The following is a 101,653-nucleotide window of genomic DNA, read 5'->3' as shown; positions in this document are numbered from 1 at the left end:
AGAATAATTTTTAATGCTCACAAATAAGTATTTCCATTTACATGTCCTTTTTCTAATCAAAAAATAAGTTGAAAATAGAAAGTAAGTGACAGAAAAGTAAAGGTTTTTTAAAAACCTTGTGCTTCAACTAATAAGCTACATAACATAGACATAAATTTTTTAAAAAATCAACTAATTTTAGATGCATTAAAAACAAAAACACAGAATAAGAGGTGTACACTGAAAAGATGTTTTTAAAATCCACCCTGACATCATGTGAGATATGGATCCTATTCTTTTGTTCATCTGAACAGAGTATTTGTTAATCAGCTAAAGCTGATGAGTACCAGTAATCTCATACAGAATTTCTTCAGCTCATTTTGCCGCTTTGAATTTAAAACAAGCAAAAAATTAGTATTCTCTTTTTTATAACTATAAAAAAAGAAAAATGCTGAAATGGTTAATGCATTTAGGATCACTGATAAGCTGCCTACAGAAATACTAGAGAATATTACTGACCTTATCAACAATTTCAGACAAAGATGGAAAAATAGGAGGCCATCTAAACAAGGTTAAGTATAAATAAATCTCTCAAATAAAAATTTTAAATGTAAAAAAATACCTAAATTATGATGAAAAGAACTCTAAGAAGTTGAGCTAAACATGAAATATGGCAACAAAAAATAGATGGGCCAAAATTTCATTTTAATAAAAGAGTAGTGTTTAAAAAAATGAAAGTGTAGAAAAGTAGGAGATTGACAAAAGAGAAATACTTTGGCCTAAAAACTTGCCATAAGCTCCAACTTTTCTTTTTTGCAGTATTTTACTTCCTGTTAAGATAGATTTTGTTTTGTTTAAGTATTTATTACACTTCTTCTATAAAGTGGGCTGGGGTGGAAGGAAGAAGCTAACATAAAGGAAGAAAAGAGTGCAATAAACCAGGAACTTGTAAAAAAGCTAAAATCTACAGCATATACAAAACGGTGAGCAGAGAGTAAAGCAGAACTGTAAAACATGAGGGGAGCTCAGCAAATTATTCTTCAATGAATCAACCAAGAGAGCTTATAATTTTTATTAGGTAAGAATGATACCTAATGATATAATTATACAGAACATATTACTTTTATATAATTATTATTTCTACAGATAATTGGACCTCTCAGCTTTTAAGAGCATTTCTCAGCCATGAAACTGTTCATGTGGTTATGTGTGAAGTGAGTAAAATCAAGATTTTATTTTGCTTAAACAATTTTGATTTTGTAGCCATTTAGTACTGTGAACTGTTACATTTTAAAATGTTCAGTAGAATGTAACAGTGATAATAATGCACTGAAAGGACACTCATCAGTACTATGATGAGTAGATAAACTGCTTCTCAAAGTTGTAAGGCACTTCAAGAAAATGACAAACATCCAGGATACAACATGCCAGTAACTAGATCAGGTTTTCAAGATTCTTAAAACCACATTCAATTACATATTCATCAAGCATAAAGAAGACTCATAATAACACAAAATATTCTAGTATATGAGCATGTTCCCTATTCAAGAAACCTCAAGCAAACAGTGCACACAAGTTCCCTTATTTGGAATAATGTGTAAAGATTAGATATCTAGCCAAATGTGATTCCTATTAGCTCCAGAAATATGGCCCTTTCTGGAGATTTCAAATTTTATCAGATGCAGCATGAATGACTCCATGAAGAAAGGAAGAGAACAACATGAAAGAGGTAAAAGCAATATTCTAAGAGTTTCATTTTAGATAGAGGATAAAAGCCATGGCACTTTTTTTCTAAAACAAATGGAGAGAAAGAAGAGTGATGACGTAGATAGTCAGGGAACAGGAAAAATGAGATAGAATGTAGGGACCAGTTATATTGTGATGGAATCAACATTTTTGCATAGATCAACCAGAGGGATATTGGGTAGTAGAAGTAATTAAGTGTTAAGCTCACCAAGAGGCTGACAGTGCAAAACTATAGAGAAGTACCTTGGAAGAAAGGGCTGGTGACCCACTTTTATGAAGTCATAGTCATTTAACAGCCCTAGAGAATGTACTATTGCTGTTGCTGGGTGCCATATAGTTCGAACTGGCTCTAGTTGACACTCTAGGGGACTTTTGGAGGATATAAATTACATGGCCAAGACTTTCCATCCTTTTTCCCATTAAGCAGCAGATGCACTTGAACCACCTGCCTTTGGGTTGGCAGTGAAATCCTGACTCACTAGGCTACTGGAGCCTTTATAGAATGCACTATTGCTCAGAAACACAAGGTCGTCATGGGCCAACTTGTAAACAAATAGTTTTTAGAAGCAAAATATCATTTGCATTTCATAGAATTTTGCTCTGGATTTATAAGATAAACCTACACAACTAGTAACATTCTAAATATAAGGTTTCATAAAAGTTACTTTTAAATTTTTTAGTACGTAAATTGCTTTTTAATTTTTGAGGCATTATAAATAGCAACCAATATGGGAATTAACTATTCATAATGAAATAACATGTTTCTTCTAAAATCAAACTTGGGAAAGGATATACCTGAGTTATAGAAACATGCCAATATTTTAATGAAGTAAGTCACATTAAAACAATTAGTTATCACACAATCATTACCATTAAGAGATAATTTGCAGTGCATAGGAGAGTAGGAAATTTAAAACTATATATTCAAGCTATAGCACATTCAGTCTCCAATGAACAATAAATATAGTAAGATCTGCAAACAAACCTACTGGCTGATCATACAGGGGTTTTGTACTTATATTTTATGTACTTTTGTCTGTCAAGAGCTTCTATTAGGAGGAAGCATGAATGTTAACACCTCAGGGTCTCATTTTGATTTTAGATAACCCTGAATTTAAGTCTGATACATACTGGCTTTAATTGTGAATAACTTGTTGAGCTTCTTTGTTGCATTGTTGCTTTTTTCCACTTATCTGGGATATCAAACTAGTGAACTCTACCATGCCTTGAGCTTAAATATTTAAAGGCATTATTATATAGACAAAAGGTATAAACCATAAATACCCGCTTTCTTCTCACTTCATATCCTTTTCCCCTATTAAACTGAGCGAGGTGACTGGTAGTTACTTTTAATAAAAGTTGATAATACTACACGAGGCTTTTGAAAAGGTATTTTTTTGATGGGACACATGTTTTAACGAACTGACTCATATTTATATCAATATAAAATATGAGGTAGCTCATATTTATATCATTACATAAAAACCTACTAAATTTCTATCATATACCTTTGTGGAGATATATTTAAACTGTTTTGCTGCCAGAGAAGGAAGAATATAATATACTTTAGGTTTTTCTAAAATGCACATTCCAACATAGCAAACCTATTTGTTTATGCTTATTTTCTAGTAACCATGGATTCATGACCTAAGGTAGTTGAAACCCACTGGTAAAAATATTTATGAGTTATTTTGAGAAAGCACCTTGCTTGTCCTACAACTTGAAGTACAGTGAAGCCTGACTCACAGCGGTAAAGTGAGCAATAGACTCACAGAATGAGAAAGGAAGGTGGAAGATGATCAGGAAGTCTACAGTTAATGATCTATCCATAAATTAGGGAAATATTATTTAAGGTCAAATGTTAAAAATGTGCAATGTTGGCTTCTTACAGATTTTAATGCATAGTTATTAATCAGTTGGTTACAAATTAAAAAATAAAGTCACCAGTGATCAAGTATTTTATTACCTTGGTATATAATAATCCTTCTGTAATACCAGAATGGTATTTTAGTAATAGATCCTAACTTTGCTTCATAATATCTTGAATATCTTAACCCTGTCATTCTCAAGAGGAAGAAATATGTTCATCAGTAACTTTATGCAGTCAAAGAATTATCTTTAATTAATGTGACTATATTAAAATAAATGTTCTAGGGTGACATTCTTATCTCAGTCTTCTAATGTTACTGTAAAAGCAACAAAATTCTATCAGAGAACACTCTCAACACACACACACACACACACACACACACAGACACACACACAGACACACACCCACACACACACACACACACACACACACAGAAAGCTCACAAAGGGAATACTTTCTTCTACAGTGGAGCATTTCTGGAAGGGCCCAAATTAAGTGCTTGGAAGCTAACCAAGAGCTGGTGGTTGGAATTCATCAAGCACTCCTGGGGAGAGAGACAAGACAAGTTACCTCCAGAATTACAGCCTTTGAAACACTGAGTCCTACAGAGTCACCATGAGTTTGAATCAACTTGAGGAAAATGGGCTTGAGTTTTGAAACCTATTTATATCATTGGATATAAAGCTATTCTGGGATCTATTCATCTCACGGGTTCAAAGATGTGTTAAAAAAAAAATCCCAAACAAACCGCCCCCCCAAAACAAACAAACAAACAAAAAACCCAACTAAAAACCAAAACAAAACAAAAAAGATATGTTCTGATTTAATTTTCAACATTTATGCAAGGGAATTACTATGCATGAAACACTGACATATGTAATGTGCCAGGTGACACTGTATTCATATTATCAAGTGCTCTAAAGAAACACTGGCAGCCTAGTGGCAAGAAGCTGCTCTGCAATCTCAAAGGCATGCAGTTTGAGGCCACCAGCTGCTCCATGGGAGAAGGATGAGCAATTTTCTTCCATGGGATTAACTGCCTCTGAAAAACCACCAGGTCAGTTATGGGTTGGTTCTGATTTAATGGTACACAACAACAACAACAACTAAAGAAACAATTTCTATTTATTTTGTTAAAATATAACTGGTGTTTAAAATAAACTATTAATGAAGACAATAAAGAGCAAAATAACTGTGAAATGATTTTTACTTGACAAGAAACTCAGCATGAAGTAAATACATCTCCTTCCAAGGAAGGGAAAAAAGGTGTAAAAGTTAAGGTCACTGAAAGGCATCAACCAATATGGCTTCATCAGCAGTTGATAAAAAGGTCATAGTGCAGTACTACAATGTCATTTATTTACCCCTGGAATCTGATATATGTATGAAGTGAAATGTGTTATGGTCAGAGAATTCAATAAAATTTTTGAAATTTTTGAAGTTTGAGAGGTACTATAAATATTATGATCTTGCATTCCTTATGACAAGTTAGAGCTAAATACAAAAGTACTAATTGCTGTTAGGTGCCATCAAGTTGCTTGCAACTCATAGCAATCCTATGTACAACGGCTCAGAACCCTGCTCTATACTGACCCAACATTATTATTTGACACAACTATCCCCATTGCCCCACTCACTGAGTCAATCCATCTCATACAGGGTCTACCTCTCCTGTGCTGCACCCCTTCACTTTCCCAAGCATGATGCCCCCCTCTCTAAAAACTGGTCCTTCTGCACATGCACAAAGCATGTCAGACGGAGCTTCAGAATCCTTGCCTCCAAAGAGCAGCCTGGTTTCACTCTCTCTAGGACAAACTTGTTTGTTCTCCTAGTACTAGTAATATGAAAATATAATCTTAAGAAAAGGCCACGGCCATTAGGTTGACTGGGATTTATAGCAACCCTGCATCTAATTTCCAAGTATATAAGTCTTTATGGGTGAAAAAGACTGTCTATCTTCTTCCAATGAGTAGCTAGTGGATTTGAAATGCTGACCTTCTAGTTAGCAGCCCGAAGAATTACTCACTGTACTACCAGGTTTCCTTAATAGATAATTTAACAAGAGAAACAAATAAAAACAGCCATACACCCACCACATATTCCCTGGTTTTTCTATTTCTGATTTTGGCACATCTTCTTCTTTCTTTTAATCTGAAAACTACAAGTAATTCTTCATTTTCTTAAAAAATGTTAAACAAAACATAGAATTTTAAATAGCCTCCTAAATGAGTCATTCGCTTAGACTGTACATAAATCTTATGCATTTACAAATAAAATCTATTACAAAACTATTACAAAAGCTTCATACACAGAATGCATTCACACCAAATAAAAATGGCACCTATTTCTACTGCAATATAAAAGTGAAAGGCAAATACCCTTTGACATCTTAAGAGTAACAACATTTCAATAATCAATCACTAAATGTTTATTAGTTACAATCTTAAAGTTCATATTTGTAACTGTAAGTAGTCATCATTTGAGCCATAATGCACAACTTACTACTTGTTTGAAACTACTTACTCTTCAAATGATTCAGTACTGAAATCACAGGCCTAACATATATCTCTACATTCAAGAGTACTTTCAATTGCCATGTATGTTCACTGTAGTGGTAAAAAGAAAAAAAAAAAAACAACCCTGTTAACCTGGGCTTAAGTTTCTCGCTAACATGATACCAACTGTAGCTATGTTCCTAAGCCATACAGCCTCCATGGCTAACGGCCTTGAAAAGTCCCCTGGCTCAGTTACACTCACAGGCAACAGAAAGTTGGATCACTAGAGGGCAGACTCTTCAGGTGCTGCCATTCTTATCGATAATAGGAAGAATTACTAGTGGATGAGTAAAGGGCCCGTTTGTTGTTGTTATTTTTTTTGCTTTTGCAATCTATGGCAGGGAGGAAGTTGACGGAGCTGACATAGGGGTCACTGAAACTGCCTCCAGTGTTAACCATTTTTTGCTCATCTTCTAATCACCTATACGTGCAGAGGGAAAGTAGCATTCGGCTTTTTTATATTAATGTAACCTGGATTCTGGTATAGTCCATAATAAATCTATCACTGAGATGGGTAAGTCTGGATGGAGGTGTAATGAAAAGAAATTCTCAGTCTTTATTTCTGGAATACAAGCCAAATTTGTTTTACAATTCATGAACACAGTGAGTCAATGGACTTTTTTAGCTCGATTTAGATATTAGGTAAGATTCCTGAATTTATGAATATGAGACATCAGGTTCTAATGATTTCCTCATAGAAAATCATCTTCGTGGATCAGTCAAGTTCCACATCATCCAGAAACAATGGTTCAAGAGGGAGTATGGTTTCTTATAACTTATTTGAAAAATACAAACATTTTATCTATAGTAGTCAGTAGCATTTTCTAAGATCACAAATATTTCGACGCATGTTCTTCTCATTAAAACGCACACTTTAAGATAGTGTGCAGGTACATTTTTGTTGATGCTGTTCCCATCATGTATTTAATTTTTTAAAAAAGCAAAACTATAATGAAAACAAATTTTTGAACATTTTTGTCTTTTGTACTGCAGATAATCTGTGTGTGCACCTGTGTATGAGAATACGGGTGAGTATGGGGAAGATTAATTTACCATAAATTTGATTCTGTATTTTAATATAAAATAAAGTGAAACATCGAGAAATTGAATATTCATTAACAAGGTATTTAATATTTGACTTCTTTATGACCAAAATTACCAGTTATTGGAAGACTTTAACATGAATATATTAATCATAATACTCAAAGTAAGCTCACAGCATGGATTCTTTATATGAATCATCTCAAAATTTATCTGCCTAAATAAAAAATAAGACTTATGTAATACATTTAAAATTAACTACTGAAGAACATCTCATCTCCTTCTACAATTTTAAGTCCTCATTTCAATTAAAAAGCAACCTTTCCAACACTTGGAGAAAAAAATAAAAACTCCTAAGAAACAAACACTGAAATCAGAGATGTAACTCTTCTTAAAAATTCGTTTCTCTTTCTGAGAGCATACTCAATGTGTTTGAAATTTTGGCACTATCATCCTGCAATGACTTGCTCAAGGGCTCAGAGTCACCAGACTCAAGTTGACATATTTTCTTCTGCCTGTCCTCTTCCTCCCTCTTTTCCTTGTCGAGCAATTTATAGTTTATAGCATTGCCAATGAGCAACCACACGCTGGCGATGACCACAACACTCCCGCAGGCCATATACATGTATTTGTATTCTCCAGTTTCATCCACCAATTTACCTAAGAGACAAAGAAAGTAAAAGGTTAACAATTTCCAAATTAATTCCTTGCCACACAAAATGTATAACTATTTCTTATTGAAATGAAAATTAGTCTTTTAACAAAGGGAAATCTATTGTAGATTTACATTATATTACAATATATTCTAGATTTACAAGTAAAAAAAATACACTTAATAACTATAAGGAAGTTAGTATACATGCACATATATAATATTTATATAAATAATATTAAAAATAGCCTTGAGTACAATTAACAACAACACATAAACATGGGTATACTCCTATCAGTAATATCAGAATATATTCTTTGGCAATGTGACATGTTCCATAATAATATGATGTCATCAATACATTCATTGAAAATATTTCAGAAGGATTGTTTTAGAATTTTTATTTAATATAAGCAGAAAATAAATAAAATGGCATTTTATTCTTATGGGACTTTTAAAAAGCCCAAAATAACTAGTTACTGTTGTTGTTGTTATGTGCCATCAAGTCGTTTGCGACTCATAGTGACCCTATGTACAACAGTCCTAAACCCTGCTCTATCCTGTGCCAGTCTCATTGCCTCTGACAAACCCATCCCGAGTACCCCAGTCACTGAATCAATCCACCTCATAGAGGGTCTTCCCCTCCCGCGCTGTCCCTCCACTCTACCCAGCATGATGTCCCTCTCTAAAGACCTGTAATAAGTAGTTAAATATCCTGAAAAAGAAATGCTTATTTAACTTAAATTTAAACAACAGCTAGTTTTGAAAGGTTAAAAAAGATAATGAAATACAAAATAGCAGGCCTGCAGTCACTAAAGCTATTACTATTTTTCAACATTATTCACGGCAAAGAACATGCTTAGTGAATAAATATTGACTGCAATTGTTTCTGCTTTTCTTAAATGAGAACTATTCTTACCAGCAAGTGGAGGGCCAAGTAGAACTGGGCAGCATTCTATAATTGTGACGAGTCCCACGGCACTGGAAAACCTCGAGGCACCAACAAGGTCCATGAGAGTTTCAAAGAGGACAGCACTAACACTCCCGAATCCCAGGCCAAAGAATACAGCATACACCACCAGGCTTGTGTAGTCCTCTGCCAGCGGGCAGAGGAGATGGCAGATTCCATTGAACATGATTGCAAAACTGAAGAAGTATTGGATTCGGGGACGGATAAACCTGGAGTTTACAATGAATCCTACAGAAGGCCTAGCAAACATATCAACAAAAGCCATAACAGACAGCAAAAAAGCTGCAGAATACTCATCAATTCCTTTGTCCTTAGCATATGGAGCCAAGAATATGACAGGGGCAAAAAATCCAAAAAACATAATAACATTTCCAGATAGGTATATAAGAAAGCCTCTATGCTTAAAAAGAGAGAAATCTAAGTATTTACTCAATCTTTCAAAAATGGATTTCTTCTTATGGCTCTTCTGCACAGATGACTCATCCTCTTTTATTCCAGTCTTATTTTCAGACTTGATTTTAGCTGGTGTGGGCCCAACAGGTCGCATGAGAGATCCAGCCACACAGGCATTCAAAAGTATAGCCCCCAAAATCAAGAAGCTTCCTTTCCAGCCAAAATTATTAAAAAGAAACTGATTAAAAGGAGCCAATGTACTTAAGAAAACAGGGCTTCCTGCCATGGCCAATCCATTCGCCATGGGTCTCTTCTTAAAGAAGTATTTGCCAATGATCGTCAAGGCAGGTTGCAGGTTGAAGGCTAAACCTAAACCTAAAGAAAACAAACAAAAAAGACCCCCACAAACACATTATGTCACTTACAAAAGACAATCAATTGTTAAGACTAAACTAAAAATAAAACTGCAGGTAATAATTTGTGAGGACTATAGTTATGAGTTGGGAGCTCTGCTGGCCTACTGAAAGGAGACTGAAGGAGTTGCACTGCCAACCAACAGGTTTAAATCCACCAGCTGCTCCAGGGGAGAAGATGGACAATCTCCTCTCTTGCAATTTACAGGTTCTCAATACCCTTTGGGATTCAATGACACAGAACAACATCGCTATGGTTTTGACTCGATGGCAGTGATTTTGAGTTCCAAACAGAAATGAATTACACAAAAATTTCTTCCTAACTGGCCACATGAAAAGGATATCTCATGGTAATTTAATTTTAAACCACAGAAATAGACCAACATCCTCTATTGATAATCAGAGTAACAAAAAAAATAATAAAAACTAAGTCAAACTACAGCAAAATTATTCGTCCATAATTGAAATATTTTGATGCCACAAATCAACTAATTTATCTCAATATGTACTAACACACACATAAATACAGACTTATTCCTTATAGGTAACAATGCATTTGAAAGCTTTGTTTCACTTTCAGAGTAGAAAAATATAGCTAAACTAAAAAGATCGTCATTTCTTTCAACACCATCCAAGCAAATAATATATAAAAGACAAAGACATTTGTATCATTAATTTTATGTTTGACACTCTTGTACATATAGTCCATGTATTTAGATGTTAACTAAAAAGCAGAGAACAGTTCTGCTTGAAATAGACACTTATTAACACATTGCCGCAAATGACGGCAAAATGTGTTTCTAAGCACCGTCGTCAATTTAAAAGTGTGCAGAATGTGTTATAATTTTTAATATGAAGCAAAAGTTTGCATTGTTAGGGAAGTCGTAAGAAAGAGTACTTCTATCACAGTAGCTAACCTCATTGGTTAAATAAATAGTTGGTGGTTTGAACTTTACAGTTGCTCCCCTGAAGAAAAGATGTGGCTATCTGCTTCCAAACATATTTTATAAAAATGAGCTTTGAGAATCTTGTGGGCCAATTTTATTCTATTTTACAGGCTCACTCTAAGTCAGAGGCAATAGGAGGGAACTCTGAGGTTGTTAAACGTCTGCTCTGATAATAAAATTATCTCTTCAAGCTCACCAAAGACATATATTACCTTTCTTTATAACTTAAGCTAGGTACAATCTATAGAATTTTTCACTTAATAATTTATATAAAGAGATCTCTTCACCTAGAGGGTAAGGAGTTGCACTGTCACCCCAAAGGCAGGTAGTATAAATCCTACCAGCTGCTTCCTGGGAGAAAGATGAGCAATCCCTTTCTATGCTATTTGCTGTTGTAATGGTGTGTCTTTGAGTCAGGATCGACTCATAGCTGACCCTCTAGTGGGTTTTCAGAGGCAATGAATTGCATGCGAAGTTACTGCCATGAAGCAGCTAAAACTAAGTGCCTTTGGGATTGCAGCACATATTCCTACCACTAGGCTACCTCCCACTGGAGGGCCAGCTATGAATTAGTTTCAATTTGATGGCAATGACTGAATGAGCAAATTTATATAAGTTGAAAGAGTATAGCAAAATGGTTTATTACTAATTTCCGGAGACACAGAGTTTTGGGTACAAACATATATTCCAACTCTTTAATATATTTTCAAGAAATAGGATTAAACAATATACAAGCAGATAATGTTATGTCTATATAAAATTCACAACTATTTTTAAAAAGGGCAATGTTTACGTATGTATCTGGGGATGATATGGGAGAAATTAAATTCTTTATATAGTTATGTGTAATTGTTTTAAACGTATATAGATTTTTAATGGAACTCATTATTTAGGTTAATAAAAATAGATCTGACAAATCAATTTGACTCAATATTGGCACAAGACTTTATATGTGACATATATATGCATAGTCAGAAACAGCAAAATGATAATGTGATTTCAAAATATTTGTTATTAACTGCAATTATGTCTCACAGAACTTGTAAATTAGAATCATTTGCATAAGAAACATTAATCAGAACACAGAAAAATGTGCATCCAGAAAGCATTAACTTTTAGCAGTATTTATAACATATCACTAGTGAAAAATAAGATATTCTAAATGAGAAAAAGCAACCTTTTTAAAATCAACATCTTGAGATACTAGAAAATATCCACAATACTAACAACAAAACTCAAAGTTTTTTCTTCTTGACATTTATAGGATAAGACATAAATGGATTTTTTTTCTTGAAATTTGTTTGTCTGTTTTATAGCTAACATACTAGATTAAAATACTTTAAAAGTAGCACTTAATATAAAAACTAAATCGAAAAACAATCAAGTATTTTATGATTCTACTTCTGACATGGAAAACAACAGAAGAATTTTTTTTTAAAAGAAAACTTACCTACAATGATTCCCATAGTGATATAAAGCTCTATAACACTGGTGCAAAAAGAGGCAGACACCATTCCCAAACAGCACAGTAAACCTCCTGTTATCACCACTGGACGACTGCCATATTTATTCACCAAAACACTACTGATGGGACCTGAAGTGGAGAGAAGAGTAAGAAAGATTTCAGTTGCTAGGCTATTCAGTTTTACCTACTTCACACTTAAATCTACTTCACCAGAGTTACCTACAGAGCGCTGATGAGATAGTCCATAGGGAGTTGTCCTGCTAACTCAAGGGCTACACCTCTCAAGGGGTTCAAACCCATCAGTGGCTCAATAGGAGAATGATGGGTGATCTCTTCTCATGAAATTTATAGTCTTAAAAACCCAGTGGAGAGTCAGCCCTGAGTTGGTTCTGACTTAACAGTAATGGGTAAGTAAGTGACTCTTCACTTCTATTTTCTGGCTATGCAATATTTTATATACATGGCAAGTAAAAATTTTACTATCCACATAAGAATAAACTTTTTGTAGATAAATATCTAGTGCTTAATACTGGCAACTCAATGACACTTAACAACAATCACAACAACATTGGATAGAGAAACCATAAAGCTATATGGAAAATATGGTATCATCACTTTGTCCATGACATGACCTAACCTTAAAATTACACTTGGTGAGCTTTTAAATATATGTTTTTTTCTCCTTTATCCTCCTGTAAGTCTCTGTAAACGTTCATTAAAATTAATGAATAAATTTAAAAAATTACACTTGTTGAAACTCAAGAAGGACAGATTTCTGTTGCTAAGTTCATTCACTCATTTATTAAAGAAAAACTTAGGGAAGTCCACTTCACATGTGGTTTCCAAATAATCATGATGTTTAATAATTACTTATGTAAAAAAAATATAGACCTGCTGATGGCTATCTGAGCCCGTACCTAATTAGAATGTTATTGGCCATCAAAATGCTTTGTTCTATTTGTTTGTTCTAAAGAGGTTCTAAAGAGGGGTGGACAAGTGGTATGGTAAGGAAGAAGACAAATATCACACAACAGCTAAAATAAATTGATATGCTCACTAATTTCTTATGTCTATTTTACTATCTCAGTCAGTAATTTTAGTGTCAAGAATAGGAGCCACTTTCACAGCAGGTATGAAACTGTAGAGGATGTACAGAACTTCACTAGACAACAGTGTAATGATATCAACATTGCTTATTCAACTTATTCTTCTAACAGATAACAATCTGTAATGGCTATGGTTCCACAAGATGTATCAAAAAAGAATGCTTATTCTGGCAGAGAAACTTTTAAAAAGATTCTTATTTGTTGGTTGTATCCTTTGCTCTTTGAAGGTGGGGGTGGTGTTGTTATGTGCTGTTGAGTCGCTTGCGACTCATAGCATCCCTATGTACAACAGCCCTAAACTCTGCTCTGTCCTGTGCCAATCGCACTGTCTCTGACACTCCCATCCTGATTACCCCAGTCACTAAATCAATCCACCTCATAGAGGGCCTTCCTCTCCTGTGCTGTCCCTCCACCCTACCAAGCATGATGTCCTTCTCCAAGGACCGGTCTCTCCTTACAACATGTCCAAATTATGTTAGACGGAGCCTCAGAATCCTTGCCTCCAAGGAGCCACCCGGTTTAACCCTTTCCAGGATGAATCTGTTTGTTTTTCTAGCAGTCCATGGTACTCTCAATACTCTTCTCCAGCACCACAGCTCAAAGGCATCAATTCTCCTTCTATCCTCCTTTGTCATTGTCCAACTCTCTGATGCATAACAAGTGATTGCAAAGACTGTGGCCTGTATCAGACACATCTTAGATGTGTCCAGAGAGACACCATTGCTCTTTAGTACCTTGGAGAGGTCCCTAACAACAGACTTTCCCATTGCAATTTTTTTATTTCCTGGCTACTGTTGCCAAGAGTGTTGACCGTGGAGCCAAGCTGACTAAAGTTGTTAACAATCTCTTCACCATCCATCCTTATGCTGATCCTTTGAAGGTAGTAACCATTTATTGAATAATGTCTGCAATGTGAAATGTGCTAAGTCATGTACATGCATTACTGTATATGAGTTTCTATGATGTAATGTCATTTAACAGTTGATGAAAAGGAGGTTCCAAGTATTTTGTTCAATGTCACATCAAAATTAAGTGGTAGGATGAAGATGTGAACTTGTGTTCATCTGATTATGAAACCTGTACTTTTACTTGCTATGTAGAAAGAGCATGCTTGCAAACTTGCAAGTCAGCCCTGGGTTAGCATCTGGTAAGTCAGATTTTAGAAATGTTTATGCTATTCTCTAACTGATATGAGTGGCTCACTGCACCTAACCTACAAATAATGGGTTTTATCCTGTACACTGTTGTATCGAACACAAAATAATCAACACATTTGAGCTGTGGTGTTGAAGCAGAATACTAAATATCGGAGTGTCTGCCAAAAGAACAAACACATGTGTATTGGAGAAATTGCAACCAGTGTGTTCCTTGGAGGCAAAGACAGCAAAGCTTTGCCTCACATATTCTGGACATGTTGTTAGGAGAGGCTATTCCTTAGAAACCCTCTATGGATAGTTCTGCTCTGTTCTACAGTACTGTTGAGCTGAGATCCACTCCACTACCAAGTAGTGAGCTGAGTATGGGTTTTGGTCTGTGTGATTAATCCAGGAGAAATCTCTAAGAAGTTTGTACCTGGTTTCCTCTAGATTTCACTCTAAACACTGTTCTCTTTGATGATTTTGCTTTGTATCCTTCAGTGGAATATATCATAGACTTGACTATGTCTAGATGTTGTATCCCCAGTCCTGCCACTGGTCCTGGAGATTCCTGACCTAACTTACTATGCCATAGTTTCCTTTTGTTTATTCTAGAATTTTGTATGTAGATATAAACAGATGATTTTCTCTTAAATACACTTAATATGAGTTAGTAGATATAAACTAAGGTGCTCTGATAGGATAGTCATTGTGTACTACACTGCTAATCTAAAGATCAGTGGTTCAAATCTACCAGCTGCTTTGTGAGACAAAAATGGACAGTCTCCTCCTGTAAAGATTTACAGCTTTGAAAACTCAATAGAGGGTCCCTATAAGTTAAAAGTGGTTTATTCTTTCACATATTGTCATTTTGTTCTAGAGACACAAATTCACTGTGGTTCTTTTTCTTCTGTATATTGCATGAGCATCTGATAAATGCTGTAAGAAAATACAGTGTATGTTAGGTAATGAACACTTCATAAAATATGTTTGATCACTCTAAAACTATGAATTTGAATTGACTATCAATTTGGGCTATATAAAATTTTTATGCATAGCATAAACACTAACAGAAGAAATGATAAACTGCTATAATTTATTTTTCATTTGCTTTATTTCAAATTTGTATATGTGGCATGATGTCAAATCAAATGACAAAAAGCACTAGCAAAGGACTGGGAGAAAGTTGCTTGCAATTACTGAAATTTATCGATGTTTACTACCAGGATATTTTTCTTTTTGAGGGTGGCTTTCCAAATTAAAGTTTTTTAAGAGACTTTATGGATTAGAAAACTGTTGCTATTTAAATTTGGCAAGAGAATAAGGTCTTCTTTAACTACCCCATTGCTTGTGGTTTATCCGGAACTGAAGGTGGGTCTGAAAACCTAGCTGGTCTCACCTGCCATATTTTTCTGTAATTTTAAATCTGTTGGGTTAGATGAGAGGGAACCCTGAAAATCAGAAAGCAGGGTTTGTTTGTTTGTTTTTACAGAGAATGGAGAGTAGCACACTACACAGGTGACTTGTGTTTAGATTGTAGGTTGCTCAATAACTGCCTTAGTTTGATTTACTCGGGTTTACCCAGTTCCATAAAAGATGAATCTTTATGCCAACCGAAGACATCCATTACATATTCACTCAATATTCTAATAATATTTTTAATCTACCATTCACAGGATTGCTATGAGTCCCATTCTACTCAATGGCACACCTAATAACAGTAACAATTCAAAATTACTTACTAAAAATTATGTCTGAATACATAGCAGGGCAAAGAAGCCCCTGTTAACATTCTCTGTTATGTATTTCACAGATACCACAAGAATTATTTCATTAAAACCCTTGAAATAACATTTGCTTCTACTACATATTTCTAACTTCATTTAGAGATACCAGTATCCATATCAATCAAGCCACAAAAGTACACATTATCCTTTTCTAGATTTCCTACTGTGCCTCAGATTTGACATCCACTTAATTAGAATGCACTGCCAGTCCCATCCCTAAATATACTTTGAAGCTATTTCATCCCTGTTCCTGCTTCCTAATTTGAAGTTCACACAACCAGTTATTAAACACAAAAGGATGACCAGAGTAAGCTTTCAAAGGCACATTATTGACGATACCTTTCCTCCTTAAAACTCTTAAATGTTCAAAATCCCTAGACCTAGGGATGCAAATCAAGACAACTATGAGATATCATCTCACCCCAATAAGAACAGCAAAATTTAACAGAACAGCTAGCAACAAATGCTGACGGGGTTGTGGAGAGACTGGAACCCTTATTCATTGTTGGTGGGAGTGTAAAATGGTGCAACCACTGTGGAAAGCGGTGTGGCGCTTTCTCAAAAAGTTGTAAATAGAGATACCATTTGACCCAGCAATTCCACTACTGGGAATATACCCTGAAGAGACCATAACTGACATCCAAGTAGATATATGCATACCCATGTTTATCGCGGCTTTGTTTACAATAGCAAGGAGTTGGAAACAACCTAAGTGCCCATCAACAAAAGAATGGGTAGAGAAGCTGTGGTATATTCGCACAATGGAATACTATGCTGCATTGAAAAACAAGGAACTCATGCAATATTATCCAAAATGGGTGACCCTGGAGGACATTATGCTGAGTGAGGTATCTCAGTCACAAAGGGACAAATGCTACATGGTGCCAGTGTTGTAGAATGAGGCTGGCATCGGGGTGGGGGTAAGGCTGAGAAAAACTGGATGAAATATGTTTACGACATTGAAGTCTATGGGGGAGAGAATAGTTTAAAAGTATTATATTTTAGGGCATTATGTTTATCGTAGGAGTACGCAATGAGGGTTGCAGAGTGGATTATATTTGGGATTGGGGGTGAGATTGGGGGAGGTACGGGGGGGAGTTTTTATTTTGCTTTTCAAGGAGAGGAGCAAAAGGGGGGGGGGGTTGGGGGGGGGTGGGCGGGGAGAAGGGTGCAACAATGAAGGAATGGAATTCTAAAATCTCTGTAGATGTTCACTGAAATGAAAAATAAATAAAATATTTTTTTTAAAAAACCCACCTCTTAAATGACTGCCTATCAGCGTCAGGACTAACATTAAATACTCAAAAAATGAGACATGGGACATTAACCTTGACATCTGGCTTCAACTTCCCACTTTTTTTTACAATCTTCTTTATTTAACACATTCTTTATTTAACAAATGGACTCATATTGAATATCTGCATGTTTCACACATAGTTTTATGCATAAGACTAACAGAGAAAAAAAGTTTTCCCTTAAAGCACTTAAAGGAGTGCTTTCATTCCAATTTTTTCCTTCTAGAGTATCTTTTTCCTTGCCACCATAGCAAATGTCTATATATCTTCTAAATTAATCTTAAATGTAACCTCTATGTATATGCTTTTGCTGCACCAGGAAGAAATATTTAGCTTAATTTGTGGAAGTAGTTCTTGTGGTACAATGATTAAAGATGCTTGGCTGCTAATTGTAAGGCTAGCAGTTAAATCTTTTTTTGTCTTGTACCTTGTTGTATTGTCAGTTGTTGTTCTGGCTCATGGTGGGCCCGTGTATTACAGAATTGAACTGCCCTATCACTTTTTCTTAGCTGTAACCCTAATGAAAGTATATTGCTAGACTTTTCTTCCATGGTAATTGAAATGTGGATTTTAACCACCAATCTTATGGCTAATCGACGAGGATAAACCATATGTGCCATTTAGAGGCTTTGTGCTTGGCATCTAAATCTCTGACTCTGACTCTATCTCGAGAATTTCTTTGACTATTATATGTGCTAGTGTGACTCCGAACTTGAGTTGCTGTATCTACGTATAAGGCAATTCCCCACTATCAGTGGTTGTTAGGGGACTCTGCAACTGACTCATTCTATGCTAACTGCAACATTCATGCTATCCCAGATAAATAGTTCAGGACTCTAAACAGCAACAGCTATGCCATCCTTCTTTCTCAAATTGTCTAAGACTGTTGTTATGTGCCGTCGAGTTGACTCCGACTCATAGCAACTTTATGCACAACACCTATGAACTCTATTTTGTCCTGAGCCAATTTGATCGTCTCTGACATGCCTTCCCCAGTAATCCCAGTCAAAGTCAATCCATCTTATCCAAGGTCTTCCTTTCTTGCACTGTCCCTCCACCATTCTAACATGATGTACCGCTCCAAGGATTGGTCCCTCCTTGCAACATGCTCAAAGTTTGTTTGACGGAGCTTAAAAATCCTTGTGTCCAAGGAACAATCCAGTTTCACCTGCTCCAGGACAGACCTGTTTGTTCTCTTAGCAAGTTATAGTATATTCAGAACTCTTCTCCAGCACCACAACTCAAAGGCAATGATTCATTTTCTATAATCCTTAGTCATTGTCCAGCTCTCCGAGGTACAGCAAGTAACTGCGAAGACCATGGCCTGGATCAGGGGCACCTATTGTTAGGTGCTGTCAAACTGAGTACAGCTTGTAGCAATGCGATATACAACACACCTGAGCTCCTGACTTCGGCCCATTGCTGCAGTTACCATGTCAATCCATCTCATATGGGGTTTTCCACTCCTTTGCTGGCCTTATTTCAAAGCATGATGTTCCTTTTCAAAGAATAGCTTCACCTAGCTACTTGACCAAAGTAAGTATGGAATTTATCTTTCAGTATGACTTATCTAGCCCTTATGTTAAGTTGCTATGTCTTAAAGCGCAATAGTTTTGCCTTGAGCATTCTGACCTTATAAGAGCTATTTATATGAGATCAAACTGACAACAGCTACTTGAAGATTAGACAGATTTCTTTGACAGTTGTGATATTATGTTAATGAGGGATGAACAACCCAGAATGTAAGGAAGAAATGCTAACATAGCTTGAAGAATGTAATTAAGGTCCCTAAATTGTACACAAAGAAATTTTTGAATTGGAGTTTGTTTTACTGGGTATATTTTCAACAATAAAATAAATAAAATTTAGTGGGGGGGGAAACCCAGTTAATTGCATGGAAGGAAACTGCCCATCCTTCTTTTGCCAAGCAGCTAGTGGATTCAAACTGTGTGCCTTCAAGATTGCACTGCATCTTGCCACTAGACCACCAGTGCTATGTATCAATTTAGTATTTGGATAGCATGTTGCTGTTGTTCTTATGTGCTGTCAAGTTGACTATGAATCATAGCAAACCAATGACTGTTTCTCTTTCTTGAGCCAACATCACAGTCTCTGACACATCTGTCCCTAATGGAACAGTTACTGTGTCAATCCATCTTATCCAGAGTCTTCTCCTGCATGGGTCCTCTACCCTTCCAAGCACGATGTCTTTCTCCAACATGTCCAAAGTATGTGAGATGGAGTTTCAAAATTCTTTCAAATTTCTTGCCTCCAAAGAGCAGTCTGGTTTCATCCTCTCTGGGACTGACCTGTTTGTTCTCTTGGCAGTTCAATACTCTTCTGCAGCACCACAATGCAAATACATCGATTCTTCTTCTGTCATCCTTAGTTACTGTCCAGCTCTCAGATGCATAGCAAGCTGCTGAGAAGACCATGACATGGATCTAGTCTTCTAGACTGATATTATTGTTCTTTATCACTCTTCTATCTCTTATAGAGATATCTCTATATATAGGAGATATTTCCTAAAGCAACTCAACTTTTGATTTCCTGACTTTTGGTGTCAAAAGTGTTAATTATGGATCTGAGCAAAATGAAACTGTTAACAACCTCTATTTTTTTTTATACTGCTCAATATCAACAAAACAAAGATTCTCATCACTGGGCTGATTGGCAGAATCATCATAGATGGTAGAGAGATTGAGACTGTTCACAGCTTCAGTTTGCTTGGCTCCACAGTCAACCCTCTTGGCACCAGCAGAGAGGAAATTAAAAGACATATTGCGATGAGAAAGTCTGCTGTTAGGGACCTTTCCAAAGTACTGAAGAGCAACAATGTCAGTCTGGAGACTAAAGTGAGCCCGATACAGGCCCTAGTCTTTGCAATCACTTGCTATGCATCAGAGAGCTGGACAATGACTAAGGATGATAGAAAGATAATTGATGTCTTTAAGTTGTGGTATTGGAGAAGAGTATTGAATATACCATGGACTGCTAAGAGAATGAACAGGTTCATCCTGGAGAGGGTAAAACCGGGCTGGTAGTTCCTCTGACTACCACATCTGCAAGCTCACTGGAAGTTTTCTCATTGTGTCCCATACTATAGCGATACCTATTCTTACTACATGAGAGTCACAGGCAACAGAAGACAGAAACTAATTTTCATAATATCAGTATCTTTAAGAATTTTTTTTTTCAAAATAGTTAAATCCTAGGCTTTTGCCTGTGATCACTCATTAGCATTTTTTCCTTTGAGGCAAAGCTACAGTGTAGTCACTAATATTGCCAAAAATAGGCCCTCAGAAAGCTAGAAACAATGTTAGTGACAAGTAGAGAGCTGAAATGCCAGAGGGACTGAAGCCAAAACACAGTCTAAAGTTAGAGCAATCTCCACACTTCTCAGCAGTTTTACACTTGACAGTAGTTTTTATTTGTTTTCATTTTACCAGCACTAAACTCAAACATAAGAACTTAGTGTATCTCAGAAGTTGGGGCTGGAAAAAATGAAAATGTAAAACCAAGCAACAACCTTGAGGGTGATAAAGGAAAGGGAGCATGTAAGAAGACAAGCAAGGAGATAGAACATAGCTTAGAGTAATTCTTTCAAAGATTTGTTTGAGTCACCACATTATTCTCAGGAGAAGACACTCATTTGCGCTGATAACACCTTGATACTACCTCTCTGTTTTTAAAAAGTAAAGCTAAACAAGTCCAGTATCTGACTTCAGATCTAATAACTAAATTGTGATAAGGTTTACAAGATAATTCAGTTCTCCAAATTGATGAAATTGGGAATGTCATAAGAGACTTTCAAAGCAGAAAAGTCACCCTTTTCTCAACTCACTTTGCTTTGCAAATGTGGTAATAATCCAGTTTGAATGCATTCTTTGTCCTGTTGCCAATAGCAAGCTGTCCTACTTAGATGTCTGACAATGTCACCACTTATTCATTAGAACTTCTTTAGTCATCTGATGGTGACTAGTATTCATTTCCTTAAGGTCTAATAAGAAATTATAACTGAATCATTGAGATTCATGGCCACCTATCTTATTGAGAAATGCCTACTACACAAAAGTTCAGCAATCCTAATGTAGTTCTTTAAGTCATGCTACTCAAACTTTAATTTCTAATTCCCTCAAATTTCTAAGTCTCTCCCATCCTTCTGTGCTGTCATTCAGCAAATGGGCTTTTCAAGCTACTTATTCAGAATACAAAGTGGTATCAGGCAAAAGCTACTTTAACTTCCACTGATCAAACCCATGAATGTGCTGGCATCTTATTAATCTAGGAAATATTCAGAAAATGGAAAATCATGTTTTGTAATATTCAACACCTAATTTTGCTCTTCATCTATCTGCTTAATATTTATAGTTAAATTTAAAATCATTCACACAAATGCTTATTTTTATTAAAAGGCTGATTATCTTTGAATTTCTTATTATTCCATAATGAGTGAGTTTATTTATTCCTTGGCAGAAATATTTCATTTTTGTGTTGATGTGATCTAGGCTACAAAATTGGTTCTCCAAATCCGAGCCTGAAACCATCTATATCAAATGCAGTAGATGCATTCACTGAGCAGAAGAGCTTAGGACAGGCACCTGCCTAGAATTGATGGGAACCAATTTTCTTTTAGTACAGTAGCTGTGTGATAAAGCATCATGAAAATCCACAGCTGAGCGCTCTATGAGGACCTAACTTGATATAAATCTCATAAACAAACAAATAATAAATTGAAATAGGAGAATGATTATGATTACCTCACACTGTAGAGGAAAACCATTACCACTTTTTGCAAACCATGAGCTCGTGTGTGTACTCTATTATAGAAAATGACCTATGGGACACAACTTAGGATATTAAACTATTCCAGACGCAAGAAAACCTCCCTTCCTAGGGTGTTTTATGAGTTAGCATGACAGAAATAGAACTATAGTCAGAGTATGGCCAGTGCTGCTTGTCTACCAATGTCAGGAATACTGGTTCAGTGTTAAGTGTAAGCTTCTGAGAGAAACACATCTGCTGCAAAGATGAAGAGCCCAAGTAACCCCAAAGAATTTTTGCCTTTTCATATCGGAGTAATGGCATTTAAAATATTAAGATAATGTTTTTTAATACAACGGTTTACTCAAGAAGGCAGCCCACTGTAATTTTAGTCTCAACAGTGAAATAACAGTGTTAGCAGTCAAGTAACTATACAGAAATAGAACTACTTGGTTGGAGTTTTTATAAAAATTACACTATTTATTTTTAAAGCCCATCACTAGGCAATATTCTCTTTATAGAACTCCAATGACCTGATCTGAAAATCCACTTTTCCAAGTGAAATCAACTGACAGCACTGTCATTTTAACTTTTTATGAAATTTCAATTTTAAAATTCTAATTCTTTTGTAGGATAATGAGGAACACCTTTATTAGCATACCTTAAGCTTTTAAATAGGTCCCCAACCTCTCTTAATGAAGACAGCCTAGAGGAGAGCATTCGTTAGAGACAGTGGTTTAAAACTAGGAAAGGTATGGAACAGTGTCGCATTGTTTTAGCATACTAAATTGTTCAATGCTGTGCAAACAGTTTAGGAAGTTGGACTATATGAAGAACAACACAGCAAAAGACTGGAGGAAGACTCATTAACAACATGTTAAGAGCAAAAAATCTTGCCTGTTGAAAGTGAAGAAGACGTGAAGCATTTACTGATGAAGATCGAAGAGTACAACCTTCAGTATGGATTACACTTAAACATGTAGTTGCTGTTGACTGACGTCTAGTCAAGCACGACTCATAGTGACCTTATGAACAAAAGGCCTGAAGCCCCTCTACAACTATCAACATTTATCAAAGTCCATAGAGTTTCCAGAAACATGTTTTTTTAGGAAGTGGATGTCACTCCTGCTTCCAAGTAAAACAAAAAAATTGTAACTTAAAAAAAAAAAAATTGTAACTGAACCAATAAGTAAAATCATGATAAATGGAGAAAATATTTGAGGTTTTCAAGGATTTGATTTTTTTTTTTAGTGCCACAACTAATGCTCCTGGAAGCAGTAGACAAGAGTTTAAGCAACATACTGCACTGGGGATAATGCAAAAAACCTCTTTAAGGTACTCAAAAATAAAGATGTCAGCACTAAGGTGCATCTGAATCAAGCCAGTGTATTTTCAACAACTTTATATGAAAGAAAAAAAGTTGGGCAATGAATAAAAAGGCAAAAAAAATATGATGAATTTGAATTGTACTGTAAAAAAGGAATAGTGAATATACCATGGACTGCCAGAGGACAAACACATTTATCTTGGAAGAAGTGTAGCCAGAATGCGCCTCAGAAATGAAGATGCAAGATTTTTATAACTTTTGGATATGTTATTAGCAGAGGGCAGTTTCTGGAGAAGTATATCATGCTTGATACAGTGAAAAACCCAAAGACAGAGTTTCTACAATTTGGGCCGACACAACAGCTACAATTGGCTCAAACATAGCAACAGTCATTACGGTGGCAGAGAACCAGGCAGCGTGCACTAGTAGTCAGCACTGACTTTATGATAGCCAACTACATAACAGAAAAGGTAACAGGAGCTGTACCTTCCATTTGATGTTGATCTATATTATCTTTTGTGCTTCACCTCCACCACCTCCTTCTGAAAGTGTGCCCTGGTATACAGAACAAATACCAAGTGCTATTAAACCAAAACCAATCGAATAAATAAAACACCAAATAATGAATTCTGATGTAGAGGAAAGGATTGGTGTTTCACTGTTAAAATGCTGTGGGACAATATGCAATTTCTACTTAAAGGGAAGTTGAGTCAATAAACTCGAATTTGTTGAGTGAAGAGAAGTTAAGTGAATTAAGGGCCTAAAGCTTCATTATGATAAATAAGCAGAAGATTTTTCAGTGAAGGAGTTGAGGAATAAGAGAATGAAAACCTCAGATACAAGGTAAAGGAAGTGTCCTTACATTATGTTTGAGGACTCAGGGGGAGATAATAGAGAGAAAAGCAAGCATAGATATTAGGAAGATTTGAGCTTAGCCCCAAGCCAATAGTCTTAATTTCTAAATAAAACTGGGCAGTGAGATCTAACAAGAATGGGTATCTGTAATCAAAACTTTAATGAGTCCTAAAACGTTGTCTGTCCTGACAACTGCTTGACAGAGATTATTTAGCCATTAAAGGTTATCATGATAGACAGTGAAGAGACCGAGTTTGTTAACCGGTTCAGCTTGGTTGGCTTCACAATCCAAGCTCTTTGGCACCAGCAGACAGGAAATCAAAAGATTAATTGCACTGGGAAAATCTGTTTTCAGGGTCCTCTCCAGAGCACTGAAGAGAAATGGTATCAGTCTACAGACTAATATGCACCTGGTTCAGGCTTGGTCTTCACAGTTACTTGCTATGTATCAGAGAGCTGGACAAAGAGTGAGGGTGATAGAAGAGTCAACACCTCTGAGTTGTGGTGCTGGAAAAGTGTATTATATTATAGACTGTTAAGAGAAGAAACAGATCCATCCTAGACAGGGTGAAACCATGCTTTTCCTTCAAAGCAAGGATTGTGAATCTCCATCTGACATAATTTGGGCATGTTGCAAGGAGGGACCAATCCTTAAGAGAAGGACATCATGTTTGAGAGGGTGGAGGTACAGCGTAGTAGAGGAAGACTATGGATGAGATGGACTGAATCAGTGTCACAGATGATGAAATTGGCTCAGGATAGCAGGTTTGTTTCCAAAGTATCTGTCTTTTGCCAAATTTAAGGCAGTTGTTACTAGGTAGCCCATCTAACTTAACATCAACAATGACCAATCCTTATTCTTTTGCTTCCAACATCCTTTGTATACACGTTTTTCCTTCTTATCTTGTTCCTCCTTAAATCCAGCTCAAAAGCAACCTCTGCTATAAGGACATCCATGAGGGTTTGACTTTGGAGATTTTTTTCCTCATGTTTCCAACACTGAAACTCACTTGATATCAAATGTGGGAATCCACCTGTTACCACATCATTGCATAGCACTAGCTGCTGCCCTGACATTTTATTACAACTATGCATTAAATATAGTTTCCCCACCAAGATCTTTATCTCTATTAGATATAAATCTCCCTGAGGGCTGAAAGAATGACATTCTGCTTCTCTTTATTCCCCCAGTAGTAGTATCTATCAGTAAATAAATAAACCTCATAAAAGTTTAAGCATTTGAGAGTTCAATTTTATATTAAATGTTGGTGTGTGCTTAGATAACAATCTCCATGACATGAGATAGATAACATTTTAATTATTCTTAAATGCTTTATTGCAAACATAATTTGAAAAACCAGTGTTAAAAACAAATGGAAAGAACACCTTCAATTTAGATTTCAAAATAATGCAAAGCCCAGCAGGCCTAAGGATAAGGTTCACGGTTACCTCCGATAAAGCACAGTGAAATGCATGATGTAGAGAGAAATCAGCTGGCCCAGTGGACAGAAAGCGATGCTACCAAGCCAAAGGTGGGTAACTTTTAATTCACTGCCCTCAGGCCTGTCTTTCATTGTTTTTGTTCAGACATTCCTCTAGGTTGTATAGCCCTGGTGTACAAGTTGCTGTACTGCGGTCACTTTTGGTTGCTGTGAGGCTGAACACCATGACACTGGTGTGTCAAACGTGTTAATGACTGGCTACCCAATGCAGACAGAGAGTGGGGTGGATCTCCCTGATTAAAACAAGCTTGGAAGGAGGAATGGCATACACTTCCATGACAGCTTGCCTCCAGAAACCCTATGAACCTGGAGAGAGGATGAAAGGCACCCAAGTGTCCAGGACTCTCCTTCATAGGGTCGCTATGAGTCGCCTGCAACTTGATGGCATTTAACAACAACATGAGTACAGTTCAAGAGAACTGGCAGACTTCTGACCCAATCCCTACTTACTGCACAGTACTTTTTCTTTTGAAATGGACACATTTTCTTATCTAAGACCAAGAAATAAAACAAACTACCACAGACACAACTCTTATTCCCCAAGAACGGATGTAAAGCAGCTATCTTCTAATGCTTGCAATGCATCATAAATTCAAAATAAATTAGTGGCCATTAAGCAATAGGCTCCCTATCATTTGTATTACAAATGCTTAGATCAGACATTACTGGAACCACCTTTCCCCAGCTGAGTGATATATTCTTCAGCTAGAACCCATTAAAGTGATTCAATGAAATATACCAACTATAGGAAGGATACAGCATGAGATGTTTGAGATGACAATATTATTTAGGTTTCTTAGTAGCAAAAATCGCTTTCTTCCAATTCTAAAAACTATGCTTTTGAGGTAGGATTTAAATATGCCTCAAATCAAAATGACTTTGCAGGAACCTCGTAGCGCTATTCTATTTATACCTCAGCTGTTTGCCACCTAAATCACAAATCACCCAGGGAGTGTTCAAAATATATTCATGGGCTGTAAAAGACAATTTCGCTTTCATTTTTTGCATCATGTTTAAACTCTTTTCAAGATGATTTAGTTGTTAAACAAGAAAATGCATTGGGGCTTTACTGTTGGTGTCACAAAGTAGGAAACTCCAAGCTGAATTTTAAGAGACTAGACAGTAATGTACGAACTTATTTATGACAATACATGAACACTTTAAAAAATGATAAGAAATCTAATGAACAGCTTTCCTAAATCTACTAGTTTTATACATTTCTTTTTAATGCAATTTCAATCATACATAATTATATAAAATACAGACTTTCAATTCTCTAAATCACTGAGGCCCCCAATTCACATTGATTTTAATTTTAAGGGTTATTTAGCATATCTGCCATTTTAACCCAAATCACTCAGATAATGCTAATTGCCACTAAGAAAGTTGAGATTGAAACAAGAGAATCTGCATAATGAAGGTAAAAAAAAAGCCATTCAAATGTCAATTCACTTTTCAAAGGTCTTCTAGGTTCTCCCTTATACTGGACATCTTGGTGTGTTCCCCACCTTCTCCATATATAAACAAGAATGACATGTACTTTCCTACACCAAAGACATTTTAAAGTGATCTCTTACATCAACAGTTAGAAACCCTAGCACTTTATCTAATGCCTCTCTTTTGCAAAATTGGTGCTGGCAGGGAATGGGTGAGGGAACCTACAGTTGACTAGGCTAGAAGTCTAACTAGCTATAACTCAAGCATACAGGCAATTTAATGGAGTAAGTGAGGTGATGAATTATACATGCAGGGAGGAGTCAATATGAAATGTTGGAACAACATTTAAGAAGTCTCTTTTACGGTGGAAGAAACAGATTTTGGATATTTGAGAAATTGTGAAATATAAAGAGAGATGAGCTGAAACTCCCTAACAGGCCAAGTACAAAAATAAGCCAAGTAACAGTCACATAGTATGTTTTGGTCAGAGACACAGGGTAGTGCACACAGTTAAGAGCTACTCAACTACTAGCAGAGGGGTTGGCAGTTCAAATCCACTCAGAGGCACCATGGAAGAAAGGCCGGGTTAAGGACTTCGAAACGTCAGTCTTTAAAACTCCAGGGAACTATTCTATTTTGCACACATGAAGTCACCATGACTTAGAATCAATCTGAAGGAAACTGATAATTGGCTTTGGTATGTATGGTCTTTGTGAGCACATTTCTTTCTATTTGCTTTGAATTATTATTTTAAATTGTTTTTCATGCTAAAGAGACTCTCATATATATGTTTTCTGCACAGCATTTTTTAGCGTACAAAGCTTTTACTAATTTGATCTCATTTTCTCATCACAATCTATAACACGTATCAGCATTTTAATAATGTAAATAACCTTAAGGCTAAGTAGATTTCAACCCATTGTGACCCTACAACACAGAGCAGAACCATGTCACAGTTTCAAAGCTGTAAATCTTTTACAAAAGCAGACTCCACATCTTCCTTCCACCGCGTGACCAGTGATACAAATTATCTCCCTTCCAGCTCTATGCCAGGGTTCCTCAGTAAATGTAAATATTACTGAAAAAAATAATTATTTTACAATTGAGAAAAATAAATGATTCTCAGATTGGTTCAAAGACTTGCCTATGATCACAAAGCCCTAGGGCTGAAAATGAGATGTGATCCCATGTCCTTTAACGCTGGATGAAATCCTATTACCTAAAACCCTAGTGCCATGAAACATGCTTGCTTTTTTTAAGAATACCACTTATCTCTTTTCAGAGCATTAACTCCTTTTGGTATGGGCCACTTGACCTAAGAAAAAGCTAAGGGCAATATTATTTGCATATAACAGAAAATGAAGTAATGTTCAGAAAAGCTTACCAGGCTAACAAATAGTAAACAGAGACTCTGTCTTTTTACTCTACAACCAAAATTCTTGAATAGCTAATATACTCAGTAATTAAAAAAAATAAAAGTAGAGAAAAAAGTTAATAGGAATTATATCAGGGACTCCTATCCTACTATCAAATACTTCAAAGCAAGAGACTTGGGGCTACCAGGCTCGCTTTCCAACATATCAGTCCTGTGATCTTTCACCACTTAACCTTTCAGAACTCCTCTGGAAAATTATAATCATAATCCTTCCATAAACTTCATAAGTGGTTTAAAATTCAAATGAGGTAATATGTGTTAAAGAATCATATAACCTTTGAAATGCTACGCAAATATAAAATATTACTGTCTGCTGCCACTTAATTTAAGATTTTTTGAAGATGACTGAAGGGGAATTTCTTATTCACAAGACTAAAAAGTAAATTCCATACATGTTTGAATTGGACTATTTTGACGTTTAATTAATTTGCAGTTTATATTGTTAATGATGTATAACATAAAAGACTCTGCTGCTGTTGTTGCATGCTATAGGATTGGAGCCAGCTCACAACTGACTCTCCAGTGGTTTTCAGAAGCACTAAATTGCCTGGGACGAGGCTTCCCATCTTTCTTCCATGCAGCAGCTGGTGGATTCAAACCATCTGACATAGGGTTGGCAGTGCAACTTCTTACCAAATTGTTATTGGTTGTTATATACTGCTGACTCAGAATCAGCTCATAGCTGACCCTTGAATGGGTTTATGAGGCTGTGGTAGGAGGCTTTCCATCTTTCCCCAGCAAAGCAGTTAGTGCATGCATTCAAACTACCAACGAGGTTCTGCTTTTGGGTTAGCTGCACAGCTCCCTCAGGACTAGGCCATCAGTTCTGAGAACCACGCCAGACCAACCAAACTGTAAGACTTCATGTCTGCTCCTGTTATGCTTTATTGGCCATGATATATCCAGGATAAAGGGCAAGCAGGGATTATCAGTGTCAGAAGATAACCCCAGGAAATCTTACAATGAGTAGAAGAGAATGTTGTTATTATGTGCCTCATATGGGAAACCAAGTATTTCAAGGGGACACTGCTAAGCATAAAAATGTTGCTTGGAATCTGAATTCATCCTCAAATAGATTGATTAAGAAATATCGACAGAAATTGTGCAGATACACAGGAAAAAATATCCTTAGCAAAATTATTTTCCGGTACTGTCATTCATTATCCGGGAGACTATGAGAAGAAATGTGGCATCAGTATTGGAGGTAGACTCATCAACAATCTGTGTTATGCAGATAACACAACCCTGCTTGCTGAAAACTGAGGAGGATCTGAAACGCTCGCTGCAGAAGGTTAAGGACTGCAGCCTTCAATATGATTGAAGCTCAACATCAAGGAAACAGATTCTCACGACTGGGCCAATTGACAGCAACATGATAAATGGTGAAGGGATTGTTAACAGCTTTCGTTTGCTTGGCTCTACAATCAACACTCTTGGTATCAGCAACCAGAAACTAAAAAGATGAACTGCACTGGGAAAGTCAGCTGTCCAAGACCTCTCAAAAGTATTGAAGAGCAGCAATGTCTGTCTGGTGACTAAGATGTGCCTGATCCAGGCCATGGTCTTTGCAATTACTCACTATGCATCAGAAAGCTGGACAATGACTAGGGATGATAGAAGGAGAATTGGTACCTTTGAGCTATGGTGCTGGAAAAGTGTATTGAATATACCATAGAACAGGTTCATCCTAGAGAGGGTGAGACCAGGCTGCTGCTTGGAGACAAGGATTCTGAAGCTCTGTTTGACATGTTTTGGACATGCTGCAAGGCAAGACCAGTCTCTGGAGAAGGATGCCATGCTTGGGAGGGTGCAGAGACGGTGCAGGAGAGGAAGACCCTCAATGAAATGGATTGATGTGACTAGGTTATGGTGGTAGTTGTGTCAGAGACAGTAAGATAGGAACGACATACAACCGTGCTCAGGGCTGTTGTACATCATTATGAGTCTCAGGCAAGTCAATGGCACATAACAACAACAAACAACTGTCATTAAATGTCTAAATTCCTACAAACACATTTTACATGATAAATAACAATGTGATCTAAAACACAAATTATTAAAACTAAACTATTTACACAGGAAGCTCTTGTAGCTTAGTGGCAAGTGGTTACATTGCCAAACATAAGGAAGGCGGTCTGAATCCATCAGTTGATTCATAGGAGAAAGATGAGCTATCACCTTGAGTGTGATTTACGGCCTCTGAAAACCAGCTGGAGAATCAGGTCTGAGTTGGTTCCAACTCAATTGTACATAGCAATCAAAATCTATTTACAATATGAGATTTTTGCCCATTTGTTATTCAGTTATTTTAAAAGCTATAAAAACATGTGAGTAGTAAACCTTCTATCTCTGCAACCCTTCAAACAAACTAGAATTATTAAAAACACTAGTGTAGCTTCAGGATGTGTGATTTCTGGCGACATTAAGGTCAACTGACATCCTGCAACCCACAGAGACAATATCCTATATTTCACACCTCAATGAGTTGCAACTAGTGTCTTAAAAGCTTGAAAGCGCCTATCTAAGATGCAGCCACTGGCCTCTCTCTATCCAGGCAAAGTAGAAGAAAGAAAAGCCAGAACAAAGAAGCAATTAGTCAGTACAAAGTGACCCCATAAATCTCAACTTCCATAACCCCAAAACAAGAGCTGATGTAACCTGTAGACTATGACATTGGTTCTGCTTTGAGTCTGGAATTGAATTCAGTCAGCCCTGTGGTTTAACTTTCAAACAATGTTGTTGTTGCTGTTGTGTACCATTGAGTCAGAATCGACCCATAGCTGACTCTACAGCAGGTTTTCAGAGGCAGGCATTTAATTGCACGGGAAAGGATTGGTCATCCTTCTCCTGTGGAGCAGCTGGTGGGATTTGAACTGTATGCCTTTGGGATTGCAGCACAGCTTCTTGCCGTTAGGTTACCAGAGCTCCCTAGACAAGCCTATATTGTGAAGAGTAACTCCAAAAAGGTACTCAGTCCTCAAAACAATTAACATTACAAGAACAAGTGAACAGCATTTGATTAGTGAAGCTAAGAAGTCAGGAAAGGAGAGAATGGAAACATAAATGGAAACAAGAAAACACAAATAGGAAGTGGGGGAATTTTGGTAATGTGGAAATTGTAATCAGTGTTATAAAACATATAATATGTGGGCCTGGTTTAAAAGAAAACCAATTGTCTATGTCAACTTCCACTCAAATTACAATAAAAAGTTAAAAACAAATAAAACATCTTAAAAAGAAAAGTATATACAACTTAAATGTCATTAATTTCCATAATGTCTCTAATATTTCAACTACAGTGATATAGTGATTTGTTTTTCTTTTCTAATACAATGTCATCCTCAGCAGATCTAATTATGTATTTCTGCAGAACTGACATTGATTGCTTTTTAGCACGTGAGTAGAGAATTAACAGGAGAAAATTGTTGATTGGAGCACTGATTTTATTTACAAAGTAGTACAGATCTTTATCTCTCCAAATTGAAGGTGACACAATTCAATATTTGACACATTTATGTCATTTCAGCAAACAAAAAAAACCACACACACCTTTTTTGTACACATTTAAAGAGCTGTTGTGGCCTAATGGTAAGGAGTTGACCTGACAACGCAAAGGTGGTTGTTGCAAATTCACAAACAGCTCTGTGAGAGATAGATGGGCAATCTCCTCCTGTGTGATTGATTAATTGCCTCTGAAAACCAAGGTATAGGTCACTTCTGACTTGACTGTAAACAACAACATCATGTACACAAAAAAATGAATATATTACTATTCTTGACAATAGCCTTAAGAGAGTTCTTCTATGAGATTTATATACTTAATCTCTTATTATATACATAATAAGACCTTTCTCTTCTTTTCAAAAAACATCATATTGGGAGAAGGATGAATAATCTCCTCCCATGCGCTTAAGTTCTTCTTAAAACTCACCAGCTATAGGCCAGTTCTGACTAGACAGTATATAACAAGATATCTCTAATAGCTGTCGTATCTATCTATAAAATATAACAAGAAGCTCTGGTAGCCTAATCCTAAGAGAGTTGCACTGGAAACCCAGTGGTGACATCTCCCTGGTAGTATTTCACCAGCAGCTCCAATGATAGATGAGTAAACCTTGGCTTTAGTAGTCAGGAAATCAAAAGAGAAGGTGGACTGGGAAAATCTGCTCTCAAGGACCTCTCCAGCATGCTAAAGAGCAATGATGTCAGTCTAGAGACTAAGGTGTGCTTAATTCAGGCCATGGTCTTCTCTATAGCTTGCTAAGCAATTGAAGGCTGAATAAAGATTGCAACAACAAAAACAAAAGATTATAAGAGCTATCTCAATCTCATCAAGTGGGCTTTCAGAAGTTTTAAATCACATAGAATTGCTCATTTTTCTCCAGGAGAGCTGTTTGAACGGATTTGAACATTATGCTTTTGAATTGACGACTCAACTACTTGCCCACTAGGTCCCCAGAGCTCCCAAAAATGCACATAAACCGACAATTTTTTAAAAGGTTTGGCATCTTCCAGAGAAAGGTGAATCATGAAATATTATTTTGTTACATCTATTTTCATGATGCAATAATTAAAGACTATAAAGATTACACTCAGATGAGAGGAATGAAAATGCTGGAAATTACATGGAGTTATGAACATTAGAGAGAGCAAAAGAGAGAAAGAAATAGAGATATGGACACACACATACAGACACATTTTTCTAGAGAAACTATCTTTCTCTTCCTGTCGCAGAAGATTTATAGGAAATTAAAAGGAAATGATGAGAAAAGGAGACAGAATATCCACATGGCTAACCTGGTATTCAACTAGTGGCTCTTAATGGCAATAGATTCCCTTATTCTCTATGGTTATTATGAAACTGTGTAAATAATGGAGGTTTTAACGTTAAGCTCAATATTAAGAGAAATGGCTTTAAGGGAGAAAGAATAATTATAAACTTAATTGACTAATCCATGCTCAGACATGATTAATGGTAATGTGCTGAATATCTAGAGGAATACTATACATATGAGGTATGACTTTCACCAAATTAAATGGCACTGCTAACAATCTCAAGTGGCAAAATATTTTTTAAAACTTATTTGACAATATATGAATTATTTAAGAAACTGGAAAAGCAATTTCAGAGATTATAGCATAGTGTTTGCAACTATTTGTTATGTCTCTAATTCAGAGGGTCAAAAACTTTCAAAACTTCTAGGCTAGAAATTTGTGTCTGATGCTGTTACTGTTAGGTGTCATCGAGCTGACTATGATTTAGCAACCTTATGAGCAACAAAAGGTCTCATTTTGTTGTTAAAACTACAACTCATAGAGGCCTACGAACAACATATTTGTACTTAGCTCTGTCTGGCATCATCTTCACTATCTCTGACATGCTCAAGTCAATTGTTAATAACTGTCAATCCATTTTCATTTTCTCTGATCTTCAACCTTTCCCAGCATGATATAAAGTGGGATCAGAAAAAAAGATGTTATAATACACAGATATGAATTCTCTTAAGGAAAAAATAGAACTATATGATACCCCAGTAACAGATTCTAGGCATTGATAAATATCAACTAAGAAGTTTCAACAAACAGATGCAATGCTGACAGCACTGGCTTATCTATGCCAAGAAATCTGGAAGGCAGTTACTTGGCCAACTAACTGGAAGAGATCCTTATTTATGCACATTCAATCATTGAATATCATAAGAAAGCTTACTCAGTTAACCTTCTTTTTAAAAATGAATCGTGAGATCTGAAGTTCCTCTCATCCAGGCAGACACCTCACAGCTTCACTGTCTTATGGTTCTTGGAACTCTCTCCATTGATGCTTCGACGGCTTGTTTATCACTGAATCAAACTCTGCTCCACTTCCAATCATCTTACTTTGTGAAATCTCAATATCTTGACTTTTTATTTACCCTGACTGCTACCCTTATATTTTTTCCTTCCATCGTATCTTGGTATGTACTACATATTCTTAACTTGAAATCTGTTTTCAACAAGTACACTCCAAAAAAATTCAAATGCAAACATCCTACTTATCAGTTTGTACCACAGTCTTTCGATTCCACATGCTGAAATACACTTGCTACTAACACTGAAGTTTCCAATTAAAAAAAAATCTATTGTCCCTCTATACACTTTCCTTCCCTTGTTGTAGAATTTAAATTTTATGGCAAATTTTTATAATTACTCCTTTGAAAGCACCCATGACATGTTTATCCCTTTCTTGATGTTGTTCTTGTGCACACTTGAGCCCTAACAAACCCATTGCATGGAAGGGGACTAATTGTTCATCTTTATCTCACAGAGCAGCTGGTGAATCAGAACTTTACTGAAGAAGTCCAAGGCATACCCTCTGCAACACTTGCACTAATGAGCCAAAAACTGCTTGTGAAATTGACAAAACCGCACTAACGGATGCTTTTAAATCTCAAATTTCAAGTGGAATCTCATCACATACTAGCATATATTGTAAATCATATAGGAGGAAACTGATCATCTTCCTCCCAAGGAGCACCTGGTGGGTTTGAACCACCTATCTTTAAGTTAGGAACACAACTTTTTACTCACTAGGCCACTAGAACTTTTTCATAGATAGGGGTTCTTTTTGTGACAAACCAAATTCAAATCCCTTACGTTTTCCATAGACTGTTTTTGTTTTGTATTTTTACAAACCAGATCTACTGCTGAATGTATCTCCTAATAAATACTCATCAGTTGTCTAAGTCTTCAAAGGAGATTGTCTAATTTTTCCCCTCAAAGTAGCTAGTAGATTCAAACCACCAACCAGCTTTTGGTAACCAGCTCCAGTATATTACAAACTAAGCTACCAGAGTTCCTTATAGTTTTTCATACACAAAAGTAATGGTAACTGAGTGATAAGTTTTAGAGGAGCTTTTTTGTGAATGCTAGGTCTTGCCATAGAAATGTGAAGGACAATGCAACCTGCATTTCAATATCCTATGGCTCTAACTAACAGCCAAAATGAGGGTTCTATCAACTTAGTACAAACAACAGTGTTACTAACATGAAGTGGATAAGAAATTTGTCAATATCATTTTCTATTATAAAATTCAGTGTCCAAAGGCAGTGACAATAGTGATAGTATTAAAATGAGTAATTTTTAAAAAGCAAAGTAAAAAAACAACAAAAATCAACACTCTTGGTACTAGCTGCCAGGAAATCAAAAGACAAATTGCACTGGTAAAATCTGCTGTCAGGGACCTCTCCAGAGTACTGAGGAGCAACAATGTCAGTCTGGGGACTAGGGTGTGCCGTCTCTAGGTCATGGTCTTCAAAATCACTTGTTATGCAATAGAAAGCTATACAATTACTAAGGATGACAGAAGGAGAACTGAGGCCTTTGAGTTGTGGTGCTGGAGAAGAGTATTGAATATACCATGGACAGCTAGGAGAACACACTGATTTGTCCTGAAGAGGGTGAAACCAGGTTGCTTCTTGGAGAGAGGGGTTTCAAAGCTCCATCTGACATACTTCAGGCATTTTGCAAGAAGGGAGGGACTGGTCCTTAGAGAAGGACATGCTTGGAAGGTGGAGGGACAACGCTAGAGAGGAAGACCCTGAACGAGATGGAGTGACTCAGTGACTGGGGTAAGGCGGGGTAGATGTGTCAGAGACAATGAGGTTGGCTCAGGATAGAGCAGGGTTCAGAGCTGTTATAAATAGAGTTGCTATGAGTCAAAAGTGACTTGATGGCACAAAACAACAGCAGCAACAACAACAAAACAAAAACAGGTTAGCATAGCAAGAATCAAGCACTTTCCCACTTCCTTCTTTTCTTTTCATTATTTCTAATCATTTTTAAAATATTTAAAAACCATACATATCAAATGTCTAACTACCATCGAGAAGACTATTGAATATTTTCTTAGGGAAGCGTGTGTGTGATTAAAATTGTGATCCACATAGCTTTCAGTGGCTTATTTCTCTAAAGATCACTTGGTCTTGAGATGCCTCTGGGTAGTGCTGAACGTTCAAACTACTGATTAGAAAAAGAATTGTTCACACTATCCAAGGGCACCTCAGTAAGTCTACCAATCGTCAACTAAAAACGTCAAATACTGTGTCTTAAAAAGAGTCCAAAATATTGATTTATTAGAAGGCACATTCTTTGACCAACTATGACTAACTGTAGTCATTCTTAACATTCCAAAGGCTTTTGCTTTTCCCCAAAAGCTCTCAGTTGCTCTATTTTCTACCTGAGTATGACTGGAGGGTAGTACTCAGTGATTCACTGGTCCAAGGTAACACAAATTAGCAGTAAGTGCTTATATCTCACTATCACTGAGAAATCTTAAGCATGGTAAGGGGAGAAATGAGGTTTGAGGATAAAAAAATGCTTCTGTGCTCTCATCAGAAAGTAATTGGTTTGAGCTTGTTCTCATCTCCCAATCTTTACTGGGGTGGTTTAGTCCTGCAATATTTGTTAATTCTGTGGGCTACTGAAACTACACAGAACACAATGCAGCAATTTTAGTCACCTCTCTAAAAAGAAAGATGTTATATTTTGAACAGTGCCAAGTAAACTGTCAACACTCAAAAAATAAATTACAATAATAACAACGTGTAGGCAGTAGTTCAGAAAGAAACAAGTGAAATGTCTAAAAGGCTAAGGGGACTGATTTATGAGGGATGATTAAGAGAACAAAAAATTAGTAGCTCGGTCAAACAATACTAAGGAGGGTGATGGAATAACCGTTCATGTCTTTTGAAAGGTGTAAACATGCTGAAAAGTAAAAGCATTTATTAGTCATTCAAACAAGATAAGAATGATAACAATTATACATCATTTCTTTAGTTCCGTTTTCAAAATATGATCATCTATCTTAAACTGTAATTAAGCAGTATAAAAGTCAATTTAAAGAAACAAAACATTGCTTTATGATCAAAATAATTTTACCAAGGAGAGCTATTTCTAGTATAAAAATACTGTGTATTCTTTTTAAAAGGAAAACTTAAGACTGACCTAACAAGGATGACTAATCCTATAGTAATGATGGAAGTCTGAAAATTCGAACAGAGATGTTCTCATTCCATCAGTGCATTCTCTGTATGGCTTTTGGAAAACTCCTGTCTTACTTGTATATGGTTTCAAAGTATGAATTGTTTCTTTAAGTCCTACTACAGTATACTTAGTTGAAAGTTGATTCTAGCTGTTGAATCATACTAGATCTATGGAATGACGCACAGAAAAAATTATCAGCAACTAGGTCCTCCTCCCCCCTTTTGAAGCTATAAACAGAAACAAAGACTCATTCCCAGAATGTGTTTCTTAGAGCAACAATTTCTTTTTAGAGATGTTCCATTGTTCCTTGTCAGTGACTTACCAATGGCTACTATTTTTCAATAACTTGTTACATGGTTGAAACTCTGCTACACTTAATTTACCGAATTTACTGGTATTTTCATAAGCCAAAAAAATTCTACTGCCTTCCTCATTTCATAACTAAAGGACCTATGTGAGACTATCTGTTAGTTATTTCTAAAATGTTGAACTTCCTATTTCAGGACAATTTTTAAGAGATCATTTTAAAATATCAGAAAGTATGACCTTAAATATACCTTTAATTAAAAAGTGGCATTAATTAGATAGTCATTAGGTAGTTAGCCACAAAATTATTGTAAAATAGACATTCACATTAAAGTCTTAAAGTCTATCCCTATTCAGTGGTGCAGCTGCACAAATCTGAGATAATTTGCTCACTTAGTATAATCAAGTCTACCATACTGCTGTACCACATAAAGTACAACCTGTGTTTACATGGACTAGTGAGTCATGAATAAGTTAAATCAGCAAGCTCCGTTTACACATATATAATTACTTATGTCCACAGATGAATTTCAAGAAAAACAAAACACTGAAGTATCACTTTTAAAGTGTATTGTTAAATCTGCATTGAGCACTGTGGTTAAAGAGTTATTCATAGAATATCAAATTTACAACAGTAATTTGAAAGGTTGGATGGAAAGCTAGGGAGCATGAGTTTGAGACAATGGTGGTGGAATAATTTGAGAAAAGATAACAAGAGTAATAGTAATCAATGCCATTGTATGTGTAGAAATTGTCCCAGTGGTCTATGTTTAGCTCTGTATACTCTCATCTAAGAAATACATATAGTAAACTTAATGACACCTAACAATACGAGTACATACATATACACACTCGGGTACTTAATAATATTTAATACGTTTATTTTCTTTTTATAAGTATACACCGAAAGTGCTATTTAACTCTAACAACAGAAAACTTAATTGTCAGGGAGACAAATGATCTGTAATTGACTGAGGAGAATGGTGAAACTTTACTCTGCTTTACGCAGTCCTAGAACTCTTTGTTCCACAGACACCTGATTCTCAAGTCAGCATGAGAGATGCTACTACATTCCATGGAGGACTAAAAGCAGCTGATCTGTATTTTTCAGGCCTTTTAGATTTCTTGATGCTGAGGTTTTCTTGGAAATTTTATCATACTACTTATGAAACTGAAAAAGAAACTAAAATTTTAAATACATGTTATAGAAAATTATGTGTGTGTATGTGCATAATTTAGCAGGGACTGCTAGGAGAACTAACAGGTTCATCTGAGAGAGGGTGAGAACAGGCTGCTTCTTGGAGGCAAGGATTCTGAGGCTTCATCTGACATACTTTAGACATACTGCAAGGCAGGACCAGTCCTTGGAGAGGGATGTCATGATTGGGAGGGTGGAGCGACAGCATAGGAGAGGAAGACCCTTGATGAGATGGTTTGATTCAGTGAGTGTGGTAATGGGGATAAGTGTGTTAGAGACAATAAAATTGTCAAGGGATAGCACAGGGGATAGTGCTGTTGTACACAGGGTCACTATGAGTTGCAGGTGACTCAACAGCAGATAATAATATCAACAACAACATATTATATATAATACTTTTCGTTTTATATATAGTATGTATAGTTATATATAATATGTATAGTTATGATATGATAGATATTACATATTATATTAAAGTACAGTTTTACCAACACAAGATTTTCCTTTTAAATTCATTTTTATGAGTTTCATTTCATTTTTATAACTCATATGTCTGCACAATATTCTTTTTGTTGTGTACTGTTAAGTTGGAACCAACCTACCCTCTGGTGGGTCTTAAGAGGCAGTTAATCACACAAGATTGCCAATCCCTCCCCTGTGGAACAACTTGTGAGATGTGAACAAGCCTTAGGCATCACCTTGTCATTAGGCTACCAGACCATGATATTAAGGATTTCAGGGGGTGGGGGGAAGCAGATCTATATCTATAAATATGAAAGTGTATTTTGCATGGCACTGAATGGCATCAGGATTGGAGGATATTCATCAACAACCTGAACTAAGTTTGCCTGCTCAAGTGAAGAGGACTTAAAATGCTTGCTGTAGAAGATCAAAGACTACAGTCTTCAATACGGATTACATCTCAATATATCAAGAGTACAAAAATTCTCACCACTGAACAACAGGCAACATCACCATAAAGAATGAAACTGCCAACAATTTCTTACTAGGACCCACAGCCAACATCCCTGGTACCAGAAATCAAAATACGAGTCACACTGGGAAAATTTGCTGTCAGACATCTCTAAAAGGCTAAAGAGCAATAAAGTCAGTTTAAAGATTTAGGTGAACCTGATCACATCATGATGTTTTTAACTACTTGTTATGCATCTCAGAGTTGGATAATGACTTAGGATGACAGAAAAAGTTGATACCTTTGAGTTGTGGTTTGGAAGGAGTACTGGGTACCCCATGGACGGCCAAAAGAACAAACAAATATAGTAACAAAGGTGCTCCTTGGAAGCAAGGATGGTGAAGCTTCACCTCACACATTCTGGGTTGTAAGGAGGGTAAATCCTTGGATAATGACATCATGCTTGGTAAAGTGGAGTGTCAGCAAATGAGAGGAATACCCTCAATAAGATGAAGTGACACAGTGACCATAAAGATCATATACATGACTAATCATATAAAGAGAGGGTGAGCATGGTACAGTATAGGGCAGGGTTCAGGTCCAATACTCGTAGGATCACTATGACCTGTAGTTGACTTGACAGCACTTACAGGAACACATAGCACAAAAACATTTCTTATACACAAGAGAAAAACAAAACAATACACACACAAACCAAGAGCAAGCTCACTGCTGCTGAGCTGGAACGAACTCAGCTGATCCTCCAGCGAGGTTTACTGAGGCTGTAAATTGTATGAGAAGAATGGCCCATCTTGTACTCAAGGAGCTGCGAGAGAAATCAAATCTCCAGGGAAATGTCACCTTTGAGTCAACAGTATAACTCTAAGGACAATACCACCATAGCTCCCTGACATAAATGCATTAAATATAAAAGACTGATTCAAACAAAGAAACCAAGATTCTCCTTGGAGGCTAGGATTTTGAAGCTCTGTCTCACATACTCTATGCAAAAGGCCCAGAGAGACTGGCCCTTGAAAGAGGACATTATGCCCAGAAAGGTGGAAGGACAGTGCAGGAGAGGAAGGCCCAAATGAGATGGACTGATATAGTAACTGGGACAGTGGGGGTTGGTGTGTCGGAATTAGTGAGATTGGCTCAGGACAGGGCTGGTTTCAGAGCTGCTGTAATAAGCTCACTATGGGTCAAAGGCAACTCAACAGCATATAACAATAACTTATCCTTTATATCAGTTTTTTAAATTTTTTAATAAATAATTTTATTGCATTTTTAAGTAGAGTTTATAAAAAACTTAGATTTTTATTCATTCAGTGGGAGTCGAAGGGGATGCTGGTGGAGTGGGGAAAGAGATGGGTCAAGACATTTCCCAAGTGCTGGGTGCACCATTGAACCCATTAGTTGCTGGAGATATTAGAAAATAAAAAAAAATAATGAAACACTTCATATATGAAAAGTATGAGCTTTGAAGTCACACAAACCCACATATGCATTCTAGTCTCAATATGCTTTTCAGAGATTAACTTGATATCTTATCCATAGCAAATCCAGAAGGCAATAATGGTGAGATGATGAGAAATATGCTTCTGCTTCCCTTTGTATATAGATTTAGATTTATCACACACTCTATCAAAATTGTATTTGGTCTTGGTAAAAATTTAGTCTAACTCAATTACTGGGGGCATATGTTCTACAGGACTTCTCTTTTATTTTATAAAATTTTTCAAGGGAGCACTGGTGGCCTAATGGCAAGAAGCTGTACTGCAATCCCAGAAGTACGCGGTTCAACTCCACCAGATGCTCTGCTGGAGAAGGAGAGGCAATCTCCTCCTGGACCAGTCAGATCTGAGTTGACGGTACACACATACAAAAGAATAAAATTTAAAAAAAAAAATCAACTTAGGTTTCTCTTCAGTCTAACTTTTCCTTCCCTTCTCCCTGTATAAATCTAATGCTAAATGGGGTGTTAGAACCCTTGAGAATTGACTTTTTGAGACACTGTGTTAGTCCCCATTAGAGGACATGGTCTAGCTACCTTAACTGCAGACACAAGGACTAGCAAATCATCAACAATGTAAGAAAGGGCTTTGCATACTGTGAGAAAGAGCAGTGATGGTGGCAAGAAGGTGAAGAGACTGTGGCAAGGTGTATCCAGAATAACACTGGAGATAAAGGTCACATTTAAAAGTTTTGCTTGCTGGATGACTGAAGGAAAAGCTGATTGGTAACTGCTTTGAGATAAAGTTTGCTGGATGACTGAGGAAACTAGAGGCTTGTTGCATTTATGTGGCTGAACTGAAACCTGGGCATTCACTAATTGAGGAATTGTGTCCTGCTGTTAACCTTGCTGGGGACTATTGGACTAAGCCTGGATTTGTGATATTCTTTGCCTCCCCCACTCTCCAACCTAATTCCCTAACTAATGCCATGTTGTTGTTGTTGTTGTGTTGTGTACTGTTGAGTTGGAACTGACCCATAGTTGACCCTCTGGTGGGTTTTCAAAGGCAGTTAATTGCAGGGGAGGAGACTGTCCATCCTTCTCATGGGGCGCTGGTGGCCAAACTGCATGCCTTCTAGATTACAGTGCAGCTTCTTGCCATTAGGCCATCAGAGCTCCCTAACAAATGTCATAGCTCTGAGTCAAGTTTTTGAGTCTTGCAATGAACATTTGACCCCATGATTTGTAGATATAGGTGCAAGAGCATATGGAATACTGTGTCTGACTAAGCAGTTACTTGTTTGGGACTATGGATATTTTATTGATGAGGACAGTTTCCCTAAGCCTTCCTCATGTTACTATTGCCCCAACTGTTGTTGTTTCTTGACTACCATCAAGTCGAGCATGACTTATAGTAAACCTATGAACAGAAGGCCTGAAGCCTTTCTAGAACTATCGTCGTTTCTCCATGCACTTGTTAGCCATCTGAATGTCTTCTTCAGTGAAGTATCTGTTCATATCCTGTGCCAATTTTTCTATAGGCTTATTTACCTTTATCTTGCTGTGGTAACTATTGTTGTTTCTCAAAGTTCATAGAGTCTCCAGAGGCATGTTGTTTAGGAGGTGGATGCAACTCCTGCTTCCAAACGTGTCTTAAACTGGGAGCTCCACCAAACACTGTCCACTATGGGTAACAGTTATGACATTTAATACCCCAACTGCCCTGATTACACTGAGGAATTTAGTCACAATTTCTATTCATACAATCTCTACTTTCAAGACTTCTTTGTTTCATTATCTCTCTTCTTACTTTTGGTACTTCCACACTACAAAAATAAAATCTGACGTATGTTTTCATGGAAGAAACACAAACATGTCTCTAATAATTATATTTTTTTCTGTTTTTAATTTCCTCTGGTTGCATTAGGTCATGGAGTGTAGTGTTCAATTTGCATACCTATTTCATCAAAGTCTGTTCAAACACAATAAACAGTCATTCACAGAAAGAGGCTAAAATAATCTCAGAATATACTATTTTTACATAAACAGATTTATATGGTATCTTTGCCCAGACACAATTTTTCTTTCATGCTTTGTTTAATTAGGGCAGATGGGACCAAGCAATAGAGTTCAGAAATATGTATTTGTGAAAATAAGAACATCATCTGTACAAAGAACAGAGGCCAGTAAGTGTTGAATAAAGTGATAGGAATTACTGAACTAACAGGTAGGAGAGGTAGAATTTAAATGCAGTAAACCAAATCCTTGTTATATATCATTATTCCTAAGATATTCTGGTTCTAAAAAAAGGCAGTGAGAAAAAGATACAGAAACAAATTTTGTTTAGGAAAGTAAAAACAAAACCCAACAAACTAAGGCTTTTGGTATAGTTGGCATAAAGAAATTGATTTCCAGTGAAAAATTAACATCTCTGATAAAAGCACAATAGGAAATTAGCCCTTAAAGCTGAAAGGTAATGGGTATGATATAAATACCATTATAATCAAACATAAATCCCTTTCCATCAAGTTGATTCTGACTCCTAGCAACCCTATAAGACAGAACAGAGCTGCCAAGGCTGTAAATCGTTCAGTATGTAGATCACTAAATCTTTCTCCTCTGAAGCAGCTGGTGAATGAATAAAACCTCTGACTTGGTAAGTAGCCAAACTCACTCCCCATTATACCACCAGGCCTCTTCAACTAACCTAATATGAGCTTTATTAAACAAACACCATAGCAAGTGGGTATTTACGCATTAGCTACTATTACAAAACATTTTCTGAAAAAAAAAATTCCAATTCCTTCTGAGATGTGCTTTTCTGACCACTAGTCATTCCCCAAGGGCGAATGAATTACTACATAAAAGAGAAAATGCCCTGCCTTTTATATTTTGCATGTTGCTTCCTCTTCAGTAAACACACAAAATTTATAGTCAATATTCAACATAACTGCTATCTCATTCATTAAACCTAGAAGAATAAAAACAAAAAGGCAAAATGAGGGGTTACAGACTAAAATAGAAAGTGAATAAAAACCTTTTCCCTTTTCTCCTACATGTGCATTCTGAAATGCTTATTGTATACAAGGGCCAGGCTTTAACAGAAAGTAGTCTCATTAATTGCCTCAAGCTTCTACTTCAGTTGTCTCTCAACTAAAACAGAAACTAACTTTAAGTAGCAGAAGTTATACTGCCTTTGGTAAATTCCATCAAGCTTTTAAAACGTATCATTTTGATTTAAGGGTCTCCTCTAAGTAATATTTTTGCCACAACACAAAAGTACCTAATTTCATTTCTTACATGGAACAGTGTTCATGAGAAAGGCATATAGCTCATTTTATCCGAGTCATCTCATTAAATTTGTTTTTATTTGAAAATGCTAAATTGACTCTACATAGATTTTTACATATATTTTAAACTCATCATCAAACACTCCTCGTGCCCAAGAGGCATATGGAAGGTTGACGACAACCTCTGAGTGCTCAAGGGCACTCTAAATGAGGTTATTAAAATTCAACCCTTTGCATAGTTCTGATGGAAGAAAAACAAAGTTTGTTCTCAACAAGAGACAGGAAATTGGAGGCTTTGAAAAGTTTCTCAATCTCTAGAGATCTCTGCCCACTTTTTGGAAGATGTTAGAAGTCTGCCACATTAGGAAAGATCTCTGTCTCAACAACAGTTTCTGTAGCCCAGTTCTTGCCCAAGTCACATAAGAAATGGCTTATTTGTGATTCAGGAATTTCACAACCACTATTTCCACAGCACACAAACTATTTTTTCTTCCCAATAATATTTCAGCAGCTTACATCAGTTGAGATAAAATTGCAAATACCTCTGAGTTTACCATGTGCATTTTTTTTGTTCTTCCTACAAATCAAACAGAAAAACGGGATGCTTTAAAAGTTTTTGGTCTGATTCTTTTACTTCTCTATCAATTTAAATCATGGGCAGGGCCTTAGGATTGATTTAGGCTTTTGACCTAGGGCGTGGACATGGCAAAGTTTGAAAAAAATAAAAAAAGAATTAAAAGAAACTTAGAACCATGTCCACACAAGTACTGCTTCTACTTTTGTTCCCCAGTGTTCCCTATCTAGACATTATATTCTTTTTTTTATAGGTTCTTCTAACAATGATGGTTTTTACGAAGAATAGATAAATCTGTAGCTAATCAGTTTTCTTTACTGGTTGTATTACTTTTCACTTTCTTAAGAGTTCTGAGAGAACACACAGATTGTTCTATGAACTTCTAATCTAACTGTTCTATTGTAGGAGAAGTGAGGTAAACAAAAATTAACCAATGGAATGCTAAAGTCAACAAACCTAGAGTGAACAGAACATCAATAATCAATCCATCAGAGCTTCTATGAACTAGAATGGAAATGAGCTTTGTACTTAATGTTCTTTTAGAGACTTTTATGGGGTCACATAGTGTGCAATAAATATTGTGCAGATGGCGCAGGATTGGTCAGTTTCCTCTGTTGCATACAGATCACTCTGAGGTGGGGTATAGCATCTACCAACAATGTTGTTGTTTGCTGTACACCATGGAGTTAGAACTCACCCATAGTTGACATTCCAATGGGTTTTCAGGAGACTCAATCTTACTCCTGCAGAGTAACTGGTGGACTTGTCATACAATGCTTTTAGCTTGGCAGTACAACTCCTTATCACTAATCCAACCATAGAGACTAAAAAGATATGAACTGCTGTGGTGGTATTATCATCGTTTTTACATGTTAGCTTAAGAAAACTGTGTTCATCTAAGAAGAAAGTGCAATTTGTATGATAACTGATACTTATGTATATCATGCCTATGCAAATCAGCTTTGTAGTTGTGCAGGCTTAAACCATTTTAAAAAATAACTGTTAAAAGAAGTTTAATAAAATAATTGGGCAAGCCCAAGTCTTTTTCACATAGCACCAGAAATACAGTAGTGCTATCTGAGATAGTCTATAGGCATTTTAATACATTGTGGATTGTCAACATATCCTGAAAAGATACTAAAACATATGAATTCTGATCTGATATGCAGGTGCTCATCTTTTGAGCCTCAAGTGTATACAAAGTGTGTTTGTATACATACTATGATGACAACGACCATTTGCAGTAACTCTGAGGCCATCAAATATACCTCCCTCCACCTCATACTCATACTTCAATCATGTTCCTGTCCTTTAAGCTACCAAAATGCTCCTTATCTCTTCCAGCTTTAGGGATTTAACACATGCTGTTTCCTGTTCCTCAAAGACTTCCCTTCCCTTACTTAACACTGCCTCCTAGTCTTTCAAGTTCTTGTCAAAGAAACATTTTCTGATCACTCAGGTATGAGATCTGTTCCATGGCATCTACCATTTTCCTTTCTTATTCAACATAATAACTGTGATTAAATATGGAAAAATGTAATCCATTAATTCATAGTACACTCTGTATGATGCTCATTGTCTCTTCCAGGATGCAGTCAATGCTCAGAGCAGTAAACATGTTTGACGTCTATCTGTAGAATAAATAAATGTTTGAATAAAAGTCTACAAGATTTTCTCCCCAGTTGTGACACGAGGTTACCTGGGCACCCTCACACACTTATTCAGTCCCCGGCATCAAATACTTTTATGTAATGACTGGGTAGTGCTTATGTTTGCGACAGAGCCAAGGCTTGACCTTGAGGTTTGAGTCATGAACCCCACTTTGTAGCATGTAATTCTCAAAGATATCTTTCTAGATTAATATGGAAAAACCTTCCAGAAGAATACAATTTTCTACTAAAGTCATTACTGCTGTAATACAGAAAGAAGTGTGATTTCAATTATTGGTCCCAATAACAAATTTAAAATCATTCCCAGAAAATAAGAAATTTCATTATTATTTTTATGTTGTTGTTGTTGTTGTTGTTGTTATGTGCCGTTGAGTCGCCTGCGACGCATATATAGTAATTGACGCATATATAGTAATTCTTCAAACAGTATTAAGTTCTGTGTTGAGCTGTAATGAAGATTCACTTTTGAAAGAAATATCAATAAAACAACTTTTAAAGAAACCAATATAATTTAGAAAAATATTTCATGCTAGGCCTGACTAGAACCTTTTAGAAATTTATGTAACTCTAACCATAATAACCATGCTTTTGTGTAGAATGTATTTTTTTTTAAAGTATTCATTTGGATCATTAGTCGCAAATAACGAAAAGTACTCTAACAAACATAGTGGTCATAAAACACAAAGTGGCTCAGAGAGCATAGAGGGAGAAACAAAAAACAAACAAGCAAGCAAGCATGAAAACTACAAAACCAAATCACACAAATGAACTACAATGCCCAAATCACACAATAAAACTGATTGTTCTAGCAGGGGCCCTGCTGCTCCTGACACCAACAGTCACAGACCCAACAGAGGGTCTCTCAAGTCCACTAACTACACACACTCATGTTACTTTTGAGCTCTTTTAGGATCTGGATTTTCTGTAACCACCTCATCCAAGTGAGTTCCTGGAGCCATCTGCTTCCTATCAGTTGTTTCTAAACCAAAACTGGTCCTGCTACACTGTACCAAATGCAAGGGAAAGTGAATTACTTGCTTTCTCCAGGCATATGAAGGGAATTTGGAGCAGAAAATCACCTAAACACAGCAATGATTTTTTTTTTAAAACACATTCTTTTTTAGAGGACTTTGAATGTTTACAGAAAAACAGTGCAGAAAGTTTTGAGCATTCCCATATACTACTTCCTTCAGCATGTTCTTTTATTTTTTTAGCATGTTTTTTTTAAATGTATTTTTAATTGAGATTTTTAAAAATTTTACATAAAACTTGGATTTACATTCATTCATTGTTGCACATTTTTCTATCCCTCCCAATTCACTCTTCTCTTTAAAACAAAAAAAATTATTTCACTGTTGCAGTTTCCTCCTTACACACAACCCCCAACCTCCATCCCGCAGCCCCAGTCCACTTTGCTATGCAGCTTACTCTGGACTTGTCATGCAAATATTCCTTTTAAACAGTTCTTTTCTCTGTTTCAATGCAGTGTACATTATTTGTCCCCTCTCTCTGTGTTACTAACATACTGCATTCCTGTGACTTATTTGTTCATCCTGGAGATGGTTAAAGTAGGCTGCCCCTTGGAGACAAGGATTCTGAAACTTCGTCTGACATACTTTGGTCATGTTGTAAGGAGAGACCGGTCCTTGGAGAGGGACGTCACGCGTGGGAGGGTGGAGGGACAGCGCAGGAGAGGAAGACCCTCGATGAGACAGATTGATTTCAGTGACTGGAGTAATGGGAATAGGCGTGTCAGAGACAATATGATTGACACAGTATAGAGCAGGGTGTAGGGCTGTTGTAAATAGGGTGGTTATGAGTGGCAGGCAACTCAGTGGCACATAAAAACAATAGTAACAGGGAGCACCAGTGGCCTAGTGGAAAGAAGCTGCACTGCACTCCCAAAGGCTTGCTGTTTGAGGCCACCAGCTGCTCTGTAGGAGAAAGAAGGGCAATCTCCCTTGCACTTAACTGCCTCCAAAACTCTGTAGGATGGTGAGCAAGGGGTCAGTTCTGACTCAATGGTACTCAACAACAAATAACAAGAATACTAATAGATCATTATTAACTAAATTTCAAGGGTTCATACTGCATTTTCCAGTTCTAAGTTTGAAAATTTAAAAAAAATGCTTAATATCTACTTTGTACTATCAGACAGATGGTCTCACTTCTCTATAGTTTGCCCGTTTAAGCTATTCCATCTTCTGCCCTATCCAGAAGCATCCAATGATCTTTTTAGTATCTCTTTACTTTTGTCTTTCTTAACAAATCTGTTGAGTTGAAATCCTACTCGATGCACTTTTTCAGGCCTCCTCTTCTTCACTCACCACCACACATTTAAGGTTCCTCTGTATGTTGTCCTGGATTGACTGCACATTTGTTGTTGTTGTTGTTGTTATCTTCCATCATACGCATGTCCCACAATTCATTCATCTATTAACTGACTGGAGGACATTTTGGTTGCCTCTGACTTGATACAATTATACATAACGCTGCCATAAATATTCAAATCCATAAGCTGTTCCATGGGAGAAAGAGGAATAATCTCCTATAAGATTTACTGCTTCTGAAAAGTTACCACTGAGACAAATTCAACTCTCCTTTCTAGAATGGCCAACTCTTCTCAGTCAGAACATCACCAAAGTCAATAAATCAATTAAAAATAACATGGAGTGTTCACACCGAGACGGATAACCGAAATCTGTATTAGGTGATCATGTAGCTAATTATTCCCAGGTTATCTCTCAACAGAGTAACAAAGACTAACAGTGGAATTGAAGATACTCCTATGTACTGTTCTTAAAATTAATTCCTAAACCTTGGCAATATAGAGTATTTAAAGGGAAATATTTTTGGTATCTCTTCTTAGTGATTTATTAATGAAATGACCACCCTACTTGACCAATTTGTTGAAATTGACCAAAACTCCAGGAGACCATATGGACGGCCAGATGGGCTGCTATAGTGTAAGGCCATTATTCTAAGGATTAAGTAAAGGATCGCCATAATTTGCATTCTATTCCATCCTTGCTGTGTATCTTTTATTAGTTTCATTTTTAATTCAGACATCAGAAGAGAAGATAATACCTTGCTACCAAGGCCCAGATGCCAACTAATTATTACAAGAGACTCCAGCCCTGACATCACAGGCCAGGCCTCTTAACACACTCCATCTTACCCAGTGACCCCACCGTGGTGATTAATAGGTTGAGTGCTAAGCCCTAATGAGCGTGTCAGATCTTCGATGTTCTCGCTGCTAACATAATTAGCACTATGTGGAAAAGAGTATTTATTTCAGCTACTTGGTAGAGAGATTTATTATGCTTTATAGTAAACTTTTTTCTTAAGGTCTTTGAACATATAAAGGCCTCTATGAACAAAGATCTAACATTTCTTAATGTACTACTATCGGTTTTCTTCTATTTCAGTAAATCTGTATGTTGTTCACAAAAAAGAACTTTCCAAGAATGCTTGTTAAAGATGGAGGGTGAATTTATCCTTTTATAGGACTCTATTTTTTAACGAGACCCATAATTCAGATGCACACAGTGGTCCACACTTGCTAAATAGTGCCATGCTGACAGAAAGGATGAGGACCTAAGTGTTAAGTAGCTATCAGAAATGTGTTTTAACAGTAATTTTGTTTCTAAATGAAATTATTGGTTCCAATTATTTTCTGTTAAAAGACCAAAATCCAAAGCAATTATCAGGTTAAGGCAATGATGTTATTCTCTTACAAACCATGGAAGTGGTATATTATTGTTGAGATGCGTTACCGAGCCAACTTCGATTTATAGCGTCCCTATGAAAAATAGCGCTGAACCTTGTCCTATCCTGACCTAATCTTACTGTCTTTAACATTCCTGACCCCACTGCTGCAGCCACCGTATAAATCCATTCATCTAGGATGTTCTTCTCCTGCGCTGACCCTCTACCCTCCAAAGCATGATGTCCTTCTTCAAGGACTAGTCGCTCCTAACAACATGGCCAAAATATGTGAGACAGTTTCAAATTCTCCAAGAACCAACCTGGCTTCACCCTCTCTAGGACAAATCTGTTTGTTCTTTTGGCTGTCCATTGTACATTCAATACTCTTCTCCAGCATCACAACTCAAAGGCATCGACGCTTCCTCTGTTATCCTTAGTCACAGCTCTCAGATGTATAGCAAGCAACTGAGAAGATCATGACCAGGATCACATGCACCTTAAGTCTCTAGACTGACATCTTTGCTCGTCAGCACTGTGAAGTCCCTGGCAGTAGACTTTCCGAAAGCAACTTGTCTTGATTTCCCAACTGTTGGTGTTGACTGTGGACCTGAGAAAGATTAAAATTTTCAATCTTGTCTCCATGTAACATGACGCAATTGCCTTGGTGGTGAGAATCTTTGATTTCATGATGTTGAGACAGAACCTATCCTGAGACTGCAGTGCTTGACCTTCTGTGGCAAATTCTCAAACTCTCCTCAGTTTTACTGGGCAAGGTAGTGTCAATACAGGTTGTTAATGAGTGTGAGGACTCGCCTTCATAGAGTCGCCATGAGTCGCCTGCGACTCGACTGCACTTAACAAAACGAGTCTTCTTTAAAAGGCTTAAGGTAAAATACATAATTTCTAAACTAAAGATGTGCATGATTCACATATTGTTGTTGTTATGTTCCATCAAGTCACCTGAGACTCATAGTGACCCTGTCTGTGTACAATAGCCCTAAACCCTGCTCTTTCCCTTGCCAATCTTATTGTCACACATCAATCCTCATTACCCCAGTGACTGAATCAATTCATCTCATCGAGGGTCATCCTCTCCTGCACTGTCTCTCCACCCTGCCAAGCAAATGTCCAAAGTATGTCAGAGGAAGCTTCAGAATTCTTGCCTCCAAGGGTCAGCCTGGCTTTACCCTCTCCAGGACGACTCTGTTTGTTCTCCTAACAGTCCATGGTATATTCAATACTTTTCTCCAGCACCACAGCTCAAAGGCATCAATTCTCCTTCCATCATCCCTAGTCACTGTACAGCTCTCTGATGCAGAGTACTTGCAAAGACCATGGCCTTTAGCAGGCGCACCTTTGTCTCCAGACTGACATCATTGCTCTTCAATACCTTGGAGAAGTCTCTGACAGCAGACTTTCCCAATGCAATTCGTCTTTTCATCTCCTGGCTGCTGGAACCAAGAGTGTGGCTTGTAGAGCCAAACAAACTGAAGCTGTTAACAATCTCAATCTCTTCACCATCTATCATGATGCTGCCAATCAGCACAGTGGTGAGAATCTTTGTTTTCTTGATGTTGAACTTCAATCTGTATTGAAGGCTGCAGTCCTTGACTTTCTACAGCAAGCACTTCAGGTCCTCCTCAGTTTCAGCAAGCAGGATTGCATCACCTCCATAACGCAGAATGGTGGTAAGTCTACTTCTAATCCTTACGCCACACTTCTCCTCATAAAGCCCAGCCTCCCAGATAATCTGTTCCGCACATAGACTGAAAAGATATGGAGACAGGACACAGCCCTTCCCAATTTTGAATCATGCACAGTGTTTCCTTGCTTTGTTATGATGACTGCCTCCTGGTCCAAGTATAGGTTTCGTTTATTACTGTTGTTGTTGTTAAGTGCCGTCGAGTTGCAGGCGACTCATAGCGACCCTATGAAGGAGAATCCTCAACGCTTGGGTGTCTTTCATCCTCTCTCCAGGTTCATAGGGTTTCCGGAGGCAAGCTATCATGGTAGTGGATGCCACTCCGCCTTCCAAGCTTGTTTTAATAGGGGAGCTCCACCCCACTCTCTGTCCGCATTGGGTAGCCAACCATTAACGCATCTGACATAGTGTCATAGTGTTCAGCCTCACAGCAACCAAAAGTGGCCGCAGTACGGCAACTTGTACACCAGGGCTATATGACCTAAAGGAATGTCTTTGGATTGGTAGCATATACTATACGTAATATATATTTTTATGTGTATAGCAATGCTTTCTTGAGACCAGATTTCAAAAAGTCATGTGAGCCTTTAATTTAGACATGGTTTATTCATCTTTACCCTAAACATTTTAAGGCAGTTCTTTTTTCCTTAATAAAGAATTAACAATCAGAGTTTTTAAGAAATTATAAAGTTTTTTTTAATGCTCTTTCAACTTTATGCCCTACAACTTAAAATCAGGAAAATAAGAGGAATGAGAATATTGCAAGACTCATTTGAGAAATATATACTATTGTATGCTGCTGAGATGATTCACAGTGTCTTTTAAGAAAGTTCAGAACTGCCCCACAGGGTCTCCCAGGTTGCAATCATTATGAGAGTAGATCACCAGGTCTCTTCTCTTGCAGAGCAAATGATGGGTTTAAACTGTCAAGCCCTCGGTAAATAACTGAGCACTTAATAATTTCACCACCAGGCTACTTAATGATATACTTTATTTATTACCATTTGATTCTGAGAACTAATGGTTTTAGAAAGTTAATCATATCATTATCCATTTTAATCTTATTTGAGATAGAGCCTGGAAATAAAAGACTTTATTCTAATATGGAGCTCGGCAATTCTACAGACACATCATCCTTTTGTTAGCTTCAGAATGGCTACTAAAGTATGGACTTTTGTTGAGGACTGTGTGGATTCTATCCAGCTCCAGCTCTTCAGATAGGAATCCTGCATTTCCAAGCATCCAAGTTTGGCATTTATTTAGGTTGAAGTTTAAAATGTTTGATCTATGAAATGTGCCACGAACTGCTAAATATCCCTGCTAGGCAAGCTCTTAACATCTCTATGAAATGTGCCAGGAACTGCTACATATCCCTGCTAGGCAAGCTCCTTACATCCCATATGGTCGTTACAGCATTGTCTTTTCCTTTTTTATCCGTACCCAGATGGAAAAGGATCAAACAACACTACAGAGTTTTAGGTGTTGGCACAGGTATCAGAAACAGACTAGTACTTAAGCCACTATGTAATGATGCTCAATGCTTAAAAAGAATAAAGTCATAGACAGAGTGCAGCAGGCAGGGGAAGTTGGTCTCTGGCTGCTCTGCACACCAGCTTGACCAAGGACTGAGGGCAGTTACAAACTTTAGAAGATGAGGGCACAGGCAGGAGATATTCCCACTAGATTACTGAAGATTGACTGAGCACTGTACAGAGGTAAATGGTGGCCATGTTCCCACAGACCCACGTCTAATAGAGTGTAGCAGTCACGGTCGGTGGTCTCCTGCTGCCCCATGCACCAAAACCTATTAGGAAAATTACAAACTTTAGAAGAGTGGGGTGCAGGTAGGAGAGATACCTACCACGCTACTGGAGACCCAAGAGAGGAATTATGTAGAAGTACCTTGTGGTCCTGCCCCCATAGCCCTCACACCAGATACAGAGAGTGCAGCAGCCAAGGAGAAGCTGGTCTCTGCATACCATATACACCAGGACCACTAAGGACATATACAAATTTTAGAAAAAGGGTGCAGGCAGGAGATTCCCACCAGGTCCTATTGCAAACCTGGGAAGGCAGCTGCATAGAGGTACGTGGCCCCACCCCAGACAAAAAGAGAGCAGCGGACAGGGGGAAGGTGGTCTCACCACACTGTGCTCCACCGACAATTACAAACTTTAGAAGAGGTAGGCCACACTCCAGTATGATTCCCACAGGCCTTCACTGCAATCTAGAAAGTGGAAAACTTAAGGAAAGGTGAGCTTCCCACTGCACAGGATCAAAAAGAACTCCTGGTTGGGTTTTTTGTTTGTTTTTGGGTTGCTTTGTTGTTTTTGTTATTTTTTTATTGTTTTGTTATCTCCTTTATATTGATATAAAACATAAAAATAACTGAAACCATCAATAAGACTTTAAAATATTGTTCAAAGGGGTAAATAAAAATGACTGGCAAAAACACTGGCAAACATAATAAATGAAAAGAATGAATTAAAAAAATTGAATATCAAATAAGAGAGGTGTCATCACAACAGAACCAGAGGAAATGAAATTGATAATATCAGAATATTATTAAAAGCTATTATTATCATTATCAGGTGCCTCGAGTTAAGTATGACATACAGTGACTCTATAAACAATATATCTGAACCCTGTGCTATCTTATGCCAGCCTCACAATTTCCGACACACTCAATCCTATTGCTGCTGCAGTCACCGGGTCAATTCACCGGTTGAGGATCTTTCCTTTCCCCATCCCTCCACCTTTCCAAGCATGATGTCCTTCCCTAAGGACTGGCTTCTTCTAACAACATACACAAAGTATGCAAGCTGAAGCTTCACCATCCTTGCTTCCAAGGGGCAATCTGGTTTTACCCTCTCGAAGATGTATCTGTTTGTTCTCCTGGCAGTCCATAGTCAGTACTCTCCTCTAACACAACAATTCAAAGGCATCAGTATTTCTTCTGACATTTGTTGTTATGCACTACCGTCCGTTAACTGCACAGGAGGAGACTGCCCATCATGACTAAGTGGGATTCATAACAGGTAGGCAAGGATGGTTAAAAATAAAACAAGCAATGTAATTCATCACATTAACAAAGAAAAGAACAAGAACTAGATGATTCCATCAATTGAACAAAGAACAAGAACCACATGATCTTATCAAGGATGTGGAAAAAGCCTTCAAGATCCAACACACCTTCTTAATAAAAAAAAAAAAAAACCAAACCCTTAGAAAACAGGAATAAAATGGAATTTGCTCAAAATAGGGAAAAATATATGAGTAAAACAAGGAACTACTATCATTCTCAATGGATAAAAACTAAAGGCAATCCAATTGTGAACAGGGACCAAGCAAAGATGCTCACTTTCACCACTCCTCTGCATCAGGGATGCATCATGTCCCCATACCTTTTCAATTTGTATGCAGAACAAATCATTTGGGAAGCAGGGCTTTATGAGGGAGGGGAGTGTGGCATCAAGATCAGAGGAAGACTCATGAACAATCTACAATATGCAGATGACACAACCTTGCTTGCTGAAACTGAAGGAGACCTGAAACACTTGCTACAAAAGGTCAAGGACTGTGGTATTCAATATGGATTGAAGCTCAACAAAGATTCTCATCACCAGGCCAATTGGCAGCACTATAAAAGATGGAGAAGAGATTAAGGTTGTTAGTAATTACAGCTTGTTCAACTCCACAATAAACACTCTTAACATCAGCAGTCGGGAAATCAAAAGACTAATTGCACTGGGAAAATCTGCTGTTATGGAGCTCTCCAGAGTGCTGAAGAGCAACAGTGTCAGTCTAGAGACAATGGTGCACCTAATCCAAGCCATGGTCTTCTCAATTACTTGTTATGCTTTGGAAAGTTGGACAATGACTAAGGATGACAGAAGAAGAATGGATGTCTTTAAATTGTGGTGCTGGAGAAAAGTCTTGAACATACCATGGACTGCCAGAAAAAGAAATAGGTCTGTCTTGGAGAGGGTGAAACCAAGTCTAGAGGCTAGGATTTTGAAACTCAGTCTCACTTATTTTGGGCAGGTGGGCAGGAGAGATCAGTCCTTGGAAAAGGACATCATGCTTGGAAGGGTGGATGGACAGTACAGGAAAGGGAGACCCCAGATGAGATGAATTGATAGAGTAACTGGGATTATGGGGTTGGCGTGTCAGAATTAGTGAGACTGGCTCAGGACAGGGAAGGGTTCAGAGCTGCTGTACATAGGGTCACTACATGTTATAGGCAACTCAATGGCACATAAGAACAATAACATACAATGACAGGTTTGGAAGCAGGACTGGCACCCACTTCCCAAATAACATGGTTCCAGAAACTCTATGAACTTTGATAAATGTTGATAGGTGTAGAGGGGTTTCAAGCCTTTTGTTCACAGGGTCACTATGAGTCGTGCTCGACTCGAAGACAATCAACAACAACAACATTCAATATTGTACTGGAACTACCTGCTAGTGTAGTAAAAAAGAGAAGGAAATGGATAAAAGAAATGGAAAGACTTTTCACAGAAGACATTCAGATGGCAAACAGACACATGAAGAAATGCTCAAAATCACTGGCACTAAGAGAGACGAGAATGAAAACCACAATGAGATATGATCTCAACCCAGTAGCAAGGGCAAAGTTTAACAGGACAACAAGCAATACATTTTAGAAAGGATGTAGATATATTGGAACACTAATACACTGTTGGTGGGACTGTAAAATAGTACAACCATTCTAGAAGGACATTGGGTGTTTCCTTAAAAAGCTGAACACACAAATTCAATATGACCTAGCTATTCCATTGCTAGAAATACACCTCAAAGAAAATAGAAGGAGTTGTAAACTGAGATTTGCACACTGATGTTAACAGCAGCGTTATTCACAATAGCAAGAAAAGAACAGTCCAAAGGTCCATCAACAACTGGATTGAGAAATTGTGGTACATTCACATGATGGAATACTATGCATCACTCAGGTGCAACAATTTTAAAAATACTATATAACATGGGAAAGCCTAGAGAGGATTATGCTGAGAGGACTTAGTCTCATAAATACAAATATTGCATTAGACCATTATTGTAAAAACAGGGTAACTAGCCAGATGTGTACAAAAGTCCAAAAGAAATAGAGGTGGTGACAGAAGGGTGGAGGGTAGGGACTGTGGGGAACTCATGGAGTCAGAGAGCTTGGTGGGTGGAGGACAAGGGGAAGGTTTAGGAAAGATGCAGTGGGGACCTGAAAAGACAGGGTAATAGTCGGTATAAATCAATGGTGATTAATGTATTGGAATGATCATATGAAACAAATGTGAATGAAAGAATGTGTGAAACATAGTACATATGAATGAAATAGAATATTTGAATTTTGTATGCAAACAAATGTTGAATAAATTTGAAAAATAATAAAGCTAATTAAACTTGACTTAAAATATGTTTACACTGATTTTCATCTTATGGTTTAGTCATATATTAATTTAAACACAAAAATATAAACGTATAGAAATGGAATTAGAAAATTAGTGGATTTATATAAATTAATCAGTAGAGTCTCACTGTCTTTAAATAGAGAAGAAAAAAATGCAAGTATTTATCTTAACATTAATACATATTAGAACTCAGACCAGAAAGACTTTTGTGTTTGTCTAGCAAATATCACCAAATAACCTTTAGCCTAGGAGACAAAGGAGCAAAAACTGTTGTACAGCATTTACTTATTTTTTGTCATGAGAAAAGAGCTGCAAACTGTAAAACAACTATACAAAGGAGAATCTCACAAAGTGCTTTAAAAGTGAAATTTCTCATTTACATGCCTAAATAACATTTTAAAGGTATCTTTTGCTAACAGAAGAAAAATTCATTTTAACGTAACTAAAAGAGAAAGAAACACATACATATGCTTGACTAATGGAAAATAATCAACATGCAAAGTAAAAGATAAGCACACATGTACACACGGCAAACTATAATAATTTACAACATGATTTAGTTTTACCCTGGTAGAACAATAAAGAAAACATCCTAAAGAATAATTATTAGGTAAGAAAACAAAATGACTGTAGACGGTTTAGTGATGACAAGTTTCTGCATTGCAATGGAAAGAACAATGAAAAGAAAGAACAATGGAAAGAACAAAGGCCTGATCTAGATGTCACTCTGTCACTTTCAAGATATAAAGAGCAAGTTCTGAGAAGAGAAGCAAAGCATAGTGATTAAACGCCTAGAGTCCCAATTTTTATCTACCATTAAGAACTGTTTGACTTTGCAAAGTTATTTTATCTTTTTATTTCCTGAGCCATAAAAATGGAGAGATACCATTTTACAGGTCGTTAAAAGTATTAAATTATATAATACATAACAAGCATTTAGAGAGGCCCTGACCAAGCATAAATGCTACCGAATCTTCAATACTATTAATATTGGAACATCTATGAGTTTTTACACTTATATGCTAAATTAAAAATTACATTGGTTATTTTTATTTATTTAAATTCTTGGACATATGATTTGATATATGTTTCTTTTTTTAAGTAAGAATTCTGTTTCTTTATTAACAGCTTTTATTCTTTTTAAAAAAAAATTGTTAATTTTAATGAACATTTACAGAGTAGACAAGTGATATTAAGAATGTTTAAAAAAAAGAATGCCTTAAAATTAGAATATCTTTTAAAGAACATTCAGATTTGAGATGCTACTTTCTTTAATAATTATTACTAATATCTCACATCCTCATGTGAGCACAGAGTGTAACAATGTAATAGTCTAGTAATAATTTAAAGAAAAAGATATCAGAATTATTATATAGATAGATGTATATAATTATCTAATTTGTATCACCCAAATTTAAGCAGGCTCAAAATGTACAAGATAACACTGCAATTTGGCAGCTGATGACAAAGTTATTTTTTCAAGTTGTAAACTGTCAGCAACCGAAGATTTTTCCCATTTAGAAGAAAATATTTCTACCAGTTGCAGCAACTAGAGGAAGTAAGATCACGTATAGATTTCATTCCAAACTAAATGAAAAGGTGCCCCCCCTTAAAATTCTATAATTAGTATATCTTGACTTGTGCAAATAAATAACCTAGTTAAGAGTTTTAAGAAATGATTCAAGATATTAATAAGATTAGGCATTATATGTATAACAACAATCCGGAACAAGAGGTACATTGCAAAGTGGGCTAAGGGAGTGGAGAGGGAAGAAAATACGCATTAATGAATGAATTAAAAATATTAAAAAATTAACAAATGCTGGCGAGGTTGTGGAGAAACTGGAACCCTTATTCATTGTTGGTAGGAGTGTAAAATGGTGCAACCACTGTGGAAGGTATAGCACTTTCTCAAAAAGTTGCAAATAGAGACACCATTTGACCCAGCAATTCCACTACTGGGAATATATCCCAAAGAGACCATAACTGACATCCAAGCAAATATATGCACACCCATGTTTATCACGGCTTTGTTCACAATAGCAAGGAGCTGGAAACAACGCAGGTGCCCATCAACAAACGAATGGATAGAGAAGCTGTGGTATATTCATACAATGGAATACTACGCTGCATTGAAAAACAAGGAACTCATGCAATATTATTCAAAATGGGTGAGCCTGGAGGACATTATGCTGAGTGAAATATCTCAGTCGCAAAAGGACAAATATTGCATGGTGCCACTGTTGTAAAATGAGACTGATATCAGGGTTCGGGTAAGACTGAGAATAACTGGATAAATTGTGTATACTGCACTGAAACAGATGAAGGAGTGAATAATTTAAAAATGATGTATGATAGGGTATTATGGTTATCACAAGAGTCCACAATTAAGGTTGCGTAGTGGAATGTACTTGGGGTGGTGGGAGGGGTGTGGGGAGATTGTGTACCAGGGAGGGAGTCTTTCTTTTACTTTTGAAAGAGAGGAGGGAACTGGGGGGCGGGGGGTGTAGGGCTAGGCTGGGAAAGAAGTGCAGCAATGAATGAATGGAAATCCAAAATCTCTGTAAATGCTCATTAAAATTATTTTTAAAAAATTACTAAAATGATTAAAAATTCAGTTCAAATTATACTTTCAGTTGGTATTGAGTATAATATGAAACAGCTTTAGTACACAGAGATCTAGTATTTAAAATATTGAAGCATAGAGAAAATGTTTCTTAAGCTTAATTAAACACATCACAAAAATCCTTACCTCCTGCATACATAACAGCCAGCATGATGGACGATATCCACGCTATTTCACTGTAGGATGTGCTGAATATTTCCTGAATTTCTTTGAAGAATACTGTGACAGCTTTAGGGAATGCATATGAAAATCCAATGGAGATAAAAGATGCGCCAACAACCACCCAGCCCCATCCTCCATCAGGAGGGGTATACTGAAGTTGGGTCTCTCCTCCTGGGGGTGGCATTTCTGCGTCTCTACTTTAAATACAGTAACCTATACAAAACAAAAAAGAAAAACCAGTTACACTATAACCAAGACCCTTCTTGCACATTTCACCAAAACAGCACTTTCCAGTTATAACTACAAGATGGATTTTATGAGTATATTTTGTAATGCTAATATTCATGGTTATCAGACCATTTCAAAACAAGATGTTATGATATATAAAGATTTTATTCTCATAGGCTAAAGAACAGAAGCATTTAATTTCTATTTAAAAAAAGTTACTGTATTGATAAGAATTTAGATCTGAAACATAGCCCCAACCAAAAAAAATAATCTAAAAAAATTATCTCAATCCACTTTCTAAACAGATGAAAAAGTTTCCATCATTTATAATATTTTTTCATTTAAAAGACATTTAGATTTCATATTAAAAAGAGACTACAAAATACTGATAGATCGTGAAGAGATTGAGATTGTTGACAGCTTCAGTTTGCTTGACTCTACAATCAACACTTTTGGTACCAAAAATTAAAAAGATAAATTGCATTAAGGAAGTCTGCTGTCAGAGATCTCTCCAAGGAACTGAAGAGCAACAACAGCAGTCTGGAGACAAAGGTGTGCCTGATAAAGGCCATGGTCTTTACAGTTACTTGCTATGCCTCAGAGAGCTGGACAATGACTAGGGATGATAGAAGGTGAGTTGATTCCTTTGAGCTGTGGTGCTGGAGAAGAGAGCTGAATACACCATTGACTGCTAGGAGAAAACAAGTTTGTCCCAGAGAGGGTGAAACCAGGCTGCTCCTTGAAGGAAAGGATTCTGAAGCTCTATCTGACATTCTTTGGACATGTTGCAAGGCGGGATCAGTCCTTGGAGAGGGATGTCATGCTTGTGAGGATGGAAGGACTGCGCAGGAAAGACCCTCAATGAGATTCAGTCACTAGGGTAATAGGGGTGGGCGTGTTGGAGACGTTAAGATTGGGAAGGGATAGAGCTGGGTTTAGGGCTCTTGTATAAAAGATCACGATGAGTTGCAGGCAACTTGACAGCACATAACAACAAAAAGTTGTGGGTGTATTTTAGAATTTTTCCTATTGTGTTAAGTGAAAACATAAAAAATGTCCAGATCTATTTTCTAAATCTCTCAGATTAGGAATTGAATGGACTAGTCTATGCATTAGTTTCATTAGGAATAGTCTCTGGATTGCTACAAATATGTACTGGAGAAAATACAACTAAGTTGCTTGCTCCTTAGAGGCAAGGATGATGAAATTTCATCACATATACTTACGGTAATACTTTTGATGATGTTATGAAGAGCTAGTCCTTGGAAAAAGAATTCATGCTTACAAAGTTAGAGGGTCCAGCAAAGAGAGGAAGACCGTCAGTTAACAAAACTAGATAGACACAATGACTTTAGCAACGGGCTACTATATATTAGGAATGATGAGGAAGACACAAGACAGACAGAGCAAGGTTCAGATCCACTGTAATCCAAGGTCGCTATGAGTCGTAGTGCCAGTTTGATGGCATCTGATAACAACAAAGTAGTTCTATCTAGAATGATGGTGCTTGGGGTTTTTTTATCAGACAGATGCCACTAGTTATCAGTATCCCTTTTCAGCAGGAAGTAGCTAAGAGAATACGCCATCACCTTTTCCTTATGAATCAGGGTGAAGTCTCTCTCAGGGAGGAGAGATAGGGAATGGCAAAGGACACACTGACAAAGGAGATTAGTCAAAACTGGCTTCAACAAGCACTGTGGCAATTGGACAATTAAAGCAGACATTCTGAGGGGGGAAGAAGAACGAACTGGGAAGGAGGGTAGAGAAAACAGTGCAACAATGAATGAATGAAAACCCAAATCTCTGTAAATGTTCACTAAAACTAATAAAATTTAATAATAATTTTAAAAAAGTTAGGAAAAGCAAGCAATGGCAAAATGCTAAGACTGGTTAAGTGGGACAGAGTTACTCTCTCTAAATTTCAACTGTGATTTATAACATGGATTCTTGTTCTCATGTAAGAGAGGGAAGAAAACAAAAATAAGCTGATGTAAATTCAATTAAAATGGCAATGGATTTTTTAAAAAAGACAAAAAATAAATCTCAAAAAGATACTAGGAAAAGTGACAAAAGTTAAAATGAAACTTTCTAAAATATAATCAATATCACATATGAGAAAAAGAAAAATTGAACCTACAATGACATATCCATGTTCCACACACATAGCTGGCAAAAAAAGCTTAAGTTTGGCAATGGAATGTGGGCAAGGATAATGGGAAAAATTGTTGTTGGGACTATTTAACTGTCTGGAAAGCAATTTCAATGTAAACAACCTATATAAATAAATCAGCAACTGAGGAACTGAACAACAGATTTCAAAGGGCAGCTTGGGAAGACAAAGCAAAAATATTGTAACGAAATGTGCAAAGAGCTAGAGTTAGAAAATCAAAAGAGCTGAACTTATTTAGCATTTTTTAAGCTGAAGGAACTGAACAAATTCAAGCTACAAGTTGCAATACTTAAGGATGGTTTGGGCAGAAAATTAAATGATCCAAGAAGCATTAAAAGAAGATGGAAGGAGTATACTGAGTGACTGTACCAAAGGAATTGGCTGACACAGAGGAATTTCATGAAACAACGTATAAGAGTCTGTGATGATGAAGGAAGAAGTTCAAGCTGCACTGAAAGAACTAACAAAAAACAAAGCCCCAGGAATTTTTGACCTACAAATTGGCATATTTCAACAAACAGATGCTGTCCTGGATGTGCTCACCAAGCTGTGCCAAGAAATCTGGAGGAGAGTCATGTGGACTCTCTATTTGTTCCCATTTCAAAGAAAGGAAAGTATGGAAATTATTGAACAGTATCACTGAAATCATATCCAGGCAAGATTCTGCTGAAGATTATCAAAAATGGACTGGAACAGCACATCAACAGAAACTGCCTGAGGTGTAGGCAGGGTTTAGAAGAGGTTGTGGAAGTAGGGATATGTTTCATTGATTATGCAAAGGCATTTGACTGTGGCTGACTCTGAGAATATACTGAGAATCCCAGAATATTTGATTGTGCTTGCGTGAAACCTGTATTTGAACCAGGCGGCAGTCATCAGAACAGCAAGGAGATATTGCATGGTTCAAAATTGAGAAGAGTGTGTGCCTGGGATGTATTCTGTCTCCACACCTTTTCAATCTGTATGCAGAACAGGAGGCTGGGCTGTATGAGGAGGAATGTAGCATATTCTTCAGCAACCTGCATTTTGAAGATGACATAACCCTCCTTACTGAAACTGAGGAGAACATGAAGTGCTTGCTACAGAAAGTCAAGGACTGCAGCCTTCAATATCGACTGAAGGTCAACATCAAGAAAATATTCTCACCACTGGGCCCCAACTGGCAGCATCATGATAGACAGTGAAGAGATTTGAGATTGTTAACAGTTTTAGTTTGCTTGGCTCCACAAACAACACATTTGGTACCAGCAGCCAGGAAATAAAGAGATGAATTGCATCGGGAAAGTCAGCTGTCAAGGACCTCTCCAGAGTACCGAAGGGCAACAATGTCAGTCTGGAGACTCAGATGTGGCTGATCCAGGACATGGTCTTTCCAATCACTTGCCATGCATCAAAGAGTTGGACAATGACTAGAGATGCTAGAAAGAGAATTGATGCCTTTGAGCTGTGGTGCTGGAGAAGAGTGTTTAATATACCACAGAACGCAAGGAGAACAAACAGGTTTGTCCTAGAGAAGGTGAAACCAGGCTGCTCCTTGGATGCATTCTGAGACCATCGATGAAATTGAATGATTCAGTGACTGGGGTAATGAGGATAGGTGTGTCAAAGAGAGTAAAGTTAGCACAAGATAGAATAGGTTTCAGGACTATTGTATATCGTGTCACTGTGAGTTGCAAGCAAAACAACATAAAAACAACAACATATAAATAAATGCCACATTTAGAAATCGTTTTAGAAACAGTCTTTCTTGGTCAAATGTAACATAAGTAAAACTATTTACTGCGGCATTATTTATAAAAGTAGAAGTGTGGAAACAAATTATATTAGTTCATTAATGATAAATTGGTTAAGCAAACCATGATAAAGTCTTACAAAGGAATATTATGTAACCACTGAAAATACCGGTTAGCTCTAGACTGATCTCCAAGCCAAATTACTAAAACAAAAAAAAGGCCACGTATAGAACAAACAATATAGTATACTGATTTCTACAAGCACAGCAACAGAAAAGTTCATGTGAAGGGTACACAAATGTTTATATAGAAAAGCTCTAGAAAAATAACACTCACTGGAAAAAAAATATCTTTTACTGGAGAAAGTAACAAAGGGACTGAGGGAAGAATGAGAGAAAGATTTAATTTTCACATACGACATTTTAAGATTTTTTTTTGTTTTGTTCTAACATACAAGTTACTCTTGAGATCTTCATGTATTTCCTGCCCTCAATACTGTTCAGAGTTTCAGATTTAAGAAAAATCCCATTATATTGATATTGTCATATATATTTTTTATACTAAAGGACAAAAAAGTCAACAAAATACATTATACTTCCTTTCCAGTAGACAAACCCCCACCACCACCTTTTGCTGTATCCTAACTGTTGCAGAAGAAACAGAGGTAACTTTTAGAAGTCAATGTTTGTACGTTCATGTTCTCTAACTGGGAAATCTAAGTAGGCTCCTTTAATAAGATTGTTTCACCTCTACCATAATTTAATGGTAAGTTTGAAACTCTTGACACTAAGAACTATAAAGAACTTGAATAAGCAGGGGACCTTCACCTTCACCCATGGAATTTGGATTAGTTCTAAGTGCTTGAATGAAGTTGTACCAAAATTCTTGTTCTGACACAGGATATCACTTATGCTTGTGTCCAAATGAACACAGTTCAAGAAAGTCACTTCCATTATGCCCTTCCAAGTTTTACTGCCAGTACTGAGTAACTGAAGCAGCTACATAAACCTCACATCACCCCACATGAAGGTCATAGGGCTGTGAGAATCACAAGATAGATAACAAGCTGCCACAAAGTAGTCTCACCAGGGAAGTTTGGTGAGAAATAATAAGCCCTGCCAACTGGCATAAAAATGAAATAGAGAAGCAGAGGAGAATAAATTGTAAAAAGCTACACAAGTATCAGTTTTGATGCAAACTGTATTACTCATAAGATACATAATGCATGGATTCAAGCTCCTGAGGCCAGATCACACTGATGAAGGAATGCTGGACAATGCAAAGATAAAACTGGAAATACTGATTTCCCAAAAAGTAGCTGAACTCCAAGCCAACCACCTTTAACTAAAAAACAAACGATAGGATGAAATACATTATGGGGGGGAAAAATCAAGTGTGTCAAGTGTGTCTCCCTACACTTTCCATTATACTACCAATATGGAGTTCGAGTCCACCAGCTGCTCTGCAGGAAAAGCTGGGCAAACTCCTTCAAGACTATTTACTGCTTTGAAAACCCACTGGCGGGTCAGCTATGCATTGTTTCTGACCTGATGGCATACTTACTATAAAAAAAAATCATTAATAATTGCAGTAATACTATTAAATAAGTTTTATAGTTTTTAAGACAAAGCTTTATTTAAATTCACATGGTTCACAGGAAAAGTGAGGGAAACACTATCATCATTATTATAATTCCCATTGATAGCCACTTAACTCCTCCAGTAGATTATGTGATTTACTTATAATCTGTAATGTAAACTAAATGTGATAAGGTAGTTTCGCGTGGAGCTAAGTTTTCGGATATCTACATTTTTCATAGCACTGCAAATATTCAGAACTTTTTTTCTCTCCTTTTTATATACATCGTGTGTGTGCACGTGCATGTGTGTGAGACAGAGCGAGAGATAATCTACTTTATGTAACTGCCAAATAGCCTTAGAAAAGTCTGCAACAGTTCAGGTGAATTATTTGAGAAAAGGCCAAAGAAGAAGGGAAAGTCCTCTTGAGTGTCCCTCAATTTGTGTACGCTCATTCAGGACACTGAGAAGTTGGAAATATCAGTACCCTATAGGGATGAGAGAAAGAGAGTTGATGCCTTTGAGCTGTGGTGCAGGAGAAGAGTGTTGAATAGACCATGGACTGCTAGGAGAACAAACAAGTTCACTCTAAAGAGGGTGCGACCAGGCTGTTCCTTGGAGTCAAGGATTTTGAAGCTTTGTCTGACATACTTTGGACATGTTGCAAGAAGGGACCAGTCCTTGGAGAGGAACATCATGCTTGGTAGGGTAGAGGGACAGCACAGGAGGGGAAGGCCCTCAATGACGTGGATTGATGCAGTGAATGGGATAACAGTAGATTTGTCAGACACAGTAAGGATGGCACAGGATAGAGCAGGGTTTAGGGCTCTTGTACATGGGATGGCAATGAGTCACAAGTGACTCAATGGCACATAACAACAACAGCAACAACAACAACAAAGCACAGTAAATGAGACCAGAACTTAGATGTTATGATGAACGTAGGACTTTGAACATATGCAATAGTAAAAGGAGAACTGAAGAGTCCCAAGAACATAAAAATATGTGCATATTCAGCTTTAAAACAACTCCAGTCTTAATTTGTTTAGGAAGGTTTCAAACATGTCTATCATCATAAATTAAATAACTGTTTTACCTATGCTGTTGTTGCTGCTGAGTACCGCTAAGCTGGAATTAACTCACAGCTGATCCTCCAGGTGGTTTCAGAGCAGTAAATTGCACGAAGGAGACAGCTCATCTTTATCCCTCAGAGCAGCTGGTAGATTCGAACTATGTGCCTTTCGGATTGCAGTGCAACTTCTTACCACTAGGCCGCCAAAGATGTGCTTATGTTATAATCCTTCAGTAGGTTTCATTTTCATATGCCAATTTTGCTATATTTCAAGTTTAACTGACCAATAAAACCTACAGCAACCTGAATTTTTCATTTATATAATTTTCAAAGTGAACCTGTCACTCCCTGTCAGGGTGGCTTTAGTGTATAACAAAAGGACAACTGGAAATTTTCTAATCTTAAGAAAATCCTGTTTTAAACAGAAGTTAAACAGATCTGAGTATAGAGTAGACAGAGGCAAAAGGCACAAGAATGGCACATGTACAAATTATAATAAACTGCTCAGTGTTAATTGATTCGTGCAGTTGGGAAAGACCACAACCTTCCTAAATTTTATCGGCCAATGGTGACTGAATTGTCCTTCCAAGTGGAAATGTAGTAAGGAATAATTTATTGTTTCTCTGTTTTAAAAAAGCATGAATATAAGCTAATAAATGATTATATCAGTGTGAATAGAGACTCTAATTCTAAACCCATCCCTTCCAACAACTATGATTTCCCCGGACCCAGCTCCTCATATGCAAAATGTGATATAATCTGAGGTTCTACATCTCAATTTTCAAACCATCAATCACTGGGTGATATCTAATTCCAGTTCACGAGATATCTGAGTGGGAAACTGCATATGGAACATAATAACATTCAGTTTTTATTTACCTGCCCTTATCTCTTGAGCATAAATTCAATCACTACCTGTTTTCCTGTCCTTTGATACTTTCTGTAAAACTGAAAGTTGTACATACACTTCAGAAAAAAACCCAAACGATTCTTCTTATAAACTCACTCAGTTTATGACTGCAGGGATTTTGGAAACTCCAGATGTTGGGTACTCAATGCAAAGTGATTATTCTATAAATAGGTAGAACAGATACTTATACTCAAAAGCTAGCTTTGAATACTGCAAAATTTAGTAGGAATGTCTTTAATTCCCTCTTAACTATAAAAAGAGCACCACAGAAATGTTATAATAAAATTCCAAATGTTTTGGAAACAAATTTTGAAACCAAATCAAACCTAAAGAAAACCCCAGAAGAGAATTTATTTTACTGTTTTTGATGAAAGGTACATAAGTAGTCATATGATTTAAACATATGAAAATAAAATTATTTAAAATATAATAAAACAAGGATACTTTTTATATTTTTGTTTTTCGTTACATACAAAGAAAATTTTAGTGATTAAAAGGTTATAGTTTTAAAATCCTTTCATTAAAACTAAATAAAATTTTCCTAACCAAGATAAAACAAAAAATATCCTTACTGATCAGATGTTATTTTACTATATTCTTTTAAATAATGATGATAGTATTTCACTAGGATTAAGAATCACAATAATTAATATTACAAAAACACTGGGAACAAATCTCTTTTTCAAATAAAGATGCACTCAATAGTATTAACTCTATCTCAAAAACAAAACTATTCTATTAGCCAATATATATAACTCAGAGCATACAATTTGTTAATGTTAAGAAACAGAACAAAATCACGTATCTATAACCTAAAATATAGCCTAACATAAATACAACTTGTATAACTTAAATGTTACCTCAAAAGACAAAGAAGCTGAGTTTCCCACTTTCTCAGGCTCAGAGGTAAGAAGAGAAATCATTAACTTGTAGCCCGAAGCAAACCTGCACACACATCTGAAGAGACTCTGTCTCAATTGCCCTTCCCTCTCTCCTCTCTCAAATGGGGTAAAGGTAACCCTCCCTTTTTTTGAAGAACTTGCTTTGACATGCAAAATCAGTACTTACATTTCAGAGTATAAACTTTGCTAAATTCTATCATGGGTCAAAGAAGGTGACCATGTCTAATAATTTGAACTGATAAATTTAATCGTCTTCTCTTGATGTCGATGCAGTCACACGGCTTGTCAAGTACACTTACCACCAAGTGACTTAATATCATGTACAGAACACACTGCAAAAGCACAGTAACACACACATTACCGTTGCCTGGGAAACGCTACCAAGTCTGAGACAATATAACTCAGTCAAGTTACACAGTTAAGAACAGTAGTAAAGACACCAAGGCAGTACTGAATCCCCTGCTGCTTACTCTTAATACTACCAAGAATTCTGTAAATACACATTCTCCATCTCAGAGTCCTCAACCTAAGAATGTGCTGCTGAGAGTTTCTTATGTGAGAGAAAACATTTCACCAATTTACATCTACCACCTCATTCTCTCCTAGTGATCACACGTGTGTCTGAGTATAATTGTACTGAGTAGGGTTCTCACAGCTATGGCTTTCTGGAAGTAATTCCAGACCTTTTTTCTGAGATGACTCTGGGTAAATCTAAATCTCCAACCTTTCAGTTTGCACAGGAGTGCTTAATTAACTGCACCACCAGAGACTTGGGAGAGTCAGAAGTGATTCTACTGCACAATGCATTTTAAGCTTTAGATTTTAAACTTCATTTTCTTTCTCTTTTTTTAAGGTACTGTTCCATAAGTGTTTATTTTTTTCAAAGACTTATAGTGCAAGTAAGGGGAAAGTTTAAAAAGCAAATTAGATTTCCAGTCAACATTTCTTTCTTTTATTTTTAAACTTCCTTTTCTAAAGTATGTATAGACATTATAAGGGAACTCTAGTGTCAGTCTGTAGTATTACAATCAATATTTTAAATATGAAAATACTGGGGATCCATGCTGCTTATTTCCAAAGGTCACAAGTTGCGTGTGACCCACAGAGTCCCTATGTACAATACCCTGGACCCTGCTCTGTCCTGAGACGGTTTCACTAACTCCAATACATCCACCCTCATTCCCCAGTTACTGTGTTAATTCATCTCATTCGGGGTCTACCTCTCCTGCACTGTCTGTCCACCCTTCCAAGCATGATTTCCGCCAAGGACTGGCCCCTCCTGGCCATGTGTCTAAAGGTTGTGAGATGGAGCTTCAAAATCCTTGCCTCCAAGGAACAGCTTGGCTTCACCCTCTCTATGACAGATTTGTTTGTTCTCTAGGCAGTCTATGGTAGATTCAATACTCTTCTCCAGCACCACAAAAGAGTCTGGAAACCCCATTGTGGGACAAAGGAGCTTTCTACTCTCCTACAGAGCTGCTTTAAGTTGGAATCACTTCAGGGTGATGGCTTTCCCCTCTTTTTCTTTTTAAATTTCATCTACAATTTCAGACTGCAAAAGCTGGTAACAATCCTGAACGTCTTCAATTTTGGCTTTATTTGTTGGTGCAAACATTTGAATAATAGTCATATTAACAAGAGGTCTTCCTTGTATGTGTAAGGATATTATCCAACCATCAACAGCATTGTACAGACCTTGAAATGTTGTTTTAGTGACGAATGACACCACAATTCCTTTTCCATTTCCTATTCACAGCATAGTAAACTATATGACTATCTGATTTAAAATAGTCATTATCAGTCCATTTCAGCTCACTGATACCTAGAACATCAATCCAAGCAAAGTTTGAAAAATCTAGGTAAACTTTGAAAAAGGACCTAATTGTGCTACATTCCCCTGTACCAACTAAGTCACCAACTAAGAAGCTTCTGAGTCTCAGGGTTCAGAGATTTTCCCAGTCATACCATCTGATCCTGATAGGTTATACAATGCTTTCTGAGCTTTAGTGCATGTAAGGGCCTCCAGGTGCTCCCTTTTGGACAGTTTTTCCAAGAGCATCAGATATGATCCCTGAGAAAAAAAATGCAAAGTTGCAAGGCATAACCTTACAACCTTAGGAACTCTTCAAATGAACTGTTGTCTAAGCATTCAGCACAATCTTTACTTCTCAGTACATGTTTAGAAAACAAAATATTGAGACAAAATGTAATCATTTAATGCTAACTTCATATTATGACCTGTAAATACACCTTTAAACTGACACTGGTGTTAGCTTAAAGATGGAAGTGATTCAAGCCATGTTCTTTCCAACTGCTTGTTATGTATCAGAAAGTATGCCAATGACTAAGGATGACAGGAGATAGATCAATACCTTTGAACTATGCCTTTGGAAAAGATTACTGAAAATCTTATGGATTGCCAAAAGAAGAAAAAAAAATGTGTCTTGGAGAAAGTGCAACCAGAGTGTTCATGGAGGCAAGTTTCATCTCACATATTTTTTGGCATGTCATTAGGGGAGGCCAATCTCTGGCAAAAGATGCCTGGAAAGGTATAGGGAAGGCAAAGGAGAGGAAGGTCCATAATTAGATGAATTGACACAGTGGACTGTAACTTAGGCACAAGTGTGTTAGAGTAGATGAGAATGGCACAGGATAGAGCAAATCTGTTATTCGTAAGGTCAATACGAAGACACCTAGCAATAATAGATAAACCTCAACACAGTGTCTTTTTAAATACAGACTAATTAAATGTCAGCAAAGCTGTCTGATCTTCTTGCTGTTGTGATGTGCAATCAAATCATAGCTACACATAGCGACCCTACGTGTAACAGCTCTGAATAGCCTTTCCTGAGCCAGTCACACTGACTTCAACCCTCAAAGGAATTTTATGTGATGCAAAAATTATAACACAATTGTATACAAAATAGTAACTTTTTTAAGTGAAATATGTTATTAATTATATTAAGTGCAAACTCAAAACTTTTCATATATTTAATATGGCTTAAAGTTATAAAACATTATAAGATGAATTAAAAAGAGATACAAAAATATATACCCAGAATTGATATGTAACTAACAGATATGGAACTTGGTAATATAAAAGAAATCTTTATTGAAATAGTCAGCATTCTGACATTAGATTTTATATTTATTTTGCATTACTTTAAGTGTCATTACAATACTGAATCTGAGGGGGAAGCTTTATCCAGTTGAGAGAAATCACAGTTATTAATTTTAAAGAGCCTATTAGAAAACTTGTAAAACTTCAAATTATAATTCCTATCTTTGCATTCCAAAAGTACCCTTTCTTTTTAATTATATATAATATTTCTCCAACTAAATTACTGTACGGGAGTTCAGGTAGTACACATAAACATCAGCAGTTTCAAACCATCAGCCAGTCTGAGGGAGGGAGAAAGTGTGGCAATCTGCTTCTGTAAAGATTACAGCCTTGGAAACTCCATGAGAAATTCTAATCTATCCCATAAGGTCAACAACAGGATCCTACAGGGTCCTGTATCTTATGAAATCAGAATCTACTTCAGAAACAACAGATTTGCTTATTAACTAATCTACCAAGAATGCAAATTTTCTTAAACAATGAATGTTAGATTGAGCTTTGTAGATGTAGAAAAATAGAACTATAATGACTTAACTGTCATATGTAGTTTCTAGCACCTACATAATTATATAATGTGTTGCCTTTAACAATCTGACTCATTTTCACAAGACAGCATTTAGTTATTTAAAAAAAGGACAGAGAAATTATGATATGAAAGCTGAACAATGAATGAAACTTATGAGTTGTATTAGATGTAAGATAGAGACCACTGTGTTGGCAGGTCCTTTGTGGAAAGAAAAGACAAATGCAAAACAGATCTGCTCACCAGAGGCTTCCACAGCCCTGGGGAGAAGATGGCTGAAGGTGACTAACCTGGCCAAGGTTACAAATTCTCAAGGCTTACTTCCAAAATTATAATAATACATGGTTTGTTTTGTTTTTAAATTCTACTTTCTAAAATTCTTTAATAATTTGGCTATAGGAGAGAGGAAATAAGTCTCAGGGGAAACCTTATGAATACCATACGTGGTCTTGGTACAGGTTATTAAATCTGCATTTGAAACATGACAGTAAGTTCTTGGCATTGACTTTGTTTATCCTGTTAGTCCCAGGAGTCATGTAACATTTGCATATATTCCCAGTGAGAGTCTGATGTTTTTGAAATGATAACTGAGAAATAAGAACAGTGACATTAATTGTGGGAAATTCATGGTTTTCATCTAAAATTGTACAACCAATTCTGAAGAGTAGAAAGCTCAAGTATCTAATTTTTTTGGGGGGAAGGAGCCTCACAAACAGGATGGGACTATACTAAGGTACTGCTTTCCTCAGCTAGATAGTCGTGGTAAATATATTTTTACTCTCTATTTGATTCATCATGAGTTTTGGTTGGTGCATTTCATAGAGAATTGTACTGGTAACCCAAAGACGGCACCTCTCTGAGAGTGCAAATCCACCAGCAGCTCTGAGGAAGAAATAACCTCCTCCACTGCAATTCTGTTCATAATATAAACCCAAATTAATTGTTTGGGAGTTAATACAAATGAGAAGTTAAAATAATTTAATGTTTTTCCTTGGTTTAAGATACTGGTAAAAAATAATTCTATCCAGTTCAGGCTGAAAGAAAAGCTTCATTGTTTTACAACTATCAATGCCAACTCACAGAGTCCATAGTCTACATATAAGAAATCAAAACATAGTAAGTTTTTAACAGTAAAATTCTACAGGGCCTGCTCAGCTTATCTCCTTACTGATACGGTTTTCAAAGCACAGAGACTTAGTAAAGTTCTTGGTACTTAATGTCCTTTAAACCTTGCACTGATTTATTTCATTGACCTTTCTGTTCAAGGAGTTCCTTATTTCCAGAGAACTACCAGAAATACAAGATGGGTTTAGAAGAGATCATGGCACTAAGGATATCACTCTTGATGCCAGAAGGAACTTGGCTAAAAGCTGAGTTCCAGAACGGTGTCTATTTGTGTGTTTCATTGCCTATGCAAAGGCATTTGACTATAGATCACAACCAATTATGGCTAACATTGAGAAGAATGGGAATCTCAGCACCCTTGACTGTGTTCATGCAAAACCTATACCTAGACCAACACGAAGCTGTTGTACAGAGCAAGGAACACTGCATAGTTCAAAATAAAGAAAGGAGTATGTTAGTGATGTATCCCCTCTCTGTACCTTTTCAATCTATATGCACAACAGATCATTCAAGAGGCTAGACTTTATGAAGACGACGGTGGTATCAGGGCTGGAGGAAGACTCAGCAAAAACCTGTATTATACAGATGATACAACCTTGCCCTCCAAAACTGAGGAAGACTTGGAGTACTTGCTGCAGATGATCAGGGACAGGATTATATGTCAACACCAAAAAAAAAAATTCTCCAAATGGGCCAAGAGGCAGCATCACAATAGATGGAGAAAAGATTGAAGTTGTTAAAGATTTCATCTTGCTCAGATCTACAATCAATACCCCTGGCACCAGTAATAGGAAACCAAAAGACGAATGCATTGGGAAAATTTGCTGTCAAGGACCTATCCAGAGTGCTAAAGAGTAACAGTGTCAGTCTATGGTCCTGTCAGTCCTAATCTGGACTGTGGTCTTCTCAACTCCTTGCTATGCATCTGAGAGCTACATAATGACTAAGCCTGATAAAGGAAGACTGATGCCTTTGAGTTGAGTTGCTGGAGAAGAGTACTAAACATACTATGGGCTTCCAAGAAAACAAAGGTCTTCTTGGAAAGAGAGAAACCTGGGTGTTCCTTGGAACCAAAGATTTTTAAGCTCCATCTCACACACACTGTACATTTTGCAAGAGGGATCAGTCCTTGGAGAACGATATGCATGGAAGGATAGAAGGCCTGTACAGAAGAGAAAGACTGACACAGTAACTAAGGCAATAGGGTTAGGTGTGTCAAAGACAGTGAGGTTAACTCAGAGTACAGCAATGTTAACAGTCCTGGTTTATAAGGCCATAGGTGATGCAAAGTATAAAATAATGACAGATTGCTCTTTCATCTGCTAGATTGAAGTCAGATCAGAGACAAAAAGATTGAGGTCTCTGTAAACTGGATGCTCAAAGAGTGCTCAGAAGGTACACAAAGATCTATAAATAGACACACAGTTAAGTGGTTTGGGGACAGCTATACCTAACTTTACGTGATTTTTGCATGGAGCCAGGGCAAACCAGATGCTAATTAGTGTGGGAAGAATGGGGCTGTGAAATGGAAGCTGGAGGAATTCTCAGAAAAAGAATCATTAAGAGGGCAGCTGTATTTGAAGAGAAACAGAACTCTCACTTCAGTAAAAACACACAATGCGGTTATTTGCTCTAGTTGTTAGGTGACATTAGTTCACTGTGACCTTATGAACAACCTTATGAACAACAGATCAGAACCTTGTCCTATCCTGTGCCATTTTTATGAGCTCCACCACTCTCAAGCCCATTGGTTTAGTCATAGAACTAATCTAATTTATTGAGGGTCTTCCTGTCTTTCACTGACCCTCCACCTTTCCCAGGCCTATGATTATAGTTCTGAAATCTCTATTTTAAAAATGTAGTCTAGACTTTGCTTGTCAAGTATCTGTATATGGAATTATTTCAGGTTTTTGCTTGTATGAGTTTTGTTTTGTGTATTTTGGTTGTGTTTTGCTTTCACCTTCCCCCTCTTCTTCTGTTGATACCCTAGGGGGGTCAAAAGACAGACAGAGACATGTTATTTCATAAGATAAACGCACAATTAAAAACTATTAAGTAATGGCATGTGGTTACTAGCCTTTGTGTGTGGGCAGCTAGGAGGACAGAAGAGCTCTTACAACCCTAATATCTCCACCATGAGAATCTATGCTACTTAAAGTCAGGGGTCATTTTCTTCTAGTGGACTGGAAAGGCCTTCAACATACATAATTTCCTATTGACTTTAGGTGGTGTACAACATTCGTTGGGAAATTAAATCAATACACTGTGCTCTTGAATGTAACTACTGTTGTTAAAGAGGCTGATCAAATGTGTACTCTTATACCAGATCTAAAGTAGACATAGCATAACACACCATAGAGAATGTTATACTGACAAAAGCAAAATTTCTATTCACCTACTTTCAAGGCTCCTCTATATAATATGCAGTAGTCAGTGGTATGGCTAACTGAAAGGCTGTACTCCGTTGGCAGACGGTCAGTTTCGTTCAAACTCACAGAAGGTCAGTCTCCTCTCATGATTTACAGCCTTGGAATCAGACAGAGAGTTGCTAAAATTTCAATGGCAGTGAGTTTTGGGTTTTGAGCTCTTTTAAAAGGATATCTGAAAATCTAACATTCAGATTAACTTGTGTTTTTTGGTTTTTTTTCACTTTGAAAGGAGTCTTATACCAGAACCTCTTTTTACAAAGACTGTATACTTTTCTTGATACTAAGAAAATTGCATACATAAATTGTTGTTGTATGAGCCATTAACTTGCCTGTGACTCATAGTGACTCCTATGTACAATAGCTCTGAAATCTGCCCTGTCCTGAGGCAGTCTCACTAACTCTGACACACCTACCCCCATTGTCCCATCTCATCTGTGGTCTTCCTCTCCTGCAGGGTCCCTCCATCCTTCCAAGAATGATACGCTTCTCCAAGGACTGATCCCTCCTGGTCACATGCCCAAAGTATGTGAGATGGAGCTTCAAAATCCTAGCCTCCAAGGAGAAACTTAGTTTCATCCTCTCCAAGAAACACCTATTTGTTTTCTTGGCGGTCCATGGTATATTCAAGACTCTTCTCCAGTACCAAAACTCAAGGGCATCAATTCTTCTATCCCCTTTAGTTGTGACAATAAAAATAACAATCAACTTGGGTTAAAAAATTGTTATTGTCCTTGTTGTTGTTGTTATGTGCAATTGAGTCACCTGTGACTCAGAATGACCCTATGTACAATGGAATCTTTATACACAATGGAAAATTTATAGACTACTCCAGCACCTCAATAAGAAAAAAGTAAATTTTCTCAGGGTAAATTAGAACTGAGGCACAGAGATTTGTACACCAATGTTCACAGCAGTGTTAATTCACCATTGCAAGAGTATGGAAACCACCCCAGATATCCAATCACAAAAGAATGGATTGAGACATTGTGGTACATTCATAAAATGGAATATTACACAGCATGCAAGAGCAATGCGTTCTAAAGTACTACCTAACTTGGGAGGGTCTGGAGAGCATTAGGCTAAAAGAACTCAGTCCCATAGGACAAATACTATATAATACTACTACTGTAGAAATAGACAACTAGTAAAACGTGTATGAAGATCCAAAGGAGAGAGGGTAGGAGCAGGAGTGAGGATGGGCGCGGGGGGGGGGTGTAATCATAGAGTTGCATAATTTAATGGGTAGAGGGAAGGGTGGGTAAAAGAAATGGGAAAGATCTGGTTGAAAAAACAGTGTATACTAACTTTGTATGTAAACCAGTATAAAATAAAAATCTTATTTTAAAAAAAGGGAAAAAAAGGTAAACAACCCAATCACAGAATGGGCACAGGATATAAACAGATATTTAACCAAAGAAGACAGTCAGATGGTCAACAAACACATAAAGAAAAGTTCAAAATCCCAAGCTCTCAGAAAGATGCAAATAAAAACAACTAAGAGGTATCATCTCACCCCAGTAACAATAGCAAAGTTCAGCAGAACAGCAAACAACAAATGGCGAGGTTGTGGAGATATTGGAACACTTATTCACTGCTGGCAGGAATGTAAATTAGTGAAACCAATATGGAAGACAGTAAAGTGCTTTCTCAAAAAGTTGGAAATATAAATACCATTTGACCCAGAAAATCCACTACTAAGAATATACCCTAAAGAAACCATATATATGCACAAAGTTACTGCTGCTTTATTCACAACAGAAAAGAGATGGAAACACTTCAAATACCAATCAACACACAAATGGAAAGAAAAACTATGGTATATTCATACAATGGAATACTACGCAGCAGTGAAAAGCAAGAAACTCATAAAATATGCTACAACATGGGTGATGCTGGAGTACATTATGCTAAGCGAAGTACCTCAATCACAAAAGGACAAATAATGCACAACACCACTATTATAAAACAGGAATGACATGTTGGGTGAGAGGGAAACTATGAAAAGAGGGGATAAATAATGAATACTGCATTGGAACAGATGAAGGAAAGGAGTGTTTTAAAAGGACTATATGATCAGTCATTATTTGTATGACAACAGTGCAGATTAAGAAGTGAATAGCAAAGTAGACTAAGGGAGGGGTGGGGAGAGAAGGGAGGAAATGCTATAACAACTATATAACTATATAACATGACTTTTTTAAGTTAACTGCTAGGGAGTAGGGAGGAAAATGTACAACAAAGAATGAATGGAAATCCAACTTTTCTGTAAACTGTAGTTAGAAATCACAACTAAAAAAAGAAAGTGGAGATAGAACTTTGGTGATAAGGAAGAACCTGATCCACACTGTGCTCATATGAAATCTATACCTAGACTAAGAAGCTGCTGTTCGAATGGAACAAAGAAACACTGCAGGTTTTTAAATCAGGAAGGGTGTGTATCTGGGTTGTATCCTTTCTCCCTATCTATTCAATCAGTAAACTGAGCAAATAATTTGTACTGTCAGACTCTATGAAGAGGAATATGGTATCAGGATCATCAATATCCAGTGTTATGAAAATGACACAAACTTGATCTTTTCAATCATTTGCTATGTATCTGAGAACTGAACAAAAAATAAAGATGACAGAAGAAGAACTGATATCTTGTGGTATTGGAGAAGAGTGTAGAATATCCTATAGAATACCAAAAGAATGAACAGGTATGTCTTAGAAAAGGTGTACCCAGAATGCTCCTTGGAAGTCAGGATGATGTGATATCACCTCTCGAACTTTGGACATGTTGCTAGGAAAGGCTATTCCTTGGAAAGAAATATCATGTTTGGATAGGTCTGTGAAAAAGAAGATCTTCAAAGAGACGGACTGACACAGTGATTATAGTAATGGTCTCACATTTATCACAGATAATGATGATGGCTTAAGATAGAGGAGGATCCAGGTCTATTGTTCAGAGGGTCACTATAAGTTTACTTGATATGACAGGACCTAATAAGAACAACAGTAACAACAACAACAACAAATATTTAAAAGCCAGACAATTTAAAAAGGAAAACAGATGGTTGTGAATTGTGTTATTGGCAAAAAATATTGACTGTATACTACAGTATGCTGGAAGAAAGAGCAAAACATTCTTAGTAAAAGGCAACCAGCATACTCGTTAGCAAGGAGCTTGATAAATTAGTCTTGCTTAGGCTCGATATATCATTAGGAAGGACAAATCGCTGGAAAAGAAAATCCTGTTTGGTAAAGAGAAACCTTTGGTTTGAAGGAAAAACCTGTTTGGTTTGAAGAGAAACCTTAAACAGATTGGCACAATGGCTGCAAAACCAGACTCAAACATGTCAGTGAGTAAAAAAAAAGTTGAGTTTCTTACACATAAATTGGCCATTAATCAAAGCTGCTCCCAAGGCCACAAACAATAACAACATTATTCTTCATGCTATAGTTCTAAAGTCTGTCTTTATTAGAGTAAAAAAAATACTATAAATCTTATCATTGTTGTTATTGTTAGGTGTCACTGAGTTAACTATGACTCACAGTGACTATGAACAACAAATCAAAACCTTGCCCTATCTTGTGCCATCTTTCCAATCTCTGCCATGTTCAAAATCCATTGTTGCAGTTGGTCAATCAATCTTGTTGAGGGCCTTTCTTTTTCTGACTCTCTACGGAATATAAATCCAGTAATCAGTAGATTCCAAGACAATTCCAATTTATTTTAATGCCACCTGAATCAGAGTAAACTATATTCTTCTATAAGGTTTACAGTGCTTGATTATTTTAGTCGATCATCAGGCCTTTTCTAAGCTGAATTTGGATAGATTTGAGTATCAACCTTCAGCCTGCAGGGAGGCACGTAAACATTTACATCACTTAGGGATCCACTATGAGCCATACCATTTAAGAAAGAAAACTATTAACTTACAAAAACGTACATTTCTCCTCCCTGAATCATGCCTGATACAAAGCTTTTCCCTTTCAAATCATCTCCAGAGAGAGGTCACTGTTTTCTCTATCTCTTGCTCTTATCCAAGGTTCCCTGACTTGGAAAAGCTGAATCCACATTCACTTCATGCAGCCCCTCAGCTTCTGCCTCTGGTACTCCCGCCGAGCTTCTTGCTTTGGGTTCCCCTGGCCTAGTGGGCAGCTCCTTGGACCTCTGGATATTCTCACATTCTTATTCTACTACTGCTATCCCGTTAGCATTACCATATCTCTCTTCCACTTACTTTTTATTGGCTTAGGTAAGTGGAGGGCAGCTCAATAAATCCACTAGAAAACACAAAACGCTGTTTAAAAACAGCATTCAAAAAAAAAAACAGCATTCAAAATAAAGCAACTAAGCTAATCCTCACAAACGTGCTATGAAGACGATAACTAGCACTGTCCAAATTTTACAGGTGAGAAAATAGATGCTTAGACAGATTACAAAGAGTAAGCCCTCAGAGCCAAGATTCAAACATACACACTCAGGTAGCCATATCTACGTCAATACATAGGCAACAGGTGAAAATGAGTTAGTTCCCTTAGTGAAACATTATCCAAAAGAAATCACACAGCAAATTAAAAAACACAGCTCAACTAGCATACTCAGAGGCAAGAAAATTAACAAATTAAAGAGTCTAATACTTTATGATTGACCTAATAGACTTCTTGGTATGAGCCACTCTCTCTGCGGTAAGGTTTCCTAGAATTTCACAGACTTGAACTATATGTGCTTCCTACTGCCGCTGTGACTAAGTCCTAATATTAGATGGCTTACAACAGCATTAATTTATTATCTTACAATTCTGGAAGAATTCTGAAATGAGGAGCACTGAACAACAGTTTTGTGTTCCGTCTAGACATTCCAGAATAGAATCCATCTCCTTGCACTTTCCAGCTTCTAAAGGCCTCCTATGTTCTTCCTTTATCAAAACCGTCAAGGTCAGGCTCAGTCATTTTCATGTCGCCATCTCTATTTTACTTACAAGGCTACTGTGATTATACAGAGTCTAATATCAGCTGATTAACAACTTTAATTCTTCAACTGGCAACAGCAATTTCCTCTTGCCACTTAATCAGGGCTTCAAACCAGTCCATTCAGGTTCAACAACATGCACAGAATTTTCATTTGCATTTCAAATACATTTTTTAAATGTAAATTCAGATTCAAGTACATCTGGGGCTGGTAATGCAAATTCCCAAGTGGAGATTAAACCAGAATGAACTGGTTCCAATTCCTGCATGTAATATACTAAAGTCACAGGTTCTAGGACTTTGGACATACATATCTTTCAGTGGCTAATTTTTTTTGGCTATTATTTTTGCTTAGCACCTGGTCATATTAAGGTCCTCTCATGAACTTAAGGTAGAAGACAGATTACAACCAGGGACTGTGCATGGAAAGTCATCACAACTTTGTAAATTTAACCTATTACTCTAATAAAATGGTTAAAATACATTACTCCAAAGGTAAAAGGGAAAATAGGTCCAATGGAATGCAATTTCTGAAAGGGGTATGATTGGTTTTCAGAACATCTAATTTGAAGTTCGCTTTCCTATAAACTCAAACTCCTATAAACTCATAGACTCAAGCAATGCGTTTATCATGCTAAGCATCTGCTTCCTCACCTACACTCAAATTCAACTCAATGCCAACGAGTCAGAATCTACTCAGGGCTGACCCTCCAAAGGGCTTGCAAAGATATAAATTATTCAGGAGGAGACTGTTCATCTTTCTGCAGAACTGAGGGCGGATTCAAACTGCCAGTGAGGCCCAGCCTTTGGGTTGGCAGCACAGCTCCTCACAGACCATGGGCCAAGAGCTCCCTTCTTTCTTGTCTGCACTGTTTGGTTAATACCTAACCTGGTTCATATAATGGTGTTGACGACCAAACATAGTTGCATCCTGGGAATTAAAATATATTCTAAGCAGTAACATGATAGATGGTGAAGAGATTGAGACTGTTCACAGCTTTAGTTCGCTTGGCTCCACAATCAACACTCTTGGCACCAGCAGCCAGGAAATTAAAAAGACCTATTGTGATGAGAAAGTCTGTGGTTAGAGACCTCTCCAAAGTACTGAAGAGTAATGGTATCTCTTTGGAGACTAAAGTGTGCCTGATACAGGCCATGGTCTTTGAAATCACTTGCTATATATCAGAGAGCTGGCCAATGACATGGGATGATAGAAGGAGAACTGATGCCTTTTGAGTTGTGGTGTTGGAAAAGAGTATTGAATATGCCATAGACTGTTAAGGCAATGAACAGGTTTGTCCTAAAGAGGGTTAAACCAAGCTGCTCCTTGGAGGCAAGGATTCTGAAGATTCATCTGACATACTTTGGACACGTTGCAAGGCGGGAGGGAAAGAATAAGAGAGGAAGACCCTTGACGAGAAGGATTGATTCAATGACTGGGGTAATAGGGATGGGTGTATCAGAGACAATAAGATTAGCACTGCATAGAGCAGGGTTTAGGGCTCTTGTACATAGGGTCGCTATGAGTTGCAGGCAACTCAATGGCACATAACAATAACAACAAGTAGTAAAACCTTCTATGACTAAACTATAACCATGAGATATTCCAATATGGTAAGTTTTGTCAAAAATACAATTACTTTTTTAATGATAAAAATAAAAAACTGAAAATATAAAATGTTAGCCTCATGTGCTTTAAAACCAGGCTTCATGTTGGTAGTAACAATAAATTACTAAAACTAAACCAAGTGCCATTTAGTGGATTCTGCTTCCTGGCAATCCATGTATTACAGAGCTGAACTGGTGTCCACAGAGTTTTTAGTAGCCGAGAGTTTTCACAAGTAGAGTGCCAGGCCTTTTTACGTGAGTAGATTTAAACCACTAACTTTTCAATTAATAGCCAAGCACATTTAACCATGTCAATAAAATTCTATTATTTTATTTCAAATAAAATTTGAAAATTTTATTTCAAATGAAATTACTTCTGCAGTATTTTGGAAGAAAGTCTCTATTCAACAACCTTTTCTCTTAAATAACACCACAAAGTACATGAAGGAATAGAACCTGAATCTCAACTCTGAAGAACAGTTTTATTTTTTAAAAGGAATTTAAAAACCAGAAGAGTCAATACTGTCATTGATTTTAATATCTACCCATTCACAAACAGCATGAATTAGAGAAACAGACAGGAAATAAGCATTATTACAAGGCATAAGTACTCACTATGTAGTTCTGACTCGCACTGACAGTCCAAGAGTCCTTTGGTTTCCAAGACTTCTGTGTCTAAGAATTCACAGGAAAACTTCACCTAGAACAGTCCAAGGAAAAACATCTTAATACTGACATACTTGTTCAAAAATAAAAAGTACCTTTCCGCATATATAAAATCAAATTATTAGTTTTCATCTAAAAAGGTTGTAAATACTTCATATAGACATTAAGTCAATATTAATCCTCTGCTTGAAAAATATGAGGCTTATTTAAGTACACAAGTTCTGATATTCATCTCATTAGTGAAACCAAGCAAGGTTTAATGTCTTGAATAGACATGATGAAGAAAAATCAGACTGACTGAAAAACAAACATAGTGAAGCAAGGATTTTAAAACTCTGCCTTAAGTACTCTGGGCATGTTGTCAAGAGGGGCCAGTTCTTGAAAATGGACATCATGCTTGAAAGGATAGAAGGTCAGCACAAGAAAGGAAGAGAGAAAGCCTCTGGATGAGATGGACTGACACACTGCATGTGGCAATGAGACCAGGTGTGTTTGAGCTGGAGAGGCTGGGTCAGGAGAGGGCAAGGGTAGAGTCATTGTTCACAAGGTTGCTATGAGTTGTAGTAGACTCTACAGGACCTAATAACAGTGTAAAGATTGTCAAAAAAAGTTGCACACAGGCAAGACCTATGTAGAGGAGAACACAGGTAAGATTTAGGTAGCACTTACAATGTTACTGGTTTTTACCATAAATCTAAGCTTGACAGAAAATCTGCTTATTTTGTAAAAGATCCAAGACTTTAAACAGACTATGTCTCTCATAATTTAGTAAATACTAAATGCTTTCCATAAATAATTTTTTAATTTAGAGTCAAAATCATTTTTAAAATTATACTACAAGGATTAAATATTTTACTTATATATAAGCATTTCTGAGCATGTGACATATTCAACAATTAAGTTTCTCTCTTGCTTCACTCAAATATATGATTATAAACCTATTTATGTTAGTATTTGATGATATTAGTATTATTTATTATAATGTGTTTGTCTGCATCATTAACTTTCTTACCCTCTGAATATAGAGTCAAATTCCCCATATTTAGAATCTTACATAAAATAAAATTTAATTTTTCTCTAGAAATTCTCTTTCAGAATACTAGAAATCAGTTTAATTTGTGTATATCGGAATTAGTGAGACTGACTCAGGTGACTCAACGGCATATAACAAGAACCTATCATATTGGCTGTTTATTTAAACCTCAACACGCCATTGGGGAGGGTCTTTGCATTTTAAAGTCAGTTGCTATTCTATCTAGGAGGACCATTCTTCTAAGTGGTACAGTGCTCTTCTGTCAATATGTTGTACTGAAGTAACTTGGGGTTGCTGTGATGCTGAACTTGTACCACTGGAGTGTCAAATGCCATAACAGTTACTCAGGGTGGACAGTGTTTTGTGGAGTTCTCAGTTTACGACAGGTTTGGAAGCAGGAGTAGAACCCACTTCGTAAACAATATGCCTCTGGAAACTTTGATAAACTACAATAGTTATACAAAGACTTGTTGTGCTTGATTAGACGGCAATCAACAAAAAAAAAAACAAAAAACACCAACTTTCCATTATATCAAAATGAGACAGCAAAAGTTTTACTTTTTTCATTTGTTTAAAGACTGTCCTTTTTAAAAAATTCTAGAAACAGACTGTAAAAGTTATATTTAAAAATTAAGGTATAATTTGATGGTGTATAATCATCTTTCAAATAAAGATATATTTTAAGTAAGAAAAAACAGTAGTTAAAACTAAATCAAGTGGGTTATTTGTTTTGGCATATCTATTTGACCTTTCAAGTAATTTTTACCCAGCATATAAATTTGTACCTATGACCTTCTAAAGTATGCATGCCTAAATCACTAAATACCTTTTACCAAGATTTTGATTTAAAAAAAACCCACAATGTTTTATAAGTACCTTAATATAAACTGATATAAAAATGTACATTAAATTATATTAAAAACCTATCTCTATTATATTATTCTATAGAATTCCATAAGCTAGGAGATTTTTTTAGATCCAGTATACTAAAAACATCACCATAAATAAGAAAGGAAAGCAGGAATTTCAAAACTTCTGGAGGTTTATGTCTAATATTATCCAATTATTAGGTAAGAAAATTTTATATTTTTAATTTTCCAAGACATTATTTTGGTAATTGAAATGTTCATGCTGTTGTTTAACGGAGCAGCAGCGAATTCACTATGGCTATTTCCTTACTCAATGATGTCATACAATTCTCTTTCCAGAGTATGTTTTGTCATAATTAAATGATTTAGGTATTTTAGTTACAACCAACATGTACTACCTAGGACAGGCTTTTCCAAGGTTTGAGAGGTAAGGTCTGTGCCCTGGATGCCCTTGTAGGGGGAAGGGGGAGGGAAGAAAAGGGCAAGCATGCCACTGAGAAGTTTCTATTAAACTGGTATGGCCCAATGTTCTTCATTAAACACAGCAAATATTCAGAGGTGCAAGAGGGTTGTTAGGCACTGTGGAGTCAACTCCAACTCATTACCACCCTAAATACAACAGAACAAAATCTTGCTTGTCTGCAATCTTCACAACCTTCCTGTCCTCAAGCCCATTGCTACCGTCACTCAGTCAATCCATCTAGTTGAAGGTCTTACTTTTTTTCACTAACTTACCTTTCTAAGCACTATGTCATTTTCCAGGAACTGACCCTTCTGCCGCTGGTATAAGTCCAGTGAAACACGAGGTGAGGTGTAGAATGACATTCCAAGTTGCCACAAATATAAAAGGTACCTGACTGAGGCAGCTCAAGAGTGGGTAAGGTATTTCTGACAAGCCACAAGAATAATGTCTACACATCTTGAAACTGGGGAATGGGGCATGATTTAAAAGTCTGTCCTGGGCACTTGGGTACTCCTTAAATTCAGTATGCCCCAACCAGAACTCAAGTAGCCCTTAAGCTTGCTATGTCCCTTCTCAGGATCCACAAATTTTTCTAATTTAAGAATGAAACTCACACCTTTATTGAAAGAGTTAAGATTATATGACATAGAAGAAGAAAAATATATGATTCATGTTTACATATGGTTGTCATCTTGTTATATATTATTAAGTTAGGACTCATAGTTCAAGCAGGTTTTCACAAGCAATAAATCCATGTGATGGGTGGAGTCTGCCCATCTTTCTCCAGAGGAACAGTTGGTGGATTTGACTACCAGCCTTACCACTAGGCTATCTGAGCCTCTCTATTATGTAGACTATTGCCTACTTAGGATAAAAACAAAAAGCTCCATCAGCTGCAATAGGTATATATTTGGCAAAATATATAAAATTTGTCTGATAAAAGAGACTATTAAAGAAGTCCCATTAAATCTAAAATGACTACTTAAGAGCACTTTCAAGAAATTTTCAGGGGAGACAGCAGACAATCTCATTCTTAGTAGATAATCCCTCCCCCCCACCCCCAGTTTGCATCATGCCCTCTGGGGAGTTTATCTTTCAATATGACTTTCCTAGCTATCAGAATCTGATCTCACTCTGTGGAATGGTGGGACTGGGAATTGCAAATAGGGCATGTTTGCCTATTCACAAGAGGATTGGCAATCTCACACATGGTCCTGTGTGCCCTGTGAGCTATCACATTGGATTTTAGACTCAGTATAGCAGTAATATTGGTGTTGAGATGAGTAAAAAGAGGTATGGGGGGGGGGGAGACATGTTTGATCTCATGGGAATTGGGTTTGTGTTACTGATGGTGTTGCCGGGGACATTTCCCCCTTTTTAAAGTTAATAAAAGTCACATATAGCCTTCCCCATGTAGCCCGTGCTCTCTTTACACTCTCCAACTCAAACATTCTCATGCTCACCAGAATTTAAGCATTATCTGAATTGAATAATCATTAATATCTTAATCAGTTATTAATGACAGTTTTGAATATTAGTTATTAATCAAAAAGTAGACAAAAAATTCACCTCTTGCAATCTTTAATCTCCTTCTTTCTCTTCCCTCACCTGCCAGGAAATCATAAGGGCTGTGTTTGTTTTGTTAGTAAATGGCAAATATTATAAAAAGCCGCATTTAAAGTGAGCAGCTAAAGATGAAGACAATGATGTAAAATCCTATCAGCTGATAAAGAGACTGAGTTGATCCAACGTTGAAGTACTTGAGGGCATTATGGCACAGATGAAGAATAACATTTCTTGTACTGTTAAATGACAGGCATAAGACTAGTCACGCTCTTAGATATCCAATAACAACTTCATTGTTTGAAGTTTACACAACCACCAAAGGTGATCTTTCAAAGTCACAAGAGACTCTCTAAAGCCTTGCTACTGACATGTACAGAATGAGAATGTACAGCTCTAGTACACAAGCATTTTCACAAGATTTGGAGAAGTATTACTGAACTCCTTAGTTAGTAGTGTGACCTAAAACTCTCTAAAATTATGCTACAAAAGTATCTAAGAGAAACCCTTACACCATCTTAGAATTTTAAAAAAATGAGAAAACAGTTCTTGATTTGATCTTAGAACTTTTCATAAAAATATTGAATATATTACTCTTTCTTAATAGAGGAACTCAAAGAGGAAGGAAAATTAATGGATACTACAAAAAAATATAATCTGTTTAATATAAACTATTAAAAATTAACCAAAAAGGAAGAAAGGGGAAAAGGAGCATGGAAAAGCATATCTTGATAAGCCTGTCTTGCTGGCATGTCTCCATGCTTTTTCCAAATCTGTATGATTGATGCTGGGGTTATGGGCAGGTAGTACTCTATGGGCATGTGTGAAGACAGCAATACAGATAAGAACTTCTGCCATTTTTCTCTCCTATGAGCCAATTTATGTGAAAATAAAACTTCAGTGCCTTTAGCTCTACTATTTTTACACAGGATTAAAATCAAGAGATATGAAAGACTTTCAAAGACTTCCAAATGAAGGAAATATAATAGAGAAAGCGCTCATGGCCTTTCTTAAAATTGCCACAAGCAGCTCCACATCCATATCTGCACACATCAGGGATATATGCTATCACTGCCCAAGCCTGAACATAGCATGACTGAAAAAGGCAAGTCTAATCCTGAGGGTATCCTGAAGCCTGACTTTGCTCTGAAACCTTCAGAACACCTTTTCTTAGAATAAACTGAATCATTACCTTTGGGAAAAATAAAAAACACTGTGACTGAGTTGTTAAAGTCCGAGTTGTGTGATGATTTTTCCGCTTCCTAATGTAGCTTCCTCACTGGCATAAGTCTTACGAGAGTTTCACTGCTAAACCAAAGGCCATGCCACTTTGGTAGTTCAAATGCACCAGTAGCTCTGTAGGAGAAAGATGGATATTCTCCTCTATATGATTCACAGCAGCAGAAACCCAATGAAAGGTCAGTTATAACTCGATGACAGTGAGTTTGAGATTTTGAGGGGGTTTACTCCTTTTCATGTAGCTTCAGGATTTTAAGCTATCAAGAATGAGCTAAAAAGTCATTTCCATCAAGTCGAAACCAACATATAGTTGACCTACCAATGGGTTTTTTTGAAGTTGAAAGTTTTGGTGCTGTAATAGGTAAAGAATTACACTGCCGACCACAGGCAGGTTGATGTGATCCAACAAGAGCTCCTTGAGAGAAAGATGGATAATAACCTCACACGTGATTCACAGTTTCTTAAAACCCTCTAGAAGTTCAGCTATGAGTTGGTTCTGACTCAACAACACGTAATAATAGTAACAACAAACACCATAGGAGGAGATAGTTCCTTTTTCTCCCACAGGGTCACTGGTGGATTTGAATCACCAGAGAGGCTCCACCTATGGGTAAGTAGTCCAAGTCCCTACAGACTACTCCACCAGAGCTCCCTGGCCAATGTTCAGAACTGCTGAAAGATGGATTTTTGTTAAATATAATCTTTGGTACTCTGATGTACAAAAAAGGAACATGATCTGTTCCAATCCTTGCAACTACCCTTTGCTAAGAATATTAACAATCCCCATTTAACGTAAGGAGTATTAGGCTTGAAGAAGTCAATTCTTAGGGTTACACTGCTTTAATAGTAGTAGTTGTTATTGTTGTTGTCATCGTTATTGAGCTGGACTCTGTCACTTGGTGCAGTTCTGGAGATGGCTCAAGTTGCTAGTGATCCTTCCTCCAGCCCTATATATCACAAGAGACAGTATCCTTCTGAAGGCACATTTTGTGTATTTCCTATCACGCCCATGCATGTTAGTCTTGAGTCTCTCATATTTGTCCCTGCATATTTGTAGCTTAAATTTTAGCAAAACTCTACATTCCTCTCCAGTATGCTTTTCAGACACTTCACCTCCACTACTTTAGTTCTAGCATCTTCCCCTATCAAGGTCCTAATCCTCAGTCACCCTCTGTATCTGAAAGAGAAAATAAAACCTATCAATTCAGGAATGAATTCTCACAAATTCAAATCATTGGTGTCAGTATTTCCCATCAGTAATCGTTTACTCTGCCATAGTCTGGTTGCTGTAACGCTGGAAGCTACACTGATTTTTCTTATAACAGAGTTACCTGTGATGGAGAGATTTTATCAGAGCTCTCACATAAGAGAAACCAGGGACAAAGAATTCTAAAGGCATTTAAATCTAAACGTAGCCAATGAAAATCTTGTGAATCACAACAGACCACTGTCATCAACAGGGATCAATTATTGCCAAGATGACATCAGTTTTGGAAGTATTCTTTCACTTGCAATAAAACCATGACCTAGGTTTTTATTACAGTTGACAAAGTTTTATGATGCTTTGTTTTGTTTGTCGTGGTAGGGTTTTTTGTGTGTGCTATTTTTTGCCACTCACTCAGTTTTTGTTGTTGTGTAACATCAAACTGATTCCTACAGAAAACCTCTAAGAACTGCCTCATTGGATTTCCTAAGTGGAAATCGTTACAGAAACAAACCACCCGTCTTTTGTTCCTAGGAGCTGGTAGTAGGTTCAAATTACCAACTTTTTTCTTAGCAGCTCAGTACCTACTCAATGTGTCATATATAAGGAACATATAATAAGGAACAATAAGGGTTCCTTATTAAGCAGTAAATAAATTCTCTTCACACCTATTCAGATCTTAAAGACAGATGCTATCAACATCTGAAGTGAAATAATCAACTATACTGAATGTTCAAAATCTCACAGGTGCCCTCAACTACAGCAGGATTAGCAGTGCTCTCAAAAGGGCTGTGCAATAAACACTCCCAAGAATATACGTATGCTTTTTGTGTGTTGCCATAGGTCACTGCTGAGATAGTTCCAAAGTCACCTTCCACACTGAAATATAGATGTGAAATTTTGGTAAATTTTCAAAACCTGTCAGGAATAACGCAGCAATTTTCTTCAAAAATGCCAAATAATTCTCCAAAATTCCCTTTGTGCAGTGAAAAGACTACTGGAAGACAAATAATGTTCTCAGACTGCTCGACTTGATTACACTGGGGTGATACCACTTATCTAAAGCTATTTTAACCATCTTCTTGGGTTACAGTAAGCTATATTGTAAATCTAATTACATTTGCCCACAGGAAAGCAAGTATATATGAACACTGCTCTGTAATCTACTTAACAAAAGACACTGTATTTTCCTTCACAGCATTTATCAAAATTGTTATGGTATAGTTATGTTCCCAATGCCTGTCTCTTCAACTTCCACAAAGGCATAAGGGTGTATAATATAAGCAGCTACTAGTGCAGCACTCCTATGGGCTTAATGAATTAAAAAATGGCCACCTAATTAATAAATAAATGTATACATACTTTAACTTTATGATGAGACATGAAAGATATTTTAGAGATTCTATGAAACTTGGTACTGGTGAGATATAACAAAATAGAGAAAAAAAAAACAAAATAGAGAATGTTAATTAAAATGTAATGGACTTAATACCAGATCTTATATTTAACAATTCTAAAAAGACAAGTAGATACATAACACTTTCTCATTTTTTCCCTTCATCTGTGAAATATATATTATAATTGTTCTTAGGTACTGAAGTACACGTTATCATCCATGAAAGTCACAAGACATTAATAGGGCAGGTAATTTTTTAATAGTTCATATTGCTTTTAAGTGAATTAATCAAATTATCCAAAGGTTTTTTTTAATTAACATTATAAATATGGCTGAGCACATACTAGTAGTGCTAGCTCAATAACTCATAGCCCCAACATGAAATTTTTATACCCTTCATGCCTGTTTTCTCATCATTACCAGTTCTCTCAGCAAATTACTTTTCACTTCAACTGATACCCATAATCACAATATTCATGTAAAATTAGAAAATAGCTCTGGTCAACTTTCATTTCATGACTGTTCTTGTGTTCAATAACTTTGGCCGCTATCCTTGTGGTAAATGCAATTGTCTACAAGTTGTCTATTCTCTCTGGACTTTACCTTTCTTCAAACTTTATTCTCTATAAGAAGAGTAAGGTCCAATCTCAATCCTTTATAAAGAAGACATTTACTAAGTATCATCTGTATACCAGGTACTGTGCTTGGCTAATGAATTGCAAGATGGAAGGTTTCTATAGTAACCAAGAACTGTGAGATGAATTAGAAACAGACAATTATGAAAAAAGCTCAAGTTCATTAAATATGCATGCAACTTTAGAAAAACAATGAAAAAAAAATAAAAAAAGAAGAAATCTAATCTAGCCTGAAGTGAATGAGGGTCAAAGACAGAATCTCATTAAAGAAATACTTGGGATAAGCTTTGAAAGATAAGGATGAATCAATGAGCCAAAAGGCTAAAATAAAAAGGCATTCTAGGCCTGAGAGCCAACAGGCAGCACAGAAAGAGAAACAAAGTATGTGTAAAGGTAATGCTAAGACAGAAAATTTATTTTCAAACACATTTATTAGATCATCAGTTCAGGTCTCTATCCCGAAAAAGTTTGGAAGATGCATTAGATAGTTTAGGTTAAAGCTCATTATTACCACTGTAGGTTTAAACAGTTGCCAATTCTAGCATGTTTCTTATGCACAGCACTCCATAAAGAGCAGTAAGTAGTAAGAAATAGATCATTTGTTAGAGGTTACTTATTATTTCAGATAACATATAGTCTTGTTATTCTAAAATCAATTAACAGCAAGAGATAGACTATTATTGCTCTTCACACCAAAGATAAACCCTAATCTGCCTGATTAATGACACACAGGTAAAATCTAAAAACATTCTATGTAAAGATAAAATGACTGACACACAACTGAAGGAGTCAATAATGGGCAGGTTGTAGGACAATATCAGAACTGCTCCCCTCTTTTCACAAATGGAGAAAAGAAAAAGAGATAGCAAAATGTTTACTGACTGGCCCCAAAGAATACCCAAGCTAAAATGACAACTCTCATGATGAAGAAAAGTTTTAAAGTGGTATTTTGCAAATAAAACCACAAAAGGTAATGTGATTTCTGTTCTGGATTATAGAAAACAATTTGAAGCCATCAAAAACCTGCATTCATTTATTAAGACAACTAATTTGTGTTCCAAACAGGGTCTTCATGCTTTATTTATTACTGTATCCCCATCACCAGCAAAGCAGGTTTTGAGAAATGTTTGTTGAATGCATGGGCATCTACAATGTCCAAGACTAGAACTTGGGGGATTTGGCAGCAAATAGGACCTAACCTAGTAAAGCTTACAAGCATAAGACAAATTAAAAAGATGGTATTACAGGAATTAAATTATAAGCAGGATCATGGCATTAAGAGATGAGAGGATCTCTACTTTGGCTAATGTGATTAGGGAAGGATCATATGATAGAAGAGAGCTACCTAGGATGAAATACTCCACATGTGCTACTTCATGAAGTTCTCAATTTATAGACAGAGAAATTACAAATTAAAGAGATTATGCAAGATTGCAAGATTTCTCCAAGTGAACAAAAAAAATCTACACAAATGTCGGCTTCAAAATTTTAGTTCAACTAGAAACCTTCTCCAACTTTCTAATTTATACACCCATATCATCTGTCACCCAAGCAGGCCATTTCTGAAAAAGCGGAACATTAGTTTAAAGATCACTTATTTTGGCTGAGAAACTATTTTTTTTTTTAAAAAAAGTACATATTTCTTTTCTATTTTTCACTCAAAATATCAAGTTACCATGATGAAGGGTGGGCATTTTAATTTTTAATACATTTTAATGCATTTCTTTTTGATAAAGAAATTAGTCAATCACTTTCATTATCTCTACCATTCAAATGGCAAAAGATAGGGAGGGGAAAAAAATTCCACAACACTGAAAACACTTGGCAAGAAAAAATGGTTTTAGTAGTGAAATGTCACATGGGTCCTCCTGTAATTAAATCTCTGTCATTGTTTTGAGTTGGAAGCAACTCACTCACAGCTGACACCTCCAGCTTCTGAGGCTGTAAATCACATGGGAGGAGACTGGCTATCTTTCTTCCACAGAACAGCTGGTGGATTTGAACTGCCAGAGGCGTGGCCTTTAGGTTAGCAGTGAAACTCCCTAAACCAGCAGAGTTGCTATGCTATTTACAAACAAAGCACTAAAGATCACAAAAAACACTACGTATTTATTTACAAAATTCATTCAATTTCTTGCAGCATAGAAAAACAATAATCAAAATCTTCTGTAAAAATACAACTCTAAAATATTCTTTCCGTGTACAAAGAAATCAGATCAGCATTTCATTTCATTTCAAATGGCTATATAAGCATTCAGCAACATTTAGTTAGGACATATAAGTAACTCATCACCAGGAAATTCTCCCAAAGGGGAAAAACACAAGACTACAGGTCAGGTTACTAACTGTATGTCAAATGCTTATCCAAGCAGCATTCTTAAACTTTCTGCCAACAAATTTGTCATAACTTAACTGTAACTGAAACCTCACCAGAGCCTTGGAATATAATCATCTGATATTTTCCAGTAAGTAGTCATTTCTACCTGTACATCCTTGTGAGTTCCAAGTTCTCCTTCTATATTCTCATTTTTTCTGTTTTATAATTTCCCTAAAGGAGAAGGGATGTTTTTTGGCATGAGTAGCCAGGAAATTAAAAGGCATATTGCCATGGGAAAGTCTGCTGTTTGGGACCTCTCCAAAGTACTGAAGAGCAATGGTGTCTCTCTGGAGACTAAACTAAGGTGCATCTGATACAGGCCATGGTCTTTGAAATCACTTGTTATGCATCAGAGAGTGGGACAATGACCAAGGAGGATAGAAGGAGAATTGATGCCTTTGAGCTTGGTGCTGGAGAAGAGTACTGAGAGTACCTGCTAGGAAAACAAACAGATTTGTCCTAGAAAGGGCTAAACCGGGTGGCTCCTTGAAGGCAAGAATTCTGAGGCTCTGTCTAACATACTTTGGACATGTTGTAAGGAGAGACCAGTCCTTGGAGAAGGACATCATGCTTGGTAGGGTGGAGGGACAGTACAGGAGGGGAAGGGCCCTCTATGAGGTGGATTGATTCAGTAACTGGGGTAATCAGGATGGGAGTGTCAGAGACAGTGCCATTGGCACAGGACAGAGCAGAGTTTAGGGCTGTTGTACATAGGGTTGCTATGAGTCGCAAGCGACTCGACGGCACATAACAACAACAACAACAACAACAAAGGTGAAGTTGGCTTCTCATGAAAATGTTTGTAGTTTGGACCCACTAGGTCTTCTATGAGAGAAAAATACAGCATTCCTCTCCCTTACAGAATATAAACTCTCTACGGGATAGTTCTATGCTACCTTATGATGTCACAATAAGGCAGAATCAACTCCACAGAAATGAGTCATTACTATATTCAAAAGATTTTTTCCCCCACGAGACATGAAAGCTATGTCACCGTATTTATTCTATTGGTATCTCTTGAGCCCTAGCATGTATACAAGATTCTAAAGATTGACATTTTGTGGCATCCTAAATTTTTTTCAACTCACTACTGTGACATCAGAATCAACCCACAGCCCACCCTGCAAACAAGTATTTCTAAATATTCATGAAACCCACGGTATTTTCAGTTTTCTCACATGCATATGAAAGTTGCCCAATGAATAAGGAAGCCTGAAAATTTGATGCCTTAGTTGGTTGGCACGGTCAAAAAAGCCCCAAATTTGTCTTGGGAGCAGAGCTGCCAGCATGCTTTCATAAGCAAAGACAGGAGATTCTATCTCACACCCATTGGGCATATTTTCAGGAAGGAGTATCTGGAGAAGGCTATCACACTGGGTAAAACAGAGAGTCAGCAAAAAAGGGGAAGATGCTAAATGAGATGGACTGATACAGTGGCTATAACAGTGAGGGCAACCACAGCAATGACTGTAGGGACAGTACAGCAGGATTGGGCAGAGTTTCATCCTATTTGTACATGGGGCTGCTATGACTCAGTCGGAGCCAACTCTAAAACTCCTAACAATAATACAGTACGTGCGCACATCCTTGACCATTTGCACACACACACGCGCGCATGCGTGCACCTATGAAGATATAAATATGGTGACAGATCAAATCCCTGGCATAAATATATGTCCTTCATTCTCTCTGGTAATACTTTTTGGCTGTCGATCAGACAAAACTTGTCAAAGTTATTCACTTCTGCTGTCTCTGGATTACACAAAAACAACCTTGTGAGACTGGACTTCAACTGTAGTATGTCACTCTTGCTGTGGACTGTTTCAACCCATAGGTGACTCTCCGAAGGGTTTTCAGAGACAATTCCTTGGGAAGAGACTGCCTATCTTTCTCCCACGGAAAAGCTGGTGAATTCAAACCATGCACATTCACCAGGTCACCTTTATTCTATATATTCAATTTCAACTCATTACAACCCAGGAAGACAAAATAGAACTGCCTAAAAATATATACTAAGCAAAAATACTTATACGAATACAGTTCGAACCATAGACCTTTCCATTAGCAACCTTTCAGTTAAAAGCAAAGAACATATCACTGTGCTATCATGGATCCTCCTAAAGTATGAGGTAGGTTTTAAGAAATTTAGGAAAACTCCTTGCCAACTCCATGCTGTTTGTTAGTGTATAGCTAACACTTGGATTTTCAAACTGCTGAAAAATTCATGAACTTATTTCCAGATTATTAAGTGAAGAAATGGTGTGAGAGTAATTAATTAGCAAAGTAAAAGACATTTTAATATTCTCTAGTAGCCAAAATATCAGACTGAGCTCTCGTTTCCTGCATTGCATGATCTGCAACGTGTTCCATCATAAGCTCACTTTGTATATAAAACTGAGAAATTTGTTTCAGCCAGGTTTCCAATGGAAAGAGAATTGAGAAAATAAGTCATACCAGCAATGTTAATAAGGGGCAGAAATTCAAGCTCTGATAGTACATTCTGTACCTGGATATTGCAGAGAACTTTCCAATTAGGACCAACAAGTAGAAAGCTGATAACTCCAAGCTGAGATTTATAGGGAGAGGTCAGCAGCATGTAATGAGAATTTGGAGCACATACATCCAGCTGTAACACCTTTAGTATAAGTATAGTTTCTAATGGCAAAAGCTAATGGCTCCACGACAATAATAAATAATGCTGAGAGAATATTCTAGCCTCAGGCCTTAGAAAAAGAACTGGTGCATGATACAATTTTCACCAGCACTAGCTGAAGTAGTAGTTCTAAAGGTATAGTTCCATTCTCCTAAGTCCATCAGCTACCTTAGAATGTGGAAAACACTACAGGCAAGGAACAACTTTCTGTTTAAAGCCATTCTTTCTTCAGTATAATTTATACCTAGATAATATCCATGAGGTGGGTAGGGGGGAAGAATCTAAGAAATCACTGCTGAATCTCTCACCAGCCATTGTACACTATTCAAAATAAAATTACCAGATGGTGCTTTTATGTGCCACTGAGCCCATGAAAACTCCTAACAATGTTATGAACAATAGCTCTGAACTATACCCCAGCTAGAGCTTACCTCATCATCTTCAAACACACCTGATTCTACTGCCACAGACACTGTGTCAATCCACCTTATCCAGGAACTTCCTTTCTTATGCTGATCTTCTACCCTTCCAAGAATGATGTCCCTCTCCAAGGACTAGCCCCTCCTGACAATATACTCAAAATATGTCAGATGGAGTTTCGACCCTGGAGGACATGTTGCTTAGTGAAATATCTCAGTCACTAAAGGACAAATACTGCATAATGCCACTGTTATACAACAGGAGTGACATGGGGGTTTGGGGAAAACTAAGAGGGGGTAAATGACATGCATGGCACTGAAACAGATGAGGAATAGAACAACTTGAAAGGAATGCGTGATTAGCTATTATTTGCAAGACAACAGTCCAGAATAAGAGCTGCAAAGTAAAGTGGACTGGGGATGGGGGGATAATTATACAACAATGAAAGAATTTTTGTCAAAGAGAAAAGTGAACTGGAGGAAGAGTCAGGAAGGAAAATATGCAACAATGAATGAATGGAAATCCAACTTCTGTATAAACATTCATTAAAATCTAAAAAAATAAATTGGAGAAAAAAAGAAGAAACTGCTTCAGGAAAGGCTTGTTTTTTCTTTTGGCAGTCTATGGTACGTTCAATACTCTTTTCCAGCACAGCAGCTCAAAGGTATCAATTCTTCTTCTGTCATCCTTAGCCACTGTCCAAGTCTCGGCTGTATAGCAAGCAAATGAAAAAACTATGGCTTTGATCAGGTGAACCTTAATCTTTCGACTTACATTATTGCCTTTTAGCACTCTGGAGAGGTCTGTAACAGCAGATTTTCTCAGTGCAACTCATCTTTTAATTTCCTGACTACAGGAGCCAAAGGTGTTGATTTTGAATCTGAGCAAGATGAAACGGGAAATGACTTCAATGTTTTATCCATCTATTATGATGTTTTCTATTGGTCCAGTTTTCTTGATGTTGAAGTACAATGCCATCCCTTTTAAGGATGTATCCCTTGATCTGCAGCACATGCTTCAAGTCCTCTTCAGTTTCAGTTTGTGTCATCTACATAATGCAGGCTGTCTTCATCCAATCCTGATGCCACCTTCTTCTTCATAAACTCCAGCTTCTCGAATGATCTGTTCAGTACATAGCTTGGAACAGTATGGAGAAAAGACACATCCCTTGCACAGTCCTTTCTTAATTAGGGACATTATAGTCTCACTCTGTTTGAACAATAGCTTCTTGGTTTATACATAGGTTTCACACCAACACCATGAGAATCCCAGGACAACATATTGTGGCTAACAGAAGAAATATCAGATGAATAACCCTTAATTGGTTGCAGTATTAACCAAATGGTCACATTTTTTTGGTGGTCTGGATCAGCATGATGTCCTTCTCCAGGGACAGGCCTCTTTCGGAAACATGCCCAAAACATGTGAGACAGAGCTTCAAATAGTAACAGTTAAAATATATACAGAGAGACAGACAGACACACACACACACACACACATATTCACAGACAGAGGAATTACATAAAGAGTAATAACTTTGTGGCATGTTAGATCCTTCAGGAAACCAAACTGGTGCTATTTGAAACCACATTTTCATCAAATTCTAGCTTATCTTTATCCCTGAAAAGCTTGTTAAAGGTTTGTAAATTTATGCCTTAACCAAAAACAGACTCTGATTACCTATACTTTTAATATATAGCATACACATTTCTTTCTTAATTGTAAAAATGATACTATATGCATTCTTCTAAGTATCCTGGCCGGCCGTGTGTCCTTGAAAGTTATATATTTTAAAGTTCTAAATATGTGGTCCAAGAGAAAAGTAACTACAAGGTGGGAGGGGTGCGGGGGGATTGTGTACCAGGGAGAGAGTGTTTATTTTACTTTTCAAAGAGAGGAGTGAACTGGGGTGAGGGGGAAGGTTGGGCGGGGAGAGAAGTGCAGCAATGAATGAATGGAAACCCAAAATCTCTGTAAATGTTCATTAAAATTATTTTAAAAAATTTTTAAAAAGAAAACACTAAATTAAATCACTTGATTTTATTAGTAGAATTAAGGTAACCTTTAACTAGTACCTGTAAAGATTAAATTATAATAGTTTATTATGGAGATAGTTACTATGAAAAAGTACAGAAAGTCAAATCTACTGACTATAATTTTCAAAAATTAAGGTCCAAGTACTATTGTGTTTTCTCATGTTGCTGCTGTTGTTATGTGCCGTCGAGTCACCTACAATTCATAGCGACCCTATGTATAAGAGTCCTAAAACCTGCTCTATCCTGTGCCAATCTTAATGTCTCTGACACATCTACCCCCATTACCCCAGTCACTAAATCAATCTATCTCATCGAGGATCTTCCTCTCTTGTGATGTCCCTCCACCCTCCCAAGCATGATGTCCCTCTCCTAGGACTAGTCCCTCCTTGCAACATGTCCAAAGTATGTCAGACTAAGCTTCAGAATCCTTGCCTCCAAGGAGCAGCCTGGTCTCATTCTCTCTGGGAAGAACCTGTCTGTTCTCCTAGCAGTCCTTGGTATAGTAAGCACTCTTCTCCAGCACTATAGCTCAAAGGCATCAATTCTCCTTCTATCTTTCCTAGTCATTGTCCAGCTTTCCTATGCATAGCAAGTAATTTCAAAGATTATGGTCTGGATCAGGCACACCTTAGTCTCCAGACTGACATCATTGCTCTTCATTACTTTGCTCTTCATTACTTTGGAAAGGTCTCCGACTACAGACTTTCCCAATGCGATTCGTCTTTAATTTCCTGGCTGCTGGTACCAAGAGTGCTGATTGTGCAGCCAAGCAAACTAAAGCTATTATCAATCTCGATCTCTTCACCATCTATCATGATCTCATAGTGTTAGTTAATTTTGGGCTAAGTAAGAATAATTTTAATTGTTTGGTGCATAGAGGAACTCACTTGTTTTAAGACCTGGCACCAATCAAGGTACTTCCACATTACTCCTCTCCATATTTATAAAAGTCCTGAAAAACGTTACCACTTACTTTCTGGAGGTGAGAATACAGTGTCAAAGAAGTTTAGCAAGTTGCCAGTTTTCATAACACTAATAATTAGCCTCTGCTTCTAAAATGGATGGTCTACTACTATAAATGTCCTCACACTTTCAACTCTAATACACTACCACTGCCTGTCAAAATTTCTGGATTAAACTTTAAAGACATGACAAACCTGTCCACCATTTAAGAGTGTCCACAAAAGGGGAAATAAATGAAGCTTGATGTTAACCAATGATAATGTTTACAGTCGAGGAAGTGATAAATTTGTCAGGGAAGAAATATACAACAAAGCAAGTTATCACAAAAGAGGGGAGTCATGATGGCCAGATTTTGTGATATACACAACTAAGGAAGGGTGGATGTTGCTTTGTGCCATTGAGTCAGAACCAACACATAGCTGACCCTCCAGGAGACTTCCAGAGTCTGTCAACAGCACAGGAGATGCCTGTCCTTTCTCCCTCGGAGCAGATGGTGCATTCAAAATGCCTACCTTTGGGTTAGCAGCCTCACTCCTTACCAGAGCTCCCTTTAGGAGTAGTCTAGATATATCAAACACTCCCAGGACTCATATAAATCATACTTAGGCCCCCAATTCCACAACTGCTTAGGTCTAGTTTATATAAACTATCTTCGTGTTTAGTATTAAAAGATAAACATTCTTATCTTTCCACAAAAAGTTTGTATGTTTCGCATAAAATATTTTAAAAGCAAGATAATACACAGTGGATTCCAAAAACATTAATTTCGTAAGTGCCACAAAAATACAAAAACTAGATTTTTATAGCCAGACACATCAAAATAAGTAGACATGATTTATAAGGTAGAAGGTAAGTTGATCTTGAAGGGCAGACTAAATTTTAATGAATACAGATGTATTCTAAGATTCAAGGCTTGAATACAGAAATGTATATAAAATACTTTGGAACTAAGAATAAAGTTTTAAATTTAAGAAGTTCCAAATAGACATACTTGGTGAATTTATCTCACAAACTTTGTGCATGTTGTCAGAAGGGGCCAGTCCTTGGGGGGGGGGGG

The 101,653-nt window shown here is 36.9% G+C and overlaps 1 protein-coding gene across 1 annotated transcript; it reads right to left on the bottom strand.

The window, feature by feature from the left end:
* Window positions 1-7,582: 7,582 nt before the first annotated feature.
* SLC16A7 (solute carrier family 16 (monocarboxylate transporter), member 7) lies at window positions 7,583-60,909 on the bottom strand. Its single transcript, XM_006886095.1, has 4 exons — window positions 60,690-60,909; window positions 12,017-12,160; window positions 8,763-9,581; window positions 7,583-7,851 (listed from the first exon to the last, which is right to left on the bottom strand). The coding sequence occupies exons 1-4, from the start codon at window positions 60,907-60,909 to the stop codon at window positions 7,583-7,585; spliced, it is 1,452 nt and encodes a 483-aa protein (XP_006886157.1).
* Window positions 60,910-101,653: the final 40,744 nt, after the last annotated feature.

The sequence above is a fragment of the Elephantulus edwardii genome, unplaced genomic scaffold (assembly GCF_000299155.1).
Source record: "Elephantulus edwardii isolate Elephantulus edwardi_28Jun2011 unplaced genomic scaffold, EleEdw1.0 scaffold00047, whole genome shotgun sequence".
NCBI classification, from domain to species: domain Eukaryota; kingdom Metazoa; phylum Chordata; class Mammalia; order Macroscelidea; family Macroscelididae; genus Elephantulus; species Elephantulus edwardii.
Note: the sequence above shows the minus strand (reverse complement) of the source record. Positions and strands in the feature narration are given on the sequence as shown.

Coding starts and splice junctions, on each gene's coding strand:
- SLC16A7 (XM_006886095.1), bottom strand. CDS start 60,909: ATGCCACCCCCAGGAGGAGAGACCCAACTTCAGTATACCCCTCCTGAT. Junction 12,161..60,689: donor GGCTGTTATGTATGCAGGAG/GTAAGGATTTTT, acceptor TCTCCACTTCAG/GTCCCATCAGTAGTGTTTTG. Junction 9,582..12,016: donor CACTATGGGAATCATTGTAG/GTAAGTTTTCTT, acceptor TGTTTTCTTTAG/GTTTAGGTTTAGCCTTCAAC.